Here is a 144,179-nt window from a genome sequence, read left to right on the forward strand (position 1 = left end):
AACACCCCAGTGGCAGTTTGTCTCATTTATTTAGAATGTATATTAGAGTTGCCAACCTTCCCAGTTTTGCCAGGAGTCTCCCGGAATTATGCCCTATCTCCCAAAGCCAAACTGGGAGACTTTACACGCTGAAAATCCGGCGGTGCAGCAGGGCTAAGGAAGGCTCCCTGCCTGCCCTGGCCCTGCACCACTCCCAGAAGCATCTGGCACATTCCTGCGGCCCCAGGAAGGTAGGGGATCTCCGCACACCACCCCTCCCCAAGAGCTGATTCTGCAGCTAACATTGGCCGAGAACTGCGCCCAATGGGAGTTGCGGGGGCGGTGCTTGCGGGCGTAGGCAGCGTACAAAGTTCCCTACCCCACCCCCACAGGGGCCACAGTGATGTACCAGCCACTTCTGGGAGCAGCGCAGGGCCAGGGAAGGCAGGAAGCCTGCCTTAGCCCCGTTGTGCCACTGACCAGGAGGAGCCTGAGGTAAGCTCCTCCTGACCGGAGCCTGCACCCTGTACCCCAACCCCCTACCTCAGCCTGGAGCCCCTTCCTGGACCCAAACTCCCTCCCAGAGCCCACACCCCTCACCACCTTCCACACTCCAATCCCCTGCCCCAGCCCTGAGCCCACTCCAGCACCCAAACTCCCTGCCCCAGGCTTAGCCCAGAGCCCCCTTCTGCACTCTGAACCCCTTGGCCCCACACCCCAGTCCAGAGCCCACCCCCCAACTCCCTGTCCCAGCCCGGCGAAAGTGAGCGATGGAGGGAGGGGGGGATGAAGTGAGTGGGGTGGGGCCTTGGAGAAGAGGTGGGGAAGGGGCAGGGCAAAGGTGTTTGGGTTTGTGTGATTAGACAGTTGGCAGCACTAATGGTATGGTCTTCAGAGTAGCGATTGTGTCTGCAAAGCACCTAGCACCCTGGAGCCATGATTTCATTCGTGGACTTTACATGTTATTGTAAAGACACACAGTTATTATAACACGGTTCAGGAGAGGAAAGAGAGTCACATTTTTCACTGAGTTACTGAACTTTTATGGCCAGAGGAACAGCCGGAACATTCAGCTGCCTTCAGAATCAAGTGTCCTGCCTTTAAGATTAATACTATTTTAATAACTACATACAGTAGCCACCAGGGCCTTAGAATGATGGATGGGCTGTGTTTAGAGAACAACAATATCCAACTTCCCCCAGTGGTGCAGGATCAGGCTCTAAATCAGTAGTCTTGTTTGAGTCGAACTTTCTAAGCCCGATGTGGTTTTTCTCCTCTCTAGTGTTTTGTCTGTCTCTCCTAAAATTAAAATAAAAAAGGATGTGAAGCGCTGTGTAAAATGGAGACATTCATGCTCAGTGAAGTGTGACATACCCTGGAAGGCAGCAGATGCTGACACCTCCGTAGCTGCTGAGGGCAGATTTTTTTAAAAGGTATTTAGGCACCTAAAAGATGCAGATAAAATGCTTTTCAAAAATCCTACTGGGCACCTAAATTACTGGATTTTATTACTTAGTCCTGCCTGGAGTGCAGAGGACTGGGCTAGATAACTTATTGAGGTCCCTTCCAGTTTTACACATCTAGGATTCTATAAATACCTTTACAGATTTGTCTAAGGCCCTATAAATATGAAGGACAGGCAAACTGGATAAATAAATCACTTAAAAGCTGTGACGATTAGAAAGGACTGGCATACCTGCATGTGTAACTTGGCACATAGAAGCTCTATAAATGTAGAGTGGGACGGATTCTAATGTAAAAGAACATAATGTCCTGTGTAAAGATACAATGCTCTTTTTTAACTCATTGCTAATTTGGCATCTGGCCCTGGTAAAAACAAATTCTTCCTAATGTCAGAGTAACACATTTCTTCCCACTCCAGAAATATATTTATTCAGATTGTTTCTCTCTCCTCTCCCCTTATAGACCTGCCGTGCTGATGACCAATATAGGTTGTCTAACCGGACAGGGCATAGTCCCACTTGGAAAAATGAGACAGGTTCTACACTACCAGGCTACATTGATGCAGCTGTACCAATGCAGCTGCGCCGCTGTAGCGTGTCTGGGGAGCGCGCTCCCGTCGGCATAATTACTCCATCTCCACAAGAGGCGGAAGCTCTTCCACCGACACAGCATGGTGTGGACACTGCTTTAAGTCGATGTAACTTATGTCACTCAGGGAGGTGTCGTTTTCACACCGCTGAGTGACGTACGTTACATCGACTTAAGCGGTAGTGTAGACCAGCCCCCAGGCTATGTCTGTACTTAGAGCTAGGGGTTTTGAGTCCCAGCTCATGCAGACGTACTCACTTTAGCTCTCATCAAGCTAGTGCACTGAAAATAGTAATGAGGCCACTGGAGCACAGGCAGCAGCATAGAGGCGTGCAGAGAGAGCACGGGCTAGCCACCTTGAGTACAAACCTGCTTGGACTCCATAGACGCATAATCAGGCTCACTAGCTCATGCCACTGCTCACTGCCACCTGTGCTCCTAGAGCTACATAATATTTTTAGTGTACCAGCTTGATGATAGCTGATGTGTGTATGCTTGTGTGAGCTGGGAACCACACCTCTAGCTCCAAGTGTAGATGTAGCCTCAGTCTATCTCCCATGTGCAAAACACTGTAGTGAGTAGGAGCAGCAGAGAATCCTGTGGCATCTTATAGACTAACAGACATATAGGAGCATGAGCTTTTGTGGGTGAATACCCACTTCTTCGGATGCATGTAGTGGAAATTTCCAGGGACAGGTATAAATATGCAAGCAAGAGTGAGTAAGGCTAGAGATAACGAAGTTAGTTCAATCAGGGAGGATGAGGCCCTCTTCTAGCAGTTGAGGTGTGAACACCAAGGGCGGAGAAACTGCTTTTGTAGTTGGCTAGCCATTCACAGTCTTTGGAGTAGCAGCCGTGTTAGTCTGTATCCGCAAAAAGAACAGGAGTACTTGTGGCACCTTAGAGACTAACAAATTTATTAGAGCACAGTCTTTGTTTAATCCTGAGCTGATGGTGTCAAATCTGTAGTGAGTAGAAAATACAAGAAAAGCTTAGGAAAGTAGAATATACTTATCTAAATTGGAATTTGAGCAGGAAACATGGGTGGGCACCCCTGCACTTCTGAAGAGAGCCAGGGAACCCTTTTTGTATGTTATGAAGCACTTGGTCAGACTTGCCCGGCTCATTCTTACTGAAAATTCATGAGACTAAGAAATCAATATTCTGTATTTGCACAGATCAAATATAGCTCTTTTCATACAAATCTCCACGAAACTCCATCATCCTTGTTATTTATGTCAATTGCCTAAAATTTTACTGAAGAATGTAGCACCCGCTAACAAAAACTGTATTTAGAGAGAGACAATGGAACATATAAGGTTTGGGAATAATGCTTAGTTCTCTTAGAGTACTTTTCAGCCACAGGTCTCAGGGCTTTACAAAGGACTATGTATAAAAACAGGCAAAATTTGAAAATGAAATTTATTCAGAACTCAATTAAAAATGAATGCAAGACTCAACTGCATGATAGAGCATGCTGCTAAGGGAAATGCTAACAAATGCCTCAGTAACTTCAGGACACCCCAGTGACTCTTTCCTTTGCCTAAAAGAAGATTATAAAATAAAATTCACTAAAAATCTTTTGCTGCCATTCCAGTGCAAGTACAGTGTTTGGGACATGTGCAGCATGACATAGAGATATTTGTATAAAAGAAATATACAGGGTTTCCTGTAACTCTAAAACACTGACAACTGCCATTATTCTGGTTATTAAGGGGGGAACTTACATGAGAAAAAGGGGTTTTTTTAGATCACCTGGAGCTATACCCAGTGGTGAGCTGGAGCCGGTTCACGTGATCCAGTTGTTAAGTTTAGAAGCTGGTTTAGAACCGGTTGTTAAAGGGGTGGGCAAACTCCGGCCCACAGAACCGTCCTGTCCAGCCCGCCTTAGCTCCCGGCTGGGGAGGCTCCCCCGGCCCCTCCCCCGCCTTTCCCCCTCTCGCAGAGCCTCAGCATGCTGCGCCGCCGGCACCAGCACTCTGGACCGCTCCTGGGCAGCTCTGCAGCTCCTGCCGCTTTGAGCGCCATGGTAAGGGGGTGGGACTGCGAGCTCCAGCGGGCCACGCAGCATCGATACACTCTGCCCTGAGCAGCATGGTAAGGGGGTAGGGAGCTGTTGGAGGGGGCGGAGGTTCTGGGGGGGGGCAGTCAGGGGATGGGGAACGGGTCGGGGGGGTAGGCATGGGAGTTCCAGGGGTCTGTTGGGGTGGTGATGGATGGGGTTGGGGCAGTCAGGGGACAGGGAGCAGGGCGAATTGGGAAGGGGGTGAGGTCCTGGGGGGCAGTTAGGGTGTGGAGGGTCTTGGGCTTGTACTCACCGGGCAGCGCTTAATAACCGGTTCCCTACTGGGTCTTCGGTGGCAGGTCCTTCACTTGTTCCGGGTCTTCGGCGGCACTGAGGGTCATGCCACCGAAGACCCGGAGCGAGTGAAGGACGTGCCGCTGAAGACCCAGTAGAGAACCGGTTATTAAGATTTTGGCAGCTCATCACTGGCTATACCATGCCAGGTTGTGCTCCTGTAATGCTATTTTGTGACTTCACAGTCTCCTTATTGGTAAGTCAGCACAAACAGAATCACAAGGGGGCACAGGCTCGTAAACAGAACACTCACTTCATCCTGGAAAAGGATACAAAATAGAGGTGGGTGGCAAATGGTTTTTCCTATTCCATAAAAGTGTGACAGTTTAAATGTTGTTCCATTCCTCACTGGGATGAAACAGAGACCTTTTTTCTTTGCAATAAATGAGAGAGCACCCCCTTTCCACCCTCCAAACTAGCCAATAATCTGGGATCAGGGCACTCAGGTGGAACCTTAGGAGAGCTGGGTTCACGTCCCTGCTATGCGTGATGCAGACCAGAAATTTCACTTGGGTGTCCTCCATCCAACATTTTTAAATCAGCAGGTCCAGATAGCTTGCATCCAAAAGTTTTAAAAGAGCTGAATGAGGAGCTCGCTGGACCATTAATGTTGATTTTCAACAAGTCTTTGAGCACTGGGCAAGTTCAAGAAGACTGGAAGAAAGCTAATGTTGTGCCAATTTTTAAACAAGATGACCCAGGTAATTATAGGCCTGTCACCCTGACATCACTTTCTGGCTAGATAGTGGAGCAGCTGTTATGGGATTTGATTAATAAAGAATTAAAGGAGAGTAAAATAATTAATGCAGATCACTCTGGGTTTACTGAAAATAGGTCATGTCAAACTAACTTGGTATCTTTTTTAATGAGATTACAAATTTGGTTGATAAAGGTAATAGCATTGATGTAAAGCATTTGACTTGGTATTGCAAGATATTTTGAATAAAAATAAATCAATATATAATTAACATGGCACACATTAAACAGATTATAAACTGGCTAACTGAGAGATCTCAAATTGTAATTTTATATGGGGAATTGTCATGGAGCGGGTCTGTTTCTGGTGAGATCCCACAGGTATCAATTCTTGGCCCTGTGGTATTTAACATTTTCATCAATGGCCTGGAAGAAAACAAAATCATTACTGATGAAGTTTGCAGATGACACAAAAAGTGGGAGAGTGGTAAATAATGGAGAGGACAAGTCACTGATTCAGAGCAATCTGGATTGCTTGGTAAACTGAGTGCAAGCATATAATGTGCTTTAATACGGCTAAATGTAAATGTATACACCTAGGAGTAATAAATGTAGGCCATACTTACAGGATGGGGGACTCCATCCTGGGAAGCAGTGACTCTGAAAAAGATTTTGGGATCATGGTGGATAATCAGCTGAACATGAGCTCCCAGTGTAATGCTGTGGCTAAAAAAGCCAATGTGATCCTGGAATGCATAAACAAGGGAATCTCTGGTAGAAGTAGAGAGGATATTTTACCTCTGTACTTGGACTGGTGCAACTGTTGCTAGAAAGCTGTGTCCAGTTCTGGTGCCCACTATTCAAGAAGGCTGTTGATAAATTGGAGTGGGTTCAGATTTGAGCCCCAAGAATGACAAAAGGATTAGAAAACATGCCTTATAGACTCTAGAAGCTCAATATATTTATCTTAATAAAGGCAAGATTAAGGGGTGACTTGATCACAGTCTATAAGTATCTTCATAGGGAACAAATATTTAATCCAATGGCGGGAAGTTGATGCTAGAAAAAAATTACTGGAAATAAGGCATACATTTTTAACCATGAGAGCATTTAACCATTTGAACAATTTGCCAAGGGTCGTGATGGATTCTCCATCACTGACAATTTTTAAATCAAGATGGGATATTTTTTTCTAAAAGATCCGTTCTAGGAATTTTGAGGGAAACTTCAACGGCCTGTGTTATACAGGACGTCAGATTAGATGATCACAATGATCCCTTCTGGCCTTGGAATCGATAAATCCCAGGTGAGTGTCCCAGTCACCAGGCTATCCTGGAGCAGGAGGACAGGCAGGCTGGCTATTGCTGTCTTCAAATTCCAACCTGAACCGGATAAACTTTTCCTCACAAATTTTACACCAAAAGTGGTATATTTGCACAAAACACTTTTTCTGACAAAAACCAGTTTCAACAAAATTCCTGACCCACTCAAGCAGGAGGCAGCTCTCCACCTGCTGCTGGAGTAACAGTTTTGCTTACTGCCGCATGCCAGAAGTACACCCACACCCTGAGCTTCCTCTCAGAGTTACTTCTTGGGAGGTCACACCCGCTTGGGATTATTTTTGAATATGCTACAGACCCAGCCAGCATTGTAACACTGCTGTAATAGCTTGCAAGTTAAACAAGGACAAGCTGGGCCAATGCCTGGATGAGAGACCTCAGAGAACAGTAGGTGCTGCAGGAAGTTGTGTTGGTGCTGCGCCATCTGGCACTTTCCTGTGTGATGGCCTGATCCAGCAAAGTATTTAAGTAAAGGAGGAGAGAGTTTTTTTGCCTCTCTCGGCTACTATTGGCTAGGCTGTGGTCAGGGGGAGTCGACTGTCTCTTTTGCCCTCCCCTTCATGAATGCAGCACCCTTGAAGTAGCAACAGCAGCTATTCTGCTGCCTTGGCCTATTATTAGGGCTCTACCAAATTCCTGGTCCATTTTGGTCAATTTCACAGTCCTAGGATTTTAAAAATTGTAAATTTCATGATTTCAGCGATTTAAATCTGAAATTTCACAGCGTTGTAATTGTAGGGGTCCTGACCAAAAAGGAGTTCTGGAGTGTCATAAGGTTATTGTAGGGGGGGTTGTGGTATTGCCACCCTTACTTCTGCGCTGCTCCTAACGGCGGCACTGCCTTCAGAGCTGGGCAGCTGGAGAGCGGCCTCTGCTTGCTGGGAGCGCAGCTCTGAAGGCACAGCCCCTGCTAGCAACAGTGCAGAAGTAAGGATGGCATGTAATGGTATTGCCACCCTTACTGCTGTGCTGCTGCTGGTAGGACGCTGCCTTCAGAGCTGGGCATCCGGCCAACAGCCACTGCTCTCCGGCTGCCCAGCTCTGAAGGCAGAGCAGAAGTAAGGGTGGCAATACCGCGACCCCCCCTCCAAAAAAAAACCTATGACCCCCCTGCAACTCCCTTTTGGGTCAGGGTTCCCAATTTGAGAAACGCTGGTCTCCCCCATGAAATCTGTATAGTACAGGGTAAAAGCACACTAAAGACCAGATTTCCCAGAGGGAGACCAGATTTCCTGGTCCCTGACGTGTTTTTCATGGCCGTGAATTTGGTAGGGCCCTACCTATAATGGAGGTATGGTTGAAACTGTGATTCAAAGATTCTGTGTGGGTCTGACCAGTGACTAGTTTTGGGAATCAGGAAGGGATTTTTCCCGTGGCGCAGATTGATAAGGAGCCTAGTGTCTTTTTTCACCTTCCTTGCGCTACCCTGGAAACCTGATTTTTAGGTTAATAAGGAGTAAGAACAGGATTTGAGGGTTGTAAGTTTATAAGCTTATAAGAGTTTATAATTTCATTGTACCTGGCAACCAGTGACAGGGTCAGGGGGGCAGCTCCCAGAGGTAAACATTAGACCCAGGGGATAGCTGGTGAACCCTTAGCCTGGAGAAAGGAGAGGAGATCTTACGCCATCACAGACTGAGGTGTACCCTGCTCTTTCCACCTCAGAGGGAGGCTGAATCAGGTAAACCCTCAATATTGGTTTTCTGGCACTGAGACCATTAATACTGCACTGTGCCCAAAGCCATTGCTGGTATTTTGCAGGGGGTGACTAATGCCCTCCCCCTTATTAAATTTTAAAGGTAATAAAGTTGGAACCTTCCACTTTAAACTCCATAGAATCATAGAAGATTAGGGTTGGAAGAGACCTCAGGAGGTCATCTAGTCCAATCCCCTGCTCAAAGCAGTACCAACACCAACTAAATCATCCCAGCCCAAGCTGGGCCTTAAAAACCTCTAAGGATGGAGATTCCACCACCTCCCTAGGTAACCCATTCCAGTGCTTCACCACCTTCCTAGTGAAATAGTGTTTCCTAATATCCAACCTAGACCTCCCCCACTGCAACTTGAGACCATTGCTTCTTGTTCTGTCATCTGCCACCACCGAGAACAGCCAAGCTCCATCCTCTTTGGAACCCCCTTACAGGTAATTGAAGGCTGCTATCAAATCGCCCCCTCACTCTTCTCTTCTGCAGACTAAATAACCCCAGCTCCCTCAGCCTCTCCTCATAAGTCAGGTGCCCCAACCCCCTAATCATTTTCATTGCCCTCCACTAGACTCTCTCCAATTTGTCCACATCCCTTCTGTAGTGGGGCGGGGGGAACCAAAACTGGATGCAATACTCTAGGTGTAGCCTGACCAGTGCCGAATAGAGGGGAATAATTACTTCCCTCGATCTGCTGGCAATGCTTCTACTAATACAGCCCAATATGCCATTGGCCTTCTTGGCTACAAAGGTACACTGCTGACTCATATCCAGTTTCTTGTCCACTGTAATCTCCAAGTCCTTTTTTGCAGAATTGCTGCTTAGCCAGTTGTTCCCCAGCCTGTAGCGGTGCATGGGATTCTTCCGTCCTAAGTGCAGGACTCTGCACTTGTCCTTGTTGAACCTCATCAGATTTCTTTTGGCCCAATCCTCTAATTTGTCTAGGTCACTCTGGACCCTATCCCTACTCTCCAGCATATCTACCTCTCCCCACAGCTTCATGTCATCTGCAAACTTGCTGAGGGTGCATCGTCTAGATCATTAATGAAGATGTTGAACAAAACCAGCCCTAGGGACGACCCCTGGGGCACTCCACTTGATACCGGCTGCCAACTAGACATTGAGTCATTGATCACTACCCGTTGAGCCCGACAATCTAGCCAGCTTTCTATCCACCTTATAGTCCATTCATCCAATCCATACTTTTTTAACTTGTTGACAAGAATACTGTGGGAGACTGTATCAAAAGCTTTGCTAAAGTCAAGATATATCACTTCCACCACTTTCCCCATATCCACAGAGCCAGTTATCTCATCACAGAAGGCAATCAATTTGGTCAGGCATGACTTGTCCTCGGTGAATCCATGTTGACTGTTCCTGATCACCTTCCTCTCCTCCAAGTGTTTCAAAATGGCTTCCTAGAGGACCTGCTGCATGATTTCGCTGGGGACGGTCTGTAGTTCCCCAGGTTCTCTTTTTTCCCTTTTTTAAACATGGGCACTATATTTGCCTTTTTCCAATTGTCTGGGACCTCCCCCAAACACCATGAGTTTTCAAAGATAATGGTCAATGGCTCTGCAATCACATAAGCCAACTCCCTCAGCACCCTTGGATGCATTAGATCTGGACCCATGGATTTGTGCATGTCCTTTTCTAAATAGTCCTTAACCTGTTCTTTCACCACAGAGGGCTGCTCACTTCCTCCCCATGCTGTGTTGCCCAGTGCAACAGTCTGGGAGCTGCTCTTGTCTGTGAAGACCAAGACAAAAAAAGCATTGAGTACTTCAGCTTTTTCCCCATCATCTGTCACTAGGTTGCCTCCGCCATTCAGTAAGGGTCCCACACTTTCCCTGACTTTCTTCTTGTTTCTAACATACCTGTATAAACCCTTCTTGTTAGCCTTCACATCCCTTGCTAGCTGCAACTCCAATTATGCTTTGCCCTTCCTGATTACACCCCTGCATGCTCTAGCAATATTTTTATACTCCTCCCTAGTCATCTGTCCAAATTTCCACTTATTGTAAGCTTCCTTTTTGAGGAAGCTTACTGTGCTGCATTCTCCTGCCTGTCCTGAACAATTCCTATACATCCCTTTCCTACTGTGCTGTTAGGCCTTTGCGAAGCTCTTTATGATCCTGGACTGAAAGGCAGCATGTAAAAAGTCAGCATTGCAATTTTGGGTGCTTCCTGATTCCACCATCCTGAAAGAATACTAACAGCCTCCCTTGTAGGTTTGTAGCAATTCCACTTCCAACAGAATCCAGCCGTTGCTGAGCTAAGTGAAACTGGAAAGTAAGCCAGATGTTCAGCCTGTGTAAATTGGTGTTGCACCTTTCACTTCAGTGGAGTTTCAACAAGTCACACCAGTAGGAGAGCTGAACCAATCATTTCTAAAAGTTAGTGACTCAAAAGAAAATATATCCAGTTTATTTATTAGAGCAGTTTAATTCTCCCTGCATTAGTTGAGCACACCATTTAGATTAAAAAATTAATTGCACTATTAAACAATAATAGAATATCATTTATTTAAATATTTTTGGATGTTTTCTATATTTTCAAATATATTGATTTCAGTTACAACACAGAATACAAAGTGTACAGTGCTCACTTTATATTTATATTTGATTACAAATATTTGCACTTTGTAAAAAACAAAAGAAATAGTATATTTCAATTCACCTAATACAAGTACTGTAGCGCAATCTCTTTATCATGGAAGTTTAACTTACAAATGTATAATTATGTACAAAAATAACTGCATTCGAAAATAAAACAATGTAAAACTTTAGAGCCTACAAGTCCACCCAGTCCTACTTCAGCCAATCGCTCAGACAAACAAGTTTGGATACATTTGCAAGAGATAATAAGGCCTGCTTTTTGTTTACAATGTCACCTGAAAGTGAGAACAGGCATTTGCATGGCACTGTTGTAACCAGTGTCACAAGATATTTACGTACCAGATGCGCTAAAGATTCGTATGTCCCTTCATGCTTCAACCACCATTCCAGAGGATGTGTGTCCATGCTGATGACAGGTTCTACTCGATAGCAATCCAAAGCAGAGCGATCCGACGCATGTTCATTTTCATCACCTGAGTCAGATGCCACCAGCAGAAGGTTGGTTTTCTTTTTTTGTGGTTCAGGTTCTGTAGTTTCCGCATCGGAGTGTTGCTTTTAAAGACTTCTGAAAGCATGTGCCACTCTCAGATTTTGGAAGGCACTTCAGATTCTTAAACCTTGGGTCGTGTGCTGTAGCTATTTTTAGAAATCTCACATTGGTACCTTCTTTGCACTTTGTCAAATCTGCAGTGAAAGTGTTCTTAAAACGAACATGTGCTGGGTCATCACCCAAGACTGCTATAACATGAAATATATGGCAGAATGCAGGTAAAACAGATATACAATTCTCCTCCAAGGAGTTCAGTCACAAATTTAATTAAATGCACTATTTTTTTTAAATGAGCATCATCAGCATGGAAGCATGCCCTCCAGAATGGTGGTTAAAGCATGAAGGGGCATTTGAATGTTTAGCATATCTGGCACGTAAATACCTTGCAATGCCAGCTACAAAAATGCCATGCAAACGCCTGTTCTCACTTTCAGGTGACATTGTAAATAAGAAGCAGGCAGCAGTATCACCTGTAAATGTAAACAAACTTGTTTGTCTTAGCAATTGGCTAAACAAGAAGTAGGACTGAGTAGACTTGTAGGCTTTAAAGTTTTACACAGTTTTGTTTTTGAGTGCAGTTATGTAAGAACAAAAAAAAATCTACATTTGTAAGTTACACTGTCATGATAGAGTTTGCACTACAGTACTTGTATGAGGTGAATTGACAAATACTATTTCTTTTGTTTATTATTTTTACTGGTGCAAATATTTGTAATAAAAAATAATATAAAGTGAGCACTGTACACTTTGTATTCTGCGCTGTAATAGAAATCAATATATATGAAAATGTAGAAAAACATCCAAAATAAGTAATAAATTTCAATTGGTATTCTATTGTTTAACAGTGTGATTAATCACAATTAATTTTTTTAATCACAGTTAATTTTTTTGAGTTAGTAACATGAGTTAACTGTGATTAATCGACAGCCCTATTAAAAAGCTCTTGCCATTAAGGGATGAATAGTAAACTCTGCATTTGATAGATTTTCGGTAGAGTAGCTACGGTAGTATTAACTAAGTATTTAGACACTAGTTTTATTGAATAATGCTGTATTTATGGCTTTTATAAGACACATAATTGATGTACAGTAACAGTCTCCTGCTGCAATCCTACAAGTAGTATTAAGGCATATTAAGAAGTAATGTGGTTGGAATTTCCCATTTGCTGCCTGTTTAACCCTTATAGTTTACTTCACAGCATGGCCTGTCCCAAGAAAAAACCCTTTCTAGTCCAGAATTTTCATGGAAGACTGACATTCTGTCGCATTTCCACAGGATCCCATCACTATCTGGAACGCACATCTCACCAGGCTCAGAGACTTTGAGGGCCTTGGGTCAGACAGATTTCAAAATAACCAGTCTGATTTAGAACTTAGACAAGCTATGCAGATACTTGATGGCTTGTAGCAGGGGCTTATCTGGTCTAGCATCAGGCCCATCCACTGCCTCACTTTTGCCTCTCAGGCATCCATCAGCTTCCAGCCTAATTAGGTCACAGAGGTGAATTAGTCCTCTGGCTAAGACACAAAGTTACCGGAAGTCCTAGAGGGAAACAAGAAGCAGTCTTCCATCCCAGACTCTGGCCAGTCACAAGTCTTCCTCTTAGGGTCTGTCCCCTTTCATGACAGCATTTAGCCCTTCTCCTAGCTCAAACTTCCAGTCCTCCTGGGTTCTAGTCAGCCCCTTCTTCCCCAGGTGGACAAAGGTGGCTGTGTCACCTAACATGGTGACGGCATAGGGGGAACCTAAGCTCTGGGACTGCAAACCATCAGGCCATCTGCCTGATAACTTAAACTGCCCTGACTTTCCTTTCCAGGGCCTGTTCCTATTTACCAACCAAGGCCTCCTCACTGGCTTTTCTTTGTCAGCCCTCAGCTCTTTAACAGAGCACTCACTCCCATGTCTACTCTCCCTAGAATCTCCCCCAAGTGCCCACAGGATGCCCTTATATCTCCTAGTAGGCCTGTACTCAGTCACCTGCTCCCTTAGTTATGTGACCCCTGTACTCTTTCCCTGCAGCTGGGCAGGGGGAGGCTAATCCTGGCACAAGTAAGGCTGAACCCCAACCCATTTGAAGGGCCAGCTGACCTTAAAACAGATTTCAGTCTCAAATCCGTTGTGACCTCAGCATATGCCAGCCTCGGAACATCCATTCATTGTCGGAATGGTGACTGGGATTTAACCTGAAACTTCAGGGGCCACAAACCCATTTGAAATGAAACCAGCTGAATAGCTACATCACCACACCAGGAGGTAGTACTCACAATGGACTCTGCCTGTTTGTTCTTTTCTGCCACTGCCATTCTAGGATCTCCCACTGATTGTTGCTTCTGCACTCTTCACTAGCTTAAAGCTGATAAAACTCACATTTTCCCCTGATGTGTTTCCCAAAGTCTTTAAGTTAAAAACAAAATGGAGAAAGAAAGAGGATAATGTTGTGCTGTGACTAATAACTTAAGCAATCATGCCTGTCTCTGCTCTTACCTTATCCTCCCACAACTCTTCCCCTTGTGTGTTTGCTTATCCTCTTTCTGAGTATTGCCCAAATCCTAGATTCTGAGTCGATATTGTATTTGTGTTGTGTTTTTAAACCACCTAGTAAAAGGGGGCCCCAATCCCTGTTTGAGATCCTTATATGCTACCGTAAAGCTGGTAAAGGAGGAGATGATATGGGGATTCACAAATATTTTATAAAAAAATTCTCTCTGCATTTTTTCAAGTTTCCAAAAATTTTGATCAGCACCACATCACCATAAAATAAATAATATTCATATTATATACGTATATAGTTCCTTTTATCAGAGCTTCTCATATTATTTAATGTATTTATCCTCACAACACCCCTATGAGGCAGGGAAGTTTGTATTATGCCAATTTTGCAGATTCAATTCACTCCGTCATTTAGTTTTTCTTTTCTGTTTTGTTGGCTTACTTTTTTCTCCTGGCTTCTTTCCTGCAGTATTTGTCATTACTTTTTTACAAGGTTCATCTTGCAACTGAATCTTTTCTGGATATACAGTATATCCTGGGTTTTCTCTCAACCTATTGGACTTTTCCCAGTGCAATATTTTAGGATTGTATGTCTGAAACCCCCAAACCCAATGCTTATTAAGAACAATGCACGATGCGATTAAATCAAGTATTTTGTCTTACTTTGGAGCTGCCATGTTGCAAAGTTCAGGCATGCCAATAAGAAATAGAAGAGCAGAAAGCTTTTATATGGGAAACAACTTAGGCAGCATTGCTAAAAGCTGAAACAGAGATTCTGATGTGTACTGTTTAATCATGGGGTGACAGGACGGGTCTGACCAGTGGTGCCACCTAGTGGTTCTGTTACTGACTTCCAGCTGGGATCCCCTGGCAGAAATTGCTCTGGTGCTGTGGCAACCCCGCTTCCAGTAGGTAGGGACTCGGCCCTCCAGCCAGGTCACCAGTTGTGTTCATCCCCTTACGGGGTAACAGAATCCAGGAAAGTATAGTCAATCCAACATCCTCATAAAAGAAAGGGTCTTCAGCCCACCTCCAGGCCCACATGGGTTGTGCACCTTTGACTCAGGGCTTACATACCTATCATCCCTCCTTAGGTCTGGGGGGAGGGGTTTGTGGCCCCCTTCACAAAAGGGTGGTTGGTAGGAGAGCCTGGGGTGTCCCTCTCCACTGGACTCTGACCCAGGCCCTATGAGAGGGAATGGTAGCAAACACCCCAGAGTGCTTCGGGGCTGCCTCCCTGAGCCACTTATCGCTCACTTTCCCAGTCCAAGGTGTGGTCAAAAGGCTCACAAATGATCCACCGGAGGAGTGAAGAAGGGTTCCTTAGTCCTAGGGAAAGGCTAGTCCTTCCTCTAGGGCCTGGGGTAGCTCCACTTGCAGACCTCTCCCATACAAGCAGGACACATGCTGTGCCCTTACTGAGGTGTTCCCAAGATAGGTCTCTCCTATCTTCCACCCACACACACTTTTGTCTTTCTTTCCTCTTATGTTTTATGGTGAAGCAGACTCAAAGGCTGAGTCTATAATCACCACCTACTATATTCCTCATACATACATGCCACTACAGTCTCTTATGCTGCTCTATAGCCTTAAAAAAAGGTAGAGCTTTATTACTGTTACCCCATTTTCCCAATACCCTCCTACTATAGTCTGTCACCTTAAAGCATCTAAATTCTTCATAAAGAGCTTTTCTTTCTTGGGATCATTCCCTCCATTTGCATATCAGGTGATCAACTGATTCTTTAACCTTATGTGTTTTACATAACCCCTCTTGGCATCTATTCAATAAATAAAAGTGGTTACTCAAACCATAGTGGCCCATAACAGTCTAAATATGAGCACTTCATTGATCCTCTCATAAACTTGGACTACTTCATTAGCTTCTAGTTTGGGGCATGTGTCATATAATAGTCTTCCTCTTTTCTCCCTGGTCCACAATTCTTGCCCTTCCTTTTTTAATCCCTTTAAACTAAACTTTTAAATTCAGGCTTACTTGAAGGAATCTCTATATCAATTTCTCAATTTCTAAAGGCATTTTTCACTTTCCTATCTGCCATTTCATTGGCAAGTATCCCAGCATGTGCTGGAATCCATGTGAGTATTATATTCGTGCCGGAGTACAACAACTCAGTTGTCAGAAACAATATTTCATTTATTACATCATTCCTTCTTTCTGAGGTACCCCCTTTTCATTGCCAAAATACCAGATAATGGATCTGAAAAAGATAACAGCTGTGGTAGGCCATATGTCCCTTATCCAGTTTCATGCTAACATTCTCACCAATTCAGCTGCCATATTGGCTACAAAATTAGATATTATTTTACATTTCTTAACACCAACCTCAGGAATGCAAAAGGCCCACTTTACTTGTTTTAGATCAATCATTATATAGTTGGCAATGGTGACTCCATTTACCATACATAAACTCAAACTTTATCTATCATAGAGGCCAAGTCTTACTTTCCCTTTATTTTATTATATAATTCTAAATCCACACCCAGAGACACAATTTGCCATGTATAATTTACTGCCCCATAACTACACATTATAATCTCTTCTAGTCCTTCCTTTTCTCTTATCTCTTTTACCCACATTTGGACCCTAAGAGCTGTGTTGGGCTACATGCCATCCATGCCCTCCTCTGAGCAGTCTGGCTCTCTTTTAAACTCCTCTTCCACCTGGAACAGATTCTGCGGGTATGGGGGGGTCACCTGGGCTCAGAAGTGCTCCTTAACCCCTTCTGTCCCAATATGGAGTTTATATATCCCATCACACATGGGTGCCCAGATTTTGAGTTAGCAACAATGATTTTGGAAACTTGGCAGAACTTTGAAGACCAAAACAAATGCATACCCTATAAACATTTAATTTTTATAATAATGTATTTTATATTAACTGTCTTTAATAACAATTCCATAGCTCCTACTATGAGAAATTCTGAGGGCACTTTAAAAACATTAATGAACTTTGCCTCACAACATTCCTTTGAGGTAGAAAGTGTTATTAACTATCTTTTATACATGGGGCACCAACATTCAGAGAGAGTAAGAGCTAAATTTTCAAACGTGGCCTCTAGCTTTCTTTAATTTGTGGGCATCCTACCTGAAAAGCATAGTGTAGAACAGGGATCAGCAACCTTTGGCATGCAGCCCATCAGGAAAATCTGCTGGCGGGCTGGGACAGTTTGTTCACCTGCAGGGTCTGCAGGTTTGGCTGATCGCAGCTCTCACTGGCCGCAGTTCACTGTTCAAGGTCAATGGGGGCTGTAGGAAGCGGCAGCCAGCACATCTCTCAGCCTGCGCCACTTCCCAGAGCCCCCATTGGCCTTGAACGGCAAACTGCGGCCAGTGGGAGCTGCGATCGGCCAAACCTGCAGACGCTGCAGGTAAACAAACCGTCCCGGCCTGCCAGCAGTTTTCCCTGATGGGCTGCGTGCCAAAGGTTGCCGATCCCTGGCGTAGGATTTTCAGAGGCATTCAGCATTAGAGGCCATTTTTGAAAAGTGGGCTTAAGTGACTTGTTCAAGCTCACTCAGGAAGTCTGTGCAGAATCAAGAGCAGGTTCTAGTTATCCTAATTCCCATCATAGACTCCAAGATCAGAAGGGACCACTGGGCTCATCTAGTCTGACCTCCTGCATAGGCCATTGAACTTCCCACAAATAATTCCATATGCTTTAACCTGAAGAGGACCTTTCCTGCCTTCAGTCAACAATGACCACACACCATTGTGGTTGATTGTACTTCCTGGATGGATCTATAGAAGATATTTTAATTCATGATTATTAATAAATGCTTTCCTCATTCTGCAGTTAGAGATCAGTCATGGGGCTCAAAAACTTTCTTGGGTTGCACTTTAGGGTACGTCGAGACTACCCGCCGAATTGGAGGGTAGTAATCGATCTATCAGGGATCGATATATCGCATCTTGTCTAGATGCGATATATCGATCCCCAAACACGCTCCCGTCGACTCCGGAACTCCACCAGGGTGAGCGGCGGAAGCGGAGTCGATGGGGGAGCTGCGGCTGTCGATCCCACGCTGTGAGGACCCGAGGTAAGTCGAAATAAGATACGTTGACTTCAGCTATGCTATTCCCGTAGCTGAAGTTGCGTATCTTACATCGACCCCCCCACCTAGTGTAGACCAGCCCTTAAACACGGGCCTTTAGGCCCAGATCCTTAAAATTATTAAATACTTTTGAGGACCTTGTCCTTAGCACTGTTTTTGACTCCTGGTTTTAAACTGGAGGAGAGGTACAACTTCACCCTTCTGCTCTAGTTTCCCCATGAGTTTCATGTCTCCCTGTGTCCACCCCTATTTCCTTTGTCACAGAGAGCATCTATATTTTTCATTCTTTCCCATTCATGTCTTCTCATCTTCTACTACATTCTGTTTTGCCTATTGCAGTGTCCAATTGATGTCTGTGTGTTTGTATCATTTAAAGCCTGTCTTTCATGCATTTCCATTTAAGTCAAGCGTCTCACCTCCTCACATTTGTCATTTTCTCTGCTCCTTCATTGCTTTCTGATACTTCTGTTCCCCAATCTCACTTGTCAATCAACTGAAAATGCAGTAATAATATGCAACATGATGGTGGATAATAAGATCCTCTCTCAAAAAAACATGCAGTTAATAAAGTAGAATGATCTTGAGAAAATATGCAAATTCTTTGGTTCACACAGAAAGTGTTAAGGAGGAGTGGGGCACATTACCACGCTACCAGTTATAAACAATGAATAGACCCAGATGAAATTCTAGTCAGGCTGCAATCCTCAATGTCTCATCATCTTCTTTGCATGTAAACAATTCTGGCCAAAATCCAGATGTCCGAATAAAATATGCATATTGTGAAATCTAATCTTTAAAGTGTTCATTGTTGACAGTGTGCTGAGAGCTCCCAGGGACAAGAATTGAAATATTCTGAAGTTGTGGCCAAACTGAGAGGGGTCTCCTAACAACATTTTACTGTGGCATTGACTGTTCGCTAAACTCAGGACCAGTTGAATATTTTCCATTAAAACGTTTTTTCTACAGAAAACTGGTCTTTCAATAAAATGACAATGTTCCTGGAGAGGTCCTGCTTTCCTTTTTTTTGTTGGAAATCAGATCCCCCCCCCATTTTTGGTCAACATATTGGGGGGGGGGTGTTCATTAATTTTCTGTGGAGAAAAACAGAAGTTCCAAACAGCTCTATTCTAAGGCTCCCTCTAAGGGTTCTGGAATTCCAGAACCCATTTAAGTCAATACTGGGCCTGATTTTCTTCTTACCCTGGTGTAAAATGAGGGGTATCTCTCTTGAAGTCAATGGAGTTATACCAGTGAGAAGGTTATCAGGCACACTGCATTTTTAAGGAGCCGCCCCATGTCAGGGGTGGGCCAGTTCCCACTGCCTTAGCAGAATCTCCCCGAAGCACAATGACCCCTGCAGAGGTTTGGAAAGTGCAAGGTCACTTTTCCACTCAATGCCAGGGTGAAACATGCACGTGCCCACACTTTGGACCATCTTCATTTGCTTGTAACAATAATACTAATACGAGGCCAAATGTTCCAAACACCTTATATGGGTGCAGTTTGTGGCTGCAAACATTATATCCATATTTTTATACCTACGTATGAACTGGATTCCTTGCTGCTTATCTAAACTCAACTTATTAACTTGTGAGCTTTTCCCATTTTGATCCTAAGTCAGTCAGTAATGCTTTCTTAAAACTCAATTGCTTAGGGGTGTAAAATCTTCCTAGTCTGCCTTTTTCAGTGGAAGTAGGTCCCTTTCAGAGGTCTTGGGTGGAGCATGTCTCAGGCATGGCTGATATGGGCTTGGGTATAATATTGATGGCCGACCTGAAGCCAAAACCAAATGTTTAGATAGTCCCAGCCTCCTGGGGGAAAGAATTTTGAATAATTACTTACTTCATCCCTATTAATTTCTGAAACCTGTAAAACATACAGACTGTTTAGCTTATACTTCAGGCTTGGCAAGGCTGAGCCCAGTATCTGTGCCCTGAGGAGTTAAGTGCACTGAAGTTGTTTATGTAGAACATTTCCTTTTGGCTTCCTTTTGTGCCGTCAAGAACAGAATGCTGAACTCACATGGCCAGATGTCTCCCCCCCACCCCTTTACTCACACCGAGTAGCATCTTACTGTCTGAGAAACCCCATTGATTTCAATGGGATTACTCTGGATCAAGGTATTAGCATGCAGAAGGATGGCACAATCTGATGCACAGGCATGAGTCTTCCTGCCTATAAAGGGTTCAATCCTTACTTTGGTCAGCACTTAATTATGAATGTGGTCCCATGTGCATCAGTGGGACTACTCACGTCAATAGATGCTTTCCAGTGTGGGCAAGGGTCCCCAAATCTGGCTCTAGAGGTGAAGATAGAAAAGTTCAGCTAAAACATTGCCCAGCAAAGCTACAGTGATCTGAAAAAGTGGATGCTCAGTGCTTTGGGCACTTCAGCTGTTCTCAAAGGGCTCAATCCTGCAAGGTGCTCGGCCTTTTAACTCCCACTGGTTTGAATGGGACTTAAGGATACTGTACCTCAGTGTCAAGCCTTAAAAGTCTTGGAGAAGTAACAAGACAGCTGAGTGGTGTTCTTTTTCCACTGACAGTGGTGAGATAGTGAAGGGATGGAAGGTGTCTCTCACAGGGAATGCTATAAAATCCATAGTCTTCCTCCAGCTACCTAGTTCACAATACAATTAACCAGAAATAAATTTTTGTATTTAAATTTTAACACTTTGATGCCCCCAAAATTGAATGCTTGAAAAATTATCTGCTGTGATATGCCACCTTGAGTGCTGTAGTTGGGATTATTACTGGTATCAGAATGGAGTTCCTCACCCCGCATCAGGAGCTCAGTGGATGTCATGGTCAGAGCCATGTGGTGGATAAACAGGTAGAACGAATCAGGTCAGGACCCCATTGAGCTGAGCTCCGTATGGACATACAATAAAAGAGAGTCCCTGTCTCAGACACTTTACAAACTTAGTTTATGAGAAGACATAATAGAATCATAGAACTGGAAGGGACCTTGAGAGGTCATCTAGTCCAGTCCCCTGCACTCAAGGCAGGACTAAGTATTATCTAAACCATTCCTGACAGGTGTTTGTCTAACCTGCTCTTAAAAATTTCCAATGAAGAAGATTCCACAACCTCCGTAGGCAATTTATTCCAGTGCTTAACTACCCTGACAGTTAGGAAGTTTTTCCTAATGTCCAACTTAAACCTCCATTGCTGAAATTTAAGCACATTGCTTCTTGTCCTATCCGCAGAGGTTAAGAAAACAATTTTTCTTCCTCCTCCTTGTCACAACTTTTTACACACTTGAAAACTGTTATGTCCCCTCTCAGTTTTCTCTTTTCCAGACTAAACAAACACAATTTTTTCAATCTTCCCTCATAGCTCATGTTTTCTAGACCTTTAATAATTTTTATTGCTCTTCTCTGGACTCTTTCCAATTTTTCCACATCCTTCCTGAAATGTGGCACCCAAAACCAGACACAATACTCCAGTTGAGGCCTAAACAGCACAGCGTACTGCGGAAGAATGACTTTTCGTTTCTTGCTTACAACAATGTATTTCCTGCTAATACATCCCAGACGGATGTTTGCTTTTTTTGCAACAGCATTATACTGTTGACTCATATTTAGCTTGTGGTCCACTATGACCCCCAGATCCCTTTCCACAGTACGCTTTCCCAGGCAGTCATTTCCCATTTTGTATCTGTGTAACTGATTGTTCCCTCCTAAATGGAGTACTTTGCATTTGGCCTTATTAAATTTCATCCTATTTACTTCAGACCATTTCTCCAGTTTGTCCATCTGCAAACTTTACAAGTGTAATCTCTATGCCATTATCTAAATCATAAGCATAAGTAATTTTTAACCAGCTCTTTCCCGATTTTAGCCTCTGATCCTACCTCATTTTCACTGGCATTCACTATGTTAGATGTCCAATTACCACCAACCTTCTTGGTGAAAACGGAAACAAAGCAGTCATTAAGCACCTCTGCCATTTCCACATTTTCTGTTATTATTTCCCCCCCGTCATTGAGTAACAGGCCTACCCTGTCCTTGGTCTTCCTCTTGCTTCTAATGTATGTGTAGAATGTTTTCTTGTTACCCTTTATGTTTCTAGCTAGCTTGATCTTGTTTTAGGCCTTGGCCTTTCTAATTTTGTCCCTACACACTTGTGTTATGTGTTTATATTCATCCTTTGTTATTCGACCTAGTTTCCACTTTTTTTGATTTGTAGATTATTGAAGATCTCCTGGTTAAGCCAGGGTGGTCTCTTGCTATACTTACTGTGACTGGTTGGACACACACACCCCCTATCCGGGATGCCACCTGATGTGCTGGGTGTAACGATGCTGCCTCTGGCGGGACACAACCGAGAGTATCAATTCAAGACAAATTGCTTAGATTAGGGCAGTTACAGCCCAAGGCTGGGTTTCCTTTATTATTAAGGCACACCAAACCAGCCAAACAGAGAAGACTTCGGTCTCACCCCACTTGCTAGCCATAAGTCATACAAGCAATTCCCTTAGACACTCCAGTTTCCCAGTATCACCACCAGTGTCTCTCGTTATGGGGACGAATGGTTATAAAAACCCCAATAAAAAAAAAGTTTCTCCCGATCCCAAAGGACCAAGCCCCAGACCCAGGTCAATATACAAATCAGATCTTACCCATCAATCACGCTGTTGCCAATCCTTTAGAATCTAACAAGTCAGCTGAAAAGTCAGGATGGCTGGGCAGAATCTTGCAAAGTTTCCAAATGTTAAGATGCAGTGGAGAATGGAGGCAACCACATGGATTTATTGGTTTGTCCGGAAATAATTTCTCCTTAACAGGTGGGTTGCTGATTGGGAAACTTCAAAATAACAGGTGGATGGAGAACAGATATTCCATTTTGGAAAATTTTGAAATTTGCTTTTTTCCCCAGTTTGGAATGAAAACTGAAAATTTTGAAATTCTCTGTGAAAGACACTTGTGAGAAAAGTGTCATGTGGGTGTCAATCAAAAACATCTCATCTAGACAAAATCAAAAATGTTTCATTCAAATTTTATATTATGTATAGTATAATACAAACATAATCAAGTTCTAAACAGAAATTTGTATTAAAAGGAAAAATCAAAACTCTCATTCTGACAATGTTGAAATGCATTCTCCTCAAATATAGCAAAGGGACTTGGCTATGGAAGAAATACTGATCTGAAAATATTAGAGTTTAGTCCGACTAGGTGTTTTCTCCATGAGGAAGAGGCCCCTTTTTTACCAGCCATCTTATCCACAAGGTGAATGAAACGGGATGGTTTACTTAGTTGAAACTCCCCCCTCCTTTTTTTCCCTTTAGAAATGAAATTTCAGCAAAATGAGCTCAAGATCATGAAGTATTTCAGTTTTAACGGAACTGCATTTTCCAAAGGAAAACTGTTCATCTCAAATTATTCCAACCACCTCTACTCAAAACCTCTTGTAATTCATTTCAGTAGCGATACAAAATGTCAAAACTTTTTGAGGTCTATCTACTTCACTCACTCCTTTTTATCCTCTTCCATCCCACCACGATTCTTCACCTTTTCCCCATTCCTCATCCTTCTCCTTTAATCCCTAGCATTAGTAATATATCACTGGAAACATTTCAGATAGGGTAAGTCTCTGCATTGTTCTGGGCCTTCTCCTTATTAGAGAGAGAGAATGAATTCACTCCCTGGCCTCAAAGGAGTACCTAAGCTCACAGTACTTGCAGATAGCAACCAGGCTAGCCTCTCGCCTCCTCACATCTCCCATTTCCCAAATTACTAGACAGGCTGAGACCCCAGAATGGATTTCAGCTCACGTAGGAAATCTGTGAAGTGTGAGCAAATGTATTTAATTGAATTTTTGCTGTGCTGTCAGAATGGTCTAGCAGAGAGGACATTGGACTCGGACTTCAGGAGACTTGAATTCTATTCCTAGCTCCAGCACTGACCTACTGGGTGACCTTGAGCAAATTACATCACTGCTCTGTTCCTCAGTTTCCCCATCTGTGATGTGGGAGATAAAATACTCTCCATTGTAAAGTACTTTGAGCTGTACTGATGAAAAGCACTCTATAAGAGGTGGGTATTATCAATAAAACATTCACGTACAGCTGAGCCAGTTCTCATTTTTAACATCAGACCCAGTTTGCCCATTCCTAATGAGGCTAGCTTTAACCTTAAAAAGCAAACATACATACATGTGGGCTGGCTGAATACTAGCCAGATGTCACCCTTTTGTCTTACCCCATCATAGGCTGGCAATTTACAAAGTGGAGTGGAGAGATAATGGAGGCAACAGAAACAAAGCTTGCTCAGGCAAACTGCAGTCTATGAATAAAAAGGTATATGGGAATTTCACTTAATTCAGTGGATGCAGTGGACTTAGTTCAGTGGATATGTAGGGAGGAGACCAGGAAAATGTGCACTGAAAGTCATCTGTATTAAATTATCATTGATGATGTTCTATTAATTGAAAATAGACATTCTGGGTCTGATGTAGAGGGTCCCCAGTGGCAGAGAGTCTGGCTGTTGGGAGAAGGCATTGCAACACAACAATAGTGTGACAGGGTTGGGGAAAACCCGGTCCAATGCAGGGCGAGCGCATCCCGACACACTCCTGAAGCCAGTCTATATACTCGCCCTCCTTAGCAAGGGAGTACATCCCAATGGCCAGAGTCACCAAATTGGCCCTAGTCGGCAGGACAATAAGGCCCAGCGGCTACTATCAGTTATTTCGTCCCAATGAGACAAGGCAATGTAGCCCAATGGTCAGCGTCAATCGATTCGCCCCTCTTAGCGGGGCAGTAAGGCCTAGTAGCCCCAATCAGTACATTCGCCCCAGGAAGACAGGGCAGTAAGGCCTAGTGGCCAGTATCCATAGACTCGCCCTTCTCAGTGGGGCAATGAGGCTTAATGGCTAGAGTCAATGTATTCCCCCCTACTAGCTGAGTAGTGCGGCCCAATGGCCAAAGTCAATGGGTTCGCCTCTCTTAGCGGGGCTGTAAGGTGTAGTAGCCACAATCAGTACATTCACGTTAGAAAGACAGGGCAGTGATGCCTAGCGGCCAGAGTCAATACATTCACCCCGGTTTGCAGGGTAGTGTGGCCCACTGGCCACCGTCAATAGATTTGCCCATCTTAGCAGGGCAGTAAGCCCTAGCCGCCAAAGTCCATAGATTTACCCTTCTCAGCAGGGCAATGAGGCTTAATGGCTAGTGTCCAGCTAGATTACATACCAGCAAGGTTTCAAAATAGGGCTGTAAGCGCTCAGTTCAACCCAAATGCAGTCTCGAAGTACTAAAGAGTGGGGCACGCTTAGCAGTGCTGGTAAGAGATAATTAACTAAATTTTAGAACAATTGCCGTATGGACATGCAGCAGTGAGGTATACACTCCTACAGCATGACAATTCTACCTGTGCTTCAGGAGTAGCCTTCCTGGCAGGGTGAATTCAATTGCACAATACCGAGTTCTTGTTTTAAAAAACAAACCTGTAGGACACCTGGAATTTTAAGACTGTGGGTCTCTACGTGGTGATGTAAGTTTCATGTTGGGTTTAAATGAATCCAAGCAGCAAAACAATGCAACTTTTCCGATTTTGGCACTGAGGGTATGCAAAATGCCTACATACGGAGATGACAAAAAATGGTGTAATAGGAAAAGGAACCGCCAGGAGGTTATAAGATGATCAGGCCCTGCTTACTTTAATTTATGACCAGCACAGTTCTCAGCACACCCAGGGCTTAATTCGGTCTTGACGAAAGAAGCTGCAACTCCCACTGAATCCAATTTTTCAGAGAAATGATCATAAAAACCAGACTGTGAGGTTATGAAATTTAGTGATGCACCATTAAACGCCAATTAAAAGCTGCTGAAAGTGTCATTTACTATGACTCAGAAATTAAAAGAGCAAGCACTGGAGTGCATGTTTTTCTCAAATAATTCCTCTCCTCAAATACGGCAAAGGGACTTGCATTTGGAAGAAATGCTGATTTGAAGATATTAGAATTTAGTGCGAGTGGGTTTCTTTCGCCAGACAGAAGAGGCCACATCCTCCTCAAGGTGAAAGAAATTAACAGATACATGAACCTTAAGACACGTTTGGTTCTTTCTACTCTGTCGCCCCAATTATTCATTAAAATTATTCACAAGGCACTGAGTCACTGTTCAAACATTCTAAAGATGCAAATTGCACGGACATTATTTCATCTAATATTTTGGGTACATTAAGTCTTTTTCACATCTCAGTCCCTTCTGACCTTTAATTGGAAACCCAGGGAGGATATTTTTAAAAATCAAAAGGGAGTTCCACAAGTAATCATAGAAAGGTAGGGCTGTAAGGGATCTCAAAAGGTCCTCTAGACCAGCCCCCCCACATTGAGGCATGATTAATTATACCTACATCATCCCTGACAGACCTTTTCTTTAAAAATTCCCACGACAGATATTCCACAACCTCTCTTCATAACCTATTCCCATACTTAACTGTTCTTATAGTTAAATATTAGGAAAAACTTTCGAACCTAAATCTTCTTTTCTCAAGACTAAACATATCCAGTTTTGTTAACCTTGTCTCATAGGTCACGTTTTCTAAACCTTTTTTATCGTTGTTGCTCTCGTCTGGACTCTCTCAAATTTATAATCATCTTTCTTAATGTGTGGCACTTACAATTGGACAAAGTTATCCAATTCAGGCCTCACTGTGCTGAGTAGTCCGGGACAATTACCTCCCATGCATTAACGGGATGGTGGATAGAAGACACCACAGAATTATATTAGCCTTTTTGACAACTGCATCACGTTATTAACTCGTTTAATTTGCGACCCTCAGATCCTCTTCAGCAGTACTACTGCCTTTATTCTCTATTTTGTAATTGTGCATTTGATTTTTCCTTCATATGTGTTGTACTTTGCAATTTTCTTTATTCAATTCATTGTGTTGATTTCAGATCAATTCTCCAATTTATCACATTCATTTTGAATTCTAATCCTATCCTCCAAAGTGCTTGCAACCTCTGAGGTTAATGCCCTCTGCAAATTTTATAAGCATGCTCTCTACTCCGTTACACAAGTTGTTAAGAACAGTACCAGATCCAGCACAAATGCCTGCAGGACCCCACTAGGTACGTCCTCCCAGTTTGACAATGAACCATTGACAACTAATCTTTGAATATGGCTTTTCAATCAGTAGTGCACGCATCTAATAGTAATTTCATCTAGACCACATTTTGATAGTTTGTTCACAAGAATATCATGTGAGATTGTGTCAAAATCAAGGTACATCACATTTATTGCTTCCCACTAGGTACTGGGCCAGTAATCTTGTCAAAGAAGGAAATTAGGGTGGTTTGGCATGATTTATTCTTAATCCACGTTGCTATTTCCTATAACCCTAACTGCTTCTAGGTGCTTACAAACTGATTGTTTAATAATTTGTTCCAATATGTATCTAGTTATTCAAGTTAAGCTCACTGATGCCCCCAAAATCTAATGCTTGAAAAATTATGTGCTGGGCTATGCCACCTTGAGTGCTGTAGCTTTAGGATTATTACTGGTATTAGAATACAGCCCCCCATCAGGAGCTCAGTGACTGTCTATAATTCCCTAGGTCTTCTTTATTTCCCTTTTTAAAGATAGGTTCTATGTTTGCCCTTCGCCAGGCCTCTGGGACCTCATCAGTCCTCCATGAGTTCTCCAAGATAATCACTAATGGTTCTGAAATTGCATCAGCTAATTCCTCAAGTACCCTAGGCTGAATTTCACCAGGCCCTGATGACTTGAATATATCTAATGCATCTAAATATTCTTTAATCTGTTCTTTCCTTATTCTGGCGTGTGTTCCTCCCTCTGTTGTTAATATTAATTGTTTTAAGCTTCAGATCACAATTCATCTTTTTTCAGTGAAGATTGAAGCAAAATAGGCATTAAGCACCTCAACTTTCTTGGTGTGATCCATTGTTAGCTCTCCTTCCCAACTAAGTAGCCGATCTATTCTTTCTCTCATCTTTCTCTTGTTTTTACTGTGTTTATAGAACCTCTTTTTACTGCCTTTTATGTCCTTTTTTAGGTGTGACTCATTTTTTGCCTTATCCTGATTTTGTCTCTAAATGCTTGTACTCATCCTTAGCAATTTGTCAGTGTTTCCACTTTTGGGGGGATTCCTATGATAGAGTTGACATTAAAAACCTAATGATGGGTTTATCTCAATTCTATTAGAGAAAAAAAACAGTCTTGAGTTGTGTAATATATTTAAAGAAGCTTTCTACTTGAAAGCCTTACACAGGGATACTCTCTCCTACTAAAGCTCGTCAGAAATTTTTCAACTAAACATTTTTGTCAGAAAATGTCAATTCATTGAAATTGATTTTTTTTTTATTGAAATGTGTCATTTTCAACACAACTTTCTCAGCTCTAGGATGGGAATTGCTGGTCTAAAAAATGATCCACAAAGAACAATCTGATGATTAGGACAATCATTTGGGGGTCTGGATGTTCAAGTTCCTTCTTTGCCTGACTCAGATCAGGGATTTGAACACGGCAATCCCACATCTTAGGTGAATGCCCTAGCTACCAGGCTATTCTGGAGTGAGGGTCTGTCAATCTCTCCTATTGGTGCTGTTTCACTTTCTACATATAAACTAACTATTCATTGGGCCCGAGAGACTGACTGTATAGCTGAATGGTTAGGACACCGAATCAGGCAGATCAGGGACTTAAACCTGAGCACACCCACAGCCTGGGGGATTGCCTTAACCACCAGACTATATACGAATGTGAAAGGAAACCAAGTGCCAAAACTTCCAAGTTTTTCACAAAATAGAATTCTTGTTTTCTGGCCTGTCTTATCTCCTGTGTGTTTGTCCTACTGTTAGGCCATCCTTCCTCCTTCCCACCCCTATTTGTCTGTTTTGCTCACCTACTTCAACTACCCAGACATCTGTTGGGAAAATAACACAGCAGAGCACATATTATCCAATAAGTTCTTGAAATGTATTGGAGATATTTTTTTATTTCAGAAGGTGGAGAAAGCTACTAAGGGAGAGGCTGTTCTAGTTTTGATTTTTACAAATATGGAGGAAATGGTTGAGAATTTGACAGTGGAAGGCAGCTTAGGTGAAAGTGATCATGAAATGGTAGAGTTCATGATTCTAAGGACTGGTAAGAGGGATATCAGCAAAATAAAGACAATGGATTTCAAGAAGGCAGACTTTAGCAAACTCAGGGAGTTGGTCGGTAAGATCCAATGGGAAGAAAGTCTAAGGGGAAAAGCAATAGAAGACAGTTGGCAGTTTTTCAAAGAGACATTATTAAGGGCACAAGAGCAAACTATCCCACTATGTAGAAAAGATAGGAAGTATGGCAAGAGACCATCCTGGTTTAACCAGGAGATCTTCAATGATCTAAAAATCGAAAAAGAGTCCTACAAAAAGTGGAAAATAAGTCAGATTACAAAGGATGAATATAAACAAATAACTCAAGTATGTAGGGACAAAATTAGAAAGACCAAGGCACAAAACAAGATCAAACTAACTAGAGACATAAAGGGTAACAATAAAACATTCTACAAATACATTAGATGCAAGAGGAAGACCAAGGATAGGGAAGGCCCATTACTCAATGAGGAGGGGAAATAATAACAGAAAATGTGGAAATGGCAGAAGTGCTTAATAACTTCTTTGTTTCAGTTTTCACCAAGAAGGTTGGTGGTTATTGGACATCTAACATAGTGAATGCCAGTGAAAATGAGGTAGGATCAGAAGAAGCTAAAATAGGGAAAGAACAAGTTAAAAATTACTTGGACAAATTAGATGTATTCAAGTCACCAGGGCCTGATGAAATGCATCCGAGAATACTCAAGGAGCTGACTGAGGAAATATCTGAGATATTAGCAATTATCTTTGAAAAGTCATGGAAGATGGGAGAGATTCCAGAAGACTGGAAAAGGGCAAATATAGTGCCCATCAATAAAAAGGGAAATAAGGACAATCCAGGGAATTACAGACCAGTCAGCTTAACTTCTGTACCCGGAAAGATAATGGAACAAATAATTAAGCAATCAATTTGCAAACATCTAGAAGATAATAAGGTGATAAATAATAGTCAGCATGGATTTGTCAAGAACAAATAGTGTGAAATCAACCTGATAGCTTTCTTTGACAGGGTAACAAGCCGTGTGGATGGGGGAAGTGGTAGATGTGGTATATCCAGACTTTAGTAAAGCTTTTGATACTGTCTCGCATTACCTTCTTATAAACAAACTATGGAAATGCAACCTAGATGGAGCTACTATAAGGTGGGTGCAAAACTGATTGGAAAACCATTCCCAGAGAGTAGTTATCAGTGGTTCAGAATCATGCTGGAAGGGCATAACGAGTGGGGTCCCGTGGGATCAGTTCTGTGTCCGGTTCTGTTCAATATCTTCATCAATGATTTAGATAATGGCATAGAGAGTATACTTATAAAGTTTGCGGACGATACCAAGCTGGGAGGGGTTGCAAGTGCTTTGGAGAATAGGATTATAATTCAAAATCATCTGGACAAACTGGAGAAATGGTCTGAAGTAAATAGGATGAAATTCAATAGGAACAAATAAAAAGTACTCCATTAAGGAAGGAACAATCAGTTGCACACATACAAAATGGGAAATGACTGCATAGGAAGGAGTACTGCGGAAAGGGATCTGGGGGTCATAGTGGACCACAAGATAAATATGAGTCAACAGTGTAACACTGTTGCAAAAAAAGCGAACATCCTTCTGGGATGTATTAGCAGGAATGTTGTAAGCAAGAAATGAGAAATAATTCTTCCACTCTACTCTGCGCTGATTAGGCCTCAACTGGAGTATTGTGTCCGGTTTTGGGTGCCACATTTCAGGAAAGATGTGGACAAATTGGAGAAAATCCAGAGAGGAGCAACTGATTAAATGATTAAAAGTCTAGAAAACGTGACCTATGAGGAAAGATTGAAAAAAAATGGGTTAGTTTAGTCTGGAAAAGACAAGACCGAGAGGGGACTTGATAACAGTTTTCAAGTACATAAAAGGTTGTTACAAGGAGGAGGGAGAAAAATTGTTCTTCTTAACCTCTGAGGATAGGACAAGAAGCAATGGGCTTAAATTGCAGCAAGGGAGGACATTAGGAACAAGTTCCTAACTCTCAGGCTGGTTAAGCACTGAAATAAATTGCCTAGGGAGTTTGTGGAATCACCGTCATTGGAGATTTTTAAGAGCAGGTTAGACAAACACCTGTCAGGGATGGTCTTGATAATACTTAGTCCAGCCATGAGTGCAGGAGACTTGACTAGATGATCTCTTGAGGTCCCTTCCAGTCCTATGATTAATAAACATGGAATCCAAAAGTCCTTTAAAAAAATTCCAAATACAATTTAATTTCCCCATAGGAATATGTTGTGATTCTTAAAGCTCAGACACTGTTTAGCTTGCAGTAATATACATGGAGATATGCTATACCCTCCGAACACTTGTTTAGATAACTTTATTAGCTCTTGGGCTCAGCTTACTCCACCTGCTGCTCGTTTATTATTTCTCCAAGATCTAACAAATTGACAAATTGAAAAGGTTATGGGGAGGGAGGCATTTACTCAGAACTCAGGGAAAATATTATTTAAACTTCTGTGCAGCTAAGACATGAATTCTGTCATGCTTCCTATATTACATTTAAAATCATCCACCCAATACCTCTTCATTTCTATGGATACTTAGCAGAAGTGGAGGTTGTGGGAAGTATTGATTTTTAATGCTATTAATGGGAGAGCTGGATAAAGATTGTATTGGCTATTGAGCTCAATGCAGCGACTGGGAGAGGTCCTGGATGATTGGAAAAAGGCAAATATAGTGCCCATCATTAAAAAAGGGAAGAAGGAGAATCTGGAAAAATCATGGAGCAGGTCCTCAAGGAAACCATTTTGAAGCACTTGGAGAAGAGGAAGGTGATGAGGAACAGTCAACATGAATTCACCAAGGGCAAGTCATGCCTGACCAACCTGATTGACTTCTAGGATTATAAAACTGGCTCTGTGGATATGGGGAAAGCGGTGCATGTGATATATCTTGACCTTAGCAAAGCTTTTGATACAGTCTCCCATAGTATTCTTGCAAGCAAGTTAAAAAAGTATGGATTGGATCAATGGACAATAAGGTGGATAGAAAGCTGGCTTGCCTGTCAGGCTCAACAGGTAGTGATCAACAGCTCGATGTCTAGTTGGCAGCCGGTATCAGGCGGAGTGCCCCAGGGGTCGGTCTTAGGGCCAGCTTTGTTCAACATCTGTATTAATGATCTAGATGGTGCACCCTCAAGTTCGTGGATGACACTAAGCTGTGGGGAGAGGTAGATACGCTGGAGGGTAGGGATAGGGTCCAGAGTGACCTAGACAAATTGGAGGATTGGGCCAAAAGAAATCTGATGAGGTTCAACAAGGACAAGTGCAGAGTCCTGCACTTAGGACGGAAGAATCCCATGCACTGCTACAGGCTGGGGAACAACTGGCTAAGCAGCAGTTCTGCAGAAAAGGACCTGGGGATTACAGTGGATGAGAAGCTGGATATGAGTCAGCAGTGTGCCCTTGTTGCCAAGAAGGCTAATGGCATATTGGGCTGCATTAGTAGGAGCATTGCCAACAGATCGAACAAAGTGATTTTTTCCCTCTATTTGGCACTGGTGAGGCCACATCTAGAGTATTGCGTCCAGTTTTTGGCCCCCCCACTACAGAAAGGATGTGGACAAATTGGAGAGAGTCCAGTGGAGGGCAACAAAAATTATCAGGGGGCTGGTGCTCATGACTTATGAGGAGAGGCTGAGGGAACTGGGCTTGTTTAGTCTGCAGAAGAGAAGAGTGAGGGAGGCTTTGACAGCAACCTGAAGGGGGGTTCCAAAGAGGATGGAGCTAGGCTGTTCTCAGTGGTAGCCGATGACAGAACAAGGAGTAATGGTCTCCAGTTGCAGGGGGGAGGTCTAGGTTGAATATTAGGAAACACTATTTCACTAAAAGGGTGGTGCAGCACTGGAATGGGATACCTAGGGAGGTGGTGGAATCTCTACCCTTAGAGGTTTTTAAGGCTCGGCTTGACAAAACACTGGCTGGGATGATTTAGTTGGTATTGGTCCTGCTTTGAGCAGGGAGTTGGACTAGATCTCCTGAGGTCTCTTCCAACCCTAATCTTCTATGATTCTATGACACGTGACCTATTCTCTATCCAAGAGAAACTGAGCTTGCCCTACTGCCAGCTGGCATAGCAAAAGTATCCATCACACCCTTTTTGGGCCTGGCAGCCAGAAGGAGCCAAACCAAATGACCCCACAGGGGGCTTCAGATTTGCTTATACCAGCACTGCTTGGAAGCACTGGTTCAGATCCTCAGTGAGTGTAGATCAGAAGTTTTCAGCATGGTGCTGTCCCATTGATGTATAAAGTGAAGGATTGAATTTTTCTATGTGAGGTAATATGTGGCCTCTTCCTTGACTACTGTTTGTATGTGGTAACTTTACTAGTGAAGGGACAATGTTATCTGAAAGACCATCTAAAAGACAGTCCAAGAAGGGGGATTTTCCACCTAAAAACACTCTACAGCTGAAAGGAAAGGGAACAAGGATTATGATCACAGTTGCCAACTTTCACGCAATAAATAAGCACCCCCGACTTTCACAATAAGCCAAAAATCAAGCTAATCCCATTTCAAAACAAGGCCAAAACAAGCCAATCCCTAAGGACCCCCAACACTGTGTGACTAGATCCCCCAGGCATGCAGTCTGGGACTGTACTGGGCCCACTGTGCATCCCTGACTCTCTCCCCCCATCGCACCTGCTTGCCTCTCTTTGCCCTTGCTTGCTGGGAGCCCATCAAAAAAAAAAAAAAAGCAACAAGCTACAAGCCAAACAAGCAACAAGCTACAAGCCAAACAAGCAACTCACAAGCCAATTAAGCCAAAAACAAGCCCAATTTCTGCCTTTTTTGTGTGTGTGTGTGGTGGGGGTTGGCATGTCTGCTTACGGTTAAAATGAAAGCCTTACTCAACACTTGACATTTCAAATATTTTAATCATTTTTCGTTCTTTTTTGTATTGTGAATAAAAAGTTGAAAAGGTTGTTAATGTGTTTGCCCCAGTACTAAGCAGGCCGACCTCTCTGTATACCAAACTTCACATCTCGTTTAAAACTGTTTAATGTTGGACACTGACTGGGTCCTGTTAACACCTTTCACTCTTTGGGCCCCTTTATTCCATCTCAATTAATACAACACTTTTATTCATGCCTTTGCCCCTGACTGCATGACTTTCAACAAGTCACCTTACCAGCTCACTATTTACCAAAAACATTCCAAAGACCAACCCACTTTTAATAGTCTAAACAGTCTAACAAATAATAATAATAATAATAATGATAATTAGTCTAATAATACTAGTCTAAATCTGTTTAGGGTGTATGTGCATTAGGGCAGGGACTTTGTGTTTTTACATGAAATATCTAGCACTCCTTAGCCACTCTGTAAATAATAAAAGCAGTCATACAGCTTCTGTGCCCTAGAGAAAGGAAAGGACAACAGGGCCAGTCTCAAAGGTATGAAAGCTTGTATGCTCACTGTGGCCACCACCACTGGGAGCAGACGTGCAAACCCACAGGCTTCCCACGAGCACGAGGTTTTCACAGGATGTGAATGTGGATTTGGAAGATCTTCAGTTTGGGACTGGCTGAGTCAGCATTTTTCTCAAAGTACGGTATTCTGGAATAGCTGGGGCAGTGATAAAGGGCTACAGCAGGCCCGGGGGGGTGTCTCACATAAGAACAAAGATAGGGACTGTAGTGTTATGATCTGTGCTGAGCTGTGCTACAGCTTCACAGCTTCACTATAGCTTTTACTAAAGTTACCCTGCAGCCACTACTTCAGTGCCCTGTGCATCCTCTGCACAGGGGTTTTGTATGGGGGATCCATGTAGGTTAGGACCTACTGACAACAGTCCCAATTATTACCAGTTGGAAATCTTCCAAGTGATTTTTGGAAGAAAAATGCAATATCCTAAAAATATGAATTTTCTCCAGGAAAATTTGCCCCAGATTGTCTGCATAGAAAATAGCTTTCTTTGGTGAATTCTTCTGAATGACTTAAACGTCCTCATCAGGCGGAAATGTGCTTGGATCAGAGGATCTTAGAGGAACGTATACAATACATATACACACCTGTACAGGAATCACTTCACCCACCAAAAAAATGCAGCCAGTGATTGGGTAAAATATAGACTATGTTTTCTTTGAATGGAAATGAAAAAATGCCAGTATAGAACCATGTTTAACGTATGCTTTTTTACAGGAGGTGTAACATAGACTTGTGATGAATAAAGAGTCCAAAAGTCCTTTAAGGATAGGGATATTTAACCATGATGTGCTGGGTCCATTTCTAACCTGAATAATTGTATCCTGCACCCTTAATTGTCCCTTGCATTTTCAATTTGATGCTGTATCCTTCTTCGCTCCCTGTCATAAACTCTTGTATAGTTTTGCCGTGTGCCATTATTGGATTACTGTATTCCACCCAAGGATCAGCTGCATTTCAGTGAGAATTGGAGTGATCTATATTATTACACACAAACACATACCTTACTTCTCTCATTGAGATATCGTGATGTTTGGTTAGCTAAAGCACTTTACATATGTTAAGGTCCTCATATGAAAGAACTATATAAATGCAAAAAGATATTACTAGGTTACTATTAAATACGTAAACATAATTCCAAATGTACTTCTCAAATGCTTTGTTGATATTGTCTTTAGTGACAAAGTGAAATAACACCTGAGATCACACAAAACACCAGAAATTATAGGTGAAGATTTTCAAAGGTACAAAGAGCAGTGAGTTGCATGAGTTTTTACAGTGGTTGACACCAACCAGTCCTTGTCACATTCCCTGAATACCATCCAACTTCTTTTATTCTATTCTAGCCTATATAGGATCTTAGGCTGCCCTTATCACCGTATTACCTGAGCGTTTTCCAATAGTGCCTAAAGTGATCTGACTGTCAGCAGACATGTGTGGTTCATTCTGTCTCTCATCCTCTCCCCAGGTGAAGAATTGTGTGTGCAGCGGAGCATTTTGTTTTGGTAGGGTCCTGTTTCTACAATTAACTCACTCCACAACCCTGCTTCACTCACATGCCCTGTCACAAGACAGGGCTCATTCCAAACTTACTAGCACATAATGTAGTCAACGAGAGCAATAATTCCATGTTCTACGGAGACTCAGAAATATTTTCCATCTCAGCTATATCTTGTATGGAATTTAGGACAGGATGTAGAATTTTATAGGCATTTTTTTCCTCCAAGATCAAAATTCTTGAGCTATGGTTTCTAGATTCCGTTAAAAATATTGCAAGGTATAAAAACTGTAAATAACATCAGGGTATAAAACTGTTGAAAGTTGAGTTCCAGGATAAGTGAAAAATACGAGGCCGTGAAAGCTTTAGAAACAAACAAGAAAAAAAGTTTTCCTAGAGAAGTTTCAGTAGCAAAACTAAAACAAGGCATCAAGCTAAACTGAATCATGAGAAAGAAACAAGCCCCCCTCTTGGTTCTCTTGTGGACAGTCTCTCTCTTATAGTTAGGAGAGAAACAGAGGAATAAATGAGCTGCCCTAACAGTTGCTCTTGCAGAACTGCCAGTGGTGCAGTACTCAAATGTTGCCAAGTCTCTGTACTTTGCACAGCTCAGGATCAAAACCACCCATTGTTTATTTGATTTTCTGCTGTCCGCCTACCATCATTCTTTCCCCCCTGAAGTCTCTTTAGACTTTTCATGAGTTCTTTTGCTCTGAGTGTATGTTTTCCATTTTAATTTTATTCTTTTATTACTGTATTTGGAGGTTATTTTGCTTCCTTACGGTCCCTTGTCTGTCTCTATCCATCCATTGCCTCTTGTTTTATACTTTGATTACAAGCTCCTGGGGCAGAGACCATTTTGTTCTGGCTTTGTACAGCCCCTAGCACAATAGGGTCCTGCTCCACAACTGGGCCTTCTAGGTGCTACTGCAGTACAAATAAATAATAAATAATAATATCTTGATGGTCTAGGGATTTTCCTTCATACAATGAAGATAATTAACCACTGAAACAGTTTACTAAGGGAATTGGCAAGTTCATCATCACTTGGTGATCTTAAATCAAGACTGGACATCTTTCTAAAAGACATGCCCTAGTTCAACCACAAGTTTAGTAGCAGAAAAGACAAATTCCCTCCACTGCAGAATTCCAAGCAGTGATTTCTTATGGCCTGTGTTATGTGAGAGGTCAGAAGAGATAATCATGATGTTTGCTTCCTCCCTTAAAAGCTCTGAATAAATGAAGAACTGAAATTGCCTGTTAAAGGAAACAAGGAAAAACAAAAATACCACTGCCCCTTTAAGGCCTTGTCTACACTAGAAAAAAAAGTGTTTGTTTTTTTACCATGTGTTAGTTCACACATAGTAAGTAACTCAATTCCTAGCATGGACAAGGCAGTTGCAGTTTTAACATGTAGTAGCAGGTTGAGGTAAACACAGGTATGTTTTAATACAGCCAAATGAAAAGTCATACACCTTGGAAAAAATAAAATGTAGGTCACATTTACAAGATGGCAGATTGTAGCCTGGAAAGCAGTGACTCTGAAAAGAACTGAGGAGTAATGGTAGATAACTGGTTAAACACAAGCTTCCAGTGGAATGCTTCAGCTAGAAGGGTGAACACAACCCTTGGATGTATTAGCGAGGGAATAACAAGTAAAAGTAGGGAGGTGGAATTACCTCTGTATACTGCATTAGTGAGACCATTACTAGAACGGTGGTGTCCACGCTTCACAAAAGATGTTGACAAATGGAAAAAGGTTCACAAAAGACCTACAAGAACAATTAGAGATCTGGAAAAAAAATGCCTTAGAGTGAAAGGCTAAACAAGCAACAGAGGGTCCTGTGGCACCTTTGAGACTAACAGAAGTACTGGGAGCATAAGCTTTCGTGGGTAAGAACCTCACTTCTTCAGATGCAAGTCTTGCATCTGAAGAAGTGAGGTTCTTACCCACGAAAGCTTATGCTCCCAGTACTTCTGTTAGTCTCAAAGGTGCCACAGGACCCTCTGTTGCTTTTTACAGATTCAGACTAACACGGCTACCCCTCTGAGGCTAAACAAGCTTGATCTATTTAATCTATAGAAGAGAAGGTTAAGAGGGGACTCAATCATGGTCTAAAAGTACCTTCATGAGGAAGATATTTTTGATAGTATATAGCTCTTTAACCCATCAGAAAAAGAGATAATGAGATTGAGACGGGTTTGGTCACAGAGACTTCCTTGGGACGGTCACATGATGTGCTGAAACTACCTCTGAGCCTGTTTACCCAGCTTGGGACTTCCAGAACCCTGCCTTGTTGAGCCAGACACACTAGCCTGCTGCAACACAGACCCAGGGTCTGGACCAAGCCCCCAAAGCTGCAGGCTTTAAGTGAAAACAGCTCTGCAGGTTACCTGACTCCAGCACCCAGACACCCAGCTCCCAATGGGATCCAAACCCCAAATAAATCCGTTGTACTCTGTATAAAGCTTATACAGGGTAAATTCATAAATTGTCCGCCCTCTATAACACTGATAGAGAGATATGCACAGCTCTTTGCTCCCCCCAGGTATTAATCACTTACTCTGGGTTCATTAATAAAGAAAAGTGATGTTATTAAGCATAAAAAGTGGGATTTAAGTGGTTTCAAGTAATAACAGACAGAACAAAGTAAGTAACCAAGCAAAATAAAGTAAAAACACGCAAGTCTAAGCCTAATACATTAAGAAACTAATTACAGGTAATATCTCACCTTCTGAGATGTTCCAATAAGCTTCTTTCACAGACTAGACTCCTTCCTAGTCTGGTTCCAATCCTTTCCCCTAGTACAGTCCTTGTTAGTTCCCACAGACATCTTAGATGGAAAGCAGGGGCTCTCTCATGACTGGTAGCCCCCTTTATCCTGTTCCACCCCCTTTTATAGCTTTGGCACAAGGTGGGAATCTTTGTTTCTCTGGGTCCCCACCCCTCCTTCTAAATGGAAAAGTACCAGATTTAAGATGGATTGCAGTATCATGTGACATGGTCACATGTCCTGTGAGACCCCAGCCTCCATTCTTCCTGGGCTGGCCCACAGTACACAGAAAGGTTTGCAAGTAAACAGAGCCATTTACAGTTCATTGATTCGGAAGCATCCTTAATGGCTTCCACTTAATATGTTTATATCAGTAATACAAATGTATATCTTATTCTCCTAACTCCAGATATAGAAATAATGCATGCAAACAAACAGGATGAACACACTCAGTAGATTATAAGCTTTGTAAAGAGACCTTTTGCATAAAGCATATTCCAGTTACATCATATTCACATTCATAAGCATATTTTGAGATCTAATCACTGGAAGCTGTGCCTAGGCAAATTCAGTCTAGAAATAAAGTGCAAATTTTTAAGTGAGGGTAATTAACCAACGGAACAAATTACTTAGGGACATGGTGGACTTGCAGACTAAGTCAAGACTGGCTGTCTTATATAGACATACTATAGCTGCAGCAGAAGCTATGGCCCTGATGCAGAAATCACTGGGTGAGGTTCTTTGGCCTGTGTTATGCTGGAGGTTTAGACTAGATGATCATAATGGTCCCTCCTTACCTTAAAATCTGTGAAACTTTCAAACAGACAAATGATGAGCAGTGAACAAGGGAGTGCTGGTACCTATTTCTGGAAGAATGTTCATTCAGGCTAAAATTCATGATACACTTTTTGAGATTTGCTTACATTTTCACAAATAAATTGTCATTACTCTGAATATTTGTGATTAATATACAATGTGACCCTGGATTAAGATAGAGAATTCTATCTAAATCAGTGAATTCAATGCTTACAACAGCTGTAAAGTCCCTTCTTTTTTTAATGTAAGGTATTTCCTAACAGGGGGATCTCTGGACACTACAAGGCCAGTAGTAGCACTAACATAGGGAAATAACTGGAATCTGTTTGTATTAGGCAAGCAACTCTAGTCTGGGATTTGCCTGTGACTTTCGCCAGTAAAAATGATTGCTGAATGATTTCAAAGCAGCAAGCAAATTGAAAGAATCCTCTTCCTGTCCAATAACAGTTCAGATTCTGTTAGCAACCACTTTGCTCTCCTAACAGTCACCAGTAAAGCTGAGACTGAATCTCCTTCCCTATTGCAAGTGGACTCTATTTCGTGTCTGACATCACAGCACCAGTCAGTTTCCATTTTCTGGTGCTGCCAGGTAATTTCTGGTAATGCTGCTTCCAGCATAGTAGCTAATCGATTTTTACCTGCCAAAATGTCAACCTGGCAACGGCTACTGCCATCTCGATGTGTTGTTTCTTGGCATGATGGCACAGCAGAGTGAGTTAATGTGATAGCGAGGGAAGGACTGGGCTTACCCATTGGTTTCTGCAAATAACATTCACTCCCTGTCCAGCTTATCTTTAGACTGGCTGAACTAGTGTTATAATGGATATTAAATTGCATTGGACCTGCACTGAACCAATTATATTTTAGTCTCACATGTATGTTTCAAAATCAAGTGCAAAAGGCTAATGACGGAGATTTTATACCTGTATATGTACAATACAGACTATGCCCATGACACTGTGTATTCAATCTGCATTTAAAAAAAAAAGTCATCCAGGGACTCTGACATAATAACCAAAAAGAGGACACATCATCACACTCAGGAATGCATGTGTGTATAACCTGGCCAGGCATCACTGACAAAATGTCCCAGAATAAATGATCCTGGAGAGGACCTCAGAACAATAATTACTAGCCATTGTATAACTGCATCCCCTCACACTAACGGCCTCGCAGCACCCATGATATATGTACTATTTCAGTTTTACAGATGGCTAGATGAGGGTTCAGACAGGCCAAGGCACACATTTGGGTTTGGGTACCTTAGCTTTAAGTTTTCCAACTAGAGACCCCTTGGACTTGACTTTTCCGCCACCACACAACGAGCTGCCAGCCTGGTGGGGAAGCGCAGGCAGCAGAGCTTGCCTCGGCAGAGCCAGCTAGCCAGCCTCTGGGTCCCCCATTTCCCACGGGCACTATGGCCAGGGGAGTCCCTGGGCTCAGAAACTCCTCCCTGTGCAGCCTGGCCTGGGTGGCCGGAGAGCGGCAGCTGCTGGCCAGACACCCAGCTCTGAAGGCAGCACTGCCGCCAGCAGCAGCGCAGAAGTAAGGGTGCCATTGTGTGGTATTGCAGAGCACTGAGGGCAATAGGGTGGAGGTGGGGAGCCAAGGGAACCTGCAGGGGCCAGCAGCAATGGGGATGTGGGTCAGGCGCCCACAGGGGCGCCAAAATACAAGTGCATTCCGTGCTCCATTTTCCCTAGGGCCAGCCCTGTATACAGGCAAGACAGTTTGATGGTCTAAGCATATTAGGTGTGATAAACTAGTTTCCCTTGGCCTAAACATTTGAATAATAACATAACTTCAGCCCTTTACCCTTTCGATATAAATGAATCCATTTACATGCAGTTAACTCTGAGTGGATTGTTTAGATGACAGTTTAAAAAGGAAGCTCCCATCTGCTCTGCATGAACATTAAATACATTAAACGGAAATTACATGGAAGTGTAGGAGCTGATGTTTTTGACCAAAACTTCCACTTCCTGCCCATCCTCTTGTACTGCTATACTGCATGCCCCAGGAGTAGCTGCATTTCAGCATGTATAACCTCAAAGGTGCTTTTGGATAAGAGGTGATGAAATTTAATGGTGCAAAGCACAAGGTTAATGAACTTAGAAACCAACAACAGCGTTTGCTGTAAGCTGGGGACATATCAGTTGGAAGAGACAAAGGGGGAGAAAGACCTGAGTGTATTGGTCAATCGCAGGATGACTTTGAGCCACCACTGTGATGTGGCTGTGAAAAAGGCTAATGCCATCATAGGATGCATCAGGTGAGGTATTTCCTTTAGAGATATGTCAATTGTTATTACCATTATATAAGGCACAGGTGAGCCCTCATCTGGAATACTGTGTGCAGTTTTGTTTAAGAACGATTAATTCAAATTCTCCCATGTTTAAGAACGATTAATTCAAACTGGAACAGTTACAGAGAAGGGCTACTAGGATGATCAGAGGAATGGAAAAACCTACCTTACAAGGGGAAACTTAAGTAGCTTGGCTTGTTTAGCCTAACCAAATGAAGGCCAAGGGAACATATGATTGCTCTCTCTAATACATCAAAGGGAACACCAGGGACACAGAGGAATTATTTATTTAAGAGTCAACGTTGGCACAAGAACAAATGGATATAAGCTGGCCATCAACAAGTTTAGGCTTGAATTTGGACTAAGGTTTCTAACCATCAGAGGAGTGAAATTCTGGAACAGTCTTTCAAGGGGAGGGCTCTGAGTTACTACAGAGAATTCTTTCCCAGGTATCTGGCTGGTGGTCTCATGCACAGGCTCAGGGTCTAAATGCCATATTTGGCATCGGGAAGGAATTTTCCCCCAGGTCAGATTGTCAGAGACCTTAGGGGGTTTTCACCTTCCTCTGTAGCATGGGGCACAGGTCACTTGCTGGTTTGAGCTAGAGTAAACAGGGGATCGTCTGTAAGTTGATGTCTTCAAATCATCATTTGAGAACTTCAATAACTCAGCCAGAGGTTATGGCTTGGTACAGGGGTGGGTGGGTGGGTGAGGTTCTGTGGTCTGCAATGAGCAGGGGGTGAGACTAGATTATCACGATTGTCCCTTATGCCCTTAAAGTCTCGGCGTCTGAGGAAAAAGGGCTAGACTGTGCTAACAAACAGCCCAGTGTAAGGGGTGGTAAGTAGAGCTCTGGAAAGAAGTGGGTTTTTTTTGGTTTGATGGCAGTTCAAAAAAAAATTAAGGAAACACTGAGCTCTAGTGGTAAGCAGATGTAGAAGTCTGTCTTCAGGGAGGCCAAACTCTGTTTTCAGCTCCCCAGCATGCAGGGGGAGCATGCTTGCTGTAGCACGCTGTCCCTGGCAATGTGGAGGGGGAGCAAGATCATAGCCCTGCATTCATCTTACCCCATATGGGGTAAATTGGACCTTGGTGTAGGGCAGGAACAGTCCTAGAACTCCACTGGGTGTAGGGACTGTAGTGGTGCCATGGCCCATGCCAGGTCTGTGTGGAGAGGAGATTCCATGACCCTACCTGCTAATATGCTCAAAGCTCAATCACCATCTACCTGGAAGAATTTAAGACTAAAACGGAGTCACAGCTCTGGGAAACCCAGCAGCACAAAAAAACCCTCCCAAAAAGGTGCTCCACACCAGTGTGCAGGGATGAGCAATTTCATAATATTGTTGCCCCTTTTTGGGCCCAAGTAGTTAGCCAGTATTTAGGGCCATACAGGTTGTTTCTGCAAGTAGGAGAAACCGATGAGTCAGGTTTTCTCCAAAGACCTGCTTCCCTAAACACAGTACAAGACAGTTTCCTTGTTCAGAAATCCAAATGTGCTTGTCCATGAGTCCTGTGACCCAAGAAGCTCTATTTCTGATCCTGCTCAGGGCCATGCCATGACGACTAGTTTCTCGGGTGGTGACTTCTATTGTTTCAGCGACTGCTATATAACGGGGCATTTATTTCCTCCATCATTCACCCTGAATAAAGGGTGTTTAGCACACTCATCAATGGAATCCTGGTCTGTAACTTCAGGCTGTCATTAACACCTTCCGGAATGACAATATACTTTAAGGAATATAGTATTTTCCTATCCTACAATAAAAAGTCAGGTTAAATCAATGCAAAGTCATGTCTTGAGCGCCACAAGAAGCTGAAGGGGAAGAATAAACATCACCACTCCATGCCAGAAGAATAAAACCAGCACTGAAAAAAACTATTTTAAAGTTCCCAAGGTGATATTGAAAACAATGGGAAAAACAAAGGGTCCAATCCTGCAAACCCTTCAGCGCACGAGTAACTCAATTTCAGTGGGATTATTCACTTGAGCAACATTACTCATGTAACCCTTCTGCCAGTTGGAGTGGGCAGCAATAAAGCCTGGGTTGAATATCTAGGGGGTTCCTTTTCAACAATATAATCAGAACCGGCTCGAGTCCCCACCCAAAAACCTGGGAAAATTTCATTCTACCCTCTGGGCGCCTCTAAGAGTCTGAGGTAGAAAGAGTTTCTTTAATAAAAATAACCTAGCATTAATCTGAGAAAACAGCACAAGCGGTATTCATAAACATAAAAGCATGAGCAAGACCCTCTCCCCACAGTACACTGGGCATTGTCCTTTGCTTCAGGTTCTTGAGGCCCCCCCCCCACCCCCACTTAACACCCCACTCACCGTTGTTGTCCCTGCTCAGTGCAGACCCAGAGTTCAGAAGTGCATCTGCATGAATTCTCCTCTCACCATTAGTAGGGGAGGAAGGGGGAAGAAGTAAACCACCATGCTTGCTCCACTGTCTGGGCTCCCACTGGCCACCCCGCTGGCTGCCTGCACTGGCCACCCCCTCCTGTCAGCTCTGCTGTGACCTCTGCCACTCAGTCTCTTAGTGATTTTTAGCACTGGGCAGAAACACGGTCCTACCACAAGTGTTTTCAATTCTCAGCAATTTTCAGCTCTGGGCAGAAACACAGTCCCAACTCAACTGATTTTTAGCTCTGATTGAGCATTAAAGTGACAGAGAGGCTCCTAATGAAACCTATTTAGCTGTGTCTTTGAACAGTGAGAAGGAACAGGTTAAACCAAACCATGGGGAATCCTTGGGGAGGTTTCACATCCTCCTGACTAGGACACCTGTCCCTACCCCTCTTACTTTCACAGGGGTCTTGCATTCAAGCTCCTAGCTTAACGAGGCCCTTTTAGCTGAGGGTGACCCCCTCATTTGGGACAGGTTAAGCACAGTCCTGCTTCCCTGTATTCCTACAATAATTACAACATTGGTAACCATTTCACTACCCATGCATTCAGTACTGAAGTGATTTGTAACCCAACACCAGCCAAAGTTGATCACTTTGAGCAAAACACTGCTCTATCTGCTGGATATCTAAGCAGAGCAGGAGCAAACTGTATTTACATAAACACACCCAAAGTCTCTCCCCCTCCCAGCTAGCTGCATTCATTCAGACCCTGCTTACACTCACATGCTGAAGTGTTGGCAGGAGCTGGCTCCAAGAATAGTAAAGTAGAAAAATAGATCCTTATGTCCTGATTCTGCCACCCTTACTCACGTTGAGTAGAAATCAATGGAACTATTTGCATAAGGTCTGATCCAAAGGGCTTGCCTACATGATAAAGTCTTTGCTAATATACCTATGCTAACAAAGCCCCCTAATGTAGATGCAATGTATGTCAGCAAAAGGAGTTCTGAATGCATAACCACACCACCTCCCTGAATTACATTAGCTAAGCCAACAAGGAGTCCAGTGGCATCTTAAAGACTAACAGATTTATTTGGGCATAAGCTTTCATGGGTAAAAAACCACTTCTTCAGATGCATGGAGTGAAAGTTACAGATGCAGGCATTATATAATGACACATGAAGAGAAGGGAGTTACCTCACAAGTGGAGAACCAGTGTTGACAGGGCCAGTACAATCAGTGTGGATGTAGTCCACTCCCAATAATAGATGAGGAGGTGTCAATTCCAGGAGAGGCAAAGCTGCTTTTGTAATGAGCCAGCCACTCCCAGTCCCTATTCAAGCCCAAATTAATGGTGTTAAATTTGCAAATTAATTTTAGTTCTGCAGTTTCTCTTTGAAGTCTGTTTCGGAAGTTTTTTTGTCCAAGTATAGCTACTTTTAAATCTGCTATTGAATGTCCAGGAAGATTGAAGTGTTCTCCTACTGGCTTTTGTATGTTACCATTCCTGATGTCCAATTTGTGTCCATTTATTCTTTTACGTAGGGACTGTCTGGTTTGACCAATGTACATGGCAGAGGGGCATTGCTGGCACATGAGGGCATATATAACATTAGTAAAAACAACAAGGAGTCTAGTGTGTAGTTGCTTGTGAGTATTTGCTTCAGGTTGAGAGGCTGTCTGTAAGCGAGAACTGGCCTGTCTCCCAAGGTCTGTGAGTGAGGGATCATTTTCCAGGATAGGTTGTAGATCGTGGATAATGTGCTAGAGAGGTTTTAGCTGGGGGCTGTACGTGATGGGCAGTGGTGTTCTGTTATTGTCCCCATTGGGCCTGTTCTGTAGTAGGTGATTTCTGGGTACTCGTCTTGCTTTGTCAATCTGTTTCCTCACTTCCCCAGGTGAGTATTATAGTTTTAAGAATGCTTGATAAAGATCTTGTAGGAGTTTGTTTCTGTCTGAGGGATTGGAGCAAATTTGGTTGTATCTTAGGGCTTGGCTGTAGACAACAGATTGTGTGATGTGTCCTGGATGGAAGCTGGAGGCATGTAGGTAAGTATAGCGGTCAGTAGGTTTCCGGTGTAGGGTAGTGTTTATGTGACCATCACTTATCTGCACTGTAGTGTCCAGGAAGTGGATCTCTTGTGTGGACTGGTCCAGGCTGAGGTTGATGGTGGGGTGGAAATTGTTGAAATCCAGGTGGAATTCTTCAAGGGCCTCCTTCCTGTGGGTCCATATGATGAAGATGTCATCAATGTAGCACAAGTAGAGGAGGGGCGCTAGGGGACGAGAGCTGAGGAAGCGCTGTTCTAAGTCAGCCATAAAAATGTTGGCGTACTGTGGGGCCATGCGGGTACCCATAGCAATGCCACTGACTTGAAGGTATAAGTTGTCCCCAAATCTGAAATGGTTGTGGGTGAGGACAAAGTCACAAAGCTCGGCCACGAGGTGTTGCCGTGGCCTCATCAGGGATACTGTTCTTGACAGCTTATAGTCCATCCTCATGTGGAATATTGGTATAAAGAGCTTCTACATCCACGGTGGCCAGGATGGTGTTTTCAGGAAGATCACCGATGGATTGTAGTTTCCTCAGGAAGTCGGTGGTGTCTCGAAGATAGCTGGGAGTGGTGGTAGCATAGGATCTGAGGAGAGAGTCCAAATAGCCAGATAATCCTGCTGTAAGAGTGCCAATGCCTGAGATGATGGGGCGTCTATGGTTTCCGGGTTTATGGATCTTGGGTAGCAGATAGAATACCCCTGGTCGGGGTTCTGGTCCATGTAGATTTGTTCCCGTACTGTAGCTGGGAGTTTCTTGAGCAGATGGTGTCATTTCTTTTGGTACTCCTCAGTGGGATCAGAGGATAGTGGCCTGTAGAATGTGGTATTAGAGAGTTGCCTGGCAGCCTCCTGTTCATAATCCAACCTGTTCATTATGACTACAGCACCTCCTTTGTCAGCCCCTTTGATGATAATGTCAGAGTTGTTTCTGAGGCTGTGGATGGCATTGCGTTCTATGTAGAAGTTCAGTCTGTCATTTCGACCGTCAGGAGGAGACCATGCAGAATTCTTCTTCACACAAAATTAGCTAAGCCGACACAAGCATCTACACAGAGGTTTTGGTCAGCATAGCTATGTTGACAATGGGGTGTCACTCCTAGCTGACATAGCTATGTTGGGAAAACTTTGTAGTGTAGACCAAGTCAAGGACTATTAAAGTTTACAGAAAGACCTTATTGATTCATCTCAATAGACTTTGGATCAAGCTCTAAGTAAGGTACTGCTCAACAGGTGGCAAAATTAGGCTCTTGATAGTCTCTAATCCCATTGGCTCTCTACTTTTTTTCTTTCAAGTACCTATTTTGACCCAGCATGCCCACTGTTCTCCCAGCAAATGTGTATTTGTCATTACAGGTCTGATGCCATATTCATTTGATAAAGATTTTAACAATGATCAAAAGAATGCTATGAAATTAGTCTAGTGTTTTGGCAATTATCAGAGCAATGGAAATTGGCACAACACAAGCTTAATCCATTCTTCCTGGAGTCTCACTGTCATTTCAAGGTCCTATCTGGAATGCCAGATGGGCTGGTTTTTAACTTGGATGAAGTTTATGAGCTTGGCTCTGTAAGTAACTTTTGCATTCTACCTAAGCAAAATAACTACGAAATAATCAGATGCTTCCTTTGGTATCAATCAGCTAGCATGGATTTTTTAAATCAAGGTAAGAGCTGATTATCTGTGAGGAAAACATATACCAGTAAATATTTACCTACATTTTGCTATTAAAGGACTTGACCTAAAAGGTGCCAAGCATAGAGTTCTCTAGTGACCAGGGAATCCCAGGGCTCAGTGAAAATTATACTGAACAGTTACAATTGACATAATAAAAAGAAAAATGGATTCACTGTCTGACTCAGAGAATTCCTAAACTCTGTCTCTCTCTCTCTAGCCTCTTTTCCATTTCACATCTCCAGGGTCCACAAGATGGGACTATGTGACACTGAGCATTTCCAGGAGGTACAAATTGGCCTCTACTCTCAGAGTTGCTCAGCACCAGCCAATATCTAGGCCTAAATGCTCAAGGCTCTTCTGTTTCTCAAATTACATGAAAAAAGTGTAGAGAATCCTGGAATCAAATGTGAATAAATAGCACATACAGTGGCAATGCTCTCCTGGGAATAGAGCCTGAGAATTTGCTGCATTCATGCTTACAAATGGAACAAAAAAGAGCAATGGCTAACCTGTACTTCAGGTCTACAATTGTGCTAAAATGCATACAGTTTTCCCAGGCCTCAACGTGAGAACATTCCCCTTGTAGTAGTTACTTTTATTTGTACCTGGCTCCATTATTATATTTTTCCATAAACGTTACTTTATAGTGAGGAAAACAAGAGAACAAAAGTAAAGTCTCCATGAGAAAGAGCACAAAGTAGGGGTCTTCTTTGCAAAGAAGGCAGTAACTCTGAAAACAAAATGGCAGCCGTCTCTGCTCATAGTCCTAGTTCTTAGAAAGGTAAAGTGCAGCTTCATAGCTACATGTGTAACCAGCTGGTCAGTGTGTGTTCTAGGTCCCCCCACTGGGTCCAATCCACAGAAGTTGACAGGCCCAGTGAAAAGTCTGGCTTTTTAGTTCAAGCTGTAGCAGCTCAGACTCTTCTCATTAGGGGTCCCTGGTTCAATCCCCAGTGTGATAGTAACACTCACACATACAGCACTCATCTGTTTGGGGTTTTTTGGGGGGGAAGTGGGAGGTTTACAGTTAGATGCTTGCATATTGTGAAGAACAGCCATATTGGATCAGAACAGTGGTCCATCTAGCCCAGTATCCTGTCTTCTGACAGTGGCCAATGCCAGGTGCTTCAGAGGGAATGAACAGAACAGGCAATCATTGAATGATCCATCCCCTTTTGTTCACTTCCAGCTTCAGGGCTGGATTAATGAGACTGGAGGCCCAGGACTAACGTTTTCAGAGGCCCCCTTTTTGTGGACATGGTATTAGTGAAAGCAAAAAAGTACCCAGCTTATGACAATCAACAAATCATGTATATTACTGAAGAAACATGAAAAGAAAATTGAAGACAATGGACAGGTTACGTACTGCCTGGATAAACATAAAAACATAAACCTTTAAAAGGCAAATAAAATGCTGTGTATTTAAACTGGTATCTTGTGAACATAAAGTACAAATTCAGTTATTGTATCCTCAAATGACAGTGTGCAAAGTAAATCCCATTCAACTGACATGATAGCAAGAGCATTAAGTTCCATTTCTATCGTAGCTGACCTAGAACAATATTTTTATTATAGACTCATAGACTCATAGACTTTAAGGTCAGAAGGGACCATTATGATCATCTGGTCTGACCCCCTGCATGCTGCAGGCCACAAAACCCTTCCCTGGACTCTGCCGTTGAAGTCCCCAATCCTGTGTTTTAGTGACTTCAATCGGCAGAGACCCTCCTGCTAGTGATCCCTGCCCCATGCTGCGGAGGAAGGCGAAAAACCTCCAGAGGCTCAGACAATTTACCCTGGAGGAAAATTCCTTCCCGACCCCAAATATGGCGATCAGTAAGACCCCGAGCATGTAGGCAAGAGTCTCTAGTCTGACCCCTGTTGGCCATTATACTATTTACGTACCATTGCTTGGTTTTCCTTGGCTACTATGTTTTACCATTAAACCATTCCCTCCATAAACTTATCTAACTTAATCTTAAAACCAGACAGGTCCGTCGCCCCCACCGTTTCCCTCGGAAGGCCGTTCCAATATTTCACCCCTCTGACGGTCAGAAACCTTCATCTAATTTCAAGCCTGAACTTCCCCACGGCCAGTTTATATCCATTCGTTCTCGTGTCTACATTAGTACTAAGCTGGAATAGTTCCTCTCCCTCCCTTGTATTTATCCCTCTGATATATTTAAAGATAGCAATCATATCCCCCCCTCAGCCTTCGCTTTGTCAGACTAAACAACCCAAGCTCCTCTAGTCTCCTTTCATACGACAGGTTTTCCATTCCTCTGATCATCCTAGTCACCCTTCTCTGGACCCGTTCCAGTTTGAGTTCATCTTTTTTAAACATGGGAGACCAGAACTGCACACAGTACTCCAAATGAGGTCTCACCAGCGCCTTATACAATGGAAGCAGGACCTCCTTATCCCTACTAGATATCCCTCGCCTAATGCATCCCAAGACCGCATTGGCTTTTTTTACCGCCACGTCACATTGTCGACTCATAGTCATCCTGCGGTCTACAAGGACCCCTAGGTCCTTCTCCTCTTCCGTTACTTCTAAGCAATGCGTCCCCATCTTGTAACTAAAATTGTTATTAGTCATCCCCAAGTGCATCACCTTACACTTTTCACTATTAAATTTCATCCTATTTCTGATACTCCAATTCACAAGCTCATTCAAGTCTCCCTGCAGAATATCCCTATCCTCCTCCGAATTTGCAACGCCTCCCACCTTCGTATCATCCGCAAACTTTATCAGCCCACTCCTGCAGGCAAGCTTAAAGAATTGCTCTGCTTCACATGTGACAACGGATACAGTCAAATAGTCTCACTGCAATGAAAATATTCAGGAACTGACATACTCAGATCTTTATCATGCAATAATTCTGCATGTCATAGTATCTTATAAATGCTGAACATCAATAAATTTAGGCAAAAACCTCAGGATCTAGATCATTCAGGTAAGCACTGAGCAATGCCTGAGTCCATGTTTTTATCCCCTCTTCACTTCATACCTGATTAAGAGATGTAAGGAAGCCAAACCTTTTTGGATATTTCAGCATAATATTCAGTTCTTCGACAAGCTAGATTCAGAACTTAAAAGAAGACAATATAAAAAGCACTCAAACTTGAATTTCCTTCTTCCTCAAAGTACAGTGTTGCTTTTGCTATCAGAAAATTTTTGCTTTACATGATGTTTGTATTCTCCATGGTTGGACTCATCAACATCACTTGCCAATTTTTTTGCTTACTCCTCAAATTGTCAAACAGAGACCATAAGCATATGACAAACTCTTGTAAGGAAGAAAGCAAATAAACAGCATCAGCGAGATGTAGACCTGGCTTTTGAAGCTTTATAATACTTGTGTCAAACCTTTCTGGTATCACATTCTATAAGAAACTCAAATCAGTTTCTAGTCAGCATATTTTCTTATACAACGATCATGCTTCCCTTTGAGTTTCCCTGTTTTCCTCAGCATTGTCCATTGTTTCTTTCAAACAACATTGACTACCTCACAGTTCACTATAATGTTTTTTAAACAAGATTCAGTATGACAGGACCATCACATATCTGATAGGGTTTTTATGACAAGAAGAGTTCCCTGTTCACTCTGGGTAAGATTGTTGCACTGAAGCTGCCATCACTTGGGCAATGCCCCCCTCCCTGCCCCAAAAAACCCAATATAGTTTCTGGAGAAAAAAAAACCTGAAAAACTATATAGCTTCCATACAAGAATTAGTGTTGCAAGTTCCAACTAAGTTCAGCGAATGAGCTGTGCATGGCATATACAAAGTCTTTTGAGCTGATCTTGAAGACCTTCATACTTACTTGCATTATCATATGACCAACCTCTGCAGTTTTCAATAGCAATGTTGTTTGCATCTAATGAAGATTTCACAATCTGTAGCTCTCGATCAGGATAAACCCAATGAAATGATCATATACTGCACCATGTAAGGAATATCGTACAATGACAGATGCTATTATCAACTAATAGTATTTCATCTGATTGACTTCACTTACAATGAATTCCAAAACCTGATCTCCCACTATTTCAATAAACTCATTGCAGAGTTTGACAAGTAGGATGGGTGACCTTCCCCTCATTTCTATAGCATTTAGTATACTTTAGAAATAGGCCAAATTTGGCTAAGGCTTCAAGAATACCTAGATAATTTCAATTCTGAGGAGAACCTATCACTTCCTCCCTTTCTTTACATGCTAAATCACATTCAGCAAGAAGCTTACTTGTCACAATATGCTTTAAAACTTCCTTCCAGTAAGCAGTTTGCATTAGGAAGAGCTGTACCTTCGTCCCTATCCATGTGATTTTTGACTTGCAACTGTGGCATTGCAGTATACCTCACTGTTTTCACAAGAACAAAATTTTCTCTTCTGCCTTTTTCTATTTGGAAAACCCTAGGGTTACAAAAGTAACGGTTGTTAGGCCAAAAAGAGGTTAGCACATGAAATAGAAAATTGCTCCTTTGGATTTAGAATACACCAGCCAATGCCTATGATAGCACTCTCAATTTGATAATTTTCATTTGAAAAGAAGAGGTGAAAGATTCCATTTTTGATGTTTCTACTGCTGCTTGCAAGCTATGAATCGGTCACTGTGACTCTGAAAATAGAGAGGATCTTTCTGAATACACTGGGTGAGAAACTACTCTATCAAAGAAGGCCATTTAGCCGGATCTTGTTCAATGCTAACAGCAACATTATCTTATTTATCACTTCTATTCTCTGTGCCTTCTGTACGGATAGGTGGCAGGAAAAGTGGGTTCTCTCTTTCATCATAATTTTTGTCCTGGATGTCAGGAATTCTTGCCTTTTCTTCTGCCCTCTGAGGGAACAAGTTCAGCTCCATATCTTCACTTGGATGATCATTTTCTGAGCAAGACAGTCCAGCATCTTTGGAAGATGATTTTGAAACAGTACTAGCAAAGACATAGCAAGTTGGAGTAACTTGCTTACAATTTTATTTCTTTCCAACTTAGCTTTTTGCTACTCTGCTTGAAAATTGTTGACCAGACAACTAGCTGAAGCAAGGTTAAAACAAGACTAAAGTAGTACTGTGCAGTGCTGTTATTAGCAGTCGGCGACCAGCAATTAGCACCAACAATTCACAGACACACCACCAGCAACTGAAAGTCTGGGGAAAAAAATTGAATTAAACTTTACCTGTGAAAGCTTAAGAAAGTGGAACAAAAGAAATCAGTGTTTGAAGGGGGCATACATTTTTTGTTCTTTTCTTTTTAGCGTAGGCATGAATATGATCAACATTTTACTTGTATGTAGTGTACATTTCAAGGATCAGAGTGCCCTCCCACTCCAAGGAAAGCAGAGGCCTGGGGCTTCAACCCCCTCAGCTCCCCATTAATCCAACTCCTCATGAGTCTCTCTCTAACCTGGCCATTATTTTTTTAATTATAAAACACTACTTTATTTTATTACAGCTTTCTTGCACCAATGTTGGTGCCTAGGGTGGAAACCAATCTCTTTTATCCTTCTCTGCTCTGTGGTGTTGAGATCAACTGTTCTGCCCTCCCTGTTAAGTGTGTGTGTGGGGGTCCTTAAGATTTTTTTCTTGAACACCCTCATTTCCTCCCATCAGTTGGTTTTCACTTGACAGCTTCAAGCAGCACTAGTTTGTAAAATTAAAAAATAATTCTTAGCTGCGCCTGTCGGTCTGCTCTCACTGATGCCCAACATATCAAGTCATTAGGTGTCCATCTCCTTCATACTCTGAAAGATCTTGGATGTTCGAAACATTGTTCTCACATTCCAATAACTGACTTTGAAGTGTTTTCTTGCTGCCAGCATCAAACTTTTTGCTGTCCTAGCTTCCAGAGACTGACTTTAACCAGAAACCTTCTTGCAGCATGAGGGGTTCTCTATTGAGCAGCTATTTTTACCAGAATGGTACCCTATTTCCATAAACAATTAGGGGGGGAGTATTTGTTTGTTTTACAAGAGGAGGTGGTTAGCCTTGCGTGCAGCCATCCCTACTTTATCTGGACTTCAGACTGGGAGCCATATCAAAGTGCACCAGGTGGGATTACTATTCTATATGAAGCACAGAATCTGGTCCAAAAGGGGGAAATAGCTGAATCGCTTCATAATAGCAACCATATTATAATTAAATTGAACATCTTTGTTTGGGTGGGGGGGAACACCAGAGAAGCCCACCACAACATTAGCATTTAACTTCAGAAAGGGGAACAATACAAACACGAGGAAACTAGTTAAATGGAAATTAAAAGGTACAGACACAAAAGTGAAATGCATGTAAGCTGCATGGAAACTTTAAAAACACCATAATAGGGGCTCAAATTAAATGTACACCTCAAATTAAAACATAGTAAGAGGACTAAAAAAGTGCCACCATGGCACAAAGTAGACAAAGGCACTTAGAGGCAAAAAGGCATCCTTGAAAAGTTGAAATTTAAATCCTGAATATAAACTCTGGCAAGTCAAGTATAATTAGGTAGGCCAAAAAAGAATTAGAAGAGCAACAATCCAAAGACACTAAAACTAACAGTAAAACGTTAAGTATATCAGAAGCAGGAATCCTGTCCAACAATCAGTGGGACTGATGGATGTTCAAGATGCTAAAAGAGCACTCAAGGAAGATAAGGCCATTGTGGAGAAGCTAAATTAATTCTTTGCATCAGTCTTCACTGCAGAAGATGTGAGGGAGATTCCCACACCTGACTCTTTCTGAGGAATTGTCCCAGCTTGAGGTGTCAGTAAAGGAGGTTTTGTAACAAATTGATTAAACAGTAATAAGTCATGAAAACCAGATGGTATTCACCAAGAATTCTGAAGGAACTAAACTGAAAATGCAGAACTACTAACTATGGTATGTTACCAGTTAAGTTAGCTTCTATACAAGATGACTAGAGGATCGATAATATTTTTTTAAAGGCTCCAGAGGCAATCCTGGCAATTACAGGCTGGTAAGCCTAACTTCAGTACCAGGCAAATTGGTTGAAATTATAGTAACAAACAGAATTATCAGACACATAGATTAACATAATTTACAAAAGCCAAGTTGACTCTTCCCCAGTAAAGGGAAATCATGCCTCACCAATCTATCAGAATTCTTTGAGGGGTTCAACAATCATCCAGTGGCTATAGTGTACTTGGACTTTCAGAAAACCTTTGACAAGGTCCCTCACCAAAGGCCCTTAGCAATGTAAGCAGTCATGGGATAAGATGGAAGGTCCTCTCATGGATCAGTAACTGGTGAAAAGACAGGAAACAAAGGGTAGGAATAAATGATCAGTTTTCAGAATGGAAAGAGGTAAATAGTGGTGTCCCCCAGAGATCTGTACCTGGATCGGTGTTGTTCAACATACTCATAAATGATCTGGAAAAATGTGAGGTGGCAAAATTTGCAGCTGATACAAAACTACTTAAGATAGTTTTAAGTCCAAAGCAGACTGCAAAGAGTTACAAAAAGGGATCTCACAAAACTGGGTGACGCAGCAACAAAATGGCAGATGAAATTCAGTGTTCATAAATGCAAAGTAATGCACACTGGAAAACATAATCCCAATTATACATACAAAATGATGGTGTCTAATTTAGCTGTTACCACTCAAGAAAGATCATCACTGTAGAGAGCTCTCGGAAAACATCTGCTCAATGTGCAGCAGCAGTCAAAAAACCTAACAGAATGTTAGGAACTATTAGCAAAGGGATCGATAATGAGACAGAATATATCTAATGCCTCTATGTAAATCCATGGTATGTCCCCACCTTGAATATTGTGAGCACTTCTGGTCATTCATATAAAAAAAGATATGTTAGAATTGGAAAAGGTATAGAGAAGGGCAATAAAACTATTAAATGTATAGAACTGCTTCCATACGAGGAGAGATTAAAAAGACATTTTCATTTTGGAAAAAAGATGACTAAGGGGGGATATGATAGAGGTGACTGGTGTGGAGAAAGTGAATAAGGAAGTGCTGTTTATTCCTTCCACTAGAAACAGGGGTTACCCAATGAAATTAATAGGCAGCAGGTTTAAAAAACAAACAAAAGGAAGTACTTCTTCACACAATGCACAGCCAACCCAAGGAACTCGTTGCTAGGGGATGTTATGAAGGCCAAAAGTATAACTGGGTTCAAAAAAGAATTAGATACATTCATGGAGGATAGCCAAGATGGTCAGGTATGCAACCCCGGGTTCTGAGTCCCTAGCCTTTCATTGACAGAAGCTGATAGGCTCTGAAGGCCAAATTCTGCCTTAAGTCACACACATGGGGGCTTCAAGATTTCACTGGCCCCACACGCAGAGAGTAGTCCCAAATGAAATGCATTATTATTGATAAGAATTTGTACATGCATAGTAACATTCATCCAAGTATCTTAGTGTTTTACAACCAGACACACAGATTCCCTTCTGTGATAAATAAATAACACTGCCCCCATTTTATAGATGAGTGCATCGAGGCACAGAGAGCTCAAGTTGCTTACACCAGGTCACACAGTGAGTTATTAGGCATTGTTGAGGATCAAATCGTAAACCTGGAATCCGGGCCTGCATCCACAAAACACCTTAGGCCTCTAACCCCCAGATTTAAGCTTAAATCCCACTTTTAGACACCGCTGCAATCCACAAAACTCCTGCTCAGCTGCTACCTAACCCTGGAGCCACCTAACCTCACTTGGTGTAAAAGTTGCCTAGGCATCTACATTTGCCTCTGAGCATGCAGACTGCTGCCCCATTCATGGTATCCATGCTCCTATCTCCCTCCTCAGCCACAGTGTGATCCAGGAACTGGGGAAAAGATAGCCGCTCCTCCACCTGTCTTATCTGTGAGGCCCAATACAGTAGGCAGGCTCATAGGTCCCTAACTCCCCACAAAACCAGGGGGGAGGATGACCTCCCTTGTAACTGTTAGCCCAGTGATTAGGGTACTCATCTGGGATGTGAGAGAGCCCTGGTTCACATCCCCCCTAAACCGGAGGAGACAAAGGGATTTGAACAGGAAAGTAACACCTCTCAGGTGAGTGCTCCAGCCACTGGACTAGTGAGAGTCATTCCTGTTCCCTCTGGCCCAATTAATATTTAATTTAGTTAAAGTGAAACAATGTCAACAGGAGAGGTTGAGGGAGACCCATATCAAATTACCCACACCGAGTAATCCAGTGATTAGGGCACTCACCTGAGGGATGGTAGTTTCCTTTTCAAATCTCTTCTCCTCATCAGGCCAAGGGAGGACTTGAACCTGGGTCTCTTATATCCAAGGTGAGTATCCCCAGCACTGTGCTAAAGGTTATAATGGAGGGGGACTGCTGCCACCCACCCACTCACTTTGGATGGAGTTTGGTGGCCTCTGCGCACACCCACCAGATCAGGCCCCACAGGCAAGAGAGTCAAGCAAACACCTATCTTGCCCCGGTTCATGGATTTCAAGCAGAGAGAGGGCAGGGTCTTAGCACACACCATATGGTTGGCATCTCCCATTGCCTGCCTTAGACAGCTCCCTGCCTAGCATGCCGGCTTTTGTCGATCATAGTGTCAGGCACTTAGGCCTTGGCTACACTTACCCGGTAGTTCGGCGGCGAGCGATCGAACTTCTGGGTTCGACTTATCGTGTCTTGTCTGGACGCGATAAATCGAACCCGGAAGTGCTCGCCGTCGACTGCGGTACTCCAGCTCGGTGAGAGGAGTACCGCGGAGTTGACGGGGGAGCCTGCCTGCCACGTGTGGACCGAGGTAAGTTCGAACTAAGGTACTTCATAAGGTAAGTTGCGTACCTTAGTTCGAATTAGGGGGTTAGTGTAGACCTGGCCTTAGGCTCCCTATACAATAGAGTGGGAGAGATAAGTGCCCAACTTGGGCTTAATGGATCGCATTGCTGTTGCAGTGATTTTCTACAAATTAGGAGTTGTGATGCTGAGTGTCACAATGGCTCAGGCCCTAATGAGGCTATAAGATCACAGGGCAGCGGCATTCTTTACTAAGCATAGTGCTATGGACTGCTGAAAGAGTAGCTATTGTGGTAGGATATAAAGAAAGAACCTTGAGAAAACAAAAGGAGGATGGTCTGGAACCAAAGCCTATAGAAGCTACTGGTAAAGTACACTGAGCCAAAATGTTGCCTGGAAACGATTGTACTACCATTGAGGGCAATGGGGGGGTCTAGTCTGGGGGCAGGATCTGGCCCTTTAAGTTGCATTGAAAATCATAGCTGAGCTATGTCACATAACAAGAGCGTCTTTAGAAACTTTCCTATGAATGATTAATGTCTTTCTGGATAGCTTTTAATTAGCAATTTAATTTACCTATTTAATTTTGCATTTCTTTTAAATAAATCCAACAGTTTCAGACTCTTGCTTTTACATCTAATTTGGTCTTTTTAAATCCACATAATCTGGATGGTGGTATGAAATAGAGGAACTCTCCACCTTTATTTTAAACACGATGCTCGTACACACACAAGCTTTTAAATTTCCATTATTTTAAAATCTGCCTTAAGCCCTTCTGTCCATATTAATGAATTTTATTAAGGATTCAACAATTTAGAGGAAAAAGTGGCCGGAACCCACAGCAAGGTATTTCCTTAAGTATCTATCTGCATGGAAACAAATTAGTATTAAAGACACTTAGCACCACCCTTGACCTCCACTTTAAAAAAATTAATCTGTTTTTAGGGAGCGAGAAAGAAGGAAAGAAAAGAGAAAAGATTAGCAAGTAAAGGGGAACAAATGATGGCAGCAAAACTATGAGATATACGGTCAGTCATTAGGGAATATATGTACTGGTTCAAACAAGACACTATTGATTTCAATGGACTTTTGATCTGCCCTTGGTGCCTACAGTTGAACCTATGTCCCCAGATGTCCAATGCTGCGGCACCCTTCATGTTGATACTCTTGTTTGGTGATAAGGTCTCTGCACTGCTGTATTTTCTGCATGCCCAGATAGCCAGGGTGCAAATTTTGTTCCATATTTGATGATACCACTGGTCCAAAAGCTAGTCTGCTGTGTCATCACAATTCATTGGGCCTTTTCAACACATGCTTTGGTCTCTTGAAATTACAGGAGGAGAGTTGCCCACTCGTTATTACTAATAATATGAATTACAATAGACGCTTGTTTGCAGCAACACCTTGTACAAACAACCACTGCTTATGAGCAACATTCCCCCTAGTGTGAATTGTCAACGCTCCCCATAACAGCAGGAGCTGCTTAGGAGCAACACAGGAAAAGGGCACTGATATGTTGCAGGATCAGCCAAGGAAACAGGAGGCTCGTAGCAGGAGAGAGAGAGAGAGACAGACACACACACGTTCCATGATTTGGAGGAGAAGCCATGTGCTGGAGAGGGATCCTGGACACCATAGAGGACTCTGACCGAATCCCAAAGAACACCCAAAAGTGGTGAGGAAACTGAGGCAGGAGATGGCATATAGGAGTTATATTTTATAAAGTAAAATGTAATTGTGTTAGAAAGCCTATGTGCTGTGTGCTTCAACTATCACCTGTCCCTGCAGAGGTCAACTGTAGACTAGGTAGCCCACAAGGCTGCAGCTTTGAGAAGGGTTGTGCTTAAGCAACTGTGGTGTCGGGGGTGGGTGGGGAGGAGGTCAGCACTGCTACCAGTGGTCTAGGGCAGCTGGACGGCAAGGACCCACTTCTGTGATGGGGTAACAGTCTGTGCCCAGGAAGTATGCCAGAGAGACCACAGAAGGAGACAGTGCTGGAGACTACACAGACCAAGAGACACTTAATAGCACATAGGTTCAACATAGTGGGACCCAAACACATCAGCCTGGTGAGTGCCCAGCAGCGGAAGCTTTACTAGGATTATTTTAGGCACTGTGCATCAGCATTGTAAGAGATAATCTTTTCCCCAAGGAGTTTACAATTATATAGACGAGACAGACAAAGGGAGGGAGGAAGGAAGGTTTACTGTCCCCATTGTACAGATAAGAAACCTAGACACTGAGATAAAGTGCCTTATCATCAGGCACGGAGAAGTATGTGGCAAAGCCACAAATTTAACTGTGATATCTGGAGTCCCAGTTCAGTGTTTTTAAGAGAGAAAGGAGGGTCTTTTTCAAATTGTCCTTTAGGAATTTTATACCCACATCTGTCTGTATTCATCTGCCCTCTCTTGTCTTAGACTTATATTGTAAGGACTTTTGGGCATGTGCCATCTTTTTATTCTGTGTTTGTACAGCTCCTAGCACAATGGGATTCAGGTCAAAGACTAGGGCTAGACATTACCGCAATGCCAATACAAATCACAATATTTAAATAGCATTGGGAAACGTGTCTACATACACAACATTTATAGTCTCAAAGTTCCAGGCAAGCATTTGGTTAACATATAATGTACATATATACTCAGGGCTGGCTCCAGGCACCAGCTTACCAAGCAGGTGCTTGGGGCGGCCACTTCGGAGAGGGGTGACACATCCAGCTGTTCGGCGGCAATTCGGCGGATGGTCCCTCACTCCTGCGCGGAGCGAAGGACCTCCCGCCGAATTGCCGCTGCAGATCGCGATCGTGGCTTTTGTTTGTTTGTTTGTTTGTTTTGTTTGGCTGCTTGGGGCACCAAAACCCTGGAGCCGGCCCTGTATATACTCATGCATGCTCTCCCACTAAAGAAGCATATTTTAAAAAGGAGTAGGTTTAGAAAAGTGTGGTTTCCAATGCTTCAACATCTAAAGGAGATGGGGCAAGACACCAGCATTCCCCCACTCACCTTCAGTAGGCCTTAAAAGGTCTTATTTTAGGGCTTGATGCAAAAACTAGTGAAGTCATAGAATCATAGAATCATAGAATATCAGAGTTGGAAGGGACCTCAAGAGGTCATCTAGTCCAACCCCCTGCTCAAAGCAGGACCAATTCCCAGCTAAATCATCCCAGCCAGGGCTTTGTCAAGCCGGGTCTTAAAAACCACCAAGGAAGGAGACTCCACCACCTCCCTAGGTAACGCATTCCAGTGTTTCACCACCCTCCTAGTGAAATAGTTTTTCCTGATATCCAACCTGGACCTCCCCCACTGCAACTTGAGACCATTGCTCCTTGTTCTGTCATCTGCCACCACTGAGAACAGCCGAGCTCCATCCTCTTTGGAACCCCCCTTCAGGTAGTTGAAGACTGCTATCAAATCCCCCCTCATTCTTCTCTTCTGGAGACTAAACAATCCCAGTTCCCTCAGCCTCTCCTCATAAGTCATGTGCTCCAGACCCCTAATCATTTTTGTTGCCCTCCGCTGGACTCTTTCCAATTTTTCCACATCCTTCTTGTAGTGTGGGGCCCCAAACTGGGCACAGTATTCCAGATGAGGCCTCACCAATGTCGAATAAAGGGGAACGATCACGTCCCTCGATCTGCTGGCAATGCCCCTACTTATACAGCCCAAAATGCCGTTAGCCTTCTTGGCAACAAGAGCACACTGTTGACTCATATCCAGCTTCTCGTCCACTGTGACCCCTAGGTCCTTTTCTGCAGAACTGCTACCTAGCCATTCGGTCCCTAGTCTGTAGCAGTGCATGGGATTCTTCCGTCCTAAGTGCAGGACTCTGCACTTGTCCTTGTTGAACCTCATCAGGTTTTTTTTGGCCCAATCCTCTAATTTGTCTAGGTCCCTCTGTATCCGATCCCTACCCTCTAGTGTATCTACCACGCCTCCTTGTTTAGTGTCATCTGCAAACTTGCTGAGAGTGCAGTCCACACCATCCTCCAGATCATTAATAAAGATATTAAACAAAACCGGCCCCAGGACCGACCCTTGGGGCACTCCGCTTGAAACCGGCTGCCAACTAGACATGGAGCCATTGATCACAACCCGTTGAGCCCGACGATCTAGCCAGCTTTCTATCCACCTTTCAGTCCATTCATCCAGCCCATACTTCTTTAACTTGGCGGCAAGAATACTGTGGGAGACCGTATCAAAAGCTTTGCTAAAGTCAAGGAATAACACATCCACTGCTTTCCCCTCATCCACAGAGCCAGTTATCTCATCATAGAAGGCAAGTAGGTTAGTCAGGCACGACTTCCCCTTCGTGAATCCATGCTGACTGTTCCTGATCACTTTCATCTCCTCTAAATGTTTCATAATTGATTCCTTGAGGACTTGCTCCATGATTTTTCCAGGGACTGAGGTGAGGCTGACTGGCCTGTAGTTCCCTGGATCCTCCTTCTTCCCTTTTTTAAAGATGGGCACTACATTAGCCTTTTTCCAGTCATCTGGGACCTCCCCTGATCGCCATGAGTTTTCAAAAATAATGGCTAATGGCTCTGCAATCTCACCCGCCAACTCCTTTAGCACCCTCGGATGCAGCGCATCCGGCCCCATGGACTTGTGCACGTCCAGTTTTTCTAAATAGTCCCGAACCACTTCTTTCTCCACAGAGGGTTGGTCACCTTCTCCCCATGCTGTACTGCCCAGTGCAGCAATCTGGGAGCTGACCTTGTGCGTGAAGACAGAGGCAAAAAAATCATTGAGTACATTAGCTTTTTCCACATCTTCGGAAGTCAATGGAACAACTCTCTTTGGACTTCCTCGGATTGTGGATTAGACCTTAAAAGATTTTATATAACATCTAGAGGGAAAAAAGAAACAAAAACTAGTAAATGCCAAGTACACACAGATAGTTGTGAGACCTTCCTGGGTGTTTGTTCTGGTATAAAATAATTTCATAGAACATTTGAAGCTCTGAAATATACCTTTACTTTTTAAAACAAGAATTTATCAGAACGATTCTATGGCCCAGGATTGTAATTTGTTTGGATGCAGTTGGCCTGGTGCAAAGCCCATTCAAGCCAATGGGAGTCTATTTGGCTTTGGATCCGGCCCATTATTAAGTAAAATGTACGATCCCTCTCAACAGACAATTAAAGCATTTCATATCTTATTTTACATTTCTTCTCTGGCTCCCACTTAGTCTGTTGTTTTATGTCTCCCTTTGATAGTCAGTTAGCTTCTCTAATTGATAAAGAAAGAGATCTGTGTGAAGTTAGGAGATGTATTGGTAACTTGACAGATGTAAGTTTAAAAAAAAAAAAAGGTATATATTCCCAAATGTACCTAGATCAGGGAAAAATGAATGTGTAGAAGCACAGAAGTCTCTGACTCCCCCCCACCTTCTTCCTTGTTTGCAGTTTGGTTTCCCCTTTGATTAGGACAATGTTGAAAGAATAATAATGAGGAAGTAGATTTGACTGAGGGAGTATAAACGATTTGGCCACCCTCTAGTGCTCCATCATGGGCTGAGTGCCTTTGCACTGCCCTGCTCTTTACCCTCTCTCTTCCAGGCCCTTTTTCACAGACTCTACACACTTGCTCATCCAATCACCATCCTCACTGGGGCTGGGTTTATTCAACCAAAATGAAGTGGTGAGGTCCAGGTTGGATATCAGGAAAAACTATTTCACTAGGAGGGTGGTGAAACACTGGAATGCGTTACCTAGGGAGGTGGTGGAGTCTCCTTCCTTGGAGGTTTTTAAGACCCGGCTTGACAAAGCCCTGGCTGGGATGATTTAGCTGGGAATTGGTCCTGCTTTGAGCAGGGGGTTGGACTAGATGACCTCTTGAGGTCCCTTCCAACTCTGATATTCTATGATTCTATGAACTCAGAAGTAAAACTCAAAGTGCCAGAAAAGTCCATCCCAAGGGCATGGCTCTTACCTCAGAGCCTGGGTGAGAGAGAGTGTTCCTTCACAGGGTCCGTTTATCAGTTCTTACAGGGTGCCCTATTCTTGCAGCTGCTCTGCTCAGAACTGAGTCTTCCCAGAGTCAGCTGCCTTCAAGGGCTGCTTCTGCTGTCTTCTAAGGAACGAAGTGCTTGAGGTTACCTCTCTGCACCAGGTGTTTCTGGATGGCTCATTTAGCAAGCCTGCTCCAGCCTTGAAGTCTCCCACAAGCAGCTCCCTCTTTCCTTTCGCTCTCTCACAGGGAGGTTTAGAAAGAGGGTCACCAAATGGCAGAGCCTATTTTTGCTGCCTTTGTCCCTGACTCCACACACACCTAGGCACTGGTTTGACTTTTGTAAAGTTCAGATCTGGTAAACAATTAAGCATGTGCTTATGTGTTTGCAGAATTGGGATTTTAGAGCAATCAGTAGTAAACTACTTTATGTGAATTTGAAATCATCCAATAACAAAGCTGAATGGCGTTATTTTTATATATCCTTAGTACTTATTTGTATTATAATAGTGCCTAGCAGCATCAATTAGGGACTGGGGCTCCATTCTGCTTGACCTTGTACAATCATAACAAAAAGTCCCTGCCCTGAAGATCTTAGTATTCAAGACTTTGATCTAGCAACTCTTATGCACTTATTTAACTGTGACATTTATGGGACTATGTGAAGTGCATGAAGTTAAGCACACACAGAAGTCTTTGCAGGGTCAAGCCTAAATATTCATCCTCCCACCTGGTTGTTTTCAACTGCTTCCAGTCAAACAAAAACAATATCCAAATATTCCACAAAAGCAATTGCAGCATTTTAATTTGGCAAATTGTAATTTTGCCTTGTAGCCTTTTTTTTTTTTCATTCTTTGTCACTGAGTTAAGAAATCATCTGCACACTAAACTCCACAAGTTTGTTGTCTGGCACCATGGAGTATAATTTTAGGACTAGTCCATTTGGTGCCAATGAAAGGTCAACAATAACAGTGCTGACCTTCTGTCCTGCCTCAAAAGCGTTCTCAGAGATGTCAATCTAATCACTTGATCCTCAGCACTATGGCCCCGTTGGAACCCTGCCTGGTAATGAGATGACTGTGGGTCAATTAAAAGCAACACTCTAGTTTATTATGCAGATGATTTCTAACAGAACAGTATTCATCAAGTGTGGAGATGGTTCAAGTCACCCACCTTGCATGAACTTCCCTAGGGATCTGTACTTGCTCCAATGCTCTTTAATATATATACTCCTGACCTGCCATCTACCTCGGCAACTAAGCTTGCATATGCTGATGACATCTGCCTGGCAATAGCTAGAAGGAGCTTTGAGGAGCTGGAGTACTGTCTGTCATCTGACTGTGACCCTTTGACCAAATACTTTTTGAAGTGGTGACTTAAACGAAACGCACTAAAGACAGTGTCATCTTGTTTCCATCTTGCCAACTGCTTAGCTCATCGACAGCTGCAGGGCCTCCTGACCAATCAGCCAATTGTTTTTGAACCCTACCCTACTTATTTGGGAATAAAGCTTGACCACTCCCTCTTCTTTCAACACCACATGAAGAAGACACGCACCAAAATCCAGTCGAGAGTTGCACTCCTTCGCAGGCTTGCCAATAACTCATGGGCCGCTAGCACTGCAAGCTTATGGACATCTACCAATGCCCTAATTGTTGCAGCTGCTGAATACTGTGTGACAGCCTGCGGCTCGTCATCATTGTGCCAAGTCGGAGTCAATGATTAAATCTTCTCTTTGTATTATCACTGGTGCAACCCGGACATTTCCAAACTCCAACCTTCCAGACCTGGCTGGCATTGCTCCCCTGGAGATTATGCGTGAGGCCAGGGCCCAGGCTGCATTACTGCATTTAGCCAACTATCAAGACAATTTACTTCACAATTTCCTCCTGAAGCCACATAAAAAATGTTAAAGTCAAAGTTCCCCTGTTCTGAAATAGTTGAGCCTCTCAGACAATACATCAGACACAACCTTTCTAAGAAGCAGTGGCAATGATTGGTGTAGGACTATATTCTGAATGGATGGCACATTTCTTGGCAGCTACACAACTCATATCTGTGTCCCCTAGTATCTCTGAACCAGTTCTTGCATGCTCCTTAGAATAACCATATGAATGAAGAGATTCTTCTTTGTTACAACAGGATGCATTGTGCTCTTGGGCGGTTAACTTATATCTTTATTGGGGCTTCTAGAGCTTCCCGTCCTGCCCCTGTGGAGCTCAAGAACAAATAACGTGCCACCTGGTTATGGACTGCCTTCTTTATCATCTTGGTGGTGAATGGATGCACTTGATGTCTCTGGATGCTGCTGCCATGATAGAGTGGTGACATCACTTACCCAACAGTTAATTAATCGTTTATGCCTTCAGAAGCCATATGCCTAATGACTGACTTAAGATATTACTGATGCCGAACTACAAAAATTATAAATAAAGTATAAGGAAGTTAATAAGCTACCTAACAACCAGACCTGAGTGAACTTCTCACTGGACTCTATTACAGTCCCAAATGGTGTTTTGCTGTCAGTTCTTGTGTATTTCACTTACCCCTTTCCCTCTGCTTTCCTTTCTCAAACACATCCTGGCACTTCTATTTTTGCCACCTTTCTGGGAGTTCTTCTAGCATCTTACTCCCCACACCTCCCCACACACTCAGACATGAAATTACCTTTTCCCATTCTATTGCTTCCAATTCTGACCCCCGTTAATGCATAGACTCTTTCCACTTTGAACTGTTTAATATGACTATATATTCTTGTTTGGATCAAACACCTTCCTTTATGACTCTGATTAATTTGCACTAGTTAACTAATATTATACTGTTGCTTAACTGGAAAAATCAAGCCAACAGCTTCCCCCTAGGACTGCCATCTTGACCAGTCCCATTCACTGGAGCTTTCTGAACTGAATGGATTTACATTTCAATTTAAAACAAGAAAAAAAAAGAATTTTCAAAACATAAAACCAAACTTTTGCACATATGGAATAACTAGAGTTGGAAATTGTTTTCCTGTCCTGTGAAAATATGAGTTTTTGGAAAACGTTCTTGTCCCAAATTGGGACAAAAAGTCAGTCTCAAAAATGTTTGCAAGCCAAAAATCCCCCCCCAAAAAACCCCAACAACTTTGATTCAGGTCAATTTAATCATTATTAGCTTAAAATTCTAAATAAAAAGTTGTTTTGAACCAAAAAAAAACAAACAAAAAGTGTTTTGAAAGTGTCAAAACTGGATGTTTCAACAATTTTGAATTTTTTTAAAAACTGTTGACATCTGGAATTATTTATCATAGTTCACAAAAAAATTGGTTTTAACAAGTTGGCTGTTTCCGATGAAAGCACATGTTGAAAACTTCTGTCAGCTCTAATAATAATATACAGTAAAAATCCATGGTCCAACACTCCATTACTAAAAACAAGATTATGCTGATAACAAATTTCCAAGAAAGATGGCTACATTTATCCCATTGCTCTTAGTGATAATGTATCAACATTCCTGTTCCCACTGACCTATATACTGGTTTTTAATGGTGAAATCTTTAGATGCTTTGGATTTTTGAAGGATCAACTACGATCAACCACTGTGCTAGATTTACACCAGCTGACTGTAAATAGCTAAACATGTTTCACAATATTGTTGCAAAGTAATTACTTCAGTAGTGCTAAAGGCATCCTGTGCAATAGGAGGGCAGGCCAATGACAGGGGAGAACAATGAGATAAGATACTTTAACTCAGCTATTCAACTATGAAGCCAGTTTCCATTATAAATATTTATCTTTGGAGGCTAGATGCATGTTTATTCCCTGAAGGTCAGTAGCTATTAATTATATAAACTTTGATTAAAAACACAGTTTCAGGCTTTAATGGCTGAAAAGTAAAAGTTTAACAACAAATAACTCATTCTCCAAATAGACTTCCTTTTCATTGTTTCCATGGGAAGAATTTGAAAAGGCACCAATTCCTATCTCAGACTCCTTAAAGCAACTAAATAATTGATGAATCAGAGATGTTGGAGATGAAAGAGGCCTCGTGAAGTCCTTAGCAACATCACAAGCAGAAAGGGAACATTTATTATCAGCATAAACTTGTTTTTTGTAATACAGTGCTGTACCATGAATTTTTACTAAAGACATCTGCAAAGCGCCGGGCTGACATTGTTCTCCAGCAAAGCATTATAAAATGGACTTGCAACAGCACCTGCATCCATTGGTAGGAAAGAGCTGCATGTGGTGGTACATGCATTTCTGTACCCAAATTATTCATCAATTGGGAGAAGAGTGTATACAATCAAAGGTAATTGCCCAGATTCTCAGCTGTTGTAAATCAGCATAGATTCATGGACTTCAAAAGAGCTAAGCTGATTTATACCAGTTGAGGATTTGCCCCCATATGTTTCTTCCTTTCCTTCAGCCACTCTGTAGTTCCATGCTTTCTTCTCTGCCTGTCTCCCAGGCAGGGCCAGCTCCAGGCACCAGCTCAGCAAGCAGGTGCTTGGGGCGGCCAAGGGGAAGGGGCAGCAAGTCGGGCTCTTCAGTGGCAATTCGCGGCGTGTCCCTCAGTCCCTCTCGGAGGGAAGGACCCGCTGCCAAATTGCCACAGAAGAAGAAAGCAGCGTGGTAGAGCTATCACCGATCGCGATCGTGGCTTTTTTTTTTTTCCCGCCGCTTGGGGCGGCAAAAACCCTGGAGCCAGCCCAGCCCCCAGGCTTCCAGCCTCTCTTCCCTCAGGTCTCTCCTTAAAACACAGTTCTTCAGCAGGACTTATTAACAATTGTCCCTCCCCCCTCTAAGTAGGGTGGGTGTGTGTGTGTGTGAGAGAGAGAGAGAGAGAGAGCGCACACACGCGAGTGTTTTGGAGTTTTTTTGCATCCCATCCCTCTTGTATTTGCTGTATACTTATGCCTAGATTGTCACACTCCCTATGCAGTCGGGCACAGGATTAAAGATCCCATACTTATCTGCTCAGATTGTGAATCAGGCTGTGAATGGGAGAAGCTCTAGCTCTACCTCCCCTACTTAGCAGCTGGCTGGCCACACTGGAGACTGAACTGCTCCACAAAAAGGGATGAAAATAATGGTGTGAGTAGGGAACCTGACTCAGTCACAATTTGTTCCCTCCTGGGTGCCTTTACTCAAAGCAGGTTGTAAGGTTCAATCTAGCTCTTAGATAGCAAGCTGCTCTGGGAAGGATCCCTGCCAGAAGTGATATTGTGTGTCGCCTAAAATGGCAGTGCAGGAACCTCAAGCATTTGAGTCTGTTTCCCTAAAAATATGGAAAGCTCCAGTCTGGTCACACAGCCCTCTGTACCTAACATTATCTTCTTCCACCTCGACTTGGCAAGGCATCCTTACCAAAAGGACTGCACCCCTTGGTACTGTTTAACCCTTCATATCTATCCTTCATACCCTCCAGGGTGGAGGGATAGCTCAGTGGTTTAAGCATTGGCTTGCTATACCTAGGGTTGTGAATTCAATCCTTGAGGGGGGCCACTTAGGGATCTGGGGCAAAATCAGTACTTGGTCCTGCTAGTGAAGGTGGGGTCCCTTCCAGCTCTATGAGATAGGTATATCTCCATATATTATCTTTCATAGGGGGATATCAGAGAGAGCCACTGTTTCCCTAAAGTGCTGAATTATTTTTATGGGGAGAAAAAAGCTATTGCTCAGATTCTCTGTCTAGATTCAGGAAGACAAGAGCACATTGCTTATGAAGGAAACTTTCCAAAAAAGCTACACAAAATACAAATCAGAGCTGGTGGGCATTTTTTTCAAAAAAAAATTTTTTTCATTGAAAAATGGCCTAATTTCAAAATCTTTCAGCCAAAAGAGGTCAACATTTAAATCATTATCAGAATGGTTATCAATTTTACTTACTACCAAATGAGTGTTCAGTACATTTCAAAATTTAAGTTTTGATCAAAATTTCAACTAAACACATTTTGCGGAGGAATCATGGAGAACACAGACGGGTCCTTTTCAACCCTGTGAAATGAAAACAATTTTGACATTTCAAAATTATTTTCATTTTTTTGATCATCCCTCCTACAATTACAAATCCTGATGCATATGATTAACCCTACAAGGAGTCCTTTTATACCAGCTGAGGTGTAAGATTTCTAGTTGACTCAATGGGACTATCCCCATGTGTACAACTGAGCTCATAAACAAGGGTTTGCAGGAGTGGGCCCTTTGTTTAAAATGAAAGTTTAAATTCTTCAGAAATTGATGAGGACAGAGAAGTACCAGCAAAGTGTTCCACCCAGGACTGGTTCATTCCAAACTACGATCTGCCACTGACCCTACTCCCAAGTGACAGCAGGAGGGAAAAGGAAGTGTTAACATTACCATGAATCTACAATTTCCACTGTACTGAGAAAAAGAAACATGTCAGAATAAACTATGAACCACAGGGATTTCTGTTGCAATATAGTAGCTTTTCTTCCAAAAGCAAACTCTTGAGAGCAATAACGTAAGTAATTTTGTTTCTCGTGTACTGAAGTCTTTTGTACAATCTGTAGCACCAGTAAAACTAGCAGAAATTTTTCAATCGGACAATAATTTTTCTCCTACATTAAATAGGAGCTAGTAGTTTCTGAGCAGTATTTGGGGGAAACTAGCCCTTTGTATACATTAAATGTCAAAATTCCCTACATGATGGAAAAGGATAGAGTATTATGAAAGCTGAAAAGAAATAATAGAATAGTTTCACTAATATAATCTCATCCCATTTTTAGAATACATGATAAGAAGCAGTGTCAAAGGCAAAGGTAGAAGTGTGCAGTATAAACTAATGTTTTGGCCATGCAACATGAATCCTTCAATATTACAGAAAGGTTTGAGAGCTGTTTATTTTTCTCAGAAATCTGATGTCACTCACATTATGGTGAATATCTTCCTCTCATTTGTAACTCTAAAATTAGAAACCCATTGATTATCCAGTTGCCCCAGCCTGTAAACTCTGACAAATCTCTGGTGTGTGAAACTTTTTGGAAAGGATTAGTCAGCAACGATAAGAGACAATTACATCTTCATGATGAGGCCAATCCCAACCTGATGGACATCAGTTGAAGAACTCCATGGACTTTCAATCAATGAGTTTATAAAACCCATTGTTAACATCTTCTGCTATACTTTGACTCTCCGCAATCAATTATTTTACTGCATTACAATCGGAGAAGAGAATTCAGCCCTATATTTCTACTTACACTTTACATCTGCAGAAATTAAATTCCTTCAAAGAAGAAACAGAGAGCAACTCTGCTGATACAATATTAGTACAATTTATTAGTAGTACTCTTAGGGGCAATGCACTGAAAAACAGGCAATAAATATATACAGTGTTCAAAACTACTTTGAGTTTACATACATCTCTTTTTCCTGAAATGTGACAGCCAGGTAAAACTCACACATGTCAATGCAACTGTTTGAAAAGCCAGCCACAGAACTAGATGTTGGTACTGGAAGAAAATCTTTTGTAGCTAGTGTTTGAACCCTGTAGTAGTTTAGCATTTAGTGTTGTCAGGTGCACATTCAAAACTTAAGAGGAAAAATGCTAATCACATGTAAGCTGGAAATCTCTGTCCACTTATTTACACTCCAAATTCCAAGTTATTGCAGAAAAGTTTGTGTCTGTGAATACTCAATACTTTTAAAAATATGTTTGAAAATTTATAAAGCAGTTTCCATTTGTAACAGAGCTGATGAAAAAAAAGTGGAATATTCAATCCAATATTTTGATATTTGTTTTCATCCCGAATCAGGACAAACAAGTCAGACTATCAAAACTTTTTATGGAAAGAAAAATCCCCCCCCCCCCAAATCAATTTAGAAATGTCAATGTTTTTGACTGAATTGAAACGTTTTGGTTTGTCAGTTCAAAATATTTAGTTCTGAGCCAGATCTACGTTAACCTCTGCACCTACCTGAGCCACCACAGTGACTCGTGGGAGTGGTCACTCCAGGACCCTCATGTCACTGTTCTAGAACTTCATCCAAACTAAATCTTCCAGAATGCTGCGGTGCTCATTTTCAGTGAAAAATGGGGGACATAATGCTGGTTTGAGGAGTTGTGTGACTTTCTAAAGTAAACTTGAGTTTAACTTCCCTTGTCACAAGTAATTCCGTTTGTTTTATAGTGCCATTGGTTATTTTTGCTATGATATATCTCCATCTTTTAGGAATTTTGAGATTTATTGTGAGCCTTCTATAGACAACTGACATCTTTGTATCCCTCATGAGCTGTGCTGTGTGTTTCTCAGATACAACATTGGATCAGATTTTTAAATCTTCAGTGTCATTCACCTTGGTTAATAATGTCAAGTCACCACATTTTTCCTTGATAGACATTCGCGTTACACACACACCGTCACAATTAATGGAGTGAAAGATTATATTACTTTAGGAGACCTATAGCTTTACACCATACTTGGGACAAATGACTGGGTATAATCATCGGCTTCTGTTATGCTAAGCATTCCTGCACGTCTCTTTTCTACAGAAGTTCTGATCTGAGCTTCAGAGGCCTAGTCAGCTCAGTAAGGTGCACCATTAATGCCTTTTTGACCTTCCTTGTTCAAACCTCCAGACAGCTTAATTGAAATCCTTGCAAAGGGCTAATGGAATAAGCATTTCTACCAATGTCTGGGTTAATCTGACTGCAGATGCCTATAATTAAAATAGTTACTTTACAGCATATTCTGGAGAGTTTTCAAATCTGAGCAGAAGTTATTAATTTATACATGTTTTCTTTTTGCAGAGAAGGGCCAAATTGGAACTCCACAAACTTTGGTGACATTCAAATGGGATGTCTGACCAGATCCGTAGATAACTTGGGCTAGTCACCACATTTCTCTCAGTTCTCTTCTGTTCCTATTCACTTCATCCCAGTTTCCCAGGCCAAAGTTTTCAAATGTCAGTTCCTAAAGTTACCACCTAAATAAATAGCTAGTTTAAATATGTGGCCATATTTTCAGATGTGTTGAACTTGCTGTGGGACAATTTAACTAAAGCGGTGTATGCTTTAGAAAATCAGGTTGCTTATCTGAAACTGCCTGAATATGAATTTGTGGTGCCTAAATTTAGCCCCCCCCCCATTTGGAAATTAGGGCCTTGAGTTGCACAATATATGAGGCCAATACATTAATGAGTATTAACGGAAGGAAGGAAGGAAATCACATGCAATAGTTAAGTTCTCAGGATTTGGAAGAATATTCTCAAGCATTGGAAAGCGGCAAACAAGTAAATAAGAGTCAGTAGACAACTGTGGAAACTAGACTTAGGGGACTCAAACTTTGCAATGCTGAAGGTCACATTGCACACTCACTCAGAGCTGTAGGGCTGTACCTAATTTACTTATTCACTTTCATCACATCCAAAATAGAAAGAGCTTGTTGGCAGATTTTATCACCTTGATAAAGTCCGGACAGATCTTGGAGCACTTTGAAAAGTAGAGGACATAATCCAAAGCTGAAGGAACTAGCAATAAATAAGAATGTCTCACAGAGTCATCTGATAGACAAACACATAGAATAAGTAAGGCTACGATTTAGTCATGGGTATTTTTAGTAAAAAAGTCATGGACAGGTCACAGGCAATAAACAAAAATTCATGGCCTGTGACTTGTCCATGACTTGTACCCCTGACTAAATTTAGTGGGGAAGCCCCAGGGGGCCACTACTCAGGGTGGGGGAGCTCTAGGGCCAGTGACAGCAGCTGCGAGGGGCTGCCGAGCAGTGACTGCTCCAGTCACCTGGGACAGCTGCTCGGGTGGTCCAGGGGCCAGCCCCTTGAGCAGCGATTTGGAGAAGGGATGACTTGAACCTGGATCTCTCATTTCCTGGGGCATTGGATAGTCTCAGGTGGTGGGCGTCTCTCAAAATCCCAACCTGGAGCTGAAAAACCTTTGCTAGAAATAAGAAGAACAGGAGTACGTGTGGCACCTTAGAGACTAACAAATTTATTAGAGCATAAGCTTTCGTGGACTACAGCCCACTTCTTTGGATGCATATAGAATGGAACCGCAAAAAGAACCGGTTCCATTCTATATGCATCCGAAGAAGTGGGCTGTAGTCCACGAACCGGTTCCATTCTATATGCATCCGAAGAAGTGGGCTGTAGTCCACGAAAGCTTATGCTCTAATAAATTTGTTAGTCTCTAAGGTGCCACAAGTACTCCTGTTCTTCTTTTTGCGGATACAGACTAACACGGCTGCTACTCTGAAACCTTTGCTAGAAATGTTATCCAAACTGGCACATTTCCATTAAACATTTTGGTTTTGACAGGAAAAAAATGTTTAATCAGTTTTTTTTTAACCTGTTCTGTTTATTTGTAGATTTATTTCTGGAGAAAAGGCAGACAGCACACAAAAAAAGCAGGAAAATGGGAGTGGTGGGCTTAAGATACATTTCAAAATGAGGCATGTTGGGCCAATAAACTTTCCTTTGTCTAAAGTGTCTTGCACATAACCAGTCCATAACTGTAATGTGAATCCTGCTTAGGTCAAACTATTAGTACTGTCATTCTGCAGGTTTAATACAACAGACTGGAGCAAAGAGATATACATTTCTACTTGCCTTTAGGTCTCATTACAGAGGTCAATATTTGCATTGCCCGTTAGTCCTCCGCTGTGTGGGCAGCAGAGAAATACACAGCACTCTGTGCTTCCTATTTATATTCACCTACTACCTAATTAACACCGTGCAATTGCTTTATCCTCACACCACTGCTCTGTAGCTTTCAACTCTGTCTGCCATCCCTTCATTACAGCTAGATCCCAAAGATGCTGAGTGAGAGGATTGTTATTTGCAAACTGGCAGTTAAACTGAACAAGAAAACCCATCCTTAAAATCATCTTGTCATTTGCTTACAGAGAATGATCAAACTAAGGCAAGGCAATTCAGAGCAAGAGTTAACCTCTAAGGTCCAATTTCTTACTAGAGATGCTAGTCTGTAGCAGCTCCACCAGCAGAGAGTATTGAGGCAAATAAACAGATTACAGACGGTTGAGGGTGCTCACTAACCCCTTGCTGATTTCCTGTTGAACTCACTGACATTTGGAATGGAAGGTCTCAGTACTAACTATGTAGAAATGGTGCCCTAAGAGGACTGAAGCATGAAAAGTAGAGCCACAAGAGACCTATTCGATGTCCCAGCCCATGCAGGATGGGTCCCAACAGTATATTTTTTAGGGTTTTGTCTAGTCTAGTTGTAAAATATAACAAGCAAGGAGATGTATAGCTCCAAAAACATCTATCTTCCAATAGAAAAATAAATTGGTCTCTATAGGGACTAGAAAATTCAGCAGCTAACAAAAGCAAAGAACAATGGATTTTTTGTTGCATTGCCACATTACACAAAAACAAGGCAACCCTGCTGTCACTGACATATGTAGGCATTACCTTTTATTGCTAGGCAATGCTATAAAAACTAGTTGACAAAGTGGGTTTGTCAGAACAACGGAGCCTGAGTAAAGTGAAAATAAATGTGTGCTGGCAGAATTAGAAAAAAGTAATGGAATAGGGATTTAACACAATTAAAACTCAGCCCCCACTTCGCACAGGAAAGCATGGCAAGCAAACAAAAATTAACTCGGATGTTCACAACTTCTTCCACAAGGACCACAACGAGTCAACTATTTAAATATGCATATGCCTGCATGGAGTATTGAGGAGATCAGATTGCCCTAGTCTTTAGCCCACTCAGCCCTTCCTTTCTCTGTTGTTTAACTCTTTCGGATCTGGGACTGTGTATTTCTATTTGCTCTGTAACAGCCCAATTTTGTTCACCCTGAAGTCAGGGTAAAAACCCACAGTGGCTTTCATGTTGCAGATTCAGACAATAACTTGCTGTTCCAAATCTTATGGAAGTCATTGGAAAACTTTCCACTGGCTCCCATGGGCTTTTCATCTGGCCACAAAACACCGAGTACACATTTGGATTCAGTCAAAAATAACTAACACTTCTTAATATCTACTTGCTGTTTCTACCTCTAAAAATTTGCCCTCTGGGTCAAACCCCTTGAATCATGGATTTTGTGTTCTGATATCATGACATGTAGATGTGGCAAAGCAGCACTGACATAAGATGAAGGTGACATTAATTTACTTCAGATATTGTTATTGGGTAGAGTCAGAGATTAGTCTGCTAAATGGAGCCAAAAATGATAGGCAAACCACACAGGAATGGATGATGATGCTCCACACACTGCCACAGGGTCACCTTTTATGAAGCTACTTTTTGCAAGAACTATACTTGAAAAGATTCGAGATAGAGTGCAGCCAGGGCATGTAGAGGCAATTGTTCCCTTTGATGAGCCTGGTATGTTTGGATCAGAAAAGTTAAAGTTTGATTAGATTCTTAATGTACTGTAGGTTTTGCTGAATTCTTACAACTCTCATTCTGAGGCAATTTATACAGATACGGATTTGGAGAAAGGCTTTTGCTGAGCTCTAGCTCCACAGCAATTTATGCCACTTTCACTCTGGAAACCGAGATGATAATGAAGTGAATTTCGTGTTCTCTATTCAAAGGCCATTTAGGCTCTTGATTTGATTGTTTTAGCAATATAAACTGCCTACCACTAGAAAAAAATAGCCAAAACTTTTTAACCGGCTTTACAATGAGAACCAAGCCGGGGAATGTGTCTTAAAACAAACAAAAACAGAAACTGAGAAATGAGTGTGCGTCTGCAGCTCAGTGCTATAATAATTTACTCTGTAAAATTCCATGTACTCAGTGTTCTGGAACAACACAATAAATGAGTTAATTGTAGATCTAAAAATTGTTTGCCAGATGCTGTCTATTCTGCTACCAACACCTGTTTCAGATCATGCTCTCATTAATTAGAATATGATGAGCAAACAGGCAAGTTCAAACACTGTGCTGACAGTGCCTGTGTGGCAGATATGAAATCCCCATTTGTCGTTCTCCTCCATGGTCAGGGAGTAATTTATCTGTAATCTAATAGAGATAATTTCTCAAAAATTGCTGTGATAATGAACATATTAGTTAGGGCTACATTTTTGTCATGGTAAATTAAGGAGGGAAATCATGGATTTTCCAGAGCAAAGTATCATCTTAAAAGTTAGTTTAAAAATATTAGAAATAAACAACTCTGGAGCCTAACCGAGGCTTTTAAATCTCTGCATACATATTAGGAAGAATTCAATCTCTTTCAAGTTCTCTGCCATGGCCCCTTTATTCATTACCAGCCCAAACAAGCTGTAGTGTTTTGGATTTGGGTAGTACTGCTTTAAATAGTTTGAGAGCCCGCTAGTATACCTCATTGTCTTGCATTGCAGAAGCCACCAGAACAAAGTAGCAGTATGTATGCACACACAAACACATGCAGATATAAACATATACATACACATGCAGCCAGGCCTCATGCGTTTGCATATAATTAATAAACAGTTAGTTGGAGCCCAATTGTGCCCACATGGTTTCCTCATATCCTTTATGTTGTGTAAAGAGCAAAGACAACATGAAAACACACACACACTTTCCTGTGAGCTCCTTGGATACCTAACCTGTGCCCTTTATGATTCTTCCAGGCCCCTTGAATGTCTAACCACTTCTCTTTCTCCCCACTTAATGCTGCTGCTTCTAGTTCTGGATCTCAGTCACATTCATGGGGAGCCATGGCCGTGAAGACTCCTTCCTGCCCCTTCCCTGGCTGAGGTTTGTTTTACACTGCAAAGAACTAACAAGCCCGAGTCATGAAGTTCATTTTGAGGATATTTGGGTTGGAGGTTTGGTTTGAACTCATTTCTACATGGAATTCACCTAGAGCTTGGATTCCATTGCAAACTCCTCTCTCCCACAAATGAGCATTTACTCACACAATCTTATTGCGAGTTCACTTTTTGGGGTAAAGGGTTCACATTTTAGCCTTTAGTAAGCCCAGACAGGAACCTGGTGTGACACACTGTATCTCAAAATAACACCTGTACCCACATATTCACCACTATTATAGGATTATGATATGTTTTGTACTGAGTATGCCTTGTTAGGTATCATTTAAAGTCAGTCATGATCTGTTGAACATTTGTTGAGTTATATGTATTACCACTGTATGTGAAGTGATGAAGTTTTGCTATATGTATGTTACTGAAATATGTTGCGAGTCTGGGAGACGCCCACAGCCAGCCTTTCAGTAGCAACAAAGGAGCAACTAATATCCCCAAAACAGGATTTACAGCAGGACTGGCCAGCCACGTGTTGATGCCCATTAAGGAGAATGTACTATCCCAGTACTCCCCTCCTGGAGTCTCCTGAAAGAGCATGTACATGATGGGGGCTGTCTAGACCCCATGACACAGCAAGGATCTTTCTGGCACCTGGAAGAGAGTATAAAATGAGAGGCAATGACATCACCACTTGGCCTCTCTCCTCCCCCATCTTAACACCTGGAAACAAGATAGTTTTGAAAAAAAGAAAAGCCTACTTGAACTGGGGAGAAGGGATGGTCTTAACTAAGCTTTCTACTTAGTATGAACTGTGAACTGAATTCTGCCTGCAACATCCAGAAGGGTGAGAAAAAAACTGATTCATTCAAATCTTGCTTAGTCTGATAAAGTTCAGGATTTGGACTGCAATTTTACATTTTATTTCTTATGTAATCAACTCTGACTTCTCTGCCTAACACTTAAAATCACTTACAATCTCTCTTTCTGTAGTTAATATGTTTGTTCTTATGTTTTATCTTTACCAATGAATTTGTCTAAAGTGCTTGGGGAATCTGCTCAGATCGCAAAGATGTTGCATGTCCACTAGCCTTTCATGAACTGGCAAACTAATTAATGAACTTGCATTGTTCAAGAGAAGTTCTTGAGCAGTGTAAGATGGTACATTTCTGGGGTGCAAGGTTGGGAGGATTTGCTGGTGTCTCCATGTGTATAATTCATGAGAGGCTGGGAGAGCCTCCATGTAACTTTGGATGTGCCTTCACAGGCTAATGGCTGTGTGAGAGCAAAGCCAGAAGGGGCTGCTTGTCACTAGCAGAGCAGTGTGACAGGTACCCTGATCCAGAGAGTTAAAGGGGACACAATGGTCCCACAGGTCCCAGCTAAATTGCAGTTGGGCAAAAGGCACGGTGTTAAGAGGAATCTGGTGTGGGAGGGTTTGAAATGGTGGGACAATCAGAAGGAGAGGGTCCAGATCCTAGATACCGGTTAGGAAGAAAAGAGCACGGTACATGAAAATATATGGTGCTACATAAAAATGAACAATACTAAATGTATACAGTGATAATGTTGGTATAAAAAGTCCCACTGAAATATTTATTTGTATTTCACCCAAAAAATCTAAAAGCTCTTGGAACCAATTGGGCTCCACACTATGCTAAGCCCTAGAAAAACATTCTATAAAGTAGTTAATCCAATAAACCTTTCATACCTGCAGCTATGCAAACATATTTCTTTCACTGGTGCAGTTTTCTGAGCCATTACCAATAGTTAGCACAGCGAGTTTCTTTCAAAAATTGTTAGGGGAACAGGAATAGAATCATAGAAGCTAGAGACTGAGATTGGTAATAGGTAACCTTGTTTAGCACACTACTCTCTCTTTATACATCTTTTGTTTCACTACCTTCTCCCTCCCTCTGACACTTCTCACAATTTTATCTGCCTCCCTCTTTCTGTGAACCAAATTACCTCACTCTCATTCTTCAAATTTTACCTCAAAACACTTTTAAAGCTAGTTTTCCACTGTCAGCCTCCATTCTGGCTGGCACATAACCTTCCACAACAGTAGCAAAGAAACATGTAAAGCAAAAACAACTTCTAGGATCTAGATCTGCAGAACAAAACACATTTCTTTCTGTAGTAGTTTTACCTTCACATTTTTAATGAGGTCTCTCCTTGTTCTCTACACAACCATGACTGAGGTTGGTAGAGCTGGTTGAAAAATTTTTGACAGAACAATTTTTGATGAAATTGCACTTTAAGATTAAACGTAAACATTTCATGGGAATGTGTTGATTTTGAAAAAAAAAAGTTTGAACATATTCATTTCAACTTTATTATAAAATATTAAATATAAAAATATAGTATTACAATTTATAAACTATCAATATATTACGTCCTGACCTTATCAAAATTAATTTAATTCCAAATCTACATTTTACAGAATTTCTGGTGCCTGGTAAATTTTAAATGTTTGACTTTTCATTCTGATTCTGAATAAAACCAAAATTTTAAAATTCTGGATTTTCCCATGAGACAGAAATTCAAATTTCTGACCAGCCTTATTGTGTTATCATTTAGAGCATAAGCTTTATTTTCAATACAACGTCATGGAAAGTCAATAGGACTTAGCCTGCTTCACTTTTGAAAATAGGTGCTTTTGAAAATTTTACCCCTAGGATACAAGTACCTCTGAGACGGAACCTTGTCCTTTTCTCTTCCTATGCAGTGCCACTCTATAAATAATCTCCCTGCCCCACAGGGTCATTTCCCACACATGGAATTCTCAAGTGCATTAGCCAGTAGGGTTGCAGATGACAAGTGAGAAGCTTTCCATTTACCACTTCTCTTTGCAGACACTGCCACAGTCAAATAGATCTTTCCACCTAGAATGTGTTTTGGATATATTTCTACTTCTCCTACTAGTATCTGCTATACAGCCTCCAGGAAGCCTAAGTAGCTCTTTCCTCAGAGTTTGCAATCTTCAAAACCTTGATATTTCTCATATTCTTGTTCTGCTTAGCTGCTCTATACAAACTTGCTTAGTGCCCCAATCCAATTTCCATTGTCACATTCAGTTTGTAAATCTCAGTGTCTCATTGTGACACTGGGCCAGAAAGGGTTAAACAACTAGCAGGCTACATGACCCAAATTCAACCTTTAGAGACATACTAAAAGGTATCTAAATGATAATTAGGGCCATTCATGTTAGATAAACTAGGGTTTTGAAATGCAAATCTGTATTGTTAGAGAACTAGACGTAAATACTAATTGTATTTGTTATAGTTCCTGTCCGTTACTATATTCTACTGATTCAGAGATCAAAAGGGAATATTAACATTTAGATGGAATATGAATATAGTGATATCATTGTCTTTATTTCTCTTTGAAGTATGTATTAAACTACCTGTAAATGGTGGGAAATGGGCAGTTGCCTTATGCTAATCCATGTAGCTAATTACTGGTGGTGCCACAATGATCATCTATTGTTCACCCAAGGAATACTTGCTGTCAAGAGGCTGTCAGATCTATTAAAGAACTCTAGAGCCCTGATCCTGTTCTCAGATCTGCTTAAGCTTCATCAGGGGAAGTTTGAGTCGCAAGACTGAGGTCTTCAGACCCAGTCTGGATTACCCTGATATTGGACATTGGACTATAGCCTATGGAACCAATTCTGAAAGAACTTTTTGCAACTCTGAGCTCATCATCTCTACTATGAAGCTGACCTAAGAACTTTATTCATATCTATATGTATAATGATCTTTTAACCTAAACTCTCTTCTTTAAAAAAAAATATTAGTTTAGTTATTAAGAATTGGCTGTAAGTGTGTATTCAGGTAAGATCTGAAATATTCATTGACCTGGTGGGTGATATGTCTGATCCTTTGGGACAGGTGGAACTTTGTATATGATGAACAAGATTTTCAGTAACCCTTGTCATATTTGGGTGGGAGTCCAAGGCTGGATTGTTTTAAGGGAGCTGTGTTTTTGGCTTCTGGGTAACCAGTAAGGTATTGTGGAAGCTGCTTTACTGCTGACTTGGTGAATCTAAGTATTAGAAATAACCACCATTTTGGGGGATCATCTGCCGCATTCTTTGCAGTATGCCCTAATTGAGCGATCTCAGTGTGGTCCCCTTGGGATCCCAGTCATAACAGGTTAAATAATGTTTAGATAAACTAGAGATATTCATGTCTGCAGGGCCTGATGAAATTCAACCTACAGTATTTAAGGAACTAGCTGAAGCAATCTTGGAGCCCCTGCAGGACAGATGAGGTCCCAGAGGACTGGAGAAGGGCAAACATAGTGCCTAACTTTAAATAAAAGAACAAAAAGGACCCAGGGAACTATAGACTGGTCAGCCTAACTTTGCTACCTGGAAATATAGTAGAATAAATTAAACAATTCATTTGTAAGCACCTGAAGGATAATAGGGGTATAAGGAACAGCCAGCATAGATTTGTCAAGAATAAATCATGCCAAACTAACCTAATTTCCTTCTGTGATGGTGTTGAACCAGTAGGCATAAGGCTTTTGGCACACCCCACATAACCTTTTCATAAGCAAACTGGGGAAATGGGATCTAGATGAAACTACTATATGGTAGGTGAACGACTGGTTGAAAAACCATACTTAAAGATACTTATGAATGGTTCACGGTCAATCTAGGAGGGCATATCTACTGGGGTCCCCCGGGGTCAGTCCTCAGTCCAGTATTATTTAGTATTTCCATTAATGGATAATGGAGTGGAGGGTAAGTTTATAAAATTTGCTGACTACACCAAGCTTGGAGGGGATGCAAGCACTCTGGACAACAGGACTAGAATTCAAAACAACCTTAACAAATTGGAGAATTGGCCTGAAATCAACATGATGAAATTCTATAAAGACAAGTCTAAAGCACTTACCTTTGGAAGGGGAAAAATCAAATGCACAAATACAAGTGGGGAATAACTGGCAAGGTAGTAGTACTGCTGAAAAGGATCTGGCTATAGTGGATCACAAATTGAATATGAGCAACAATTAAAAGAAGTGTTGTATATAAGACATGGGAGGTAATTGTCTCATTCTCCTCAACGCTGGTGGTGAGGTCTCGGCTGGAGTACTGTATTCAGTTTGGGTACCACACTCTAGGAAAGATGTGGACAAGCTGTAGAGAATCCAGAGAAGAGCAACAAATATGATAAAAGGCTTAGGAAACCTGACCTATGAGGAAAAGTTAAAAAAAATCTGGGCATGTTTAATATTGAGGGGGGACCTGATAACAGTCTTCAAATATGTTAAGGGCTGTTATAAAGAAGATGGTGATTAATTGTTCTTCATGTCCACTAAGGGTAGAACAAGAAATAATGGGCTGAAACTGCAGCAAGGGAGATTTAGGTTAGATATTAGGAAAAACTTTCTAAGTATAAGGGTAATTTAATTCTGAAATAGGATTCCAAGGGAGGCTGTGGAATCCCCATCACTGAAGGTTTTTAAGAACAGGTTGGACAAACACCTGTAAGGGATGGGCTAGGTTTACTTGGTCCTGACTCCATGCAGGGGACTGCACTTGATTTCTTGAGATCCCTTCCAGCCCTACCTGTCAATGATGTATCTTTCAAAAATAACATTTTGTTCTGCTCCAGCAGGACATGTGTCATAGGAAACCAAAGACGGCTTCTAGAGTGTACAGGAAGTGTGGCATCTCTACACTTCCTGGAGGATTTATTCCATAGCACAGATTACACTGGCATAGCTGTACAAGGCAGGAGAAAGCTTCCTTCATATCCTCTCTCCCTCCTGGCACAGTTAAACAAAGGCTATCACATTCTCGCTATAACAGGTGAAAAAAATAGAGAAATATACCTGAAGAAAAATAGGGTCACATTTTCTCATTTATAGACTACACATAATGGAGGGGTACTGCTTAATTATTGCACATACACTTCTATTAACACTAATTAGAATTTACATGCATGAAATTACATGCAGGGAGGAACATTTCAGAAGCATAAAGTTTGCTACTGTCATCCTGAGTGTAAGTCTTGAAAAATTAATGCTGAAAGGAAACTACAGTCTTTGTTCTTGAAAAGTTAGAGCTGTTTATAGTTTTCCCTACTAATGAAGTTGCCAGTAGAGAACATCTTGAAAGGTAAATTATTAAAAGCCACTAACTGAAAGCCAGAATTGGAATGTGGTGATTGAATATAGCCTTGCAGAAGGAACTGGGGGGAAATTAAATTTTTATGAACCCCACCTGCTGAATAAAGCTCTGAAACTCAGTACTGTTGCAATTAAAGCAGGCAGTATGAAATCATCATGTTTCTTTTTTCTCTCTCGACTACTTTTCCTGGTCATGTGAGGTTGGAAGTGCCCACAATTCTTTGCCCCTTTTTCTGGTCCAGAGCACAGCTTCATAGGTCTTGAAGTTCCAGTCCTTTTCTCTTCATATTTCTCTTGACAGAGTCTTCCCATCGTATCCTCAGCCTCCCTTGTTCTTTCTTGCTGTCCTCTTCCTCACATGATCTCTTTGCCGGTCATTCTTCTCCCATACATATCACATGCCCAGCTCACCTCAAACATGCACTCTCCAACTTATCTATCACTGAAAGCCCCAAGTTCACCATGACCCTAATTTCTCCCATGCATACTGCCTATCCTCTGCTGGCCTGCCATTGTCCTCAGCATATTATTTTCTACTACCTGTATCATCTTTTCTTCCATCTCCATAAGACCCGCCATTTCCAAACCATAGAGCAGGTAGGGACAAACACACATTTCTTTTCTTCTTTCTTATTCTTCTTCCCCCTTTCCTACTTGCATAACTTCCGTTTTCCTTTGTGTTTACCTTCAAACCATGGTTTTCAAACACAGATGCCCATTCTGATAACATTTACCAATTCCTCTTTGCTGTCAGTTTTGTCTGGGTATCCAGACTTGCTTCTTCTAATTAACTCCATAGCTAGGATGAGGAGAAGTGGACTCATCACACAGCCTTGTCTCAATCCCATCGACACCTCAAAACTCTCTGAAATGCCATGTATTGTTATCACCTTACTCTTGACCCTCAGTACAGCTGCTCCATCATCTCGACTTCTTACAGTCCTCCTCCCAGCCATCTCAATACTCCAAACACCAGCTCCCATTGAACCAAGTCATATGCTTTCTCAAGATCAATAAATGCTACATTGCAGTTTTACCTTCCATTTATCACTCTTTCACACTTCTGTCTCATTGCAAACACTGTGTCTATAGTACTCCTTTCCTTCCTAAGGCCATGTTGCTCCTCTCCTATATTTTCCTCCACCCTTGCAGCTCAGCCTTGCCTCCAAAACTTTTAAGGACTTTGAGAAGCTCGCTTAACAGGGTAATGGACTAATCAGCATTTGAACCATTTAAGTCTCCTTTACCCTTTGAAAGAGGCAGACTCAATGACATTTTCCAGTTATCTGGTATCCTCCCTTGATCCCAGCAAACGATAATCTGTGAAGCCACTTTAATTCAGTATCTCCAACTACCTGGATCATATCAATGGTTCTCATCTTCAACAGCTGCTTTACCATTCTTCAACTTATTCAGTGTTTCTTCTCCCTCCTTCATAGCAAGCGATGCCTTTTGAGGCCTCCCCATAATTGTTGGCAGTGCTTGCACTCGCAACTCTTCTTCTCCTTTAACAACCTTTGAAAATATTTTTCCATGCCTTTGTAGGGTTAGTCACCACCTAGCTCCCATCCTTCACACAAAGATTTTTTTCATAACTTTGTATTTCATTGTTCATCTTTTTTGCCAACCCAAACCCCAATTTCCTACCATCATCATCTTCCTCTAACTTTCTGTATAATTCCTCCTCAGCCTCCATTCTTGCCTCAGCAACTTCCTTTTAGCCTCCTTTTTTGCATGTTCATATACATTTTTGATTGTCTCATTTTGATGACTTGCTTCCTCAGACTCTGAATAATTCTTTAACTTCTCTTGTACGTCAAACCTCCACCACTAGCTTGTTCTCGGAAAGCCACCATTTTACCACTTGTTCTGCTACATGTTACTACCACTACTTAATGAAACATTTTTGATCTTCCTCCATTCTTCTTCCACTGATTTCATTGTTATTGTCAAAACATGAACGCCTTCCTTTACTTTTCGGCAGAAGTCCTCCTTTATTCCCCCTCATTTTCTTTCCTGTCTTCTCAGATTGCAGTCAGATTTAAACTAGTAATACCTTATATTGTTCTGCCACATTCACTCAGTATAACCTTTTCATCTTTCACCATTTCATATGTTCTGTCAAAATATAGTCCACCTGAGCTTTACTTTTACACGAAAGCTCATGCTCCAATGTGTCTCTTAGTCTATAAGGTGCCAAAGGACTCTTTCCTGGTAAGAAAGCTGCTCCACTCTCTCAGTATTTGTCTATAACCAGCCCTGTGTGCTGGGACAAAGGAGAGGAAGGCAGGGAAAGTTTGGATGAGCCTAGGCAGCCTTGTGAGCTGATGGCTTTGTCTGGTCAGCAGTTTAGGAAGGCACGGATAGTGGAAGATGAGTGTCCCTATACTTACCTGTTTCCTATGTGGAGAATTGTGACAGTGAAGGAAATGTGCCTGTGCCTGTCAGGGGTATTGATATGCCTATGAAGGAAGCTACCTCGGTCTCCAAGCAGTTGTCTGCGAACAGCACTGTGTGCTGGGACAAGGGAAATAGAATCCCAAGCTGTGTGTCTGCTAAAGGAGAATGTGTTTCCAGCTCTTCTTTGTCTGTGAAGCAGACAGAAGATGCCTTTCAGCCTGTGATGGTTGAAAATAGTGCAGTTGTCTCAGAGTTGGTTCTGGATTCAACTGAAACCCAGTAAGGGAATGGTCCTAAGTTTGTGTCTGCTGGGGAGAATGGCACTGTAACTAGGTTGCATCCAGTTAGTGTCTTAGCAAAATCCCAGAGACCAGACAATACTGGTGCTTGTATTTTGCCTGTTGCTAATGTGTGGTTGGAAAAGGATGTAGCAACTCTGTCTGATCAGGGTGATAGCCTAATCAGGGCACAAGGAGAGCAGAAAGGTGATTTGATTGTGTTACCTACTGATGGTGTGGAAACTTGTAGCAAGAAGGAAAAAATTCCTGAACTTCTGTGTGGCAAAGGAAGGAAGAATGCTTCTAACCTTTTATCTAGTGAGTCTATGAGTTTGTCTGAAAGCGGATTCTGTAGAAATCCGCCTGAGGAGCCAAAGGTGATCCTGGATGTAAGTAAGACCCAGAAAGAGTCTGTTGCTGCTCAGGAAAGTGTTCCTTTAGAGCAAACTCTAGGTGAAGCGGGTAAGGGCAGAATTTCTGTGAGGGGAGAATTGATGCTTAGAAAAGCTCCTGGGGAAAGAAACCCTCATGATAATCTGTGCAAGCAGTTTACTGCAACTGAAGGGTGTGAAAGTGAGTTAATCAAGAAAGTTTCAGTTCCTAACAGCCAGAAATTTTCTGTTGTGAATGGATCCACTGACTTTCCTTTTGAAAAATCCAGTGTGGATAGCTTTGAGAAGGTCTCAAATGAAGTGAAAGCTGTTAAGAAAGTTGAGCAGTCCTATAACCAAGCGGCTGTGTTTGGCCAGCTTGTTGGGGAGACAAGGTTGTTGAGAGAGGAATGTCTCCATGATGATTCTGTAAGTGAACAGACTGTGTCTCAGGTTCAAAGGGAAAACTGGGTAGCTGAGTCTGCAGAGCAGAACAGCTGTGTAGTTAATCTCTCAAGAATGCGGGGGATGGTAGGTGTACTCTCATCTCTAGACACTTTGGATATGACTTGTGGTCTCTCAGTGAACTTAACATCTAATCCCTTGGAAGCAGAGGTTGCTAAGGGAAGTCACAGGGTAACCCTAAAAGGCCCAAACCCAAGTGGTATTGAGCCAAAGGTATGGCATGACAAACATGATTGTAAATGGACACTTGCAATTAATTTGTTGTTATTGCTAATGGTAATTTTTGTAACTAATGTGTTGCTATTACCAAAAACTATAAAAATGTACAATGTGCCTAATCTTTTGGAAAATCCCACCGCTACCACCATTGTCATAGATTTCACCCCCCACTCTGGATTTTAGGGTACAGATGTGGGGACCTGCATGAGAACCCCTAAGCTTAATTACCACTTAGATCAGTATGCTGCCACCACCAAATCATTTAAACAACTGTTTATGAGTTATTTGGGAACTCTGTCTTCCCCCCAAAATATCTCCCTCCCAAGTACTATAACCCTTCCCTGGGTAGTTTTGAGAGACTTCTCCACCATTTTCCTGGTGAGCACCGATCCAAACCTCTTGGATCTTAAAACAAGTAAAAAATCAATCAGGTTCTTAAAAAGAAGACTTTTAATGAAAGAAAAGGGGTGAAAGGAATACTTTTGTGAGATTAGCATGCAAGCTACTCTCACAGACAACAGATTCAAAACACAGAGGATGTTCCTCTGGGCAAAAACCTTAGTTACACAAAAGAAAACCCAATTTGATTATCCCTCTAATGCAAAAAGACAAAGTCACAAAAGGAAATAAAGATAAGCTAATTCATTCCTTTTCTAATACTCACTACCCTGGTTGATTCCTGGGTCTTTTCACTCCGGCACAGAACTTAATGAAGAGAGAAGAACAAAGGTCTTTTCCCTCCTTCCTGGTTGAAACATCTTGTCCCCTCATTGGTTCCCTGGTTAGGTGTCAGCTAGGCTATGTGAACTTCTTAACCCTTTACAGGTAAGAGAGGAATTAACCCTTAACTATCTGTTTATGACAGTGGGAGACAGAGTTAAAATCAGTGTAATTTGGAACACTTTATCAGCGGCTAAATCATTTCCTGACATTTGGGTGGGATGGGTTTGTGGGATTTCATCTCTGCATCACAATCTTGCCATGACAAGTTTGATTGCCCTAAACCAATCATAACATTTGTTGGTTATGGCTTTGTGCATGTTTCTATGAGTCTGTGTGATGCCTGCTGGTTTCAAATTGAAGGCTGAGGTCACAGCCCCAAAGTCTTTTGTATACATTTCCAAGTTCACAAGATACTGGCTTGATTCTCAGTGGTCCTGTAGTCACTTCCAGCAGTGCAAGCTGGGAGTAAAATGCTACTGAATCAGAATAGTATTTTACAGTCTGATGTAGGTTTGTAGTGATGTAGGTGACTACACAACATTCAAGACACTGGAGAATCAGGCCCTGCATCTCAAGAAGCAGAGCCTTTTAGCATCACGCGGAAGCATTGGCTCAGTGCTGACGGAGAAGAGCATTGCTACATCGCCAACATCACTCCCTGCTGCAAATGCAGCTGAAAATATTATATTTGGATTCTGAATGTATTAGTGGTTCACCCAGGAATGCACATTCGGTAATGAATTTTTAGATTGAATGAAATCATGATATTGCATTGAACTGGCTAGTCTGCATGCGCACCATTGCCCATTGGATGGATGGAATCGGAACAGCTCAACTGTTCATCATAGGTCCTATCCTGTGCACTGAATGAGACAGGGGAGGATGGAAATAAATAGAATGTGATCATGAAATTAAAGATGATCATAATGTGTATGCGCATGGGACCAGAAAGAAGGCTGCACAGGCAATTTTAATTGTGTCATTTTGTAACGTCTGAGTACTTGAATCTGCTGCAATATTGATGTTCTTTTAATGTAACTGCTTTAAAAAAAAAAGAGCCTGCCTGATACACTAATGACAATGGGAATTCCCTACCCATAAGAAGGTGGTATATCTAACAGCAAGATCTCACTTAACAACTTCACCTGTCAAACCTTTTCCTTCTTTCGTTGAACCAGTTACATCATCCCATTACTTCTTCCTGTCTACCTCTTTAATTACCTTTTGTGTACCACCCTCTGTGTTCTCATTATGGTGTGACATCTTACAACACACTCTGGATTCATTTTAGTTCTCTCTGCTCAACACAGAATTATTCTGTGATAAGATTAAATTGTTTTACACACATCCTAGGGTATTCCCTTCACCTTTATGTTCTCATTAGGACTGTATTATTCCTCACTCACAGGAGCAAGATAAAGGCTCCCTTTTATGCCTCTTGTTTGTGGTCATTGCTCATTAATCTACCCTAATTTAGTGTTTCTGCTCTGGAGCACAGCACCACATTCTGATTTCCATTTTTTTATGGTTTAAGGCTCCCATGGCCCTTGTCTCAATTACAACTGTGGGATTAGGAATTCCAAGGTATTTATATATTTATAAAGGTTTTAAATAAGAACTACACACTCCTTTGTCAGTCTTCTACATAGTCACATCCTATTATAAGAATAAGACACAATGGGCCAAAGCAGCTACTGCAAATCAACAGAGATCCATTGATTGACACCAGATGAGGATCTGGCTTGTTATTCATTGGCTTTTACTATTCCATTACAGGCAAATAGAAGAGCAGTGAGGAACTGATATTGAATTACCCAATTTTGGGATCTGATTCTGCAAGTTTCTGAACATCTTCAATGCTGAGAATGAAGTCAGTGGGAGTTCATGGTGGTTTTAGGACTTTGCAGGATCAAACAAGGTTTGGTCTGGCTGCCTTCCACTTATTGTTCTTGACTTGCACCAGCTTTCCTGACTCAGGAAAACTTTCTCCCTACTGCTTCACCTCCCTCCCACCCCAGAAAAATTCTTCCTCTCCCTCATTGGAACTCCCTCGCATCTCCCTTCCCCTCCTGAGAACAATGCCTCCCTCAGGGGTCTCTGCTATTCAATATTCATATCCCAGATCCAACTCCAGAATAATGAGACATTTCATCCCATCTGTATTCTCTGTAAATGTTGGCTATAAAAGTAAAAACAGGAGAGTTTGTGCCCTCCCCTTTACTGCTTCTGTGCAAATATATCAGACCGCCAAATGCACTTATTTTTCAGTTCAATTCACATCTCCACAAGTCACTGCGATTCAGATTCTCGAAATCCTGCCAGGATCCTCCAGGAAACAGAAGGCAGGAAAGACCTCATATCTCTGATTCTACTCCTGGGGGAATTTTGCACCACTGTGCATACACAGAATTTGTCCCCCAGTTTTCTTTGCTTCCCCGCAGAAAAATGACTTCCTCAGGTTTGGAAGAAGTTATTAACTGTGTCAGCACTTACATTCAAGAAGGCAACTGAAGTAAAAATTGCCATGGGGACGGCAGAGAAGGATTCTCTGGAACTTAGTGTGAGCTGAGAGGTTCATCTCCTGAATCGGTGAGACAGAGGACCATGGGAACATAAGGACCATTGTGCAAAACTATGCATGCTGAGAAGGTTATTTACAGAAAGTGCCAGAAGAAAGGACACATCAACATGACCTGTTCCACAGGAGAATGACCAACAAAACAGAAAGTTACCATCCACCCAAGAAGACACCTACCTAAGGAAGGACAGATGTCAGGAATTCATAATGTTGAAACAGGCAAGAGCTCTAGTGACAGTGACCAAAATCTAGCACTTCACATGTTATTGCAAACTGGAGTCAGACATGGCATCTGGGTTACACCCTTGATCAAAGGAGTCCCTACAAGAATGACACTTTATACTAGAGCTAAGCACAATACTAAAAGCATCACTCTGCCACCACTAGCTGAAAATAGGGGAAGATTAAAATAAGATTACCAAAATTGCCAGGAAATAGGTTGGCAACAGCAGACCATAATATTAAGAACCATAAACTGACAATTGAAGAGATACTGTAAGGATGGGATAATTGTTTATAGTTTGGTATGTGTGGAGTGTTGGCATACATCCAAGTAAAAGTCGAGCATGCTCAGCACAGAAATAGGCTAAAGGTCACCTAAGTAAGTCAGTCAAGCATGCTCAGTGTAAATATAGGATAAATACAGGATAAAGGTTACAGACCAGAATACTAAACAGACCATAATATTTGGTTACAGACCATAATATCCAAAATTGTTCTAGAACAGTGACAAACAATTTTGATTGAATAATAAGGGAAGGATCGAAAAAGAACCAATAGAGAGAGATTGGAATGATTGGAATGCAAGATTGCTCAGAAAGGGTTTTCTGGGTGGTAGAACTGTCTATAAGGCAGAGACACACAAGGGATTTTAGAGTCGTTCAGAGGGTTCAGTAAAGTCTGTTGCAAGAAGAATTAAAGGAGAAGATGATCAGGGTCAGAACTCCGGGGTGGCTTGTCAAAAGGAACAAGCAATGCCAGTAACTGCAGCAACCACAGTGCCATTGACAGAACAGAACAGACCCTGACAGAACAGAGGGGAAAAGCCTACAGAGAGTAAACATGCTAGTTATAGTGTAAATATAAAATAGAAATAGGATTAATGAGTATGTGTCTGTACAGTTAGTAAAAATGTGTTATGAATGTTAAACTTTATACATATAAAACAATGCAAGATCTAAGATTGCTGTCAGCAAACTGCAGACAACTGATCACTGCATGCGTCTGATCACTGCATGTGGAGCGCAACCATTTAGTATATGTTATTACGGTATGGTTACTTTTAGCTTGCCCCCAAGGACTGTGCTAATAAAAGGAATTGGTTTAGATTATTGCATCAGGGAATAATTAAATAAAAGATACTTTGGTTTGGAAAAGTACTGCCTCTGTGTCAATCAATTTTATGGGAAGGCTGCATCCATATTCTCCCAAGGTAACTGATCTAAAATATTCTGGGCAAACCCAGGTAATTCCTCTAGGGCAGGCCCCCTTTCACCTTGCAGAAACAGATTAATAGGTTAGTAGGCTACCTTGAAGGGAGCCTCTGGTAAACCAAGGAGGAGGCAATAGATAAACTATTTGGGGGTATACGTCTGTTTTTGGGGGGGTTCAAAGTGTTCTCTCTCAATTTGCTGGATAGGTTACCTATCGCTAGCTTCAGCAAACAAACTGCCAAGGATGACATGATCTCTCATGTGAAGGGAATGATTTTACGGGGTAGAGTGCTGGACCAAAAGAATCCCCAGTTTACACAGCTCATGTCATGTCAACCTGAATTATCTATAAATCATGGTTGCATCTTATTGGGAATGACAAAACAAGGAGCAATGATCTCAAGTTGCAGTGGGAGAGATCTAGGTAGGATATTAGGAAACACTATATCACTAGGAGAGTGGTGAAGCACTGGAATGGGTTACCTAAGGAGGTGGTGGAATCTCCATCCTTAGAAGTTTTTATGGCCTGTCTTGACAAAGCCCTGGCTGGGATGATTTAGTTGGGGTTGGTCCTGCTTTGAGCTCCTGAGGTCTCTTCCATTCATAGAATCATAGAATATTAGGGTTGGAAGTGATCATTCCAAAATCACTTCAATCTCAGGTATTAGAAGATCTTCATGACGATATTTTGGCATTGTACAGATGAAAGCCATAGTCCGGAGTCATGTCTGGAGGCTGGGGATTGTCAAAGACATTGAGAGGAAGGCAAAGTGCTGTACTACATGTCAGCAAATTCAGCATGATCCTGGCCCAATTTATGTATACCTGTTGTTATGACCTCAGACTCCTTAGACATGTATTCACGTGAACCTTGCCAGACCTTTAGAAGGTCATATGTTTTTAGTCGTAGATTGGGCCCATTTGAAATGGCCAGCAGTTTTCAGAATGACTTCAACAGCTAAGACCATTGAGCATCTTTGTACCTTGTTTAGCCAGTTTGGTTTACTGTTACCACTGGTGACAATGGACCTTAATTCTGTTCTGAATAATTTCAGACGTTCTTAGCTTTAATTGGAATTCAGCACATACACTCGGCTCTGTACCATCCTGCTACAACCAGACTAGCAGAATGCTTTGTACAGACACTTTAGCGTGCCTTAAAAGCTAAGAAGTCCGTTCTGAGTCATCAACAAAAATTGATTTCTTGCTTGTCTACAGGAATACACCACATGCTACCACCCAGGAGTCATCTATAACCCTGCTCTTGAAATGATCTTTGCATAGCTGTTGGGACCAGCTATGACGTGATGCTGCTTCACGTGTACCTAAATCCCAAACTAGGCAAATTGATCAACAACATGACACTTGTCATCATTCTTGTCAAACGAGTATTCGGAGAATTTGTAAAATGCATGGGACTGTTTCATTTGTGGTAAAACTATCCCATGGTACTTTGTGGAAATGACATATGGACCAATTGCAGCATCGACAAGATCTGGAATCTGGGGATGATCCAGTAGGACTTTCTGATCCTCCAGTCGAACCTCATTCTGCTACAATTCCTAATTTTGATGACTTGGTTGAAGAAAATTTGGTAGTAGATACAGTTGATTCCTACCCATTGACTATTCCCATTGTTCAGGCATTGCTGCACCACCATCACCACATTATCCCAAGAGGCTGTGAAAACCAGTGGTGTGCCTGAATGTATAAATTCTTTAGTTAGTGAGATGCTATTCCAGGGCAGAATAATCCCTTGCAGTTTAAAAGTCTGCAATAGTCAACCCACCATTTAGTTAGGTTATATAATGTTTTATGTTAGCCACATAAACAATAATATATTTGGAAATGACTTTAAAGTAAGGTGGAGGAATGTGATTGGATCTGTGCTTACTCAGAGCAAGAACCTCACTTTGGTTTCACTTTTGCAGCCAGAACAATAACGTCTCCACAGCGGAGCTTAAATCAGCTCCCCTCTGCGTCAATTTCCTTCTCTGCCGAGTCCATATACAACACACAGGAAGTCAGGGGCAGAGCTGGGAATTGAACTCTGATTTCTTTAGATGCTATTGCTCACAAGGCCACCTGCCTCACCAGCTCTGTCAATGCATCAACTCTTTCGAAGATGCTTATGAACAGGTTCAAGAGTTTTTTATATTAGACAATTTGAAGGAATACATGTCAAAAGAGTTTAAAGGAAACCAGTCCTTTGACTGATAATAGGCAAGTTCCAGTTTGTATCTCAGAAAATATATTTCTGCCTCCACCCACTGCAGCATTAGGGTGTCAGGAAGGTCAAATGTCTCTCTATTGAGTATTTTTAAAAATAAAACAGTAAACAAAAACATCAATGTCACATTTTCTCTGGTGCCAAAAAGCTTCACAAAGGAGAAAAACCCTCCATTTTTTCCTATTAACCTAGGCAGGCACAAATACGTGATCTGCTGTTTCATTACAGCTCAATGTTTTTTCCCCCAGAGGCCCACTGCACTGGAAAGTAATCATTACATTTTGCCATATTTCCCCCCCCCTTTGTTCAAACTGTCATGATTTTATATGCGTTTGTGGAAAAGGTTTAGCTAACAATCAAATCTTTTAGCTTGCAGGAGAGGACACATTTCCCTCTCTTGATCTTGAACTGCTTTATATTTTTGTTGGAGGAGAAGGGTGGTCTGAGGGAGACAGCACAAAACAAAAATTATTCCCTGAGTTGCAAGGTAATAAAATACAGTGCAGCCTATTTTAACAACCTAAGAGACCAGCAAATTCCAATCACCCAGCAGAAGTGGTCTTTAAGCAAAGGTCAAATAATACACTGAAAACTTCAAGAGATGGTGTGAAGTGGTTGCTTTTGACAGATATGGCTTATGGAAGAGGTTCTTGGTGGCTTTTCACTGGGTGTACTGTACTTCCACGAGTTTCCCCCTTTTCTGCATCTCCGCATTACTGAAGTTACATGATGACACTATGGGCCAGATCCGTAACTGGTGTAAATTGGCATAGCTCCACTTCCATGGAGCTACTCCTATTTATACCATCTGAGTATCTGGCACCATAGATCACTATAGTACTTCAGGTTTGATTCTAAACATACAGCAGAATGAAAGGGAGTAAAATGAACAAGACTAATTAGAAACAAAGATGAAATAAATGCAACAATGGCCAATAAAGTTCCATGTGGAGAAGGTATTTATTTCTTTCTGAGCTGGAAACATGTTAGTTGCATGTGACAAGGAAGAGATCCTTCCTGCCCCTAGAGCTGCTGCCTAAGAGGTGACAAGAGAAACACATGGAGAAATGTTCAAGACCCACAAGAATGTTCATAGAAATAAGATGGAAAAATATCGATTTGGTCCTTTAGACCAATGTTTCTCAACCTTTTTGATATCCGGCACCAGCTTGCTGCCCTCCTAAACTGGGTCAGGGAGATCTCAGGGACAGGCACCAGTCCACGGACTGGTGGTTGAGAAACACTAGTTAGTCCATCCCCATGACATCGATTGTTCCTTACATTTCCTAGTGCTTTATCTGATCTTGTTATAGTCACTCATTTGACAGGCTTCCACACTTTCCCTTGGGAAACTAGTCTACAGTTAAATACATCTTCCTGCTCAGAATTTTTTCCTGATAGCTAGACAACATAGGAGGAAGATGTGAAAATGCCTTTGTCTTTGACTGACTCAGGAACATAAGAATTGCCTTACTGGATCAGACTCAAGGTCCATCAAGTAACCTGTCTAGGACAGTGGCCATTACCAGATATGTCCGAAGAAGGTGTTAACAGCCCTGCAGTAGGCACATGAAGGATAATCTACGTCCCACATTAGGTCTCATCCTGATCTGTAATAGTTACTATAAGCCCTGACACATGAGGTTTAATATCCAAGTTTTCTGTCATCATTAGTTATAACAACTCTGAATATTCTTGATATCAATATAAATATCAGTCCTTTTTTAATCTTGTTAAGTTCTTGGCTCTATGATTTCATGTGGTACCGAATTTCAGTTTAATGATCTATTATATGGGAAAGTATTTATTAGTTTTTAATTCCCCCACCCTTTTACTTGTATTGAATTTTATTAAATGTGTTCCTTATAGGTTCTTATACCATCCTCATCACTGTAACATCCAAACACCTTCCCATGTCCATTAAACAACATGACTTACATCTCTCCCCCTAGGGAGAGAAGTGTGTGCACAATGCAGTGTTTTGATAGAGTTTGGGGATAGTATTTTTTGCTCCCTTGTTCTTGTATTATGAGACAGGAAGATCAAAAGTTCCTACTCTACCTTTTCAAATATAATTTGTGTCCCCTCCTATTCACTTCCTTTCCAAAATAATTTCAGTTTATTCAATGCGTCTGAGACTTTTTTCTATCCCCTTGAACATTGGTGCTACTCTTCTCTGAACCACCTCTAGTTCTGCAATATCCTTTTTGAGATGGGGTGACCAGTACCACACACAATATTCCAGGTGAGGCCACCCCATTGATTTATATAAAGACATTATAGTCTTGGATTATGTATCAGCTCATTCTTTATGCAGTTTAGCATCTTTTTTGCTTTTTTAACCACAGCTGCACATTAAACAGAAGTCTTCATAGAATCATCTACAATGACAACAAAGGTTCTTGAGTTGATAGACTTTATTTGGAACCCTCTGAGGTATGAGTACTTTCAGTGTTTCCCACCAATGCACATTAATTTGCATTTATCAACATTGAATTTTATTTGCCATCAGGTTGCCCATTCACCTGCCTTGTTTAACTCTCTCTGAAGTTCCTCCCAGTCCTCTCTGCCCATGTCTAACCTAAAAAAATTTGCAGATGACAAGATTAGTTACCTCAACCTCCTTTCCAGGTCATTACCGAATATATTAAACACAGGATCTAGTGTGGAATTTTGAGGCACCCTGCTATTAACTTTTTAACATGATGAAACTTGACCTTTTATTCCTACCCTGTTTTCTGCTTCCTAGCCAGATTTTTTTAGTCCAGGACACCACTTTTTCTCTGACCTCATGACTACTCAGCTTTTTTAGTAGCTTGTTATGCAGGGCCCTGTCAAGTCTTTTGGAAGTCGAAGTGAATTATGTTAGCTGGTTCTCCAATTCCATTACTTTATTAACATGGTCAAAGAATTTAGCTTAGTGAGATTTTCCTTTGCAGAAACCATGCTCGTTAAAAACTATATATCATGCTCTTACAGGTGTTATATTATTCTGTTAATATAATTTCAACCAGTTTGCCAGGTATAGTTGGAAAGCTTACTAGCCTACTACAATTCCCTGGGGCACCTTAAAGCCCTTTTAAAGTATAAGTGCAACATTTACTACACTTCAGTGCTCTGAAATAGGTCACGAGAGATTAAGTGGGAGATTGAATATTTTTGTTAGCAACTCAGCTACTCCATACTTAAGCTTTTAGAACTCTTACCCTCTGGGCCTATTGACTTACTGCTTTTAGATTATCTGTCAATCTCATCTTTATTACCAGAAAAGAGCAGTTCTGGGATAGGACTCTCCCCAATATTCTCAGCAGTAAAGACTGATAAAAATAAATCATTTAGCATCTTAGTAATTAAGAAAGATAAGGACATTGCTGATTTAAACCTTGATGATCCAACAAACCTACTGATTCTTTTTCAAACTTCCTATTTCTTTGTACATAAAGATGTAAAAGCAAACCAGAGATGCTTTAAGTTATCTGCTCTTCAAAAGGCCAAAATGGATTTCTGATTTCCCCTGTTAGTTACTTTCTGCTGTAATTTGCTGTGGTCAGATTTCAAAATTTGGAATGTTTTCTGTTTGGCTTGATAGCCTATCAAACCTTGCCATTTAACCATATTGGTTTACTCTTTGCCTTCTTAGTTCCCCTTTTAATTCAGCAGTCCTCCTGCTTCTAAGAATATTTTTTGGCTTTTTTTTAAAGTAACAGCCATGCAACATTAACAATTTCATTTCTCTGCCTACTTATAGCCTGCACTAAAGAGCTAGCACAGCCTGTTTACACTCTTTCCAAAGTATTTTCCCCACAGTGAAGTCAAAGATGCTGTAGTGGGGCAGCTGCCTCACACCCTGAATTTGAGCTGCAGCAGGTCAGTGGGCCTGCACAGACAGGGAGCCAATCAGGGAAGGCCTTATAGGGAGCCAATCAGGGCCCACATTGGAGGGAGCCAATCAGGGCCAGGCTCAGCCCTATAAGAAGGCTGCTCAGGACAGGAGCAGGCAGTCTGTCCCAGACCTTTGACAGGGGAAGGTCTGTCTCCAGGCTGGGAGACAGCGCACTGCTGCGCAGGCCTGGGGAAGCAGAGGGTAATTCCAGCCTGGAGTCTGTCAGGCTGCAGGCCCTAAAGGGAAGGGCCTAGTCGGTGTGAGGGGCCAAAGGGGAAGCGGCCCAGGGATGTGGACAGACTGAGGACAGGACGGCTGCCACTAGAGGGTCCCTGGATTGGGACCCAGAGTAGTGGGTGGGCCTGAGTCCCCCCCTTGCCTTGCACCTGGCTGATGGAGCGGCCATCTAGAGCTGCACCAACCCCCTGCCAAGAGGGGAGTGACTTTGAGGGTGCAGATTTCAGAGTAGCAGCCGTGTTAGTCTGTATCTGCAAAAAGAACAGGAGTACTTGTGGCACCTTAGAGACTAACAAATTTATTAGAGCATAAGCTTTCGTGGACTACAACCCACCTCTAAGGTGCCACAAGTACTCCTGTTCTTTTTGAGGGTGCAGTTGGCCACATCGGCCAGGTCGCAGAGAGGCAGCTGATTGACCCCCCACCCCTGGAAGGGGGCGAGGATGGACTAAGGGGCACTGCCAGAGGGCAGTGGCTCGAAGAGGATGCCGCGAGCTTGGGAGCCGGGTCCGGACACGCCAACTGAGGGCGAGACAATAGATGGGACACCACCAGGAGGGGGCGCTCCACTGGACAGAGCTAATTCCCGAGACAACCAGTAGGAGGCGCCAGGTGGTGAGTCCCAACCCCGTCACAGATGCCCACTACAATGCTCCTAATGGCCTTGTCCAGACTAGGATTTAAAGCTTGATGTTAGCACATTAGTTCACACGATTTAAGTCTAATGTAAAAAAGCCGTATTGCCTTGATCACAGGCTAAAATGGTTGAGATAAAGCCTAGAGGGAGCTAATATCACGCCTTTAAATTCTAGTCTAGACAAGGTCATTGTCTTTTCCAGACAGAGGAATGCCAGATATTGCACTGGCAACAGGGATGCCCAATGATACTTCCCTAGTGTCTGACTGCGGAGGACAGGAGCATCCTATACACTGGAGATTCTTGGTGTGGCAGTGCCCAATGGAGTTTCTAGTATCAAGGGCATCTAGTAAATTCATAGATTCCAAGGCCAGAAGGAGCCATTCTAATCATCTAGTCCAGTGGTTTTCAAACTTTTTTCCTGCCGACCTAGTTGAAGAAAATTGTTGATGCCCACGACCCAACGGAGATGGGGATGAGGAGTTTGGGGCATGGGAGGAGCTCAGGACTGGGACAAAGTGTGGGGTGTGGGGGTGAGGGCTGCAGGGTGGGGTCAGGAATGAGGGGTTAAGGGTGTGGGAGGGGTCTCTGGGCTGGGGTAGGGAGTGGAAAGAGTGTTATCATTACCCTATGATGAGACTATGGATAGCCTAATTTTGGCAATTAAGTGATCTTTGACTATTAGTGGTAAATATGCCCAATGGCCTGTGATGGGATGTTAGATGGGGTGGGATCTAAGTTCTACAGAGAATTCTTTCCTGGGTGTCTGGCTGGTGAGCCTTGCCCACATGCTCAGGGTTTAGCTGATTGCCATATTTGGGGTTAGGAAGGAATTTTCCTCCAGGGCAGATTGGCAGAGGCTTGGGGGGGGTTGCCTTCCTCTGCAGCGTGGGGCACGGGTCACTTGCTGAAGGATTCTCTGCACCTTGAAGTCTTTAAACCGATTTTTTGAGGACACAGGTTAGGGGTTTATTACAGGAGTGGGTGGGTGAGATTCTGTGGCCTGCGTTGTGCAGGCATGCTTACTCTGGGTGAAACCCACAACTAGCCTTTCTGGTACAACAGTGAAAAAGCCAGACAGTGCTGATGGCCCATCAGCAAAGACAATGGACCCTGGAAGAACTTCACCTTCCTGTGAATGTTCCAGACAGCCTGTCAGACTAGACAATCATAATGGTCCCTTCTGACTTTCAAGTCTATGACTGTCATCTTTTTTTTCCAAAATAAAAAAAAATATTTTTGAACACCTCTGCCTTTTCTGCATTATTATTGATAATACTACCATTTCCATCTAGCAATGGATGAATACCAGTGTTAGGATTCTTTCTGTTACGAATATATTAAGTAGTGGAAATGGAAACATTTCAGATAATGCTACCATGGAAGTCCTGGACTTTAATCTCTTTTCTAGCCACCTAAATTCTGGCCTCCCAGACCTCTCTCCTGCCTTCTCCTGTGTGAGCCTTGGGTGACTACAGCTACATGCACTGCCCTGCAGACACCTCTCTAGCTGAGCTAGGAGGGAGCTTCGATGGGCACCTAGGCAAGTCTCATCTGCTTCTTTTGGCCAGAAGAAGTTCATCCTGTGTAGATCTTTGAAGGGGTTGGTATTTTTGTCAACAGAGCATATACTGGAGGACTCTCTGAAGGAAGCAATCAACACCAAATAACCTTGTTTAAAGACACCAGCAAGATTGGAAGACACAGCATTTGATCTCAACTGTCTGTATCTGTTTGCAAAGCCCATGTCACTTATTTTCCCCCCAGTGATAATGGTCTGAGATTTATCTAGCATGTTCTTATTCTTTGAGATGAAACAAAGAATGGCCATGCTGGGTCAGAACAACAGTCAGTCTAGCCCAATATCCTGTCTTCGGACAATGGTCAGTGCCAGGTGCTTCAAAGGAAATGAACTGAACAGAGCAATTATGCAGTGATCCATCCCCCATTATCCAGTCCCAGTTTTGGCAGTCAGAGGTTTAGGGACACCTGGAGCATGGGGCTGCATCCCTGACCCTCTTGGCTAATAGCCATTGATGGACCTATCCCCCATGATATTATTGAATTCTTTTTTTTAACTGAGTTATAGTTTTGGCCTTCACAACACCCCCTGCCATGAGTTCCACAGGTTGATTGTGCATTGAGTGAAGAAGTACTTCCTTAGGTAGGTTTTAAACCTGCTGCCTATTAAATTCCTTGGGAATGACCTCCTGGTTCTTGTGTTATGTGAAGGGGTAAAAAACACTTCCCAATTCACTTTCTCCATAAGGATAAAAAGGCTAGAGCCTCATTAATAAGCTCTCAGTCTAGTCTAGCAGGCCACTTGACTCAGCACACAGCTCCCCAAACAGACCACAATATAATCTTCAAACAACTCACCCCAACAATCAGTCTTTCCTCCTTCACCTGGTGAACTCCCTTGTGAAGCTTCCCTGTCCACTGCTCCTGTTCGCTAACCCCCAGAACCCTGCCCACCTTTAGGCACAGGATGAATAACAGTTAAGTATCGCTCTGCTGAGGACTAGCGCAAAGGATAGGCACTACTGAAGCCTCATTTTGAGGACATGTGTGTGTGATTAAACTGGCCAGCTGCACAGGGGTGAATTTCACCAAAAGTGAAAAGTTTGCAGACTTCCCATCGTCTGAAAGTTATTCATGATAATTTTCTAATAATTAAGAACTAGGAGATCAGGACAAGTTTGCAGACAATTCACTCACCAGAAAACCTCAATTCACAGTCATCTGATGCTCTTCTCCACCATATCCACCCTCTGTGTCTTTTCATTTAGAGAGTAAGCTCATTGAGTCATTGTATGTATAGTGCCTAGCACCATGTGGCTCTAATCCTGACTGAGGCTGCTAGGTATTATTGCAATACTATTTAAATAGCAATAGCAATTTTATTCATAATAAGTCATTCAGCCAGCTCTGAACCTTGATCCAAACCCCTTAAACGCCGAGGAAAAAGACTTCCATTGACTTCAAAAAAGCCTTGGAAGACACCACTGGACTATCCAATATTACCAACCCAAATATTCAAAAGTCATGATGCCCCTTTCCCAGCCTCCCCCACCAAAAAAACCATGTGATTGTCTTAAAAATCCTGAAAACACAACATAATATATATTGGGTGCTTTATATTTACCTTCTGGTTTTAACCTAGAGGATGAACTTAGGTCACTTATCAAGGTTTACCCCATGACCATGAGAGCTAGAAACATATTTTTATATGGCAAGCTGAGAATCTCATGTACTCCCCTGATTTCAAGAGATGGGGCTTTAAGAAATATGCCAAATATCATGAGATTCACAATAAAAATCACAAGAGCTGGCGACACAAAGCATCTGTGTGGAAAGGTTTTCACGTAATTTCCTATCTGATCACACTCAATGTAATTGATGTATATTGCCCCGTCTCAGTGCAATAACGTAACATTTGTTGTGCTTTCCCGTATATTTCTGTGCATCAGGATTACTTTATTATTGTTTAAAATATTCTTCTTTCACTGCAGAAGTTATTATGGCTTTCATTTAATCCTCTCTCATCACGCTGACTGGCTGCAGAGTCTAATTCCCCTGCTTGTTACAGTTAGGGTTCCTCTTTTGGTCCAAATACAGTGACATTTTAATTAAGAGCCTCTCTCTCTGCTCTTGGTCAGGTTTCAGCTGCTTTAATTTGTTTTTTGTTCTTAGCTGTCAGACAGATGCTGTATGGCTATAGTGAAGATTCTATTCCCCTCTCCATCTCTCTTCCTGAGTTCACCACCAGAATGCTCCATCTCAGATCCATTTCCCTCGCTTTAATTTTTCCTCTGTCATCAGTGGAAATCATTGCACTGTTTGATGTAGATTCCCCTGAGTGCTAAGGATCTAACTATCCTATCATGGTGGTATAAATCAGGAGGAACTTCACTGACATCAATGAAGCTATTCTGGCACAAAAATTCTTGGAGGAGAGAAGAATCAGGCCCTCTATGTTTAATTCTTTCAGCTACACGGCAATAGCAACTAATGTAGGGAGTAGGAGACAATGGTCCTGATTCATTACTCCATTATGCCAGTTTGATACTGTTGTCACTCCACTAAAATCAATGGCATTAGACTGGAATAAAACAGATCCAGTGACACTTCCTGACAAACACTAGGTAATTTAGAGCTAAATCACTTCTGGCTATATCATACCATCAATCCATGCATGCCAGCCCCCTTAATGCCAATAGGCACTGTATCCAATCCCCAAAGGCCAAGAAACATATGTACATTCATAGGTACCTATTCCCTGCTCATCCTCATACACAGAGGCCATCAAGAGTGGAACCTCAGCTTGAATTTCATGAGCCAAACTGATTCCTGGGGTGTATGGAACTCCATAGGGTGACCATATGTCCCAATTTTATAGGGACAGTCTTGATTTTTGCAGGGGGGGTGGGGATTTTTCTTATATAGGCACCTATTACCCCCCACCCCATCCCAAGTTTTTACACTTGCTATCTGGTCACTCTAGAACTCCACCACAATTAATGCAGCCACACTTGTTTGCAGCAGGGTTAAATTTCATTCTGGGGCTCCTGTGTTAGTCAGTAGCAAACTGTGGGGTAGATGCTGCTACCCTTCCACACGCTGACCAGTGCCTTACTCCATTGTTCGTACGGGAGCATCAAGTGTTTCTGAATGAGTGAGAGGAGATCAAGCTCTGAAATACCAAACAAAACTTTAGTGCAGCAAGGGCACCATGCTGCCGCCTTCACCTCACAGCCCCTTCCACTCCTAAACCTGGCTCCACCCTCTAATAGAACACCATCATGTTCCCTTCCCCAGCCGCTCTCAAATCACTGCAACCCAGCCAGTGGGGGAGACAAAGTGCACATACAGTACCCTTCATTTCGGTGGAGTAAAACACTACTCAACATGAATAAAGAGAGCAGAATATGGCCCCAGAGGTTATTTTCCATTCCCCCTCCCCCGCATTTGTTTCCCTTTGCTCTATTGTGCATTAAAAGGTATAGCCTTTACTCATACAAATCAACACTGTGGTAATAGTTAAGCAGCATAATTTTTGCTCAGAGGGTTTTGACATTTGTGAAGGAGCCAGTAGTGGGCACACAGTCACCTCTTGAGCACCTCCTTGTGGCTCTAGTAAGGGTTAAAGTGGGCTCTAGGTCTCCTGGGTTTAGGAATTTCTTCTCTACAAGTCCCTGTCTGAGGTAGGGAGGGGAAACCAGACCCACCCACTCCACTGGGTTCCAGCTCAGGGCCTTTATTGGAGCAGACGTAGCCAGCCCTTCTTGGGCCCTTGCTCTTCCTTGAGCTATTTCCTACCTCTGTAGTCTTCCCTTACCTCCTATCCTGTTTCTCCCTTTCTGGAGTATTTGTTTGTCTGGCAGCTTCTCGCCAGTCTGCTGGAGAGATCCATTCTCTGCAAACCCTCTCTCTCACACAACCACCTTTTGCCTCAGGAGGTTTTTCTCTAACTGAGGACCTTAACCTTTTATCATGTCCAGCTGCTTCCCAGCCTAATTAACTGCCTCCCAGTGACTCAGTGAGTTAACTACACTCAGGTGAACCTGAGCTGCCTAATTCCCCTTGCAAAGTCTGTCAGAGGTAGGCTGAGCCCCAACCCCTTCAGAGGGCCAGCTACCCCCTTACAGAGCCGGTAAGGTCTATCTGTGGAATCTCTCAATTTGCAATAGCTCCTTTTCAGCTATTACTGCCTGTCTTGTCCACTCTAAGGGAGAGAGATTAGTAGGGTTGCCAACTGTCTACTCGCACAAACCCTAACACCCTTGCCCTGCCCCCTGTCCCCTGCCCTGCCCCTTCTCCAAGGCCCTGGCCCCACTCACTCTATCCCCCTCCCCCTGTCGCTCGCTCTCCCCCATCTTCACTCACTTTCACCGGGCTAGGGCAGGGGGTTGGGGTGTGGGAGCAGATGCGGGGTGTGGGCTCTGGGAGGGAGTTTGGGTGTGGGAGGGGGTTCAGAGCTGGGGCAGGGGGTCGAGGTGTGTGGGGAGGTGTGGGGTGCAGGCTCCAGCTGGGCAGTGCTTACCTCTGGTGGCTTTCGCAGTACTGGAAGCCCTATTAAAAAGATGCAAATGGAAAGACTCTCAGTACAGAAGAAAAACAAAAGAAAAGATAGGCAGAACACTTTTAGGCTGTTTAAATAGACCAAGACCAAGGAAACTAATAGAAATGTGTGAAGACAACCTGTGGCCAGAGCTGATATTGATCTAGGAGATATTACAATGGAAGAAGTTACAAAAGCTATCAGTAAACTCAAAAATGGTAACGCAACTGAGAATAACATTACTGGAAAGATGCTTAAAGCAAGTGAAGAAAAAACCTTCCAGATTTTCCATGTGGTTTTAGATAGAATATGGAATGAAGAAAAGAACCTAACTCGGTGGAAGATCGGGCTTATAGTAAAATTGTCAAAGAAGAATGACATTACCAACTGCAATAACTGGAGAGGAATCACTTTACTCTCAGTGCCTGGGAAAATCATGTGGAACATATCAAGAAACAAATAGACCTTCAACTTAGAGAGGAACAAGTAGATTTTAGACCGTGTGTGCCATGTTGTTTTTCTCAGATATAGTATAGAACCAAGTGTGGCGTGGCAACCACCTCTCGATAAATTTTGTAGATTTTTTCAGAAGGCGTTTGACAGTGTACACGGAGACGATCTTTGGAAAATTATAGAAAATGATGGAATACCAGCAAAAATAATTAGGATAATCAAGGATGTATATGATAATGCCAGATGTGCAGTCAGAGATGGTGATGTTAGCCAATAGTGTACAGTGACAACGAGAGTAAGGCAAGGGTGTATTATGTATTTGTATGAATAGTCCTAGACCAAGCAGAGCCATTAGTTAGTCAGAAGTCTGTGTGTTAGGATGCAGGGAACAGGGGCCAGTAGATTTCCTCCTGCATGGATTGACAGGAGAAAACCTTCCCATAAGAGAGTGAACATGGGTCCCAGCTGTTCTGCACCAAGCCACTCTGTTAGGGAGGGAGGTTTCATTTTCCCCCAATTCCTCTAGGATCCTCTGTGGAACTAAATGGCTTGAAAAGGGAGTTCAACATTTGGTCTTCAGAGGGGTGCAAACTGGCCTATGTTAACTCTGGAGTCTAATTATGCAAATTCAAATGTCACTGTTATCTATTTCATGGCTGTTAATTTTATCAGTTACTCCCAGCTACTCTAGGATTGTGGGTGATGATTTAGCACAGCTTCTCTCCATGCTCAGTCTAATCTCTAATGATGGGTTCATTTCACCATACAGTGCAAAATGGTGGACCCTCTTGTGGACTCCACAGTCTGTACTTGAACAGCATTCATCAGCTTTTCCAGTCTTTGACACAGTGCCAGAATGTCTGCAAACAATAATCCAGATAGAGACTCCAAATTATTTCACTTGTCTGTGGCATTGAAGTTGATTGATTGTCCTTGGGTTTGCCTCATAACTATTTTTTTAAATTCAGAATTCTGCAATCTCCCATTTCAGTTCATATAAATAAATACTAATGGAGATACATATCCCCTCCTTTTATGGCACAGTTCAGCCACTAACTTAGAATGCTAACATGCTAAATTTATATTTTGGTTTATCTTTTTATTCTGATTGCTTGGCTGAGATGGGAACATAATCTTTCTCTCAGCTTCTGGTCTAGTGATGGATGACTTCTGACTAATTACATCGCTAATTCTGCCTCCTTATGTGATTGCCCTAAAAGAGGGACACACATGCATGGTAAAAGTAGAGTGTGTGCCTTAACAGACTCTAAATACTTACAGGCAGAGTGATCTGCAGTGAGATGTTTTGTGGAAAGCATAGGTAAGGGACACGTGCACAAAAATATAAGTTATAGATGCAGCCAGAAATTTCCTGATAGAAAAAGAAACCTCCATGAAAAGTGGTCATTGTTTCCTCTGTTCAAAACAGTATCTAGGTCTGATGGAGAAGCGGGGAAAAGTCAATGGTATTCTTCCAAGCTCCATCCACAGAATAAGTTCCTCCCACTTGAGACATTAAAGTGAGATGCCACACATTGTGCAGATATTCAAATGATGAACATATGTGCTTTCTGAGTGCTCAGTAGGGTTCAAATACATCCATGCGCTCTGCTGTGCTCCTAAATCTTGACTTTCCTTTGGAGGCACTTGAATGTCCCACTGGGCTTCATGCTTCTTCATTAGCGGGAAATGATCCCACCCAATCATAGCACCAAAATGAAATGTCACTCACAGTAGACTGTATAGATCTTTTTATGAAGATAGTAATTATTTTTTCTTCCATGCTTTGACAAGCAGTGAAATATTTTAAATGTCAGCATTGGTAACTCTCATCACCATTAGCATCTGAGTTAACACATTACGATAAATGGGGCAGTTCACACATCAGAATGTCCATGCTGGGTCAGACCAATGGCCCATCTAGCCCAGTATCCAGTCTCAGACAATGGCCAGTGCCAGATACGTCAGATGGAACGGAGAGAACTGGGCAATTATCGAGTGATCCATCCCCGGTCATCCAATCCCAGCTTCTGTCAGTCAACGGTTTAGGGACACCAAGAGCATGTGTTTATGCCCTTGACTATCTTGTCTAATAGCCACTGATGAGCCTATCCTCCAGGTGTGCCTCCTCCACACATCTTGCAGATTTTTTTCAGGCTCTTTGCAATCTCAGGTAGACATGATTGTATCCCTTACAGTCTGAGCAGCTGAGTGACCTCTGATTTTGGGGAAAACACTAAGCTATTATATCCATGAGGGTTTCCCTCTCTCACTAATCAGTGATCTTCTCCTGATTAAAATATGGTGTTTTTTTACATCTTGATGGTTTTGTCTCCTCTCTCTGAGTAGTTCTATTTCATAGAGTAGCTGGAATGTGGTCTTATAATGGGGATTTCCTTTCCTCTGGGAGAAAGACTCAATCATCTTTTGATTTTCCCTTTGTCTGTTGCCCTGCTATGATGGGGTGTACAAACCCACACTGGGGAACAAGGGATTAAGGAGCAGCTCTGGTCACAGAAGACTCTGCCCCTCTGTGGCTGCTGGGTGTGTTCTCAGTGGAGAGGTGCAGCTTAAAAGGACTCAGCACTGCTCAATCAGGGTGGTCAGTGCAAGAGAATCTAGTAGGAGTTCCACATTGCCCTGAAGCAAACCTTAACCTAGAGCCACCAGCCATTGCAGAAGACACAGAGGACCATCTGCTCATGGGTGTGGAAAGGAATCTCCTTTTCCCCTTCTAGGTGGCTGGATTGTGGTCCTTTAGCTAGGCCTTCACTGTGCCTCTGGAGAGGCAGGGATGCAGTAGGAAGTAACACAGGGAGTAGGCTGGGTGGTACCATGGGCCCAGGACCCACACCTGAACTGCCTGCCCCAGGGCCCTGGGTTGGAACATGAACGAGCAGCAGGACCTGGGTTCCCCTACCTCCAACCCTGAAGACTTGAACCCTCTACGTGCTACAGCCAGCTCCAGGACTTGACCACTAGGCAGTACCCCCAACTCCTGGACTTGATCACTAGGTGGTGTGGCTAGCCAGTGCTCTGACCACTAGGAGACATGGCCTAGGGAGATGGTCTCCCATCATGGCTACATGTTTCTGTACTAAAATCGCATCTCATTATAGCTCCTCATCTCTCTAAGCTTGCCAGATCATTCAGCTATTTTGATTTGTCGTCTTGGTATTTGCAATCCCTCCTAGGTTTGTTTTTTGGTGTGTGTGTGTCGGGGGGGAATCAATTTGGATTTTACAGTGAGGAATACTTTCAAAAATGCAGGTTCTAAGTCTGATCCCTGGGACCCCACTTGGTTTCACCTCTTGATCTGAGCCAAAGCTTATCACTGCTGGCCATTTTGCCCCAGTGCCATTGCTCGAAATGCTCACTGCTTTTGACCTCACTCTCCACTATCAAGTTTATCCACTAGCAAATGGGATCTGCCAGCCAATGTTAATCACACCATAGTATTTCTATAGTGTCCCAGTTTTCATACAGTAATGTATCAAACGCTTTACTCAAATTAAAGATACATCCACATTTTGCATTTTTCCCCACCCACCCTGTAATTACATCAAGAAAGCCAACTGGGTTTTCAGACATGATTTATGTCTTATGAACTGATGGTGGTTATAGCTCAGTAAGTTCCTTCCTCCAAATACTTATATTTAAAGTCCCTTGCTATCCTTTTTAAGATAGTGAAGTCAAGGTTAGTGGTCATTGGTTTCCTGGGTCTCTGTAGACAACCATTGGCCTTTCTCCATCCAGATATCACCCCGCCTGTGTTCCAAGATCCAGAACATATTGTTCTTAGTTAGTGTGTCTTTTACAGCATATATTTGCATGGCACTTTGCAGAACTAAACAAAATCACTTATGCATGTATTAATTATACATATTCGTCAACTCATGTTTTTATTCTGTACTGTATTAATATTGGCAGAAGGATGAGTTTATAGTCAAGGGACAGAACTGGCTCTCAGGAAATTTGGTTCAATGCCTGGCTTTGCTTCAAATTTCCTATGTGGCCCTAGGCAAGTCACTTGCACTCTGTGTTTCAGTTCCACACCTGTCAAATAGGGATAACAATGATTCCCTAGCTCACATGGGTACTGTGAGGATAAAATTATCAGGTGCTCAGATATTCCAGTAAAGAGAACTATAAAAGTAGATGGACACTTCTGAACATAGGTTCTCTTCTTGCAGAAAGAATGACTTTTCTGCCACTTATTACCACCCTTCTATGGCAGGCAGGTGTGTAACATTCTGTAGCTTTGAGACAATATCCTACAAAAGTGGAAATAAAATGTTGTTTCACCAAGGGGGGGAAATGGCTGCTCAATAATAAGGGCCTGTGTGACAAGGTAAGGACCCACTCCCGTCTTCTGCTCTGTCTACACAGACTGCTCAGAGACCTTCACTTATTAAACATCCCTTTGTAGTTTATTTACATTGCTCGTCCCACCACCTTACTGATCCATACACCACAACATTTACAACATTAGTTTCTCCTCAGCCCTCTGGGGAGGAGAGGGAAGAGATCTCTCCCCTCAGATCCTCCTTGGTTCTTGTTCTGTTAACCTGTCTCTGCCTCCAGCACTTCCATCCTGTATCTTCTTCTAGCCTCTGTGTTAATGGACTAATTAGCTCATTAGTTGTTCCTCAGCCCATTCTAATCTGCTAACTAGGCACAGTCAGGTCCACCCCAGAGGGAAGGAGCGGGGCAGTTAACTGGTGTTTAAGTGACCAGAGTGCTGGCTCAGCTGATGGTTCCCAGCACTTGGTCACAGTCCGATTCCGCCACCCTTCTTCACATGGTGTAGCATTGCAATGCAATTGATTTCAATGTGGCTACTCACAGAATAAGATGCTACAAAATATACAGGGGAGGGGCAGAATTAAACTAAAACGTTATAAAGAGAAATAAACATGGGTTTGTTTTAAGAAGAAATGAACTTAAAAATAATGCATTTTAAAAACAAACACAGCTATTTATTGTGTGTGACATTAGCCTTTATGTGCCTCAGTTTCCCATTTGTAAAATGGGGATAAAAGCACTTCCCTACCTCCGAGGGGTGTTATGAAGATAAGCACTTTAAAGATAATGAGGTGCTCAGGTTCTATGGTAATGTGGATGTGTCTTAGATAAACAGTAAACTCTTAGGCACTTTTCAAAAGTCTCCTCCCCTTTTGTTAGTAATTATTTATATTACAGTACACTCAGAGGCCAAATCAGGAATCAAGACATCACTGCAGTAGATACTGTATACACATCTAACTCAGACAGCGTTTGCCCCCAAGGCCTTCAGTCTTAGTGTATGACAAAAGACAACAAACAAATGGGCAAATGAGCTGAGAACATACTAAGAATGAAATGATCTTGTCAGATATGACAATTAGCATCGCAGTAAAAATTGAAATCCAGAGGTTTTTTGTTGGTTTGTTTTTTTAACAGCAACCAGTCTTTGCATAGGAGTATTGTGTTGCTTTCCCAATGGATCCATTTAAATACCCTACAGCTCGGTTCATTACTCAAAGGGAAGGATATGGCTAGTTCTGCACAAGTGACTCAACAAGGAGAAACCTTCTATAACTCACCAATCAAGCAAATTGACATTGTTGTGTCTGCAGACCTGCAAAGGGAAACATGGAGCTGGTTGATTGCCCCGTCTGAAATCAATCAGGTAAGAGCCATAGAGCACAGGGTCATCTCTTTCAGTAGGACACAGAAACAAGAACCCACCTATGGCTGTTGCTGCCAGGGAGACTTGTTTTTGCTGGAAGGTGTAATTGATCACACCCCAGATTCTTCCTTATCTTCAAGGTGCTCCATGGCCTGGGCCCATCATACCTAAATATTGCCTAAAGCTCCAGGATGAAAAGCAAGGTTGGCAACTCTGCTCCTTTGGCACAATGGAGCTTTCTACCATAAAGGTAAAGCTCATCTGTTTAAGGGATAGACCTTTCTCAACGGCCAGTTCAAGTCTGTGGAACTCACACAGGAACTAAGGACCATTGCAGACCACCTTCCGTTCCAAGTGCTGGGTGCACTTCAACCTGCCTGCTCTAACAACCGAGCAGCATGTATATTTAAAAATAAAATAATGAAAAACCCTACACAGCCCAACACCCCATTGCACACACAATTCTCTCCATGGGGAGGGGATGACAAAGAATGAACCACACAGGACAGATGTTAATGCTCTAGTAGAAGGTGCTCAGAAACTATCACGATGAGGGTATTACAAGAGTTACTATAGTAGAGTACAGCACTGACTATACGGATCTATGCACTGTGAGCTGCAGAGAAGGCCAAGCACAGGACACATGCTTTTCTTGCCTAATTGTAGGAGGGAAGTGGCATTATATCTTTTGTCTATTTTTCACCTGCTGATAGACCTTTTACGAGGGTGTGGCATTTATTCCCCTCATTGACTGTGCCAGTTCCACACCGTTCCCTTTTCAGGATGTTACTATAGACACGGTGGTAAAAGCACCTGCTCCCTGCCTCTACTACAGCTTCCAGAATTGCTCAAACACCCCTTTGAGATACAATACATGAAGGATATATATGGGCTCACTGACATCAATGGAGCTATGCTGTTTTACACCAGCTGAGGGTCTCGCACACGTTGTTATTATTCTAGACTTTGTAGGTACAAGCTGCTACCATTGTTTTGATGGTTAAAATGTTAATATATTTGATTAAATGCTATCCTTGTGTTTGAGACCAGTGTTTCAAGAGCTATCCTAATTTCAGAAGTGTTTAAACAGCTGCTAGCTAGCTTCAGAATCTCTTTAAGGTACCGATATTTCAGCTACATGGTATAAATACTGGATCAGTCCATTCCAATTCTAGGTTGCTTCTCATCAGAAGTAGCTACCAATCAATTATGGAGTAAGACATTGGGCAACAAGAGTGCCTGGAGCAAATGCCCATTACTTTTCTAATGGTTGTCATAGCCAAACAGGCAACCTGCCTGCCATGTATGAGAAAAGTCCAAGTTGTGCGGTTCAGGCACATCAAGAAATCAGTCATCCAGCCTGGAGCAACAGGTCCCCCCTGATTTGCTAGAAATTGCTACATTTGAAAGATTGTTTCAGTTATTAAATATACCTAAGGACTATCTCTATCAGCCATGCGAGAGTGATACAGACAGCAACTGACCAAAACTGAATGCTGAAATGCTACATCTTTGATCCCTTCTTGACCTTCTTTATGGAGATCCATGAGAGGACCTCAAATACCATGGCAAGCATTAATTAATTAAACCTCATAAGAATCTGATGAAGAAGGCTCCATTATCCCTGCCTTACAGAGGGGGAAACTGAGGCACAGAGCACTTAAGTGAATTAATAAAGATCAGACAGGTAAAAGAGCTATGCAGGGTCAGATGTTTCAGTGTTCTAAGAGCATGAGGCAAATGCGTAACTTCAAGCAAGTGATTAGTCCCACTAAAGTGAACTGAACAACTCACAAGCTCAAAGTCACACACACACACTTATGTGCTTTATAGGGATTGTGGCAGAATACAGATATTAGTGCTTGTGCACATGTACCAGTTCAGGGTTCCAAAACAACAGAAGGAGGAATTCGGGGACCAACCTTTCAGCCATAGCAGAGTATTTAGGGGTTCTTGCAAAAAGTGCCAATCAAAAATGATTGCATATGCAGCTAAGGAAAATTCAGTGTCCTATGAAACAGCTGGATCTGCCATTGCCCACTATCTTTAGTGATAGTTGTGTGACTTAAGACTCATGCCTCCAGTCAAAAGCGTTTCCTTTACTACTGGATTGGTCAAAGGTCTCATTTCAGGATGTAGTTGCTGTTTTTTGGTTTTCATTTAAAAGTACCTTGTAATATTTCACATAAAAGGTGCTATAAGATGACTTATGTTATAATATGTACTGGAGTTGAGATACGATAAAATGGTTTAAAAATATCTCCAGTCAGTTGCATGCACCTTAAACTGTCTACAAGAAATACAAGAATTTACAGGAGGAGAAAACTGGAACTTCTTAAGACTTAAGTTTAGTGCCAAGTTAACGTTGCTTTAATACCATTTCTAATCATGCTTTCATTAGCCCAGATCTGTAGGATTTTATTGTACCTAGCGTACTTTCTGGCAGCTGACTCACTGACACTTTGATTGTGTATCTGTAACATGCCATATGCTGTGCAAAAGATGGTTTTGTACTTGCATTTTTATATCTACTTCTGTTCTTTTATTGTGATGTTCTTGTCATCATGTATACATTTCCTCCACTGAAACATCACAACCATCTGGTGTTTATTCAGAATAGATGGATCCTTAATTCCAGATAACATATTCTTTTGTTTTTGACCTTCAGATGCTCGGATTTTTTTAAGTAAACATTGGAATGCAAGAGTTTTTCCTCATGTTTTTATAAGTTTGCTTATGACGGTGGTGTCTGATTTTTCTTGTGATTCATGCAGCCTTAATCTACATTGCTTGTAGTTATTCTTTAGTTTGTTTCTCTGCTGCCACCTTTACTGAATTAACTTCACTTTTTTCCAGCCTGGTTTGCATTTGTGATGGGGGACCCCCAAAGGAGCCCTGCAAAGTGCTGCTAAAAGAATGATCCCAGGGTCTGGAAAACCTCTAGTGGAGAAACTAACAACACTTTTCATTCAACAAAGAGAAGGTGAAGAGGCAATTTTGATAATGGCCCAGCACGCAATGCCACAAAAACAACCTGTCTTGCTGTACACTTGTGCTTGTGACCCCCCAAAGTGAAAAATCAGAAATAGCTTGGTTCAAGTTTGATTTAATCTTGACTAAAATGCAGAGGCTTCTTATTTTTTCCTAACTGGTTCCCCCCACTCCCAGTGTTCAGGATAAGTGCTAGATAGCTCTCTGGTCCTCTCCCACTCTAATGGCATCTCAGTCCTTCAGCAACTAAGCTACAAGGAATTTGGAGTAGGGAATGGCATAGTCATATACCTCCTGACTGGTATATTTCCCCCCGGAGGGGTTAAAAGCATCCCTGGAGAGGGCTGTGGCTGGGGAAAGGCTGATTGGGGAAGCAGCCACAGCTGAGGCCATGCCCCAGTCAGGCCACAGCTGGCCCTATAAAAGGGCTGTGAGCCAGACACTCAAGGGACCTCTCTCTAGCCTTTTGAGAGAGGAGGACCTGGCTGCCTAGGAGCTGAGCAGGGTACCTGAGGTGGAGCAGTGCTAGGGGAAGGGCAGAGGGAGCTGGGGAGCTCCAGCCTAGCAAAACCCCAGGCTGCAGGCCTAGTTAAGGGCCCACAAAAGGTACTGGGGCTGCAGAGGGGTGGCCCAGAGATAGGCAGATTGTGGGTTACTGTGGGGGCAGAACCTGGACATAGAAGGGCACCGGGGTCTGGGAGAGACATGGGGGGCCAGCAGCAGGTGAGACACGGGCCTGCAGAGGGTGCTCTGTGCTGAAAGAGCTAATTCCTGAGATGACCAACAGGAGGTGCCATGTTGGTGAGTCTTCACCTTGCCACATCCTCTAAAATCATTAATAATTTATTTGTTTCTATTAGCAACCACAATGTGTTTATTCATTGTGTATAAAAAAAACACAAAAGAAGGCAGGACCCTTCACCAAAAATGCTCACATGCGACGAAGAGATTATATACCTTCTAGCAGAGCCCCAGAATTACACCCTGGAATCAAATATAAAGCAGAGCATCATTAAACATCTGCCTATATCTTTACTGACTCCGATGCTGTCCTGTCCTACACCAAGTTTTCCAGCACCTAAATAAGTACTGGGTACAACTCCCACTGAAATCCATGAGAAATGGATCAGCTTATTTAGGTACCTCTATATGGGGGTTGTGAGACTAAGGGTACGTCTTCACTTACCGGAGGATCCGGCGGCAGGCAATCGATGTTCTGGGATCGATCCTGGAAGTGCTCGCCGTCGACGCCGGTACTCCAGCTTGGCGAGAGGAGTACGCGGCATCGATGGGGGAGCCTCCGTGCCGCGTCTGGACCTGCGGTAAGTTCGGACTAAGGTACTTCGAATTCAGCTACGTTATTAACGTAGCTGAATTTGCGTACCTTAGTCCGAAGTGGGGACTTAGTGGGGACCAGGCCAAAATGTAGGTAGTGCTGATTGAACATCTTGACCCTAAAGTCTCTTTACATCACCTTATACCAGTCTCTCCTCCAGGAGTCCTGAGTTCCACCCACACCCAGCGGATGATAAAATTGAAGCATGTTGCCATTATATCACGTTTATATCCATTGAGATTTAATGTGAGCTCTCCATGATTCTTGAAAAAAAGCTCCCAATAAAATCCAGGCATGCCATAATGATGGGAAAAATTAGATGGTTCATACATGGCTAGAATAACTATATCCTAAATGAGCTCTGTGATCTGTATTTCTAATTGCCTTTCAGTAATTTAGATGCAAGCATCATTAGCGGTAAAGCAGATGCAATACGGGTTTTAAAGAATCTGAAAAACTAGCTTTATCAAGAATAATAGCAGGATAGTGTTCCTGGTTTAGAGAACTACCCTTCTGCAAAGGACACCGTGTCTTCCCACACCTACTGCACTGATGAGAAAAATCTTAGGATAACAGAGTTCTCCAAAGAAAAAAGGTTAAAAAAAAATTGAGTATTTATCATGCAGTAGAATTTTTAAAGCAGGTCAGAGAGGTTAGGTATATAGCTTTATTGTACTTACTGTGTTGTGAAGTTAAAAATAGTAAGGATTCACGGTAAATGTCTCTACATTTAATAAGATGTTTAATTTGACCTACTTCACACACACTACTTTCTAATTCAGCTTTTATCAAAATAAGAAACCAGGAAGAGAGTGTGTACATACACAAACTTTTCTCTCTCTCATATTACATTTTTCTATTGCCAATTGAACTTAAACTCCCTGTAGTGGGACGGCTGCCCCACTCCAGTAAAGAAGGGTCAAAAGCCAGCCCTTGGAGAGGGCCGGGGCTGAGAGAAAAGCCTGGGCTGATTGGGGAAACAGCCACAGTGGGGGCCACACCCCAATCAGGCCGCAGCTGGCCTTATAAAAGGGCTGTGAGCCAGGAGCTCAATATAGATGCTCTCTCTAGCTTCTTAAGAGAGGAGGACCAGGCTTCCTGGGAGCTGAGAAGGGTACCTGAGGTGGAGCAGTGCTGGGGAAGGGCAGAGGGAGCTGGGGAGCTTCAGCTGGGGAGGGATAGCTCAGTGGTTTGAGCATTGGCCTGCTAAACCCAGGGTTGTGAGTTCAATCCTTGAGGGGGCCACTTAGGGATCTGGGGCAAAATCAGTACTTAGTCCTGCTAGTGAAGGCAGGGGGCTGGACTCGATGACCTTTCAAGGTCCCTTCCAGTTCTAGGAGATGGGATATCTCCATTTATTTATAAAACCCCAGGCTGCAGGCCTTGTTAAAGGCCCACAAAAGGTACCGGGGCAGCCCAGAGATAGGCAAAGGCAGCAGGACCTAACCCCCTTGCCGATGATGAGTGGCTGACAGACTGCAGTCTGCCCCACTGAGCAGGGGCTAGATGGTGACTGGCAGTAGCTACTGAGGCAAGGTGGGGATAGAGGGTTGGGGGTTCCCCCAACCGGTGGGGAGACCCAGGTTGTGGGTTACTGCTGGGGCAGAACCCTGACGTGGAGGGGCACCGGGGTCCAGGAAGGACACAAGGGCCAGCGGCAGGCGAGACATCAGCCTGAAGAGGGCACTCTGGGCTGGAAGAGCTAATTCCCAGGATGACCAGCAGGAGGTACCGTGCTGGTGAGTTGTTGCTCCACCACACTCCCCTAAAAGATTTTAAATTGGGGAATATTTTAAGCTTTGTATGATAGACTAAGCCAAATTCAACTCTAGATAGAGTGATACTGCTGTACATCAGTAGAAAATCTGGCTCTCAAATCATAAATATTTATGCAGCAAGAGGGTTGCTCTGCTATGCCTAAACTAATTCATCCCCAGTGGAACTCCGCTGAAGTCAGCAGAGTGGCTGAAATGGGACTTGATTAATAAAAAATTAAATTAGGGTAATGTAATTAATGCCAATCAACATGTGTATGTGGAAAATAGATCCTGTGAAACTAAGTTGATATTTTTAATGAGATCACAAGTTTGATAAAAGAAGTAAAGTTCTATAATGTAATATTTTTATATTTCCGTAAGGCAATTGACTTGGTAGAGCACAATACTGATTAAAAAAACTAGAATGATATAAAATCAGCATGTCACACATTATATGGATTAAAACTGGCTAACTGATAGGTCTCAAAGTAATTGTACATGGGTAAATCATCATCAAGCGGGTGTGTTTTTAGTGGGGTTCTTGGCCCTATGCTATTTAACAGTTTTATCAATGACCTGGAAGAAAACAAAATCATCAGTGATAAAGTTTGCTGATGACACAAAAATTCGGGGAGTGGTAAATAATGAAGAGGACAAGTCACTGATACAGGGAAATCTGGATCATTTGGTAAGCAGGGTTCAAGCAAACAATCTGTGTTTATATATATCTCAGAACAAAGAATTTAGACCAGGGGTAGGCAACCTATGGTATGCATGCCAAAGGCGGCACGCGAGCTGATTTTCTGTGGCACTCACACTGCCCAGGTTCTGGCCATCGGTCCGGGGGGCTCTGCATTTTAATTTAATTTTAAATGAAGCTTCTTAAACATTTTAAAAACCTTATTTACTTTACATACAACAATAGTTTAGTTATATATTACAGACTTATAGAAAGAGACCTTCTAAAAACGTTAAAATCTATTACTGGCACGCAAAACTTATATTAGAGTGAATAAATGAAGACTCGGCACACCACTTCTGAAAGGTTGCCGACCCCTGATTTAGACCATACTTACAGGTTGGGGGACACTATCCTCTGAAGCAGTGACTCTGAAAAAGATTTGGGGATCATGTGGGATAATCAGCGTAGAGCCCTGCATGGATAAGAAATGTGTATCCACAGATGTGGATATCCGCCGATATAAATCGGATATCCGTGGAGCTGCAGGGCTCTACCGGGAATCGTACAGACTTCTGCATAGAAGGAACTCCTGACAGGGGCATGCGAGCCGCTTGCACACACTAACATAACCAGACGCAGCCACTGGTGAGCCTGGTGCCTGCCCCAGTGGGCAGGGCTGGGGGTGATAGAGCCATGGTGGAAGAGCTGCCCGTGTGGGGTGCTGGCTTCTGCAAGCAGTGACTGATATGCTACTGCTTTCGTCACTGCGTTCCCAGTAGAGTCCTGCAGCTCCACGGATATCAGTTTTATATCCATGGATATCTGCATCCGTGGATATAAATTTTGTATCCACACAGGGCTCTAAATCAGTGGAATATGAACTCCCAGTACAATGCTGTGGCCAAAAGGGTTAATGTAATTCTTTGGATGCATAAGACAGGGAATATTGAATAGGAGGTGAGGTTATTTTGCCTCTGTATTTGGCACTAGTGTGACTGCTGCTGTGTCCTGTTCTGGTGCCCCCAATTCAAGAAGGAATTTGATAAATTGGAGAGGGTTCAGAGAAGAGCCACAACACCAATTAGAGGATTAGAAAACCTCCATGGCCTGCCTTACTGTGATGGACTCAAAGAGTGCAATTCATTTAGCTCAACAAAGAGAAGACTAAGTGGTGACTTTATTACAATCTACAAGTATCTACATGGGGAACAAATATTTAATGGGCTCTTCAGTCTTTTAATAGTGAGAGTCATTAACCATTGCAACGATTTCCCAAAAGTGAGGTGGATTCTCCATTACTGACCATTTTTAAATCAAGATTGGATGTTTTTCTAAAAGATCCTCTCTAGAAATTATTTTGATAAAGGTCTATGGTCTGCTCTATAGAAGAGGTCAGACTAGATGATCATCATGGTCCCGTCTAGTCTTGGAATCTATGTCCAATTTTGTTCCTACATGTTGAACTTTTACAATGTATAATGGAGTGGAGGGTATACTTATGAAATTTGCAGATGACTCTAATCTGGGAGGGGTTGCAAGCACCTTAGAGGACAGGATTAGAATTCAAGACTACCGTGACACATTGGACACACTTGGTCTGAAATCAACCAGATGAAATTCAATAAAGATAGGTCAAGTATTCTGTGCTTAGGAAGGAAAAAAGTCAAATGCACAACTATAAAATGGGGAATAACTGGCTAGGTGGTGGTACTGCTGAAAAGGATCTGGGGTTATAGTGGATCACAAAGTAAACATGAGTCAACAATTTGATGCAGTTGTGAAAAAAGGCTAATATTCTGGGATATATTAATAGGAGTGTCATATCTATGACACAGGAGGTAACTGTTCCACTCTGCTTGGCACGGGTGATGTCTCAGCTGAAGTACTGTGTCCAATTCTGGGCATCAGACTCTAGGAAAGATGTGGACAAATTGGTGACAGTCCAGAGGAGAGCAACAAAAATGATAAAAGGTTTAGAAAACCTGACCTCTGAGGAAAGGTTAAAAAACATAGGCATGTTTAGACCTGAGAAAAGAACACTGAGGGTGGACCTAATAACATCCTTCAAATATGTGAAGGGCTGTTATAAAGAGGACTATGATCAATTGTTCTCCATGACCACAAAGTGTAGGATAAAAAGTAATGGGCTTAATCTGCATCAAGGGAGATTTAGGTTAAATATGGGGAAAAGCTTTCTAACTATAAGGGTAGTTAAGCTCTGGAATAGGCTTCCAAGGAAGATAGTGGAATTCCCATCACTGGAGGTTGTTTAAGAACAGGTTGGACAAACACTTATCAGGGATGGTCAAGGTCTGCTGGATCCTGCCTCAGCACAAGGGGCTGGACTTGATGACCTCTAAGGGTCCCTTCCAGCCCTACCTTTCTATGATTCTATAAATTAACATCGCAGGAGCTGCAATGTGCTAGGCACTAGACTAACCTAATAGCAACAAAATGGTGCTAGCTCTGATGAGCTTACAATCTAAGTCTCAGACATAAGATACAAACAGGAGGGAAGGTAGCAGTGAGACTATGTTGTAGTTGTTCAATTACAAAGAAAGAAACAGAGCACAACACAACAAGGCAAAAATGTCCAGTTTTTATCATAGCCCTCCAAATCAGGTATCTGTGGTGCATGTAGTTTGATATCTGTTGTAGCTTGTGTTGTGTACAAATGTGTAAAGCACTTACAAATGATGACAGTTCCCACCACCTTGCTACACACCTCTGTTTGTTCAGATACGGCTTGCTATGGGGTTTCTCTCGTGGAGATCTTGCTTTAGTTCTTTCCTTAATATTAAATAATGGCTTCTTTATAACATACTCAAAATCAAATCTAGGACTAAGTACTCCATTTTTACTCATTCCATATTTATGTGAAATACTCACTGAAATAAGTGGGAGTTATTTATCAAACCAACAATGTAACAAACATTTCCCTGTAAAAAGTAAGTTATATATACTGCTCTGACATTACAGGGACAAGTACAGAATAAATGTTGAGATATGTATTAGTAGTAGAACTTGCTGGAACATTTCTGATGAAGTTCATTTAATTGAAATAGGCTGTTTTGACAAAGCCAACATGTTTCACAGAGACTTATCGGTTTCAATGGAATTTTTGTCAGGAAGGGGTTGGAGTTGGGGTTGGAGTTGAGGTTTTTCACTTCTGACCAGAGAGAGAAGAGAGAGTGAATTGAAAACTTGAGTTTTTTGGATCCAAAAAACACATTTCAATAAAATTCCATTCGGTGAAAACATACTTAATGTTTTGTTCTCATTCCAATACAAGAAGGAAACAAAATGTTGAAACTCAAATGTAATCATGAAATGGAATTGTCATCTTCAAGCCAGCTCGAGTTATCATTATTTATTCTGAGTATTGCAGTAGCATCTGCTGACAGAAGCCATGTTGTGCTGGTTGCTGTACAAACACATAGTAAAGACAGCTCTTGCCAAATACACGTAGTAAAGACTATAGTCTCACTGCTACCTTGTTCTTCCCTCCTGTTTGTATCTTATGTCAGTGTAGCTCAAGGCTTTAAAGCCTGATACGTCATGTCCTTGCAGAACTACACTGTTTACAATCTAAACATTAAAAGAATGGTGCCCAGAGTGCCCTAGAGCAGTGGTCCCCAAACTTTTTTCATCGCGCACCCCTATCAGTAAAAAAATTTTGAGCACGCACCCCCTGCCACGCCGGCTCTGCCGCGCTGGCTCTACCATTTTTGCCAAAGCAAAAAAAAAGCGCTCCTCCTGCCCCGCACCCCCAAGGATCCTCTTGCACACCTCCTGGGGTGCACGCACCCCACTTTGGAGACCCCAGCCCTGAGCACAGAAAGCATGCAAAGGGTGGCCAATGCAGCTGGCCAATGAGTGAGGGGTGGGGAGGGGTGCATCTTCTTTGGGGTGTCAAATGTTTCCAGCCAGACAAAATCTACCCCTCAATGTTTATAAAGCACTATGAGATCCTCCAAAAAGAGGCATTACTACCATTATTATTTGTAAGTTCTATAGTAGGAAAACCAAGACACTCTTTTGCTTGGCACGTTACATATAGATGCCCTGCTCTAAAAGGCTTACGCTCTAAATAGATAAGACAGAGAATGGGAGGTGAAACAGAGCCACACAGAGGGGAAGTGACTTGTGCAAGTTCACACAGCAGCTATATATATTTCCAACTGGAAAAAGTACTGCCAAATCTGATCAAAGGAAATACTGTGGAAATAGACTCTTCAATTCATTGACACAGAAGTTGTTGAGGCCAAGAACTTAGCAAGATTCAAAATGGGATTGGACACTTAGGGTACGTCTATACTTACTATACTCCGGGTTCGGCGGTAAGCAATCTATCTTCTGGGATCGATTTATCGCGTCTTGTCTAGACGCGATAAATCGATCCCGGAAGCGCTCGCCGTCAACACCGGTACTCCTGCTCCGAGAGAGGAGTACGCGGAGTCGACGGGGGAGCCTACCTGCCGCGTGTGGCCCCGCAGTAAGTATCTTGTAGTTCGAACTAAGATACTTCGACTTCAGCTACATTATTCACATAGCTGAAGTTGCGTTTCTTAGTTCGAACTGCGGGGTTAGTGTGGACCAGCCCTTAGATAAGAATATCCAGAGTTGTTATAATAAATAATAAATATTTTTGAAAGGATACTAGACCTCCTACTTCAGAGCTTAAAACAATTTCTAATTATGGTTAGAAGTCAGGATGAGATGTAATATGGGGGGGGGGTAGATTATTTGCTGAGGGGTTCTCACACTTTCCTCTGAAACACCTGGGAGTGGTCACTGTCAGACTCAGAATACTGGACTAGTTGGACTGCAGGTCTGGTCCAGTATGGGAATTCCTGCATTTCTAAATGGAAGAGCCAGGGATGGACTCAGGCTTCCTTACTAAAGCTGAGTAAAATTTTTCATCCAAAACTTTTTTGTCCAGGAAAACAAATGTATATTTGGGGACACCAAAATAATTTGGGTTAGTTTTGCCAAATTGTTTTGATCAGGAGAAAAAAACCCAACATAATACTGGAAAAAAATCTAAATGTTTTGTTTCAATATTTTCTAAAGAAAATGTTTCAATTTTTCAGTTCAAAGCGACTTCACATAGAAATTTCCTTTAATTTTATTAAAAGAGCATTCAAAAACATGTCAAAGTGATCAAAATCTCAACATGAAACATTTAATTTGAGCCAAAATGAGTTTTTGATTCACTGGAAATTTAAAAAAGCCTAGTTTTTGGGTTGACCCAAAAAAAATTTTTTTTTATTTTTCAGGATTGCTAGCAAACCAAAAAATCTCTTATTTGCACAGCTCTTCTCCTGACTTCCAATCTAGTGCCTGACCGATCAGACCCTGTTTTTTCCTCTTACATTGTTTAAACATTCAAAGCAAGTCATCCAACTGTTCAAAATACTATACTGGCAAATGCTGTGCTCTCTGATTATCTACCCTATCCTTGGCTACAAGAGATACTGTGGAATATCCTTGACTACTTTAGCCATGGCAGGCTAGTGGTTTAGCATACTATCTCTGGACAGTAGCAGTTTTATCCCTGGACAAACCTCTATACATGGATTAATATAGGGAATTATATTGCTGATCAATTAAGTATTGGAACCTGCACCTCCTGCAAGCCAGATTTCACTCAGGATGGTTCCTCGATTACTGATTGTGTATACAATTTGCAAATTATCATCAGGAGACAAATTCCAACCTCAAAATATTTTCATATCCTTGCTTGAAACTGTTCCAACGTTTCTTCAGATTGTTTTTTACAACTTTATTTAAATTGTACCTTTCCCCTGCTGTCCCATCAAAGTGGTTTCCTCAGTGAAATTGGCATGGTGCAGTAACACTTCAGAAGCTGCACATACTTGGAAACAGCTGTAAGCTCATTGCTGCTGAAAGAATCAGAGCTGGCTCTGTAGCACTTGGTGAGGAAATCTTTCCAGCACAGGTGTGGGGGAAACCCACAAGTCTGATCACTGATTACCCAACAAGCTGAGCAGCCCAGAACTATCCTTGTTTTACAAATACACCTGAAAAATGGAACTGCTCATGTGGCAATCTGCCTACACAAAAATTGTACATACAAGTGATACACATGAGTTAAGCCCACGCATGTATCAACAGCCCCACTTAGGCCAACAGCAGGGATTGCACCTGAGTCCTTCAGAGCTAAAAGCAAGAACCTCTATTGTTTGAGTTAAAGGACAAACTGCATTAGCTAAAGGAGTAGCAGACTCACAAACCTCCTTATGCTGACTTGTTACAATAAGGTTCATATGTTTCCCCCACCTATAGAAACTCCTCCTGAGATCAGGCCATGTTTTGGGCTCTACTGTTCCACTGAGGTCATCATCAGGGTTTGACCCCTGGATCTTCATCGCTGAATGTCTGAGGCACCTACAGCTTGACCAACAGGACTAACTCTTCCAGCTAGCACCTGGTTTACAGACCTTTTAGCAAAGGACAAAGGCCCACACTTTAGTATAAGTTGCACCTGCTCAAATGGAGGCCAGGCTGAAGCCCCTATGAAACTTTGACCCACCAAGTCAAACCTACTGTACTTTACATAGACAAACACACACAGGGTCAACTCTCTACAGTTTCATTTTAAGCTGAATAAGAACAAGGCTGGAAACAGAGTGATTGTTAGGTGAATATGTTAACAGGTATGTGGATAAGTAGACGTACTTGACAACAGAAGTGTCACAGCTCACTCAGAGCTGTTTGGAAAAAAAAAAAAGCAGGTCTCACTCCTCTGGTGACTGTGACTTTCAAAACACGAGCTGCAATTTGCATCACTATGTATCACAAAGATCAATGCACTAGCAAAATCTCAAGAGCAAATCAATGTGTGGCTTATTTCCCAAGGTCTTTCTCTTAGCTCTGTTATCAGCCATTCCACCTTCTGCTAGGAACCTGTCAGTGCTTGCTGTCAGCTCTAAGCAGGGTCATTTGGTGTAAGTACTTGGAAGAGAGACCTCCAAGAAACACACAGAGTATGTCTACACTGCAATTTAAATCCCGGGGCTGGCCCTTGCCAGCTGACTCAGGCTAAGGGGCTGTTTAATTGTGCGGTAGACGTTTGGGTTCAGGCTGGAGGACCCTGCAAAGTGGGAGAGTCCCAGAACTTGGGCTGCAGCCCAGCTATGGATGTCTAATTGCAGTGTAGATGAACCCTTGGGGGCTTCAGGAAGTGATGCTGGTGATTCAGTAGGTGGAAATTTCATCCATAGAGGGTATTGCTATTGCTCACATGCCAATGGAATACAGGCGGTGGCTGGGTTCAGTTGGTAAGAATTAGAAGTAGCGCCATTTAATCAATGGAATGACACCTGCATAACACTAGTGTAAGTGAATCAGACTTCTGGTGCATGGCAGAGAAGCTGTGCCTTGTTTGTAATGCCTTAGATTAAAGGGGAGATGGTTTTCCAAAAAATTAGCATATACTATCTCAATTGAAATTCCACAGTTGGAATCTCAGCATGTGGTTATATACATTCCTTTATACTTCACTGAGGAAAAAACGATAACATTCTCTCAGATTGATTAGTTCCCTGCCCAGCAAGATGTAGATTACATCTCTGTGATGTGATGGCTAAACAACATAAGTTTGGTAGATTTGGTTCAGTTACAAGCATGGATGCTTACCCAATTTATACAAACCTGCATTAGGGAGGCTCCCCCAAACCCACCTACCTGCTCTGAATAATCTCTACCTCTCTAACAAGTCCTCTTTCCTCCTACTTTTTTCCAAGATTGTCTGAAGGAGGCTAGGCAGCCTTTCAAGCCCTCTTCCCCGGCTGTGGGTGGGAAACCACTCCAGGAAGAACCTTCTCCCCTTAGACACAAAGATTATTCTCTCCCCTCTCTTTCCTTGGGCCTTATCATTCATTTTTTCTATAGATTAGAAAACAAAAATGTAAATCCTGTCACTTTAAAGACTGAGTTTTCCTCAGTCTAAAGCCTCTCACCAGGAACAATGGAGGTGCAAAGCATTATCCAGTCACCTTGCCTCTTAAGATGATAAGATGCAGGTGAGAACAAAGATTCTGAGAGAGGACATTAGAAAATACCTGTGTAGATAAGCAGGAGGATGTTGGATAACATAGGGGACAATCGTTTATTTTCTCTTTACAATCTCTATCGCAGTTCCCCAGTTGAGCACCTGCTCACACACTGCATTTTTGTAATGGTAATGCTACCTCATCCTGGTATGATCATGAGCTCTCTCATACCTGAAACATCGTAAATAGTCACATATTATAAGAGTATAGTTATAAAGCTTGCAGCCGATACCAAGCTGGGAGGGCTTGAAAATGCTTTGGAGGACAGGATTAGAATGCAAAATGATCTTGACAATCTGGAGAAATGGTCTGAAATAAATAGGATGAAATTCAATAATGGCAAATGCAACGTACTCCGCTTAGGAAGGAAAAAGCAATTGCACAAATATAAAATGCGAAATAACTGCCTAGGAAGGAGTACTGCACTCCTGGGGGTTATAGTGGATCACAAACTAAATATGAGTCAACAGTATAACATTCTTGCAAAAAAGTGAACATCATTCAGGGATGATTAGCAGCAGTGTTGTAAGCAAGACATGAGAAGTAATTCTTCTGCTGTACTCAGCACTGATACCGCCTCCACTGGAGTACTGTGTCCAGTTCTGGGCACCACACTTCAGGAAAGATATGGACAATTTAGAGAAAGTCCAGAGAAGAGCAACAAAAATGATTAATTGTCTAGAAAACATGACCTACAAGGAAAGATTGAAAAAAATATGGGTTTGTTCAGACTTCAAGTACATAAAAGGCTGTTATAAAGAGGAAGATAATAAATTGTTCTCCCTAACCACTGAGGACAGGAGAAGAAGTAATGGACTTAAACTGCAGCAAAGGAGATTTAGGTTAGATATTAGGAAAAATGTCCTTACTGTAGGTGTAATTAAGCACTAGAACAAGTTGCCTAGGGAGATTGCTTTCTTTGACAGGGTAACGTGCCTTGTGGATAGGGGGGAAGCGGTAGATGTGGTATATCTTGACTTTGGTAAGGTTTTTGATACTGTCTCGCATGACCTTCTCATAAACAAACTAGGGAAATACAACCTAGATGGAGCTACTATAAGGAGGGTGCATAATTGGTTGGAAAAATTCCCAGAGAGTAGTTATTAGTGGTTCACAGTCATGCTGGAAGGGCATAACGAGTGAGGTCCCACAGGGATTGGTTCTGGGTCTGGTTCTGTTCAATATCTTCATCAATGATTTAGATAATGGCATAGAGAGTACACTTATAAAGTTTGCGGACGATACTAAGCTGGGAGGGGTTGCAAGTGCTTTGGAGGACAGGATTATAATTCAAAATGATCCAGACAAACTGGAGAAATGGTCTGAAGTAAACAGGATGAAATTCAATAAGGACAAATGCAAAATACTCCACTTAGGAAGGAACAATCAGTTGCACACATACAAAATGGGAAATGACTGCCTAGGAAGGAGTACTGCAGAAAGGGATCTGGGGGTCATAGTGGATCACAAGCTAAATATGAGTCAACAGTGTAACACTGTTGCAAAAAAAGCAAACATCATTCTGGGATGTATTAGCAGGAGTATTGTAAGCAAGACACGAGAAGTAATTCTTCCGCTCTACTCTGCGCTGGTTAGGCCTCAACGGGAGTATTGTGTCCAGGTCTGGGCGCCACATTTGAGGAAAGATGTGGACAAATTGGAGAAAGTCCAGAGAAGAGCAACAAAAATGATTAAAGGTCTAGAAAACATGACCTATGAGGGAAGCAGGGTCGGCTTTAGGCCGATTCCCCTGATTCCCCCGAATTGGGCCCCGCGCCTAAGAGGGCCCCGCGCCCTAAAGAAGAGTGCCTAACTTTTTAATTTTTACTCACCCGGCGGCGGTCCGGGTCTTCGGCGGCAGGTCCTTCACTCACTCCGGGTCTTTGACGGCATTTCGGCGGCAAGTCCTTCAATGTCGCGGAAGACCTGAAGCGAGTGAAGGACCCCCCACCGAAGTGCTGCCAAAGACTCGGACCGCCGCCGGATATTCGAATCGGGCCCCGCACTTCCTAAAGCCGGCCCTGGAGGGAAGGTTGAAAAAATTGGGTTTGTTTAGTCTGGAGAAGAGAAGATTGAGAGGAGACATGATAACAGTTTTCAAGTAAATAAAAAGTTGTTACAACGAGGAGGGAGAAAAATTGTTCTTCTTAACCTCTGAGGATAGGACAAGAAGCAATGGGCTTAAATTGCAGCAAGGTAGGTTTAGGTTGGCCATTAGTAAAAACATCAGTGTGCTTAAGTGCTGGAATAAATTGCCTAGGGAGGTGGTGGAATCTCCATCATTGGGGATTTTTAAGAGCAGGTTGGACAAACACCTGTCAGGGATGGTCTAGATAATACTTAGTTCTGCCTTGAGAGCAGGGCACTGGACTAGATGACTTCTCGAGGTCCCTTCCAGTTCTATGATTCTATGATTGTGGAATCTCCATCGTTGGAGGTTTTTAAGAACAGGTTAGACAAACACCCCTCAGGGATGGTCTAGATCAGTGATTCTCAAACTGTGGGTTGGGACCCAAAGTGGGTCAGGACCCCCTTAGAATGGAGCTGCCAGGCCTGGCTTAGACTTGCTGAAGCCCGAGTTCCACTGCCCAAGGCCGAAGTCAAAGCCGGAGGGCTTTATCCCTGGGCGGCAGGGCTCAGGTTGCAGGCTCCCTGCCTGGGGCTGAAGCCCTTGAGCTTCAGCATTGGTCCCCTGGTCCAGAGCCGTGGAGCTCAGGCTTTGGCCCCTCCACCCAGGGCAGTGGGGCTTGGGTGGGCTCAGGCTTCGGTCCCCCCTCCTGGGGGTCATGAAGTAATTTTTGTTGTCAGAGGGGGGTGCGGTGCAATGAAATTTGAGAACCCCTGGCCTAGATAATACTTAGTCCTGCCTCAGTACAGGGGACAGGACTAGATGACGTATCACGGTCCCTTCTAAACCTATATTGCTATGATTTCTGTCACTGACATTTCCCCTGTGATCCCAATTCTTTATAGACACCTGAAAACTAGCTCTGAGATGCCAGCTGACTAAGGCAGCCAGGTGTATGCGATGGACAGACTGAAAGGTCAGAGAGGAAACAGTAGAAAGTGCAGGTCAGACATATAGGGCCAGACCCTCAGCTAATATAAACGGAGGGCAATAGAGCTATGCTTACTTATGCTAGCTGAGGGTCTGGCCTACCAAACATTTGTTTTATTCACTGCATCTAAATCTAAGTGGAACCTATTTAAGAACCTTTGCAGATTATCAGAATATGTCTATTAAGCATATTATGTTTTAATCTGATCTTATCTTTCTATTCTTAATTAATAATGTCTGGACTTTATTACACTTGGAGTTGTTAGTCCAGTGGGCTTGGAACTAAGAATCCTCTCCTTGAAGGTTATTGCCAGCTGGGCTAATGACCAAGCTTATGGACTCAGATCAAGGGGTAAAGGTAACACTTTTATCCTTGCAGCTAGAGGGACAGAAGGCCACCCAGCATCGGACTACCCCCGAAAGAGAGTTTTAGCTAGAGCTGAGGAAACAACGCTGCTTCTCTATCTTCAAGAGGACATTGTCAGCCTATCACCTGCACAGGGGCTCTCAGTAATTCAGAGCTCCCCTGTTTGTGTGTGAGTTTATAATCCTAAAGAGGAGAGGAAGGATTACGTAGCAGTTAGGGTACAAGCCTAGGAGATCACGGTTCAATCCGCTGGTGCACCATGAGTATCCTGTGTGTCTTTGAGCAAGTCACAGCAAAGTGGGGATGAGAGTACTTGGCTATCCCACAGAAATGCTGTGAGACTAAATCTATTAAAGATTACGAGGTGCTCAGATACTATGGCAATGGGAGTCATATAAGTATCATAGATAGGAGACCCAAGCTGGCCCTCGCTCTTTTATTAGATGAGGGGTCCCACAAATGGAGCAAGAAATGTAACAAGTGTCAGTTAAAAGCAGCTGTACTGCAAAGGTCTGTAAAAGATGATGGGCTAGTTCCAGCTGTTTGCATAGGGTAACCACCCACCCTGGGGTAGCCCTGGGTGGAGATGTGCCTCAGAGATGTGCTCATAGCCCCCTGTTTGCACTCGCATGGCGAGTGGGAGTAGTAATTTGGGACGCCCCTTTATGGGGGCAGCATTTTTCCCATCTCGCCATGACCATGCTTGGGAGGGCAAAACCATGACTCTGCCTACTCCCACACTCTCTTATTCCCAGGGGGGAACAGGGGTCTCATTTCAAGCTAAGCCCCAACAGTTGTACAGGTACAACTCCCTGGTATAAAGATGTCTTATAATGGTGTACCTTCCCGTATGGGAATAAGCCATAGTGTTATAAGCACATTTAGATCAGTATAACCACATCCACGCTAGGGGGATTGTACCGCTTATTTAAACCAGCACTGATAAAGTGGTAAAATCTTTTTCTTATCATCCAGGTGCTCAATAGGCTGGGTCCAGGGTATCTAAAAGATCAACTAAAGCTCGGAGATAAAGACTGTGGTCAACAAATCCGCTCCTCTGGCACAATGGAACTTTCTGCAATAAGAATAAAACTTGTCTGTGTGGGAGACAGGTTTCTCAGGGGGCTGGTTTGAGACTGTGGAACAAACTCACACAGGAGCTACGGACGATCACAAACCTCACCAGCCTCTGCTCCGAGTGCAAGGTGTGCTCCTTTGACATGCCTTCTCTAACATAAATACATAGCAAAACACTTCACTGCACACACGTCTCCTCCTGGGGAGAGGATGGGAAAACAAATGTGTGACAGAGATTAGTCATATTGCTTAATGCATTACTGGAAGGCACTCAGATGCCACAAGCATGAGCACATTATAAGAACCTCTGTAGAATAAAGCTTAGTGATGATAAACAGTTGTGAGCTGGACAGCGTTAGTCATTAGAACTCTCTATCCACATATGATGGTGACGCTCTACTCGCCCCTGGATGGCCCCACCATCTAGTGGTTCTGGGGATTAGATCTACCAGGCTGACGCCCCTTCCTGTGGTTGCATTCCATCTTTTCCTCCCTCTGTGGCCCCTCACCAGCTCCGGCACCTGCAGCCTCCGCTTTGTGATTCAGCTCTCAGGTCAGATCACTACATGGTATCCTCTTCCAGGGGTGTGTCAAAGTCTCTTCTCGCCAGCAGTTTCACTGCCCCATGGTGCCACTCCCTTAGTGGCTGGTAGGGGAACCCAGGCCCACCCTCTTCTCCAGGTTTCAGTTTAGGGGACCATTTAGTCAGCAGCCCAGGTCTGTTCCCTCCTGAACCTTGCTGCCTTTCCCTGAGCCACTTCCATACCTTTTGGCTCTCCCCGCTCCTCTGGGTTTGCTAGCCCAAACTCCCTCCTCCCAAGGAATAACCATGAGCTACCTACCTCTATAGCTCCCCAACACACCACCCTTCTCTCAGGGGGTTACTGCTGACCATAGGCCTGCCGACAGCAATTCCGGGCCCCAGGGCAGAACAGTCAATGGGCTGCCACTGCGCATCGTGCAGAGCGGGCTGGAGCCGGACCCCATGCTGCTGCTGGCCTGGCCTGGCGTTGCCACATGGGCACGGAGCTGGACTATATGCGGGCAGCTGGTGCACGCATGCACAAGCGGACATGGTCCGCCTGGCATTTGAGTGATGCTGCGCCTGCGCTGGCTGGTGCCCAGCAAGCTGCCGGCTGTGCTACTGGCACGGCCAGGGCTTCCACATGCCCGCCCAGCTGCCTTTACCATCACTGGTACCACCCCGCGCATGCCTAGGAGCCCTGTGGCCCACCCAGGTGATTTAAAAGGGCCTGGGGCTCCCGGCTGTGGTAGCGGTGGCTGGGAGCGCTGGCCCCTTTTAAATTGCCCAGACCCCTGGGCAATTGCCCCCATTGTCATCTTCCCCCCTCTTCCCCCCCCCCCGTCAGCAGGCCTGGCTGACCACTTCCCTGCAGCCCCTGTTGCCAGCCTCCTGGCTTTGTAGAAGCCCCAGCCATCCCTCACAGGTAAGCTTCCCTCTAATTAGCCTTCTTCAGCCTAAATCTCCCCAGTTTGCATCCTAATTGGCTGATTGAGCCCACTTGGCCTAACTCAGCCCTCTTAGGGCCATTGTGGGGAGTACACCCTATCACACCACACAACATGTATGGTCCGTGCAATGACGATAGGTTTTCCTACGCACCTGTGCTTCTGCCCTGATCTGGAGAGAGCAATCCCAAGGCTCAGCCTCCATTCGTATTCTTGGTCTCTCCACTCATAAGTGCTGGCAAGGGTAGATCTTGTTGGGAAATTTTCAACAAACCCTTTTTTTCATCTGAAAATGTTTATTCATCGAAAATAAAACTTTTTTGGTGAATTGTTTTACTCAAAAAAAATTTCGACTTTTTTTGGAAAGTGTCAAAACATTTTGTTTCACTATTTTCTGTATTAAAAATTCCAGCTTTCTATGTCAAAATGACTTCATTTTGAAATGTAAGCTAATTATAGTAAAAAAAGTAAATGGCCTAGGTTGAAACAAAACATTGCACTTGACTCAAAACAAAACAATTATTTTCTCTTTTGAGATTTGGACTTTTCATCCCAAATTTGTGTCCAAATCAGGACAGTATTTTTTTATATCTCAAAATATTTTGCAGGATGAGAAAAACCTTTTCTGCCCACCTCTAGTCAGGGGTGCCAGTTGTGAGAGTAATATTTTGCTGAAATAGATACTTTCCCACAAAGAACCAGACTGAAATGATCAAACTCGTATGTAGATTTTAAAAAACATTATTGTATTAGCCAGCTAGTACAGTGAGGAAGAGAGTGATTTAAAGAGTTACTAAAATCAACTAATGCTTCTATGAGGTTGTAATTGTGTGTCCCTTTAACACTCTGTGTGTGTGTGTGTGTGTGGTGTTGTTGTTGTTGAAGTAATTACCCCTGAAGGATGGTCCATCGCTATTACTTAATGATTATGACAACAAGTTGGGCATAAACTACAATGACAAGCCAATGTCACATAGGTTATATTTATTTAAAATTGCACTACAAACCAAATGAAAGAGCATCAGTATATTAAAAAACAATGACTTATTTATTGTGGTTAAGCTACATTGAAAAATTGCTTTCCCCTAGTTGCAGCAGTGGTCCAAAAATAACACTTGGTAATAAATGCTAAAACCTTTGGCATTCTGCTCCCAAGTTTATGCACTCTGCTCACTTTTCTATTTCACTAGGCAGAATAAAATATTTTGCTTTTCAATTAAAAAACGAAGGCACTTGAGTCCGTATGTCTGCCTAACTAATGCTCTGGTTTACTGTGCTTGAAAATAGGTTGGGTTTTTCTCCCCTCTCAGTGATAAAACAGAAAACAACAGCCATTTGATTAATCAGGCAGGTTTAGGGAAAGAGATGCCTTTTCTAGTTTTCTATTCCTATTGCTTGTGTGGCAAAAGGACTATATTCACTTGAAATTGAATGATATGAGATATTATAGGATAAGTGTAAAGTTAAAATGTATGATGGGATATGTTGTGGGACAAAGACCAAAAAACCCATATGTTGCTGAGTGCAGAGTTATACAGTAGCTTGGACTCCTGGATGCAAGCTCCACCCAGATTACTTGTTTGGAACCTGAGTTGAAGTTGAAGGGTGGTCAGTTGGCCCTGGAGGAGGGAGGAAACAGGATCACGGAGAAGACTGGGAGCTAGACTGTAAGCTGGAAGGGGAGCACTTCCCGTCTCTTATAAGATTAGGCTTTCCCTAGTGAAGTAAGAACTAGAAGGGTTACTGAATGCTATCACTATGTTTATTATCTTTGCGCTGGTTAAATAAAAGTTTAGTGGTTTGTCCAACCGAGAAGTCGGAGGTGTAGTCAATCGGTAGGTTTTGAAGAGATCTGCAGGACACTCGAAATAAAGTTAGGAAAAGCAGCCAAGAGTCACCTGGTATTTACAGAGAAGTGTCCTGAGAGAAGCCGGCCAGGAAAGACCAGGTTGTGACAGCTTGGGACAAACGCTCTGAACGTCAAAACCAAAGTGGTTTGTGACCCCATTTTAATGGGGTTGCCAGGGCCAGCATTAGACTTGTTGGGACCCGGGGCTGAAGCCAATGCTCAAGAGTATCAGCCTGGGGCGACAGAGCTCGGGCTCTGCCCCCGCCCTACCCCCTGCCCAAGGTCAGATAATTTTTGTTGTCAGAAGGGGGTTATGGTGCAATGAAGTTTGAAAACTACTGTTGTCTCACTGTTACCTGGTGTCCTCACACCCTGTATGTTTATTGTTTCCACGTGTTGTCTCTCATCTTATATTTAGATTGTAAGCTCTAGGAGCCTTTTCATTTGATGTGTGTACAGCGCTCAAATGAACTCCTGATCCCTGACTGGGGCCTCCAGCTGCTACAGCAATACAAATACGTCATAAAAACTACTGATGGACGTTTATCTCTTCAACTGTTCACCGAGCTATGCACATTTAGAGCTCAGAGGGGGGATTTTCAAAGGCACCTAATGAAATTGGGCACCTAATTTCCATTGATTTTCAGTATGATTTTCATTTGAAAATCCCAGTTCCTGCCTTTCTTCATAGACAAGCTCCCAATCCTCTTTGTGACTTTCCTTTGGCTGCCTTACAGTTTGTTGATGTCTCTCCAAAAGTGGGGCCCCCCAATAATGGCATGAAGTTATTCCAAATGTGAACAAACAACACTGCATAAAAAGGGATTGTCCCCTTTCTGGACTTTGATGTTATGCTTCTTTACAACCCAATATAAAAGGGGTTGAGGGGGTTGGTTCTGGGGTTTGTTTGGGGGGGGTGTTTGTTTTTTTGCTACGCAGTGATATTGTCAGTTCATAACTTTCCTTGCAATTATGCTAAGTATATCTCTCCCAACTGTGCTTTCAAATAATTTTTCCCCAGTGTATTTGTTTTCATTATTGCACTTTAAACCTCCTTTTGTTAATTCTGCCGGCCCATTTAACTAATACCTCTGAGACGATGTATGTTTTCTCAGATGTTCACATGCCTTGTCCTAGCTCTGTAAACTTTTGCAATAGAATGAATGTGTGTTTTCTGATTCCTTGATGGAAATGTTACATCAAACAGGACCTAGCATTGATATTCTGAGACCTGACCAGACATGTCACTCAAACTACTGTTGATGCTGCATCACTAGGTAGATATGGTTAAACCAAGCCACAGAGAGTGGGGCTAGTTCTCAGCTGGTGTAAATTGTCATAGTTCCAATTAAGTCAATGGACTGGTGTATGAAAATTTATACTAGCTGAGGATCTGCCCCTGGGACCATAATATATTCCATAGCTTGACTGGGAAGCCAACCTGATTGCAAAAATGCATCCCCAAAGAAAGTACCTGCCACTCTTGCCTCATCATCATTAGAATGTTGTAATTATGCCTCATGATCATGGTCACTAGAGGGACCTCACTGAGATTGCTCAATCAGGGCAAACTGTAAAGAATGGGACAGATGGTCCCCAAAACTGGTTGGTGGTTTATTCTAATAATTAGATTCACAAAGCCAGCAACAAAGCAGCTTCTACAAGACCTTTCTGGTTACCCAGAAGCCCAAAAAACAGCTCCCCTAAAGAAATCCACCCAGACAGCCAAGTCAACTATGGTGAAGATTATTTAAATTTTTATTCACCAAGAGATCAGACATATTACCCACCAGGTCAATTAATAGTTCAGATTTCACCCAAAACACGTTTACAGCCAATTCTTATTAACTAATCTAAGATTTATTTAAAAAAAGAAAGAAAGAGCACTGTGGTTGAAAGATCATTATACATACAGATATGAATAAAGTTTTTAGGTCAGTTTCATAGCAGAGATGGCAAGCTGCTGAGTTGTAAAAAGGTTTTTCAGAATCAATTCCATAGGTTGTATTCCAACCTCCGTGTGCGGAGATGGTTTAAAGTCTTCCATGAGTAATAGCAGGATAATTCAGAATGGAGGTGGAGTCTAACTTCTCCTGACAAAGTTCAAGCAGATCTCAGATGACAGGATCAGGCCCTAGAGTTCTTTTAGAGATCTCTGGCAGGCTATGATTAAACACTGGAATAAATTGCCTAGGGAGGTTGTGGAATCTCCATCTCTGGAGATATTTAAGAGTAGGTTAGATAAATGTCTATCAGGGATGGTCTAGACAGTATTTGGTCCTGCCATGAGGGCAGGGGACTGGACTCGATGACCTCTCGAGGTCCCTTCCAGTCCTAGAATCTATGAATCTATGATAGCCTCTTGACAGTAGATAACACAGCAGGTATTCCTTGGATGAAGAATAGGTAATATACTTTTTTGCTTTGAAATATGTATGTATACACAGGTAAACTAGTAGCATTGAACTGATAATTGCCTTATGTTAATTAAACTATCAAGGCATTCCATTATGGCACAGACAATTTAAGCTGAAGACAATGTAAGCAACATTATTTCCTGCAATATTTTACAGCTTTGATTTTAAGATTAACTGAACCATCCCTATACGTAATTAAGACATTAAAGGGAATTAGCATCCACAAGCTAATCTGGTTACATTGTTAACATCTAACAAGACATAAGTAAACACAGACAAATACAATTAGTATTTTATTTACCTCTAATTCTCTAACAATACAGAACTCCCCTCCATTTAACATGGCTTCAATAACCAACTACAAGGAATGGGCCCCGTTTACCACTTCAATATTTCCCTAAAATGTCCTTACAGGTTGATTTAGCCTGCTGGTGATTAAACCCCCCCTGGCTCAGTGTCACATACCTCCATTGTGATCAGTGCCTGCACAGTCTCCTCCAACAGAAAAGCCATTCTTCAACCCAGAGGACCTGATTCTTTCCAGAATGAAGAATAATAAAAAAATCCTCCTAAATCATTCTGCTCGGAAACCCTCCATCAGCACTTCTCAGTGCCTAGGAATATTCTTTGTTTGTACTACAGATCTGGAAATAGCCAAGAGTTGTTCCAGCCCAGCACATTGTTGCCAAGAGGCTGGAAAAGAGTGGGAGGGGTGGCATTTTATTATCCCTTTTCAAAGCCAGTGGTTCATCCATGATCTGCACAGGGGGCTACACTAGGCTAATGACAAATGAGGAGGAGGTTTATCTGGGGCACTGATACAAATACCAGTGAGGAGAGTGAAATATTGGGGAGAATCTTAGGGAGGCAAGAAAGATGGGCAGGAAATAATGAAGTGAGATTCAGTCTGGAAAGATGTCATTTTATCTACCCTTTCCAGGCTGTGGGGTTTGTTTGTTTGTTTGTTTGTTTATTTAGGATTGGATTCTGATGCCTTTCTGATAAATAGATTAGTAACAGCTGTGACAAAGTTTCTCCTCTATCTTGATGGATCCTGCGCTTATTGGCGGATTTTCTTGCCTCAGAGATTCACCATGTGGGTTGGGGAACAGCCCAGAGACCTTCCCCTCTGGAAGAACCCACAGTTCAGCTCAATTGGGAGATTTGGGGGGAACCCAGGCCCACCCTCTACTCCGGGTCCCAGCCCAGGGCCCTGTGGACTGCAGCTGTCTATAGTGCCTCCTGTAACAGCTGCAGGACAGCTACAACTCCCTGGGCTACTTCCCCATGGCCTCCTCCAAACACCTTCCTTATTCGCACCACAGGACTTCCTCCTGGTGTCTGATAACGCTTGTGCACCTCAATCCTCCAGCAGCACACCCTCTCAGCTCCTTGTACCTTTTGCTCCCAGCTCCTCACACTCACACCACAAACTGAAGTGAGCTCCTTTTAAAACCCAGGTGCCCTGATTAGCCTGCCTTAATTGATTCTAGCAGCTTCTTCTTAATTGGCTCCAGATGTCCTAATTAGCCTGCCTGCCTTAACTGGTTCTAGCAGGTTCCTGATTACTCTAGTGCAGCCCCTGCTCTGGTCACTCAGGGAACAGAAAACTACTCATCCAGTGACCAGTATATTTGCCCTCTACCAGACTCCTGTACCCCACTGGTCTGGGTCTGTCACACAGCGTGTGACAAATTGCCCTGATTAAGTCAATGGCACCTTTTTGTGGAATAAGGTGCTGGCCTCAGTAAAGGAAAGCATGAGAATCTGGCTCTTCTTTGCTTACAGAACAAGTACTGGCTTTCCTTTTCAGGCTGGGCTTCCTGAAGCTCATCACACAGACATGTGAGACTCCATGGGCTTTCTTGTCACACACAGAGTACGTTGTTGGTAGCCCAGCTTTACAGAGATTCTTTGTGAAGCTATTCCCCACTCTTCCCCACAGGGCTCAAAGAATGCTCAGGGTGCATTCAATTCCATGACTTCCTATCTTCCCATTAGTTTTGATTATTTCCAACTCGTCTAATACTTTTGAGTAGGAAAGTCAGTCAACTGGCTAGGGAACTGGCCTGGGACTCTCAAGACCATTATTTAATCTACGATGGGCCTCAGTTCCCTATCTGTGAGATGTGGACAGTGCTTCTCTGCTTCGCAGGGGTGTTGTGAGGATACAATGATACTAATGAGGGAGATGATTTGATACTATGGTGATGAAGGCCATATAAGTACATACATCGATTACATGTGCTCCCTTCACTGCCTGGGTTCCGTCTACTCTCATCTTGATGACCATGGGAAATCTGCAAGAACCAAGTCAAATCACCTAGATAAACAGGGATCAGTTGGCCAGATGCCATATGGGTCACTACAGTACAGTAGTTAATCCCAGGGGACATCTACCATATTGGGATCTCAGATAATGCCCCATTTTAACATACCAAAGGACCTGAAAATAGTAATGCCAGAGAAAGTGGATTCAATAGGATGTGGGGAGCCTGATGCTAAGCCAAAGGGGAGTGGATGGAGATTAAGGCCACTAGGGGAAGTGCGGCAACCAAGCGTGTAAAAGAGCCAAAGGGGTGATCACTATCACATATGTGTGGCTCAAGAAGCATGAGTGGTTATGAGGAGTAATGGAGGGGCAGGGAGGTGTGGTAGCACCTATCAGTGATACCTTGTGTCTCACCAGTGGGAGAGGAGCCTGAAGGAGAAAGCAGCCCAGCAACTGCAGAGAAAGGTCAGAAAATGAGTGATGGAGTTGGACCAGCTGCAGACAGGAATGTCTGGCAGGGTCATCCAACCTGCAGGCTGGTAAGGGGATTGTTTAACTACCATCCTGATAGCAGAACTAACAAACACTGGAGGGAGCTGGCAGAGTCCCCATTAGTCTGCTAGCCACAAGGTCAGAGGACAAAACCAGAATATAGGCCAAGAATGAAATGGTCTATTACCCTTCAAGAGAGGTACTAAACCTGGTACTATCAGGGATTTCTCTGCTAGCCAGACAGACTTTCCCATACCACACTCTGGGACTGGGGCTCTAAACCCTGAGTGTATACCCTGCTCGATGAAAGCAATAGGAGAAGGCACTGACTTCCAACAAGCTGCAATTTACACCTACCCCATACAAGTAGATGTTCAGCCTCGCCAGCAAATCTCCCTTGTAACTGACATGTAGCTTCGCCGGGGGTAGAAGGAAAGGCCAATAAAAAGCATGGAGCAATACAAGATTTTCATTCCATTTAAGCTGCAGTACGGTCTTTATGGTTGAAATTCACTCCTGTGCAGAGAGCAGCCCAAGACTTAAGTCCCATTGAAATCCTATTTTCATTGACAGGTATTCAATCAGAAAAAGTCAACCATTATCATACAAGGATGTCTGGAGAACTCCCTGAGTACTATGACTGAAGTCCCCCAACACTGTATGCAAGCGTGTGCTGTTGCCGTATCTGGCAATCAGACCAGGGTAGAATAAGAATTCCCCATTGCCGTACACCGTGTGTAGTCATTTACTCACCTATCTAAAGTAGGTGTAAAAGTACGTGTACCCCTGTACGCAGGGATCTTCCAGGGAGTACATCAACTCATCTAGGTACTTGCCTAGTTTTATAACAGGCTACATAAAAAGCACTAGGAAATCAGTACAAACTAAAATTTAATCCGGACAATGACTTGCTTATACTGCTCTATATGCTATACACTAAAATGGAAGTACAATATTTATATTCCAATAGACTTATTTTATAATTATATGGTAAACATGAGAAAGTCAGCAATTTGTCAGCAATAGTGGGCTGTGACACTTTTGTGTTTTTATGTCTGATTTTGTAACCAAATAATTGAGGTGAAATTTGGGGTACACAAGACAAATAAGACTCCTGAAAGGGATACGGTAGTCTGGAAAGGTCGAGAGCCACTGCTTTACACCCATCTTGCAGTGGTGAGCAGCCCTTGAGTCGCGGAATGGGGGCAGTTCAGTAAAGAGGTGCTCTCCAGCCAAGGAAGAGAGTGGATTTCAATGGTGACAACTGCACTGAATCTCCTCGGTTGCAAAGCATGGGAGGACGGTAGGTTTTCTCTTGGGCAGCAGCTGCTGAGGATATTTTCAGCTTGATCAAGCTTTACAAGAGGGATGCTGCAGGCTCTATGTAGTCTTCCTGGACTTCCAGAAAAATGTTACACTGCTCCCTATGAAATGTTACACTGCTCCCATTCTTGAAATGCCAGTTTTTCTACATTATTTTAAACAAGTGAAATTTGTGCTTTCCTTGTTTCCCTGTTTGGGGGGAACGGGGAAAAATAAGAGATTTCTATTTGAATTTTTTAGTGCTGCAGTAGCTGAGGCGTCATTAAATCTGCTTCTTGGCAGCTTTCGTTGCCAAAGAATTTGCCCTACAGAAGCAAGTGGGAATGTCATCTCTTGTTTAGAGAAGTTACTTAGAGAAGAGAGCAAGCGTCATTTTGAGAAGTGGCTCCTTCCCTGGCACTTTTGTTATCTCTAGAATAAAGTGTTCTGTCTACGCAGCAGTTTTATTTTTAAGTGTTTTCTAGTTCCACAGCTTCATTTACTTAGAGTAACTCTCCCTTAAGGGGCACAGAGGGCAGAATGGGCAAACAGGCTCAGATACTAAATCCTTTGCCCCTATTGGTCTGAAAATGCTTTAAGAAAGTAATTTACATTTGGAAGGAAGAGATGGTCTTGTGTTTCAGGCAGTGGATAGGGGAACTGGATTCAGTACCCGGCACTACCACAGACTTTTTCTGTGATCTTGGGCACCTCTGTAATCTCCCTATGCCTCGTGTCCCCAGTTTTCTTTCCTGGTTTCATTTCTGAGGCTCACTCTATTAGCTGAGTAACATTTTCAATTACATGATGGTATGTTCAGAATAGTGAAAACAGTATGTAAAAATGGCACTTTCTGACTCAAACTATCTTCCATGCAGTGAAATTCATCTTTGTCCAGAAAGCTAGCACAAGGTCTAACACACCCCAGACGTCCCCTTTAAGTTCTGCTTCGAGGATTTATGCGGAGCCATACAGAGACCTTGATCTGGCCTCTGCACAGAGCTGAGGCTCACCCTGTATGTCATTCAGTCCTCTCCCATCTCTGAGGCTTGGTCTACACTAACCCCCCAAATCGAACTAAGGTACGCAACTTCAGCTACGTGAATAACGTAGCTGAAGTTCGAAGTACCTTAGTTTGATCTTACCTCGGTCCACACTCGGCAGGCAGGCTCCCCCGTCGACTCCGCGGTACTCCTCTCGCCGAGCTGGAGTACCGCAGTCGACGGCGAGCACTTCCGGGTTCGACTTATCGCGTCCAGACAAGACGCGATAAGTCGAACCCAGAAGTTCGATTGCCAGCCGCCGAACTAGCGGCTGGGTATAGACGTACCCTGACAAACACACACATTCTACTCCTGTGAGCACCGCAGGAAAGCTAGTGTAACGTGGGAAAAGGAGTTCCCAGGCGCCTTTTTGTTAAAGTTCTGCTTCCAACTTAAAAGGAAGAGGGAGCTCACCAGGGCCAGCTCTGGCTTTTTGGCCGCCCCAAGCAAAAAAAAAAAACCCGGGGTGGCCAGAATGGAAAGCAAAAAATAAAAAAAAACCCTGCAGTGCAGCCAGAGCCAGGGTGCAGAGGGACTCCCTGCGCTGCAGACGTGCCCCGGCTAGCGGGGGGGGGGGGGGAGAGAGAGAGAAGGGGGGCGGCCAGGGCTTCCGCGGGGCACTACCAAGCGGCCCCAACCGCTGCGCCACCTGCCGGGAAGGCTCCAAGCTACTCCAGCCGGCTGGGAAGAAAGGATGCGGACTGCCCTGCCGGGCTTGCTGCAGGGCGCTCCTGTCCTCTGCGCCGCTGCCCCCTACAGGGCAGCCAGAGTGGAACAACAACAACAAAGCAGCCGTGCCGCCCTAGGATTGGGCGGAATGCCGCCTCGAACAATCTGCTGCCCCAAGCACCAGCTTGCTCGGCTGGTGCCTGGAGCCAGCCCTGGAGCTCACAGCCTCTCTAGACACTGTGAAATCATCCCAGCCAGAGATAATTTATCTCCGGGGCTCACAAAAATATTCTGAAGTGCTAATATTTTTGCTTTTGCAATGGACTAGATTGCATCAAATGGCTGCTTTAAAAAAAAACTACATGGGGGGAAACATATGCAGACTCCACTACAGGGTCTTTATCCCCAGCCCTCTTGATAAATTACCCAAGCTGAACATTGCTCTGTGCTATCCATACACTCGGTATACTCTTCAGGAACAAAGTGTCACATTTCCAACAGAAAGTAGCAGTGTGGGGAGGTAAGAATCATCCCATTTTATAGGCAAGGAAGCTGAGGTCCAGAGAAGTTAAGTGACTGGTTCATGGTCAGATAGAGACTAATAATATAATTCCTAGCTCTTATGTAAATCTTTTCATCCATAGATCTCAAAGTGCTTTACATAGGAAATTAGTATCACTATCACACACTTACAGATGGGGAAACTGAGGCACAGGGCGAGGCAGTGACTTGCCCAAGGTCACACAATAGACCAGTGGCCGAGCCAGGAATAGAACCCAGATTTTCAGACTTCAGTCTCCTATATGAATGAGATATTTCCCTGTATTAATAATAACAATTTCCCCTCCCCCTTACACAATATGGTTGGTCAAAATTGTGCATAATCTTCCGCATGAAAAACAAATGATATGAGCTTATCTGGAATTCGGGCTTTATACCTTATCATTGACTGATGGCTATATGGGTGATATCTTTGAAAACAGGAGAGCAGAAATGCTGATATTCCACCATTCTAGTCAAGCAAAGACAGCTTATTCTCCATATTGCTTATGTTTCCTTTGTAGCTCATGTACTCTACACCTGGCCAGAGGCTCTAATAGATGCAGTTACTAACACTACAGCTACCTTTTGACACTGGCATATTGGCGTACATGCAGGGCCGGTGCAAGAAAGTTTCACGCCCTAGGCAAAACTTCCATCTTGTACCCTCACCCTCCCTCACCCAGCTAACCCCGCACCCCGGTGGCAGCTAACCCAGCCGCCCCACCCGGGGAGCCCGCCACCCCCCCCCCGCCCAGGGAGCCCCCCCCCCCAGCAGCTATCCCCCCTCTGCAGCTAACCCCACCCAGGGAGACCCCCGCCCCCGCGGAAGCTAACCTCACCCAGGGAGACTCCCCTCTCTGTGGCAGCTAACCCCGCCCGGGAAGACCCCGCTCTGCGGCAGCTAACCCCACGTGGGGAGCCCGCCCAAGCTCACCTCGGCTCCGCCTCCTCCACTGAGCACGCCGGCGCAGCTCTAATTCTCCTCCCCTCCCAGTCTTGCAGCTCTGATTGGAGGAGACTTAGAGCGGGGGCTGTGTGCTCAGCGGAGGAGGCAGAGTGGAGATGATCTGGGGCAGGGAGCGCTTCCCCTGTGCGCGCCTCCCCTCCCTTACTGCCGGCAGCCCTCCACGCGCCGCCCCCCCCTCCCCGCCACAGCTCCCTTCCACTCCACCTCCTTGCCTGAGCGGGCTTTTAGGCGCCCCCAACCACTAGGCGCCCTAGGCAGCCGCCTAGTTTGCCTAAATGGTTGCGCCGGCCCTGCGTTACTGAGGCAAGCATTACATAAAACATCAAGCACAGCAAAATGAGCTGGATGGTTCCCCTGGATTAAAAATAAACAGTGTTATAACTGTTTACATCAAAAGAAGCATATTCAGCATGTTTGCATATTATCTTCAAATTACTTAATAGCTTTAACCTTATTAAACAGTCTGTTTTATAGCATATGTTCAATCTTTTTCAAGTTACATCAATGATGCCGACAGCTGATTTGGCTTGTACTTCAGGTAAAGAAGTAAATTTCACCATCTTTCTCTCTCTTCCTTATCCACCCATTCTATTAACTTCTCCCCTGATTCGGTAGACCCCCTGTCAATCTTACTAGCCTTTATTTCCTTTCTTCTCATCTGACATCCTCAGAAGAACAGGTACGAAGAGGTGGTGAGTGAAAAAATTAACATTTAGATTCTCGGGTTCTTCTTAACTCTTAAATCATCTGCTAACAGCAAATTGAGCCAAATTC

This window comes from Chrysemys picta, chromosome 3, assembly GCF_011386835.1.
Source record: "Chrysemys picta bellii isolate R12L10 chromosome 3, ASM1138683v2, whole genome shotgun sequence".
Classification (NCBI taxonomy): domain Eukaryota; kingdom Metazoa; phylum Chordata; order Testudines; family Emydidae; genus Chrysemys; species Chrysemys picta.